We start from the raw sequence: 142,422 nt of genomic DNA on the forward strand, positions 1-142,422 counted from the left end.
TTTCAATGTCAACATTGTATTTTTTTCATTTCAGTCTTTCCATCATAATCTCCAACAGCCCCATTGGCCTCATCTAACATTCTCATCTTGTCAGCATCACATGCCTATCTGAGCCATTTGCTCTTCTGGACTAAGTGGGCTGTGATCTTCCAATTGTCCTAAGAGCTCTAACTTTTGGGTGCAGAGTGCCCTATCTTTATACTATTCAGCTGTCGAAGTTGCACAGACAAAAATCTGGTCTTATCTCCTTGTCATAAATTATCCCACTCCCATGCTGGCTCTGTGTTAAACAACTTCAGATGAACTGCACCACGTAGCATGACTGCCTCATCCTTTATCTCCTGACTCACAAGCTGATTTTGTTCACATAGAGACTGCAACTTTGTCTCCCCCAGCACCACCCTCTTGCTAAATATCTATCATAGAATCATAGAAAGTTACGGCACAGAAGGAGGCCATTCGGCCCATCATGCCAGCTGAAAAAGAGCTATCCAGCTTAATCCCACTTTCCAGCACTTGGTCTGTAGCCCTGTAGGTTACGGAACTTCAAGTGCACATCCATGTACTTTTTAAATGAGTTGAGGGTTTCTGCCTCTAGCATTCTTTCAGGCAGTGAGTTCCAGCCCCCTACCACCCTCTGGGTGAAAAACATTCTCCTCAGCTCCCCGCTAATCCTTCTACCAATTGCTTTAAATCTATGCCCCTGGTTACTGACCCCTCTGCTAAAGGAAATAGATCCTCCCTATCCACTCTATCTAGGCCCCTCATAATTTTATACACCTCAATTAAATCATCCCTCAGACTCCTCTGTTCCAATGAAATCAACCCCACCCAGATGCTAGATGCTATGTGAGATGGGATACTTGACTATGCTCAGTTTTTAAACCATAATCTTACATCTCCCTCCTTTGAACCTGAATGAAACCTCTCTGGGTCAATTTTCACCTTACCCCATAACTTTCTTCTCGGTCTTGTCTAAGATCAACTTGAGTTACATTTTATTACATAAAGACACATAGAAATATACATATTGCTTCTCAGTTTCATTTGGTTAATATTGCACATTGTGATATCGACAAAGAAAATCATAATACATTGTACAGAAAACTACAGTGTTCCATATTATCAAGAAATCATGGTCTTAAAAGATTCTCCAGCTCTCCTTTTACTAATATCCATCTTGTGGATATTTTTCCTCAGTTGTCCCAATTTCATTGTTAACTCAAAGGAACCTAACCCTGAATTTTGGAAATCCAAATTTCTATGTCCCTCTTTATTTAAATTTCAATCCCTCTGATAGGTACCAGTGTTTAACTCTATCCTGATTGTTTCATTAATTAGTCGGTTTCTCTATGGAGCAGGTGCCTTGCTTAAAAGGTTTTCACACTCTCCTGGGCCAAATTAACCATTTCATGTTGTGCTGTTGTCAAGTAACTGAGCATGCCTGAGATCGGTTCTTCATTGCATCTTCATCGCACATTTCCGCATATTAGTTGCCTCACACGCAACATATCATAGGTAATATTCTTCAATATTAACTTTCTGCTGACCAGTTTCTTTTTCCTCATGGTATTTCCAAGTGTGTTTTCCATGGCACATGCCATATGTCCAGTAAGATTCAATCCTGTAAGAGCAGCTGCTCTGTTTAAAGAGTGGTTCCAATAGCCCAACAGGCCATAGGCCTTTGTAATTATGTTCTTCATCTTGATCTCCATTTCCAATTGATGGCAACAAACATTTGTCTCTTTCATGTCCATTGTCTACCTCATACGTTGCAGGAAAGGATGCCCCAGAGCATGGTACATTGGCGAGACCATGCAGACGCTGCGACAACGGATGAACGGACACCGCGCAACAATCGCCAAACAGGAGGGTTCCCTCCCAGTCGGGGAACACTTCAGCAGTCATGGACATTCATCCACCGACCTTCGGGTAAGCGTACTCCAAGGCGGCCTTCGAGACACACGACAACGCAAAATCGTCGAGCAGAAATTGATAGCCAAGTTCCGCACCCATGAGGACGGCCTCAACCGGGATCTTGGGTTCATGTCACGCTACACGTTACCCCACCAGCGAACAAATGTTATCTGTTTTTAATATAATGGGTCATTTGCTGGCTCTCTCTGCCTTCCGGATGTTTCTGCCTCTCTCTGTGTTTTTTTTTCTCTGTTTTTTTTCCCTGTTTGTTTTTTTGTTGAATGTGTATTCGGAGGTTCTGCAGGTAACACCTCTCTGTCTGAACACGGTGATTGCCTTGGCAACGGGCAGTTGCAGGGGCAGTCTGTAAACACCATGTATTATTGTTCAATATGTATAAATGCGTAGGCTTCAAGGAGATCTTGAAACATTTGCCTGAGGAAGGAGAAAATCTCCGAAAGCTTGTGAATTTAAAATAAAATTGCTGGACTATAACTTGGTGTTGTAAAATTGTTTACAATTGTCAACCCCAGTCCATCACCGGCATCTCCACATCATGTCCATTGTAGCCATTCTTGGGCTTTCAGGTTATCTTATCAAAATATTGGGAGGGTGTCTGGAGGTCTTTGCTTATCTCCCCCTGCCTGGTCCCGATGTCTCAGGTAGTGGCCAGGCTATCAAATGCAGTTTTCTCATTGTTCAGTATAGGCACGGACACATATCTCCAAAAGAAAGCTTTAAATTTACTATTCTCAACTACACTTTCCTGACTTTCACTAGATTGTACATTTATACCAGATTAATATATTTTGGTAAATCATGCCCAGGTCAATGACATTAGAGAAATTCCCATTTGGTGGTGTAATTTCTCTGTTTCGATACTTTAATTCTCAATGACTTCCACTCATCCAATTTTACACATCCTATTATATTACCCTTTCATCTTATTCATGAGCCATGGAGGAACTTTACTGTCCAATGCAATATTTACCGTCTGGTCCAATAGCAACACATTTTTGGTTTATTTTACTTAAATTCTTCTTGGATCACTTTTCATATCCCAAAATATCCCGCTACATTAAGCCTGAGTCCATTCCATCATTTCAAAATTATCCTAATTCCAGAGAACAGTATTGTTGGACTGACAGGGCTTGTCAATGTATAATTTTATAAAATACTTTCTTCCTTGATACACAGCATTGGGCAGAAACCACTTAGACTCAATTCCTTTTATTTTAAAATATTAATTTGATTATCCCCTTAAATTTTCCCTTCTCGAGTGCTTAAACAGCAACTCATATCAATTTATCTTATCAATTCTAATTTTAGAAACAAATTATGCCTTGGTGTTTTGGTGGTTTTACGGTAGAGACAGAAATGCTTGTAATTACTTTTGGATGTAACTCCCATATCCATATCTCCTCCCCTTGAGCACTCTGCCTCGAAAGACAATAAATAACCATGAGCCTTTCAGAGGCAAAGTCTCAGTCCAAACCGTCACCATGTGATATTGGATATCTGCCAATGTCTGCAGATAAGGTATTAAATTCTTCACACCATTGGCTGTTTCCTGCACCAACACTTCTCCAGCAAAAGGTTGCTCCGTAACTTTGTGAAGCCACTTGTATGTCAAAGAACTACTCTTGGTAATCCTGCACCATCAACACTTATGCGAACTATAGTTCCCTGTGGAAAAGAAAAGAATGACAGGAAATCCATTGTGACTCTTCTTGAGATCCCGAAGGGTTAATTTGTCAAATGATGATTTCCTTCTGTCACCGTGGGGATATATCCACTTAAATTAAGAAACTTAAAAATCTTATACATGTAACTAAAGCACTGTGCCAGAAGAACATGGGAGAGCCTACCTCCCAAATTTTTTCTCTCATTAAGGGACAAGAAAACTGCTTATGAGTCAGCAAATTAACATGCTTGGAAGTTCAGGGGCTGGGGAGGAGTCAATCACAATAGCAGCTTTTTTTTAGATGTAATGCCATGAAAACAAAAATGCTTTAAAGAAGTCCAAATTGATCTTTTTCCAAAAAGTCTTTGTGCTTTTACAACAGTGATGACTTGCACAAAGATCCTAATACAATTAAACTCTGGATAATAAATTTCAGCTTTGCCAATTTCCAATTTTCAAAACATGAGCCATGAAGGAAATTTACCAATTTTTATCCATCCTTAGTAATTAAAAATCCATTAAAAACAGCAGAAATCAATAGTATTTCCATTTATTAACTTTAAACAGTCTATGAACAATTCTGCAGTACAATCTAACTACTCCAGGTCGTTATCACATTTAACCATTCTTTTTTTCTTCTTCATAGAATCATAGAATGGTTACAGCACAGAAGGAGGCCATTCGGCCCATTGAGTCCACGCCGGCACTATGCAACAGCAATCCGGCTAGTCCCATTCCCCCGCCCTATCCCAATAGCCCTGCAAATTATTTCCTTTCAAGTACTTATCCAGTTCCCTTTTGAAGGCCATGATTGAATCTGCCTCCACCACCCCCTCAGGCAGTGCATTCCAGATCCTAACCACTCGCTGTGTAAAAAAGTTTTCCCTCATATCACCTTTGGTTCTTTTGCCAATCACCTTAAATCTATGCCCTCTGGTTCTTGACCTTTCCGCCAATGGGAACAGTTTCTCTCTATCTACTTTGTTTAGAACCTTCATGATTTTGAATACCTCTATCAAATCTCCTCGCAATCTTCTCTGTTCCAAGGAGAGCAACCCTGGCTTCTCCAGTCTATCCACATAACTAAAATCCCTAATCCCTGTAATCATTCTAGTAAATCTCTTCTGCATCCTCTCTAAGGCCACCACATCTTTCCTAAAGTGCAGTGCCCAGAACTGGACACAATATTCCAATTGTGGCTGAACCAGTGTTTTATAAATGTTCATCATGACTTACATACTTTTGTACACTATGCCTCTATTTATAAAGCCCAGGATCCCATATGCTCTTTTAATGGTTTTCTCAACCTGCCCTGCCACCTTCAAAGACTTGTGTACCTATACCCCCAGATCTCCCTGTTACTTTACCTCTTTTAGAATTGTGCCCTTTAGTTTATATTGCCTCTCCTCATTTTTCCTACCAAAATGCATCACCTCGCATTTTTCTGCGTTAAATTTCATCTGCCACGTGTCCGCCCATGCCACCAGCCTGTCTATATCCTCTTGAAGTCCATCACTATCCTCCTCACTGTTCACTACCCTTCCAACTTTTGTGTCATCTGCAAATTTTGAAATTGTGCCCTGTACACCCAAGTCCAAGTCATTAATATATATCAAGAAAAGCAGTGGTCCCAGCACCGACCCATGGGGAACACCACTGTACACCTCCCTCCAGTCCGATAAACAACCGTTCACCAGCAAAAATTCCTGCTCGTTAATCCACAGTTTTCAGAAACGCTTATGACACTCATATCATAAGGGGCTCATGGGTTTACTAAATATTCCAGGATGACACCAGATAGAAGAGTTGCCTCTTCAGAGATATAGGTTACCCACTGAAAACATGGCTTATGACACTGCTAAGAGCCTATAATGAAGCACGTGGGTGACTGACAGAGTAGATGCTGAGAGGCTGTTTCCCCTAGCTGGAGAGTGCAGAACTAGCGGTCATAGGGTCTGATTTTCGGATGGCCGAGTGAGTGCGTTGGGGGCGGAGGGCTCCAAAAATGGCGGAATCCCGGAGCGGGTTCAGAGTCCGGATCCAACCCGCTCACTTCCGGGTTCCCCAATGATGCATTCGGGTGCGCGTGCAGCTCCCACATGCGGGACTCCCACCGGCAATTAAAGCCGGCAGGATGATAATTTAGATAGTTATTTAGGTAGTTGAGGTACTTGACAGACGTCATTGAGTGGAGATTTTGGCAGGAGTGCAATTTTGAAGGATCCTCAGCGTGTTTCCCGGCTGTGGGAAACACTCCCTGTTGGAGCAGACGTGTTTCAGCCAGCAGCCAGTGGGAGATGCAAATGATTATTTGACAGTTGGGGGGAATACCTCATTTATTGCAGCAGGGCACTCTGTCACTTCAAAGTTTTGGCTGCAACACCTTTGTCTTTCCACTCAAAATTATTAATTTATACCCTAAACTCTGCTGTGCAAACACATTTACCTACTTTGCAGACCCCCTCAAACTCACACTGTCAGGATGGGGGGGCGCCATAACTGCATTCATCACTTCATCCAAGGACGAGCAACATCACCAGCCTCGCCAGGCATGCTGTCCACCTCCGCCACGTGGAGCTCCACAGCACAGTGCTGCGCCACAGGCACCTGCACAAAATAGCCCTGTAACTACACAGGAAGTGTGTCCAGCTGCAGCTACTGGCTAACCGCATTTTGGAGCTGGAGCTGCGGGTAGATTCACTGTGGAGCATCCGTGATGCTGAGATTATCGTGGATAGCACGTTCAGTGAGGTGGCCACACCGCAGGTAAAGATTACCCAGGCAGAAAGGAAATGGGTGACCGCCAGGCAGAGTAAAAGGACTAGGCAGGTAGAGCAGGAGTCCCCTGGGGCCATCTCCCCCTCCAACAGATATACCACTTTGGATGCTGTTGGGGGAGATGACTTATCAGGGGAAAGCAGCAAGAGCCAAGTTCGTGGCACCATGGGTGGCTCTGCTGCACAGGAGGGGAGGAATAAGAGTGGCAGGGCTATACTGATAGGGGATTCAATTGTAAGGGGATTAGAAAGGTGTTTCTGCGGCCGCAATCGTTACTCCAGGATGGTATGTTGCCTCCCTGGTGCTAGGATCAAGGATGTCACAAAGCGGCTGCTGGGCATTCTGGAGGGAGAAGGTGAACACCAGTAGTTGTGGTCCATATCGGTACCAACGACATAGGTAAAAAAAGGGATGAGGTCCTGCGAGGTGAATTAAAAAGCAGGACTTCAAAGGTAGTGATCTCAGGATTACTACCAGTGCCACGGCTAGTGAGTATAGGAACAGGAGAATAGACGGGATGAATGCATGGCTGCAGGGATGGTGTAGGAGGGAGGGATTTAGATACCTGGGACATTGGGACCGGTTCAGGGGAAGGTGGGATCTGTACAAGCGGGACGGGTTACACCCGAGCAGGACCCGGACCAATATCCTCGCGGGGGTGTTTGCTAGTGCTGTTGGGGAAGGTTTAAACTGGAATGGCAGGGGGATGGGAACCTGAGCAGGGAGACAGAGGAGGGGGAAACAAGGATAGAAACAAAAGACAGAAAGGGAAGAAGCAATAGTGGAAGGCCGAGAAAACAAGGGCGAAAAACAAATAGGGCCACAGTGCAAAATAAAACTAAGATGACTAGCAATCTTAAAAAGACAAGTCTAAAGGCATTGTGTCTTAATGCGCAAAGCATTCACAATAAGCTAGATGAATTAACAGCGCAGATAGATATTAACGGTTATGATATAGTTGCAATTACGGAGACATGGCTGCAGGGTGACCAAGGATGGGAACTGAACATCCAGGGGCATTCAATATTTAGGAAGGACAGGCAAAAAGGGAAAGGAGGTGGGGTAGCGTTGTTAGTAAAGGAGGAAGTCAATGCAATAGTGAGGAAGGATATTGGTTCGGAAAATCACAATGTAGAATCTGTATGGGTGGAGCTAAGAAACACCAAGAGGCAGAAAACGTTGGCGGCGGTTGTCTATAGGCCCCTAAAGAGTAGTGGAGATGTAGGGGAGGGCATTAAACAGGAAATTAGAGACGCATGCAAGAAGGGTTCAACTATAATCATGGGTGACTTCAATCAACATATAGATTGGTCAAACCAAATTAGCAATAATAATGTGGGGGAGGAATTCCTGAAGTGTATATGTGATGGTTTTCTAGACCAATACGTTGAGGAACCAACTAGAAAACAGGCGATCCTAGACTGGGTATTGTGCAATGAGAAAGGATTAATTAACAATCTTGTTGTGCGGGGTCCCTTAGGGAAGAGCAACCATAATATGATAGAATTCCTCATTAAGATGGAGACTGAAGTAGCTGAATCCGAAACTAGGGTCCTGAATCTAAATAAAGGAAATTACAAAAGTATGAGGTGCGAGTTGGCTATGATAGATTGGGGAACTTTACTAAAAGGGATGACGGTGGATAGGCAATGGCTAATATTTAAAGAACGTTTGCAGGAATTACAACAATTATTCATTCCTGTCTGGCGCAAAAATAAAACAGGAAAGGTGGCTCAACCGTGGCTTACAAAAGAAATTAGGGATAATATTAGATCCAAAGAGGAGACATATAAAATTGCCAGAAAAAGTGGCAAGCCTGAGGATTGGGAGCAGTTCAGAATTCAGCAAAGGAGGACAAAGAGATTTATTAAGAGGGGAAAAATCGAGTATGAGAGTAAACTAGCAGGGAACATAAAAACTGACTATAAAAGCTTCTATAAATATGTCAAGAGAAAAAGATTAGTGAAGACAAATGTAGGTACCTCACAGTCAGAAATGGGGGAAATTATAATGGGGAACAAAGAAATGGCAGAACAATTAAACACATACTATGGTTCTGTCTTCACGAAGGAAGACACAAATAACCTCCCAGAAATGTTAGGGAACCGAGGGTCTAGTGAGAGGGAGGAACTGAAGGAAACCTGTATTAGTAAAAAAAATAGTGCTAGGGAAATTAATGGGGCTAAAGCCTGACAAATCCCCAGGGCCTGATAATCTACATCCCAGAGACTCGACCACCTGGAGAGGAGGCAGCATTGTGGGTACTGGTTGAGAGGGGGGCAACGGGTGAGACCTGGGAGCGCTTTGAGTGGCGTCCCCACTTCCATGTCCCCTTTCGCCATCATCCCTCTCCTGGGCCAGGCCCACATCACTCCTACCACCCTGCTGGACAACAATTTGGAGGACATGTGTGAAGCCTTGTAAGGCCAGTGTTTAAGGCGGCAGAAAGTTGCTCACCCTGAGTCCGAAGGGCCATTTTAAGGGCCTCAATGGACTCATTGGTGAGCCGTGCTTGAAGCTCGATGGAGGCTAGCCTTCCCTCCATTGCAGACATTCCTGCACTTACCCGCGACACTATCTCAGAATTGCCTTCACGTCCCTGAGATAGTATCTCAAAGATTCGCTCCTGTACCTGTGCCACCATTCCACTCATGCAGGATTTGGACTCCTCCATCCTCTGCGCGATTGTGGAGAGTGTGCGTGGCACCTGTTCCAGCACCTCGCAAATGTGCTGCTGTCCCTCGATCATTCTTCTTTTAAAGAATGGCCCCCAAGGTTCAGCATCTGTCTCCAGCTGAGCAGAGACTGGAGAAGAGTGCTCCCACTGACGAGGAATCTCCACAGCTGCCTCTGCCACCAGTGTCTGCTCGTGCTCACATGTGTGTGGTGACTCACCATGTGCGACCCCAACTAAGTGAGGACAGGGACCCACCGAGGTGTATGTATCTGCACTGGTGGATGGCTCGCTCAAATGTGACGGTGCCCCCTCAGAGGCCGGCAGGTCCTCTGAGGAATCGCCCTCCGCCGTCACGGTGGTCGCTGAAGGCCCTGTAAGAGAACAGAAGGCAATATTAAGCATGATGAGAGATGTCGAGGTGCTGAAGATGGCAAGGCATGTTAACATCATTTGCTATTGTGATTGCTGAATGTTAAAGTTCTGTCACCAGCCTTTTGTCGGGTGGCAGTCTCGGTGTCCCTGACGGACAGGCACTTGAGGGTGCGGCTCACTTCAAGAGCCTCCTGCTCTGCGTCCATGAGGACGACCTGATGTTGCGGCCCCCCTCCAGTCTTCGCCCTCTCCTGTGCATTCTGGGCTCTCTTCTCCTATAAGGGGAGAACATAGAGAGGCATGAGGGAGGGATGGTGACGTGGCCAACTGCAGAATGCATTGGTTTGGGTGAGACTGACCGTGAAAGAGATGCATCAGAGGGTGAGTATGAGACAGAGCCATGACATTGTATGAGGATTGGGTTGAGTGGTCGTGGTGGGATGAGTACTGGGGAGGTGAGTAAGTGCAGGTAAGTTGAGGATGAGCTTTGAGTGGGTATGAGGAGTGATATGATAGAGTAGTGTTGGCATGTAGAGAATGAGTTGTGGGGATGGATGCGGTGATGTGGAAGACGGAGTGTAGGAGTATGAGTAAGTGTACTCACTTTGGCTGACCTAGTTAGGTCATTGAAGCGCTTCCTGCACTGGATCCATGTGTGGGAGACATTGCTGCGAGCCAGGCCTTCTTGGTGGCAGGGACAGGCCATTTCCTCCTGTCCGCCGGGTAGAAAATATCCCTCCTCCTCCTCACCCCATCCAGTAAGACCTGGAGTGAGGCATCAGTAAATCTGGGAGCAGCCTTTCCCCTGGGCTGCTCCATTCTATAATTTTGGTTCTTCGTTGCAGGAGCAGCATTGGAGGACTGCCTCTTTAAGTAGAGCTCCTCCAGCTGACAGCCTGTGATGCGGGTGCACAGTCTGCCCGCAGCGCAGGTTTCCGATGGGAAACCCAGAAGCCACGCCACGTTCACTGGGCGGGTTACCCACGCTAAGGGTTCGGCTATTTAGGACTGAGATGAGGAAAAATTTCTTCACTCAGAGGGTTGTGAATCTTTGGGATACTTTATGCCAGAGGGATGTGGATGCTCAGTCGTTGAGTATTTTCAAAACTGAGAACGATAGCTTTTTGGAGACTAAGGGAATCAAGGGATATAGGGATAGGCTGGGAAAGTGGAGTTTAGGTATAAGATCAGTCATGATCTTATTGAATGGCGGAGCAGGCTCGAGGGGCCGTATGGCCTACTCCTGCTCCTATTTCTTATGTTCTTATTAACAGGTACTTGGGCTGCTCAAACAACACTTCAGATAGTTAGAGAGGCACAGATAGTGCACTCAACAGATGAGGTGTCCCACTCCAGATCATTTGTGTCGGTTAAGTGACTGCTCAGCTGTTTATGTAAAGGTAAAATTTTGCTTCTGCGCTATCAATTCACACTGGAAGTGCAGATCACAGAAATGCGCACTGCCAGCCCATGGTTTCTGTCCATTCATTTTAATAGACTGAAAATCACATGCTGGGATTGTGCAATTTTTTAATGTATTCCATGAGTGCAGAATTGTAATTTGTAACCTCATTATTGCAGAAGTGCTTTGATTGGCTCTTCAGTTGCTGTTTTAACGCACATGGGAGGTGAATTTCCACGGGGGTTCTCCTGCATGTCTGCCATAACAAAATAAGCCATGTCTGAGGGGCTGGGGTCAGAGACTACTTATGCTGGGAGGTCCTGCTTTCCTGGTCCATAAGAGAACCAGCATACTGGCCTCCAGAAGAGTACATGATCAGGGCTGGAAGTGATCTGGACTCCCGAAGATGGCACAACAATTTATCTTCAGAAATGCTATCATTGGCCCCTTTATACAGAGGATACTTAATGGGCTTGTCAACAGGTAGGGGTTGTGGCTTGGGAACCTCTTCCTACCCAAATAAATGGCAGATACAGATGTTCCAGCAGTGTGGGGCAGGCGAGCAACTGAAAATGAGTCTGTAGTGGAGTGGGCACCTATCAGCTCCATATAAATGAGGAGCTTTCCCACTGAGTCCACAAACTCGAGTAGGGTCAATGCTGGAGAGCACTAGTGGGTATGATCTCAGCAGAATTTATTTGGCTACAGTGCTCTTGGTCCAATTCCTCCTCCTGACCTGGTGATCTATAGCAGACACCAATAGTTAGCTTCCTTCCCCCTATGTCTCTCATCGCTATCCACAAGGCTTCTACCTTGTCTGCACCCATAGCAAATAGGTCCATCTCCACTATAGCCAAGTTCCCTTTGACCCCAAAGACTACACCCCCTCCCAGTTTGTCTATTTTATAATTATAAATTAATCTGTATCCCAACTGATGTCATTGTTGAACCAGGTCTCTCTGATACCTATGACATCATACTCTCCCTCTCCAGTAAAGATCTCCATGTCTTCTATTGTATTCCTAAGAATCCTAGCTTTCATATATAGAATTTTAAACCATCTATTCCCCCATCCCCATGACTGCTGTATTTATTTTGTCATTGTTTTCCTACGTGGTCATACCCTTATATTCTGCACACTTACCTGATATATCAGAATTTGGATTTGAATAACCATCAGTCAGTCCTAGCTCTGTACCATAATATCTCACTTTTGTATCATTTCTATTTCTATCAATCTTTATTTTCCCTGTTTCTGCCCTGTTTTCTCCTCCCCATTGCCTTATGAGTTTAAATCCTTCCTTATTTACACCACCCTACAAGGACATTTGTACTGATCTGCTTCAGGTGAAGCCATTTCTAGAGTTTCCTTCTGCCTCAGAACTTGTCCCAGTGTCTTCGTAATCTGAAATACTCCCTTCTACATAATATTTCTAGCCACGCATTGACATATCAATCTTTTTCTTCCTAACTTGTCCATGTGGCATTGGGAGTAATCCTGAGATTACTACTCTTAAGGTCTAGAACCTAACTCTGCAAATTCTCTGCAAGACCTCCATCCCGTTCTTTCCTATATATCATTGTGAACAATGACATCTGTCTGGTTTCCCTCCTTCTTGAGTTTTTTTTCCACCTCCTTCGTTATGTACTTTACCCTCACATCCAGGAGGCAAAGCACCATTCCCCTATGGTGCACTATTGTCACCTGTAATTGGTGTAAATTACTGCCTTCCCCCATGCATCTCTGTCTTTTATGAGTTCCCTTTTACCTTTCATGCTGCTGTCTCCTGTGACTGGTGTAAGCCCTGTCGTCTCTTCACGAGTACCAATGGTTGTCCCTAATGTAGATCCACACATCTCCCCTCCTTTATGCACACAATTGTCACTCCCCGGAAATCACCTTCACATCTCCATAGAACCACAGAAATAACTGCACAGATGGAGGCTATTTGTCTCATTATGTCTGTTGCGGCTCTTTTCTGGAGCAATCCAAAACTAATCTGACTGTCCTGCTCTCTCCTATATCCTCCTCCTTTAAATATTTATCCACTTTTCCCTTAAAGGGTGCAATGGTCTGCCTCAACTATTCCCTGTGACAAAGCATTCCACGCTTCAACAACTCTGCCATGAAAAATGTTTTTCTAACCTCTCTCCCAACTCTCTTAATGACAATTCAAAATTGATGTCTCCTCATCACTGATTCCTCAACTGATTGCTGTTTGTGGGTCATTGCTGGCACAGAATAGCAGCCATTTTACCTATATAATAGAAGTCACTGCATTGCTAAAAGTAATTCATTGTCTGAAGTACTTAGAGATCTTTTATTTATATAAACGTAAGTCTTATTTTTTTATTATTTAATCCTTCTTTTCCTGATAAACACTGGGCTCTTTTCCCTTTCGGTTTGGTCAAATTTCCTCTGTCTCCCACATGCTATTTTCGTTCATCATATGATTCCCTTACAACCAGACCTGTGAATGATGTAAACGCTTTTGTCCTCACTTTCCCTGTTTGATGTGAAACTTTTTAATTTCATCTCGTCTGTCTATCCTTGGTCCCATCCCAATTTTCATCTGCATGTTGCCCCCTCGGCGACATCAACCGAAAACACGACGCCACATGTACGCCGATGACACCCAGCTCTACATCACCACCCCCACTCTCGACCCTTCTACTGCCTTTGTGTTGTCAGACTGCTGGTCCAATATCCATGATGTGGAGATGCCGGTGATGGACTGGGGTTGACAATTGTAAACAATTTTACAACACCAAGTTATAGTCCAGCAATTTTATTTTAAATTGGTGATTTGTATATTCGGAGACCTTGCAGGTAACACCTGTCTGTCTGCACAGATTGCCTTGGCAACGGGCAGTTGAAAAAACTGTCTGTAATCACCAAGCATTGTTCTGTGATTTATAAATGCGATTTCATTTCGAGGATTCCATTTCCAACAACGTTCACCTGAGGAAGGAGGAAGCCTCCGAAAGCTTGTGAATTTAAAATAAAATTGCTGGACTATAACTTGGTGTTGTAAAATTGTTTACAATTGTCCAATATCCAGTCCTAGATGAGATGAAATGTCCTCCAAACATTGGGAAGACCAAAGCCATTGTCTTTGGCCTCCGCCACAAATTCCGTTCCCTAGCCATCAATTCCATCCCCCTCCCTGGCCACTGTCTAAGGCTAAACCAGACTGCTCGCAACCTCGGTGTCTTATTTCACCAATTCATGAGTTGCAACCCCATATCCTCTCCATCACCAAGACCGTCTACTTCCACCTCTGTAATATCGCTCATCTCCACCCCTACCTCAACCCATTGCTGTGTCAGCCATGGCTCAGTTGGTAGCACTCTTGCCTCTGGGTCAGAAGATTGTGGGTTCAAATCCCATGCCAGAGACTTGAGCACAAAATCTAGGCTGATACTCCAGTACAATATTGAGGAAGTGCTGCACTGTTAGAGGTACAGTCTTTCGGGTGAGATGTTAAATTAAAGCTATATCTGCCCTCTCAGGTGGACATAAAAGATCCCATGGCAATATTTGAAGAAGAGCAGGGGAGTTCCCCTGGTGTCCTGGCCAATATTTATCCCTCAACCAACATTACTAAAATAGATTATCTCATCATTATCACCTTGCTGTGTGCAAAATGGGCTGCTCCATTTCCTACATTTCAAAAGTACTTCATTAGCTGTAAAGTGCTTTGGAATATCCTGATATTGTGCAAGGTGCTATATAAATGCAAATCTTTCTTTTTTATCTGCCACTTGAAACCCTCAACTAAGCTTTTGTTATCTCTAGACTTGATTATTCTAATGCTCTCTGGGCTGGCCTCCATCTTCCATAAACTTAAGCTCATCCAAGACTCTGTTGCCCATATCCTAACTCGCACCAGGTCCCATTCACCCATCACCCCTGTACTCCCTGTCCACCAACACCTCGATTTTATAATTCTCATCCTCGTGTTCAAATCCCTACATGGCCTCCTCCCTCCCTATCTCTGTAACCTCCTCCAGCCCTACAACCCTCCGAGAACTCTGCGTTCCTCCAATTCTGGCCTCTTCTGCATCCTCCACTGCCTTTGCCCAACCATTGGCAGCCGTGCCTTCAGCTGTTTGGCCCTAAGCTCTGGAATTCTCTCCTTAAACCTCTCTGCATCTCCACCTCTCTCTCCTCCTCCTCCTCTACGACGTTCCTTAAAACCTACCTATTTGACCAAGCTTTTGGTCACCTGGTCTAATGTTCCCTACTTTGGCTTGGTATCAAATTTTGTCTGATTACACTCTTCTGAAGCACCTAGGGCACGTTTCACCACATTAAAGGTGCTATATAAATGCAAGTTGTTATTGTTACCTGTGGTTGATGAAAACCTTGCCCTGTGAATGATGTAGGCACTTTTGCCCTCACTCCTCCTGTGATTAACCTAAGCCCCTTTCTCCTCACTCCTCTTGTGATTAATGTAAGCTCCTTTACTTTCAGTGGAACTCTGACAGATGTATCCCCCCAGCACTAGCTTCACCTTTTGTTTGATTTAAGTCGTTCCCCCGGCTCCACCTCTGCTCCATGTAGCACCCTTGTGACTGACTTAAGCCCCTCCTCTCTCGGTACAGAGTTCCTCTCTCCTCCCGTTGCTGTTTTCATTCTTCGCTGTGCGGCCCTGGGCTGCAGTCATGGCTGATGTTGATGGGGTGGACGAACGTTCTCCACTGCTGTCAGGAAATAACTCTGGCAATGTCACTCCTACAACGCCTCTGTACGTCGAGGAGCCTAGTCCTCGCGGTGAGTGCACGCTGTTTTATTGAAGAAATCGTTAAAGAGATTTAAAAACAACAGTTACTTTTTGTAAAAAAAAAAATCCCACTGGTAATGAAAGCTTCTGCGGCGAAGAGGCTCCCAGATCTCTGCAGGCCGACTCTCGCTCGTCTGCATCGGCGCTCCCACAGACTGCAAGAAGAATGTCACTGGTATTAGGCAAAATAGCTGCATTAAAATAAGAAAGGTTTCAAAGGGAAAACCGATCGTGCAGCAAAGGTAGATGTTTCATGTCTTTGTACAGAGGTAAACCCCAGTCCGCGATGCTTTTGGTGCGCACAGAGCTCACTGCAGATGAACTCCCAGTGTCTGCAGGAGATTGTGAAAAGTATAATGCAATGTCAGCATTATCGATGTCGATGAATATTGTCTATTTACGTAATGGGTTGTTTGTTAACGGCTGCGGCAGGTTTTCAGCAGAACTTCATTTTTTTTCTATTGTGAATGCGTTCATAATGAACTTAGCACATGAATAATTAAAAACTTAAACTATGCAAAGCAGTGTTCTTGGCGTTTGCGCGGTATACCCATACATTTATTGATCGAGGATCACGAATTAAAGCCGATTTCGATTATGCTGATGTTGAAGCATAATCACATGAGGTATTTTGTGGAAACCTACCTTGCTTGTGAAATCATGCTGTGAAAATATGATAATGCAGAACTGGGATAGGTTGGAATGTATTAAATGGTGTGCTTTATATAACTGCTTACAGAAATTGACTTTTATATGTATGTAATAATGCATATGGGGATTTGACCAATTCTTCAGTGTGCAAAAGCTTCCGATTAACTTTCTTGATAAGATTGCTCTGCTGTAAGTCAGTTTTAAGTGGTTAAGAATTGGTGCAAATCCTGTCAGAATCCTAAATAACAATAACTTGCATTTATATAGCACCTTTTTAATGTAGAAAAATATCCCAAGGTGCTTCACAGAGGTGTGAGAAAAATGGATGTTGTGATTTGAAGGGGTGGATTGAAAGGGGTGGTATAAGAGACCTCAGAGGATCGAAGAGTTGTGAGAGGGTTGTAGGGATGGAGGAGTTTGTGGAGTAGGGAGGGGCGAAGCCATAGAGGGACCTAAACACAAGGTCAAAGGGGCAGGGGATTAAAAGTTACAGATAAGAACATGATGAAAGGAAATCCCAAGTGTACACAAGTGAGAGAGCAGCCCAGCATTGATCCCCTGTATGATGGCTGCTGAAGTGGAGCTGGGGCTGCATGGGGTGGTTGTGAGGAGGCTTGTGCTAGTCCACAGCACCATTCCCGTAAGTCTTCATTGCAGCATTCATGCAAACAATTAGAGACAGGCTTTAGGATCACAGCGACTCGTACTGTCATTAGATGTGCCTGCCTTCTGATGCATGGTAGCAGCAGCTATCCTTACAGCAGGCAGCATAGTTCTTAATCTGTCTTTCTGCTGACCCAGCTCTTGTGAAGACAGTTCCCCAGTTGCTAACAGGTAGTCACGACAATGCCTGCAAATATAGTCGGTGTCAATTTGGTTGGTGTGACCAAGGTTTTGCTTGCTGATGATCAGCCTGGCATGTTTTCTTTAATTCAGCATTACATACAGTATGACATCCTGTCATTAGGATACTTCTGAAGAACTATTTAGCATAATGGTAGGTCAGGCCTTCACTTCCATATGTGTCATCGGTTCTGCTGTCACAATCTACCTTCAGAGTTGGAACCTCTGCATGTACGAATCATCTGCTGAAGCCAGTTATGTTCATCTCTATCTGTAAATGTTGTTGAGTCTGTGCTGGTAGGTGGACTTAGAGCACGTCTTGTGCAGCTTCATATGCCTGGCATTCCTTCATTGGTGCTCCTCTTCCAAACTCCTCATAAGGCCTAAAAACTGTAGAATTATTCTTATTCCAGGACTTTTAAACTTTCTCGTGTACACGTTCAGTGCCTAGCAACCCTGTATGCTCATTTATGTTGACGTTAATTAGAAGTGGCGTGCGCCCAACGTAAAGGGCAGAAAGATGTTGTTGCATTACTTCCGCATTATTATTACATCCTTTTCAAGAAATCACCTTTTTCAGATGGGAGCTTCCTACGCCTGTCTGTTTGCTCGCTGCTACTTCATGTGTGCAAAATGGGTGGATAGCTGGTGTTATGGGTCTTTGCTCCTTTTCCCATGCCATTACATCCCATGAACTAGTGCACACTTGTGGTAATGGCAAGTAATCTAAGTAATCTACCCTGTTGAGTCAACAATGAGGAGAAGGTGGATATATATTGGGATTTTTCTTACCCTCCTTAAAGCAGTCCGGTTTGCCTCTTGATTTTCTCCTGCACTGGGGATAAATTCATAAAATGAAATATAACACAATTTGCTATTTTTCTAATCTTAATCTTGTTCCCCCTGTAATTATCTATTAAAACCACTAAAAAATGTATTTTTAAATAAGTAAAATAGTAAAACTGCCTTTTCCCTAATAAGGGAGGGGAATTTAGCCTTATTTTCCAGTATTTCAATCCCTATTTGCTACTTAGGAAATATATTATTTAAAGAAATAAATTCAAAAACATTTTTCCCTCAGTAAAATATTATCTGCTCTTATTAAAGGGGAAAGTGTTTTAAAGTTCAAACAAGTAGAATATTTTCAGTTTAAAAAAAAAATTCCCTTATTGCAATTAGAGGATTTGATCTGTGGCATTAGTGTCCAGGATTTCAGTTCCCTATTTGCTATTTGGGAACTTTCTTTTTAGATCAAATGAGTAGCACATTCCCAGAACAAGTGTTTAAAAGAAATAATGAAAGATAACCTTTTTTTAAGTACTTATATGAAAAACAATACCCCTTCTGTTTAAAACTTTAAAAATCTTGCCAAGTAATGGTAGCAATACAATCACAATTGCCATTTTTGTGGTGGTAGGGTGTCTAACCCCTACAATCCATCCACTCACTTTGCCAGGAACTCGGTGATGGGTGAGTAGGTGGAGAAACTGCTTCATGGTGTCATCTGTGCTTTCCAATTGGCTGTGGTGTCTTTGACCATTTTTAATACTTAATACATACTGATTATTGAGTATAAAATTTCATTTATAGTGGTAGCAAAACTTCATATTTATTAGTGATTCCATTGTCTGTAGTGAATGAAAAATTTTGTACTGGAGTTAACGTGAATATACAGAGGCAAGGGTTGTACAGAACAAATGCTCTAAATATGTGTCCATACACTTGAAGGGTCCATTCAAGTTTCACCCAACTGAACAGTAACCTAAAATAGACTGGTGTAAATGTCTTCAAAGGGAACTAGACATATTCTAAGTACATGTATTATTCAAAAGTGTTTTCAAATAATTAAAACAGCTGGGAAATGCCATTAAATTACTATACATGCTAAAAAAAAACTTGTCAGGCTATACTTAGAACGTGTAAAAATGAATGAGAGTTATAAACCTGTTTCTACTTACATAGTCTACAGCACAGAAACAGGCTATTCGGCCCAGCAGGTCTATGCCGGCATTTATGCTCCACACGAACCTCCTCCCACCCCTCTTCATCTAACCCTATCAACACATCCTTCCATTCCTTTCTCCCTTGTGTGTTTATCTAGCTTCCCCTTAAATGCATCAATGCTATTTACCTCATCTACTCCTTGTGGTAGCACATTCCACATACTTAGCATTCTTTGGGTAAAGAAGTTTCTGCTGAATTCCCTATTGGATTTATTAGTGACTATCTTATATTTATGACCTCTAGTTTTGGACACCCAAGCAAGCAGAAACATTTTTTTCTACATTACCCTATCAAACCCTTTCATTATCTTAAAGACCTCTATCAAGTCACCCCTCAGCATTCTTTTTTCTAGAGAAAAGAGCCCCAGCCTGTTCCGCCTTTCCTGATAAGTATGATATGATAACTGCGAGGATATACTTGTGAATATTTTTTGCACCTTCTCCAGTGCCTCTATATCTTATCTATATTATGGAGACCAGAACTGTGAACAGAACTCCAAGTGTGGTCTAACCAAAATTCTATGCAAGTTTAACATAACTTCTCCACTTTTCAATTCTATCCCTCTAGATAGCTTCGTTTGCTTTTTTTATGGCCTTATTAACCTGCGTCACTACTTTCAGTGATTTGTGTATCTGTACCCCGAGATCCCTTTGCTCCTTTATCCCATTTAGACTTATTATCCAAGCAGTATGTGGCCCCCTTATTCTTCCTACCAAAATGCACCACGTCACACTTATCTATATTGAAATTCATTTGCCATATACACGCCCATTCTGAAAGTTTATTCATGTCTTCCTGTATTTTGTCGCATTCTTCCTCTGTATTAATTACACCTCCCAATTTGGAGTCGTCCACAAATTTTGAAATTGTACTTCTGATTCCTGAGTCCAAATCATTAATGTAAATTGTGAACAACAGTGGTCCCAGCACCGATCCCTGTGGAACACCACTTCCCACCTTTTGCCAATCTGAGTAGCTACCCTTAACCCCTACTCTGATAAAGCTGTAACTTTATGGTGTGTTTCAGGTGACATCGTAATCCACAGTAGTGAAGCTTGTGCAGTTTCTATTCCTACCACCCAGTTTGCACCTAAAATTGGGGCAGTAGTAGGATCAAAATCACAAATGGCATAGATGTGCTAACTTACCACTTATCCACCTATTCAGATTTTTGGGCAGACCTTGATTCAGGCAGCCAGAGCTCCTGTCAGAAACAGGCGAGGACCTCATGAATAAATGCAAACTGGGGTCAGATGGGCATAGTTACGACCCCTAAAGTCATTCTCATCTCTGTCGGCATTACTACTGCCAGTTCCTCATCCCACTTACAAACATGGGTATTAGTGTTGAGAAGCGGCCATTTTGAATGTACATTAAAGGGATCCTTAGATGCAGTTAGGGAAAGCTGGAATGCGTTGGAGCCAGAGACAGTTATTGAGAAAAGAGGTATGTCTGTGAAAGCATGTTTTAGCAAACACATGATCAAACACAAGAAGAGAGACAAATAACAATGAAAGTGAACAGAGTAAAAGAGACAAAAGAAAATCACATTGAAGAGAAAAATCTCTTCAAGGTGGGCAGTTCTGGATAAGAAGTGGTAGTGAATTAAACAATAAAACAAAAAGCAAGATACTGCAGATGCTGGAAATCTGAAATTAAAAAAGAAAATGCAGGGAACAGTCAGCAGGTCAGGCAGCATCTGTGGAGAGAAAAAGGTCGAGTTAATGTTTCAGGTCAATGACTTTTTGTCATGTGGGTTCTGATGAAAGATCATCGACTGAAATATTAACCCTATCTTTCTCCACAGATTCTGCCTGATCTGCCGAATGTTTCCAGAATTTTCTGTTTTTATTTCAAATTCCCAGCATCTGCAGTATTTTGCTTTTTGTAAAGCTGGAAGCACATTTAGCACTCATTTTTCTGTAGTCGCTTGTAAATTTTGAGCCCTAAAAGCTTTCATATTTAGTCTCCATGTTGCTTTGCTGTAGGTACTGCAGAAATTTTCTCTGCTGCTAGAAACTACTTCTCAACTTCATGCCCATGCTTCCAATCCTCCCCTTTAAGGTGCTTGCTGCAGGCCCTTCAAAATCACCCGCCCGGATGGATTTCTTGTCCCCAGATTGGCAAGCCGGGTGTACGATTCGTACTGGCAGCTCGTTGAATTAATGTATACGAAGCCTGACCATGAAATTGGCTCACATCCCATGGTGACGTCTTTGGGTGGGCATGTGCCATTACGCACCTGATTAACGCAATATATGAAAAGCACATCCATATTGTTTCTGTTGACTCCTTTTTGTAAATAGTTGGCTTAAATTATTTGTAGGCACTTATTTGACTGAATCAAACAATTCTAAATAAAATGTATACTATATACAATAACAATTTTTATTCATATAGCGCCTTTAACATAGAAAAACATCCTAAGGTGCTTCACAGAGGCATAATTGGACAAAGGTGGACGCTGAGCCAAAGAAGGTGGTATTAGGAGGGTTGTCCACAAGATAGGTCAAAGAGATGGATTTTAAGTAGGGTCTTAAAGGAGGAGAGGGAGATGGAGAGGTGGAGGAGTTTAGGGAGGGAATTTCGGAACCTTGGTGGGTAAATTCAATGCTCTGTACTCCCACAGGAGAGCCACTATTGAAGGGAGTGTGGGTTGGAGAATCAGCATCATAGTATTATAGCTCTATCTGGTGAACCATGCATCCCTTTTGAGTTTTGCTTCCTGTTACTGCAGCACTGAATTTACCCTTGTATATCAGCCATTGAAGTTTTGGTAATAAGCTTGTAAATGGTAATGCCACAATTGTTAATCTGTTGACATGGAAATGACTGGATATCAACTTGAAGTGTACTAACTGCTGCAGTTGATATACATGTGGTATAAACACCCCATAGGTTAATGTCTGTTCTATAAAAAGTTACCACAGTGGTTCGTTGGTAGTAATCTAATCTTGGGGTTCAACTGCTGCTCAAACTGCTAGGGATTCAGCTGTGGTTATGATATCATAACCTATTGAACCTATTTGTAATCACTCCTAGCTACCCTTTCTGTACACTTAAGTAAAAAAATGTTTGTTTAAGAGCTTATTTAATCTTTCCTCATAGGTTAAATTCCAGATACCCCAAATCATCTCCATTGCCCACCTTTGTACTCTTTCAAGTGCTTTATAATCATTTTGACGATTAGGTGAATAGAACTGCAGACAGTATTCCATATGGGATCTGATCAAAGCCTCTTATAACAACTATGCCATATCTGCCTTTTTTAGGTGACCCTCTGCTGAGGGTTATAATCCCTAGAGCTTTTTCCTGATCAGCTATGCTGTATCATTGTTGTATTTTAAATGTAAAGCAAACTTCTTCTTGGTTCCTTGTTTGTATACAAACTATTTTCCACTTACCCACATTGAATAATATCTGCTACCTACTGACCCAGTTACATGCTTGCTGACTTGGTGAGGTTGATAACACTCCTAGTTTCTGGGGCAGAAGGTGGTGGATGTTATAAAAATGAAGCATCTTTATCTAAGATTTAGTTTGATTTTGGTAAAGATTTAGCATTAATTCTATCATGGTACATAACGGGTTAAAATCCAGCATCACTCACAGAAATCATAACCCAGCTTAACTTGAAACATTAAGGCAGTTTGTCTGAGGTTAGGTGTCCAAGGGAAGATCCAAGCTATTTATCCAAATACAAACATTTTGTGAGATTTGTTCAAATGTGTTTTGCTGCTTTTTTTGAATTTAACAAGCAACTATTTAAGTCTGCTTATTCCCAGTAATTTCTTTTGAACACCAGCTTGTGTTTTACAAATCAGTGAGTCTGTCTGAAGACTGCCAGGAGATATAGTCAAGCAATATAGCTTCTGTAGATGGTGGCAAAAGGAAAAGAATCTCTATTTAAGAATATTACTTGTACAACAACAGTGACTGCACTTCAAAAGTAACCATTGGTTGTAAAGTGCTTTGGGATATCCTGAGGACAAAGTGTTACGTAGAATCATAGAATGGTACAGCACAGAAGGAGGCCATTCGGCCCGCCGAGCCCGTGCCCAGCCTGTCTGTGCCATAAATGAATGTTCTTTCATATATTAGCACTGCAGTTTTAAGTCATTTTTTTTTCCTACTATACAAGGAGCCAGCTTAGTTTTACAAGTATTATAAAATACATGTTATGTTACTGGTGCTATTTGCTGCTTCTTCCACTGTTAAATAAATTTGTTTGGCAGTTAAAATCTCAGTCGTGGTCTAGTGTAGTGTGTTATTCGGCTATGTTCTAAAGGCATTGAGGATCATGTGAAAGCATGGTGTAAAACCAGCAGCTGAAACAAACTGAAGAACGCTCTCTGTTTGTTACTTGGGCACACTATGAATTTAGTTAGACATCCAGATTAGGTGAATAAACTCTCCTTAAGACATAGGCTTGAGGCTCACCTATCACAGCAGACTAAAACTGGAAAGCCTAAAATATCTAGGATTTAAGCACGTAATCTGGGCCGACACTCAAGTGAAATATCCTGAAAATGCTGCATTGTCACTACTGCTGTCTTTTGGATGAGACTTTAAACTGAGGTCCTGTATGCCTGTTCAGATAGACAAAAAAATCCTGTGGCAATATCCAGAGAACAGCTGGGAGTTCTCCCAGTGTCCTGGCCAACATTTCTCACACAACCAATACCACCCAAAAAACCTGGTCAATCCTCTTAGTGCTGTTTGTGGGATGTTGCTACGACATTTTGTTGCATTTACCGAGACAACAATAGTTCTTGTACCAGTAACATACCTTACTTCCTTCTGTGACTTTTACCGTAGCCATTAATTGTGGAACCTTGTCAAAAAAACTTCTTTTGAAAGTGCAAGTATATAAGATCAACTGCAAATTGTCTCTGCCTTACATTAGTGATCTCTGGAAAAATTCCAGCAGGTTAGATAAACATGACCTCCCTTTTCTGAATCCATGCTGGCTGTCCCTTAACAAGTTATGCTTTTGCATGTATTCATTAACTAGATGTCTGAAAATTATTCTCAAGATATTCCCTAGAATTTATGTGAAACTTACTGATTTTATAGTTTCTTGACTTTCATAAAAAAATGGAGTTATGATGATCTGAAGGTTTGAGAACCAAATATTCTGTGGACAATATGGCATTGCAAGGATAATGTTCGCCTTCTCCACCTGAACTTTTATGTAGGACCTGTGGTGTGAGGGAAAGGCAGAATTATACACAGGGTCCTTCCCTCCAGGGAATCAACTGCTTTCTGACTACAGCTGTGTCATCAGAGATACAGATTTTTTTTATCCTGAAAGTTGGCTCAGAGCTCTGTCGCTGAATAATCCAGTTCTTCCAAAATGAAATTAACAGCCTTCAAATGACAAGTCCACTTCGTGAGGATTGACTTTGCCTCCATTGAGAGCATCAGTTACTTTATTCTGTTTACTTGCAAGGTGTTGGTTGGGCATTTGATTTGTACCAGTTCAACATCTTCGTTGCATTGAGGCACAGCAAGAGACAAACTTCTATCCTTTCTTTTGATACAGCAGACCACAGTCATGTTATCATTCCACACCTTCATGGTCTTGTTTCAGACTTTTAAAAATTATTTAACATTAATCATGTAGCTTGCACTTTGAGACTGATTATTTGATAAGTATCATTTGGGGGTGGGGGATTTGGCGATGGTAATGCTGTTGAATGTCAAGGAGAGGTGGTTAGACTCTCTCTTTTTGGAGATGGTCATTGCCTGGCACTTGTCTGGCACGAATGTTACTTGCCACTTATCAGCCCAAGCCTGGATGTTGTCCAGGTCTTGCTGCATGCGGGCACGGACAGCTTCATTATCTGAGGGGTTGCGAATGGAACTGAACACTGTGCAATCATCAGCGAATATCCCCATTTCTGACCTTATGATGGAGGGAAGGTCATTGATGAAGATGGTTGGGCCTAGGACACTGCACTGCAGCAACGTCCTGGGGCTGAGATGATTGGCCTCCAACAACCACTCCCATCTTCCTTTGTGCTAGGTATAACTCCAGCCACTGGATCGTTTTCCCACTGATTCCCATTGACTTCAATTTTACTCGGGCTCCTTTTTGCCTTGATGTCAAGGGCAGTCACTCTCACCTCACCTCTGGAATTCAGCTCTTTTGTCCATGTTTGGACCAAGGCTGTAATGAGGTCTGGAGTTGAGTGGTCCTGGCGGAACCCAAACTGAGCATTGGTGAGCAGTTTATTGGTGAGTAAATGCCGCTTGATAGCACTGTTGATGACACCTTCCGTCATTTTGCTGATGATTGAGAGTAGACTGATGGTGCAGTAATTGGCCGGATTGGATTTTTCCTGCTTTTTGTGGACAGGACATACCTGGGCAATTTTCCACATTGTCGGGTAGATGCCAGTGTTGTAGCTGTACTGGAACAGCTTGGCTAGAGGCGCAGCTAGTTCTGGAGCACAAGACTTCAGCACTACAGCCGGGATGTTGTCGGGGCACCTAGCCTTTGCTGTATCCAGTGCACTGAGCCGTTTCTTGATATCACGTGGAGTGAATCGAATTGGCTGAAGACTGGCTTCTGTGACGGTGGGGATATCGGGAGGAGGCCGAGATGGATCATCCACTCGACACTTCTGGCTGAAGATGGTTGCAAATGCTTCAGCCTTGTCTTTTGCACTCACGTGCTGGACTCTGTCATCATTGAGGATGGGGATGTTTACAGAGGCTCCTCCTCCTGTTAGTTGTTTAATTGTCCACCACCATTCACAACTGGATGTGGCAGGACTGCAGAGCTTTGATCTGATCCGTTGGTTGTGGAATCGCTTAGCTCTGTCTATAGCATGTTGCTTCCGCTGTTTAGCATGCATGTAGTCCTGAGTTGTAGCTTCACCAGGTTGGCACCTCATTTTTAGGTACGCCTGGTGCTGCTCCTGGCATGCTCTTCTACACTCCTCATTGAACCAGGGTTGATCCCCTGGCTTGTTGGTTCTGGTAGAGTGAGGAATATGCCAGGCCATGAGGTTACAGATTGTGCTGGAATACAATTCTGCTGCTGCTGATGGCTCACAGCGCCTCATGGATGCCCAGTTTTGAGCTGCTAGATCTGTTCTGAATCTATCCCATTTAGCCCGCTCGTAGTGCCACACTACATGTTGGACGATGTCCTCGGTGCGAAGACGGGACTTTGTCTCCACGCGGACTGTGCGGTGGTCACTCCTACCAATACTGTCATGGACAATGTCGGTTGGTTCGCTCACCACCTGCCGTAGACCCAGTCTGGCAGCTATGTCCTTCAGGACTCGGCCAGCTTGGTCAGTAGTGGTGCTACCGAGCCACTCTTGGTGATGGACATTGAAGTCCCCCACCCAGAGTACGTTCTGTGCTCTTGATACCCTCAGTGCTTCCTCCAAGTGGTGCTCAGCATGGAGGAGGACTGATTCATCAGCTGAGACAGGACCGTAGGTGGTAATCAGCAGGAGGTTTCCTTGCCCATGTTTGACCTGATGCCATGAGATTTCATGGGGTCCGGAGTCAATGTTGAGGACTCCCAGGGCCACTCCCTCCTGACTGTATATCACTGTACCGCCACCTCTGGTGGGTCTGTCCTGCCGGTGGGACAAGACATACCCAGGGATGGTGATGGAAGCGTCTGGGACGTTGGCTGAAAGGTATGATTCTGTGAGTATGGCTATGTCAGGCTGTTGCTTGACTAGTCTGTGGGTCAGCTCTCCCAATTTTGGCACAAGTCCCAGATGTTAGTGAGGAGGACTTTGCAGGGTCGACTGGGCTTGGTTTGCCTTTGTCATGTCTGGTACCAAATTGTCCGATGCTGGGTGGTCCATCTGGTTTTATTCTTGTTGTGACTTTTTTTTAGCAAGACTGTACAACTGAGTGGCTTGCTAGGCCATTTCAGAGGGCAATTAAGAATCAGCCACATTGCTGTGGGTCTGGAGTCACATATAGGCCAGACCGGGTAAGGAAGGCAGGTTTCCTTCCCTAAAGGGGACTAGTGAACCAGATGGGTTTTTACGACAATACGGTAGTTTCATGGCCACCATTACTGATCCTAGTTTTTTTAATTCCAGATTTTATTTCATTAATTGAATTTAAATTCCCCAGCTGCCATGGCGGGATTTGAACTCATGATTCTGGATTATTAATCCAGGCCTCTAGATTACTAGTCCAGTAACATAATCACTATGCTGCTGTACCCGTTAATAGCTGTTTCATCAATGACCTTACCTCCATCATAAGGTCAGAAATGGGGATGTTCGCTGATGATTGCACAGTGTTCCGTTCCATTCGCAACCCCTCAGGTAATGAAGCAGTCCATGCCCGCATGCAGCAAGACCTGGACAACATCCAGGCTCGGGCTGATAAGTGGCAAGTAACATTCGTGCCAGACAATTGCCAGGCAATGACTATCTCCAACAAGAGAGAGTCTAACCACCTCCCCTTGACATTCAATGGCACTACCATTGCCGAATCCCCTACCATCAACATCCTGGGTGTCACCATTGACCAGAAACATAACTGGACCAGCCATATAAATACTGTGGCTACAAGAGCAGGTCAGAGGCTGCGTATTCTGTGGCGAGTGACTCAGCTCCTGACTCCCCAAAGTCTTTCCACCATCTACAAGGCACAAGTCAGGAGTGTGATGGAATACTCTCCACTTGCCTGGATGAGTGCAGTTCCAACAACACTCAGGAAGCTCGACACCATCCAGGACAAAGCAGCAAGCTTGATTGGCACCCCATCCACCACCCTAAACTTTCACTCCCTTCACCACTGGTGCACTGCGGCTGCAGTGTATACCATCCACAGGATGCACTGCAGCAACTCGCCAAGGCTTCTTCGACAGCACCTCTACCACCTAGAAGGACAAGGGCAGCAAGCACATGGGAACAACATCACCTGCACGTTCCCCTCCAAGTCTCACACCATCCTGACTTGGAAATATATCGCCGTTCCATCATCGATGCTGGGTTAAAATCCTAACAGCACTGTGGGAGAACTTTTACCACACAGACTGCAGCGGTTCAAGAAGGTGGCTCACCACCACCTTCTTGAGGGTAGTTAGGGATGGGCAATAAATGCTGGCTTTGCCAGTGACGCCCACATCCCATGTACGAATAAAAAAAACTTGGTCCCTTCATCTAAGTCATTTAATGTAGATTGTCAATAGCTGAGTCCCAAGCACCGATCCTTGTGGCACCCCACTAGTTACAACCTGCCAACCTGAAAATGACCCGTTTATCCCTACTCTCTTCTGTCCGTTAACCAATCCTCTATCCATGCTAATATATTACCCCCAACCCCATAATCCCTTATGTTGTGTAACAACCTTTTATATGGCACCTTATCGAATGCCTTTTGAAAATCCAAATATACTACATCCACTGGTTCATCTTTATATACTCTGCTAGTTATATCCTCAAAAAATAAATTTGTCAAACATGATTTCCCTTTCATAGAACCACATTGACTCTGCCTAATCATATTAGTGCCCTGTTACCACTTCCTTAATAATGGATTCCAGCATTTTCCTGACGACTGATGTCAGGCTAACTGATCTGTAGTTCCCTGTTCTCCCTCTCCCTCCTTTCTTGAATAGCGGTGTTATATTTGTTACCTTCCAATCCACTTGGACCGTTCTAGAATCTTGGGAATTTTGGAAGATCACAACCAATGCATCCACTATCTCTGCAGCCACCTCTTTTAGAGCCCTAGGATGTAGGCCATCAGGTCCAGGGGATTTATCAGCTTTTAGTCCCATTAGTTTCTCCAGTACTTTTTTTCTACTGATATTAATTACTTTAAGTTGCTCACTCTCATTAGCCCCTTGGTTCCCCACTATTGTTGGTATGCTTTTTGTGTCTTCTACTGTGAAGATAGCTATAAAATATTTGTTTAACGTCTCTGCCATTTCCTTATTCCCCATTATAATTTCTCCTGTCACAGCCTCTAAGGGACCAATGTTTACTTTTGCTACTTGTAGAAACTCTAGAATCTGTTTTTATATTTCTTGCTAGTTTACTTTCATATTCTATTTTCTCTCTTTTAATCAACTTTTTGGTCATCCTTTGCTGGTTTCTAAAACTCTACCAATCCTCAGGCTTACTACTCTTCTTGGCAACATTATAGGCCTCTTCTTTTAACCTAATACTATCCTTAACTTCTTTAGTTGTCTAAGGGAAAAGTGATTCATCCGTGGCTAACTAATGAGAGGGAGAGGCTCATAGGAACAGGAGTAGGCCATTCAGACCCTCAAGCCTGCTCCGCCATTTGATAAGATCATGGCTGATCTGAATGGCTCAATGAACTTCTGCATCCTCAACTTTGGTGGAGCAGGTGAGTGTAAGAGGCAAAGCTGAAGTGTTTGTAGATATTCAAAAGTCCCAAATGGATGATTCTACTTAGCCTCTTCCTGAGGTTCCTACAGTGGAAGATGCCAATATTCAGTCAATTCGGTTCACTCCACATGACATTAAGAAGTGACTGAATGCACTGGACACATTGAAGGATGTGGGCCTTGACCTTATCCTGGCTGTAATGCTGTAATTATTCTCCCAATAATCAGCAAAATAATGGAAGCAGTCATTCGCATTGCCATCAAAGAACAGCTACTCACCAATAATCTACTCGCTGATGCTCAGTTCAGGTTCTGCCAGAATCACTCAGCTCTAGATCTAGACATGGACACAAGCTAAATGCAAGAGGAGAGGTGAGGATAATTGGCCTCAACATCGCAGCAGTATTCAACCAAGTATGGCACCAAAGAACCCTGGGTCATTGGTCATGGGGAAACCCTCCAATGGCTGAAGTCATACCTGACACAAAGGAAGATGGTTGTGATTGTTGGAAGGCAATCATTGCAGGCCCAGGACATCGCTGTTGAAGTTCCTAAGGACAACATCCTTAGCCCAATAATCTTCAGCTGTTTTATCAATAATGATTCTACAGTGTTTAGCTCCATTAACAACTCATCCTTGCCAGTGTTGCTCATATCCTAAGAACAATATATTTTTTTTTAATTGAGTGATTCATTATATAATGCTGGTAGAATTATTTCAAAATGTAAAAATAAGCTAATATGCTGTATCATGCTTGCACATCTTAATGCTTTAATTTAAAGAACAGTTGATTTGACCAACATAACCTGTGTAATCTGCATGTACAGTAATGCGCTTCCTAATTTTTCTTGAGAAACAAATAATAATGGCAATTACATTTTTAGAAAGAGAAAACTCTTGTGATTCCACCCTAGCCCTGATGGAAGTTGGGTAAAAGTTTTGCAGAGATCACTCTAATATTTAGCTTGATTTCCTACATTCTGTAAATGCCTTCACATACCTATGGTTAGATGAGGAATGCAAGCCACAGTGCTTCACAAAATATTTGATCATCTGTGGTTATACTGGTAACCCTCAATCACCTTCATAGACAAACAATCATCTGACTCTTCTTAAAGGAGTTATTATAACTATTACATGGCACACTTGGAAGTATAATCACTAACATCAACATAGTAAAGAAAGGAAGATTTTGTAAATATATTTTATATAATAAAGGCCAGACGGACCTGAAAGACTAGGACGCAATCTGAGTTCAGATAACTTTCATGAAGCTTTTTTTTTACGTTTAACATGTTATCTGAACCTCTGTCAATCTTGCAACTGCCTCCAAACAGCCTGTTCTATTATTAACGAGTATATATTTGAAATGCCTTCACGTACCTTATTTTGCAGAGATAGCACTGCATTCTTCAAAGCTTTCTTTGCTCTATAGGGTAATAAGCCAGTTAGGGGACATTCGGTCTTTATGGAAGACAAATAACTTCCCAGAAATGCTAGGGAACCAAGGGACAAGTGAGAAGGAGGAATTAAAGGAAATTAGTATTGGTAAAAACAATAGTGCTGGAGAAATTAATGGGACTGAAAGCCGATAAATCCCCAGGGCCTGATAATCTGCATCCCAGAGTACTAAGAGGTAGCCATGGAAATAGCCATGGCATTAATTGTCATCTTCCAAAATCCTATAGATTATGGAACAGTTCCTGCAGATTGGAGGGTGGCAAATGGAACCCCACTATTTAAAAAAGGAGGAAGAGAGAAAACAGGGAACTACAGACCAGTTAGCCTAACATCAGTTGTAGGGAAATTGCTCGAGTCTTTTATAAAGGATGTGATAACAGGACATTTAGAAAATATCAATGGGATTAGAGAAAGTCAACGTGGATTTATGAAAGGGAAATCAAGTTTGACAAACCTACTGGAGATTTTTGAAGATGTAACTGGTAGAATAGATAAGGAAGAACCAGTGGATGTGGTTTATTTGGATTTTCAGAAGGCCTTTGATAAAGTACCACATAAGAGGTTAGTGTGCAAAATTAAAGCACGTGGGATTGATGGTAATATATTAGCATGGATTGAAAATTGGATAACACACAGGAAACAGAGTAGGAATAAATGGGTCTTTTTCGGGGTGGCAGGCAGTGACTAGTGGGGTAACACAGGGATCAGTGCTTGGGCCCCAGCTATCCACAATATATATCAATGATTTGGATGAAGAAATATAGGAACAGGAATAGGCCATTCAGCCCCTCGAGCCCGATCTGCCATTTGATGAGATCATGGCTGATCTGTGATCTAACTCCATATACCTGCCTTTGGCCCATATCCCTTAATACCTTTGGTTGCCAAAATGCTATCTATCTCAGATTTAAATTTAGCAATTGAGCTAGCATCAATTGCCATTTGCAGAAGAGAGTTCCAAACTTCTACCACCCTTTGTGTGTAGAAATGTTTTCTAATCTCACTCCTGAAAGGTCTGGCTCTAATTTTTAGACTGTGCCCCCTACTCTTAGAATCCCCAACTAGTGGAAATAGTTTCTCTCTATCCACCCTATCTGTTCCCCTTAATATCTTAAACTTCGATCAGATCACCCCTTAACCTTCGAAACTCGAGAGAATACAACCCCAATTTGTGTAATCTCTCCTTATAACTTAACCCTAGAATTCCAGGTATCATTCTAGTAAACCTACGCTGCACTCCCTCCAAGGCCAATATGTCCTTCCGAAGATGTGGTGCCCAGAACTGCTCACCGTACTCCAGGTGCGGTCTAACCAGGGTTTTGTATAGCTGCAGCATAACTTCTGCCCCCTTGTACTCTAGTCCTCTAGATATAAAGGCCAACATTCCATTAGCCTTTTTGATTATTTTCTGCACCTGTTCATGACACTTCAATGATCTATGTACCTGAACCTCTAAGTCCCTTTGGACATCCACTGTTTTTAACTTTTCACCATTTAGAAAGTACCCTGTTCTATCCTTTTTTGATCCAAAGTGGATGACCTCACATTTGCCTACATTGAATTCCATTTGCCACAGTTTTGCCCATTCACCTAATCTATCAATATTGCTTTGTAATTTTATGTTTTCATCTACACTGCTTACAATGCCACCAATCTTTGTGTCATCGGCAAACTTAGATATGAGACTTTCTATGCCTTCATCTAGTCACATCCTGCCAATGTGAGTACCTACCCATTATCCCTACTCTCTGTCGCCTTTCGCTCAGCCAATTTCCTAACCAAGTCCGTACTTTTCCCTCGATTCCATGGGCTTCTATCTTAACTAACAGTCTCTTATGTGGGACTTTATCGAATGCTTTCTGCAAGTCCATATAAATAACATCCATTGACATTCCCCTGTCCACTACTTTAGTCAGCTCTTCAAAAAATTCAATCAGGTTTGACAGGCACGACCTACCTTTCACAAATCCATGCTGGCTCTCTCTGATTAACTGAAAATTCTCGGTGTTCAGTCACCCTATCCTTAATTATAGACTCCAGCATTTTCCCCACAACAGATGTTAGGCTAACTGGTCTATAATTCCCTGGTTTCCCTCTCTCTCCTTTCTTAAAAAGTGGAGTGACGTGCAATTTTCCAATCTGGAGGGACAGTTCCTGAATCTAGAGAACTTTGAAAGATTATAGTTAGGGCACCTGCAAATGTGCTCACCTACTTCCTTTAAAACCCTGGGATGGAAACCATCTGGTCCTGGGGATTTGTCACTCTTTAGTGCTATTAATTTCTTCATTACTGTTGTTTTACTTATGTTAATTTTATCGAGTCGTTGTCCCCGATTCAATATTAGTTTTCTTGGGATTTCTGGCATGCTAACCTCTTTTTCTACTATAAATACTGACGCAAAGTAATTATTCAACATGTCCGCCATTTCCCCATTGTCAATGACAATATCCTCACGTTCAGTTTTTAAGGGGCCAACACTGCTCCTGACCACCCTCTTTTTCCTAATATAACTATAAAAGTTCTTCATATTGGTTTTGATATCCCTCGCAAGTTTCCAAATGTAATATTTCCAAGTTTGTTGACGACACAAAACTAGGTGGGATCGTGAGTTGTGAGGAGGATGCAAAGAGGCTTCAATGTGATTTAGACAAGATGAGTGAGTGGGCAAATACATGGCAGATGCTGTATAATGTTGATAAATGTGAAGTTATCCACTTCGGAAGGAAAAACAGAAAGGCAGAGTATTATTTAAATGTTGATAGATTGGGAAATGTTGATTTACAAAGGGACCTGGGTGTCCTTGTACACCAGAAAGCAAACATGCAGGTGCAGCAAGCAGTTAGGAAGGCAAATGGTATGTTGGCCTTCATTGCTAGAGGATTTGAGTACAGGAGCAAGGACGTCTTACTGCAGTTATACAGGGCCTTGGTGAGACCACACCTGGAGTATTGTGTGCAGTTTTGGTCTCCTTACCTAAGAAACGATATACTTGCCATAGAGGGAGTGCAGTGAAGGTTCACCAGACTGATTCCTGGGATGGCAGGACTGTCGTATGAGGAGCGATTTGGTCTACTCATCTGTATTCACTCGAGTTTAGAAGAATGAGAGGGGATCTCATTGAAACGTACAAAATTCTGACGGGGCTAGACAGACTGGATGTAGGGAGGATGTTTCCCCTGGCTGGGGGGTCCAGAAGGAGTGGTCACAGTCTCAGGATACTGGGTAGGACATTTAGGACTGAGATGAGGAGAAATTTCTTCACTCGGAGGGTGGTGAACCTGTGGAATTCTCTACCACAGAAGGCTGTGGAGGCCAAGTCACTGAATATATTTAAGAAGGAGATAGATAGATTTCTAGACACAAAAGGCATCAAGGGGTAAGGGGAGAGAGCGGGAATATGGTATTGAGATAGAGGATCAGCCATGATCATATTGCCATGATGTGGAGATGCCGGTGATGGATGGGGTGGACAAATGTAAGGAGTCGTACAACACCAGGTTATAGTCCAACAGCTTTATTTGAAATCACAAGCTTTCGGAGCTTTGCTCCTTCATCAGGTGACTCACCTGATGAAGGAGCAAAGCTCCGAAAGCTTGTGATTTCAAATAAAGCTGTTGGACTATAACCTGGTGTTGTACGACTCCTTACATATGATCATATTGAATGGCGGAGCAGGCTCGAAGGGCCGAATGGCCTACTACTCCTCCTATTTTCTATGTTTCTATCCTAAATATCAGCTTTTTTCACGAGTATTTTTGCTGTTAACAACGAGTCCCTTTGTGAAACGACTTAACTGGGACAGTCCGTTCTGACTTGGGTGTGTGACTAAAGAAATGTGTTACTGATTTAGTTCCTGTGAACCATGGGTTTTATAATTTGGGCCTTTGGAAGAAACACAAGTAGCTAAACTAGTCAACATGGGATCTTATTTAAACCCATTCGGCAGAACACGTTGTGGAGTGCATATGAAGTGAAAGCTTTGAGTCACCTTACAATTAGAATTCGTGGTCTCAAATTTCATTAAGGGTTCTACCTGAAAAAGGCAGGGAGCCGGATACACTGGATCCTTGCTAATCCTGAGAGTTCTTGGCATGGTAAGTGGTAAAACCTTCACTCACACCGTTCAAAGGCAAGTGACCGCAAGTGGGCAGAACCGAGGTGGGGAATCCCCACACTGAGTTCCAGTTTTCCTAGTTCAAAAGCAACCCCAGCGTAGTGCTGGAAACTGGTACGTCGAGAAAGTTGAGGCATACCAGCCTCCAAGTATATCTCACTGGGTTGGGGAGAGAGTTCCAGGCAAGGAGTTCGGCTTGGACAGCTGAAGTGGAGTTGAGATTGAAGATCAACCATGGTCTGATTGAATGGTGGAGCAGGCTTGAGGGGCCGTATGGGCTACTCCTGCTCCTATTTCTTATGCTCTTAGAATTTTTATTTTGCCAAAAATATATGTAGGCTTCTTTACACAGTGGGCTGGAGGAGAGATGACTGGGGTCTTGGTGAGGGGGGCATGGGCACCATTCCCTCATGGCTGGCAGGCTAGATTTTCCAGCCCAATGCAAATGAGGCGGAGACAGCACTTGAAGGAACTGGCGGGTGCTGTCAGGGCTTAACTGCTGGGAGCGTGGCTTGTGGATTTTCAGGGTCCTTGTATCAAACACATTGGGCACGATTTTAACATTGAAATACGGATGGATTGGGGGCGGGGGGGGGGCATTCAAAATCGCAACCATTTCAGACCCGCTTCCAGCCCGCTCATTTCCGGTTTTCCGGACGAGGGGCAGGCGACCGACCTGCTCCCAGGAGGCAGGTTGGTGATTTAAACCTTTTCAAGGAGGCTGCAGGCCTCTATTTTTGCAGACTTTGCAATTTCAAAGGGATTCCCAGCCCTTTTCCTTCACGCCAGATGAAAGGAGGTGAGAAGGCCTGAAACTGCAGGTAAGTGCCTTTCTGGCACAGGTGGTGGGCCCGGAGGAGCAGGAGTGCTTCCGCCAGGCCCAACAGGCCTACCTGCAGCAACCCCCAATGATTGCGAACCTCCCCCACCCCCCAACGATCGTGGTCCCCTGCCCCTGATCTTTGACCTTCCCCCTCCCAACAATAGCAGACCCCCGCAATGATCCTGATCCCTCCCCCATGACTTAACCCCCCCCCGCCGTGACCCTCACCTGTACACGTCCTCTCCCTAGCTGCTCTCCTGGCTGACTGAGACCAGCCTGTCAATCAGGCCGGCCGGTCGGACGGCAAACCGACAAAAAAAATATAAGTCGTCCTTCCGTCAAAACCGTAAGGACGTCCGGGAAACCTGTAATTGCGGATTTCCCATCTGCAATTTGACCCCCTCCCCCTCCCCGGCCCATTGTGCCGGAAACATAAACCTCGCACCCAGCATGTCTAAATTTTAATAATAACCATTGTCTGTTCGTTTAGTTATGCTGAATCGCTCAAATATCTAATTGTCATTAGACAGGTAGAAGAAGCTAGAAACTGTCAATCTGGAACTAGCAACCCCCACAAAATGAACCAATCAAATCACTCGGAATATTTTTTCTGACTTCTTTGAACAGCCATGTTGTTTGCCCAGCTGGCTGATTATGATGTTATAAATTTTATTTGTTTAAACACATGGGGCTCGATTTTGAGAGGGCGGTGGGGGGAGGGGGTCGGTCACTGGGCATGTGGGTAACCTGACTAATAAAATGCTACCGTTTCCCACGCGATGGCAAGTTAATTGGTGGCCCTTTACGTGGCTTCTGAGTTTGCCGTCCCGAAAGCTGCGCAGTAGGCGGACTGCGCGCCCACATGACAGGCTGTCAGCTGGAGTGGCTCTGTTTAAAGGGCCATTGCTCCAATGGCTTTTACTGCAGCAAACACCAAGAACAGACAGTATAGAGCAAGGCTGCTCCAAGGCTCAATGATGAGGGAAGTGTTTTATCCCGGGGACGGAAGGAAGTGCTCTGCCTCTACCACCAAGAAGGCCTGGCTTGAGGTAGCAGAGGAGGTCACCAGCAGCAACAACATCTCCCACACCTGGATCCAGTGCAGGAAGCATTTCAATGACCTAACTAAGTCAGCAAAAGTGAGTACACTTACTGATTCTCCTACATTCTGTGTTCCACATCACTGTCCCCCACCCCCCCAACTCATTCTGCTCTGCCAAGACTACTCCATCACATCACTCCTCACACCCACTTAAGGCTCATCCTCAACTTACCTGCGCTTCCTCAGCACTTCCTCACCTCCCTATTTGTGACCCCATCACTACTACTCACCCCAATCCTCATCCAATGTGATGGCTCTGTCTCATATTTACCCTCTGATGCATCTCTTTCTCGGTCAGCCTCACCCAAACCAATGCATTCATCGGTTGGCCACTTCACCATCACTCACTCACACGTCTGTACTTTCTTCCCTTCTAGGAGAAGAGAGCGCAAATTGCCCGCGACAGGGCGAGGACTGCAGTAGGGCCACAACAAATAGTGGTCCTCACAGATGCGGAGCAGGAGGCCCTGCAGATCAGCCCACCCTCGAGTGCCTGTCTGCCGGGGACGCCAAGTCTGGCACCCCACAAACGTCTGGTGACAAAACTTTAACATGCATCACACACAACATGAATTGATCTTAAGAATACTTGGCATGTTGAACACCTCATTATGCTCATTGCAACATGACACATTTGTGATTATGCTTAATATTGCCTTCTGTTCTCTTACAGGCCCTTCAACGACCGCAGTGACGGCAGAAGGCGATTCCTCAGAGGAGCTCCAGGCCTCTGAGGGTGTGCCATCACGCCTTAGCGAGCCATCCACCAGCACAGATACTCACACCTCGATGGGTCCTAGCAGTCAATTAGTTGGGTTGGCACCTGGTGAGTCAACACACACAAGTGAGCACGAGCAGACACTGGTGGCAGGGCAACTGTGGAGAGTCTGCTTCGGGGGGCGCACTCCTCTCCAGGCTCTGCTCAGCTGGACGCAGATGCTGAACCCTGGGAGCCATCCTTTTAAAAGGAGAATGATCAAGGGACAGCAGCACATTTGCGAGGTACTGGAACACCTCCCAAACCCGCGACCTCTACCACCTAGAAGGACAAGAGCAGCAGGCACATGGGATCAACACCACCTGCACGTTCCCCTCCAAGTCACACACCATCCCAACTGGGAAATATATCGCCGTTCCTTCATCGTCGCTGGGTCAATATCCTGGAACTCCCTTCCCAACAGCACTGTGGGAGAACCTTCACCACACGGACTGCAGCGGTTCAAGAAGGTCGCTCACCACCACCTTCTCAAGGGCAATTAGTGATGGGCAATAAATGCTGGCCTTGCCAGCAATGCCCACATCCCATGAACGAATAAAAAAAAGTGCCTCGTGCACTCTCCACAATAGCGCAGAGGATGGAGGTGTCCAACTCCTGTATGAGTGGAATGGTGGCACAGGTACGGGAGGGAATCTCTGAGATAATGTCGCAGGTATATGAGGGAATCTCTGAGATAATGTTGCACGGACGTGAGCAACTGTCTGAGATAGTGTCGAACGTAACTGCTGAAATGTCTGAGATAGTGTCGCAAGTGCGAGTGCGGGAATGTCTGCGACGGAGGGAAGGCTAGCATCCTTTGAGCTTCAAGCACGGCTGACAAATGAGTCCATTCAGGCCCTGACAATGGCTGTTCGGACTCTGGGTGAACAACATTCTTCCGCCTTAAACAGGCTGACAGATACTTCGAAGGCATCACATATGTCCTCCAAACTGTTGTCCAGCAGGGTGGTAGGAGTGATGTGGGCCTGGCCCAGGAGAGGGATGATGGCGAAAGGGGACATGGAAGTGGGGACTCCACTCAAAGTGCTGCCACGTCTCACCCATTGCCTGCACCCCCCGCCCCCCCCAACCAGTACCTGCAATGCTGCCTCCTTTCCAGGTGGCTGAGTCAGCTCCTGCACAGGTGCAGGTGGAGCAGTCTTTGGAGGGGTCCTCACGAGCTCCAAAACCCAGAGGGCATAGGCCAAAAGCCACAGAGGATGCACGACATAGAAGTAGTAGGAAGAGAAAGGCTAAGATTTTGTGATCACGAAGGATATGTATAAGGGTGTCTGACAGACTGTCATGTTTTCCATTTATATTTGTTTTTTGTTATATTCACATTAAATGTTTTCATTCTCACCACTACTGCCACGTCCTGTTCATTCTTGACTGGCTTTTGTGATAGTTCCCTTTCATGAGCTTCACCATGAATGACGACACTTGATGCCACCCATTGGGTCACTTTACAGTGGGTGTACGTGTAGTTGCAGGGCTGTTTTGTGCGGGGGGTGCGCTGGTGCTAGCATTGGTCCTCACACCACCTGGAAAGACTGGACTGTTCACACTTTCTGATGTTAGGAGAACTGTTCACGGATCAGTGACTCCCTGACCTCACGAGCAGCCAAGTTAGCTGCTGCTCTGGCCATGGGTTTGTCCTCCTCCTCAGTGTGGATGGCAGATGTGGATGGGGCCTCCTCAAGCGCCACCTCTCTTTGTTGTGCAATGAAGTGCAGGACACAACACATTACTGTAATGTGTCCCACTCTGTCTGGTGCGTACTGAAGCGCTCCCCCAGAATGATTAAGGCTCCTAAATCGCATCTGGAGCAGTCCTATCACATGCTCAATTGTAGACCTGGTGGCGATGTGGCTGTCATTATATCCACGCTGTTGCTCAGTGATGGGGTTCCTCAGAGGTGTCATGAACCACGTGTGCAGGGAGTATCCCTTATCCCCGAGGAGCCAGCCCTTAAGGATGTTCAGTGCGTGGAAGAGGCCTGGGATCTTGGATTCCTTCAGGATGAAGGAATCGTGGCAACTGCCAGGGAATCTGGCACACACATGAAGGAATCTTTTGAGGTGGTCACAAATGAGCTGAGTGTTGATGGAGTGATACCCCTTTCTGTTGATGAACAGTCCTGGCTCGTCTGGAGGTGCTTGTATTGCTATTTGGGTGCAATCGATTGCACTCTGCACCCGTGGGAAGCCAGCCACAGAGTGGAATCCCACTGCCCTCTCCGTTTGGCTGCGGTCATCCACGGGGAAGTTGATGTTGTGCGAGGCTCTGCGAAACAAGCCGTCGGTGACCTGTCTTATGCATTTGTGTGCAGATGACTGAGAGACCCCGGCGATGTCACCGGTGGCACCCTGGAATGATCCGGAGGCGAAGAATTTGAGAGCAGTGGTGACTTTAACAGCTACGGGTAATGTGATGCCAACAGGCCCAGCCAGGAGCAGCTCGGCATGAAGGAGGCTGCAGATGTCTTTGACCACCTGGCGACTGACTCTGAGCCTCCCTATGCACTTCTCCTCAGAGAGGTCTAGGAAGCTAAGCCTCGGTCTGTAGACCCTGTGGAGAGGGTAGTGCCTCCTGCAATGGCGCTCTCTCTGTTCCCCTCTGTGCCTGTGATGCAGCATTGGGTTGTGGAGCTCCAAGTGGCGGAAGTGCACGCCGTGCCTGGTGAGGATGGTGATGATGCTCGTCCTCTGATATAGTGGTGAATGCAGCCATTGCACCCCACATCCCCCCCCCATCCTCATGGTGTCAGTTCAAAGGGGTCCAAAAAGTTGGTAAATATGTGTAAACAGAAGAATTCTGAATGTGAACCAAGAATCTTCAGTCTAAACACAAAGATCTCCCAGATAAATGTTTGTCTGAGAGAACTGAGTGCCCAGCTGCAATAACTCACCTTTTACCCCCATCTGTCAAACAGGGATTTAAATGTCCAACTGGCTGCTGCCTGAAACACATCTCCTTGAATATGGGGTGTTTCCCACAGCACTGGAGTGGAAAAGACAAGGCTGAAGCGTTTGCAACCATCTTCAGCCAGAAGTGTTGAGTGGATGATCCATCTCGGCCTCCTCCCGATATCCCCACCATCACAGAAGCCAGTCTTCAGCCAATGCGATTCACTCCATGTGATATCAAGAAACGGCTGAGTGCACTGGATACAGTAAAGGCTATGGGCCCCGACAACATCCCAGCTGTAGTGCTGAAGACTTGTGCTCCAGAACTAGCTGCGCCTCTAGCCAAACTGTTCCAGTACAGCTACAACACTGGTATCTACCCGACAATGTGGAAAATTGCCCAGGTATGTCCTGTCCACAAAAAGCAGGAAAAATCCAATCCGGCCAATTACCGCCCCATCAGTCTACTCTCAATCATCAGCAAAGTGATGGAAGGTGTCATCGACAGTGCTATCAAGCGGCACTTACTCACCAATAACCTGCTCGCCGATGCTCAGTTTGGGTTCCTCCAGGACCACTCAGCTCCAGACCTCATTACAGCCTTGGTCCAAACATGGACAAAAGAGCTGAATTCCAGAGGTGAGGTGAGAGTGACTGCCCTTGACATCAAGGCAGCATTTGACCGAGTGTGGCACCAAGGAGCCCTCGTAAAATTGAAGTCAATGGGAATCAGGGGGAAAACTCTCCAGTGGCTGGAGTCATACCTAGCACAAAGGAAGATGGTAGTGGTTGTTGGAGGCCAATCATCTTAGCTCCAGGGCATTGCTGCAGGAGTTCCTCAGGGCAGTGTCCAAGGCCCAACCATCTTCAGCTGCTTCATCAATGACCTTCCCTCCATCATAAGGTCAGAAATGGGGATGTTCGCTGATGATTGCACAGTTTTCAGTTCCATTTGCAACCCCTCAAATAATGAAGCAGTCCGAGCCCACATGCAGCAAGACCTGGACAACATCCAGGCTTGGGCTGATAAGTGGCAAATAACATTTGCGCCAGACAAGTGCCAGGCAATGACCATCTCCAACAAGAGAGAGTCTAACCACCTCCCCTTGACATTCAACGGCATTACCATCGCCGAATCCCCCACCATCAACATCTTGGGGGTCACCATTGACCAGAAACTTAACTGGACCAGCCATATAAATACTGTGACTACAAGAGCAGGTCAGAGGCTGGGTATTCTGCGGCGAGTGACTCACCTCCTGTCCCCAAAGCCTTTCCACCATCTACAAGGCACAAGTCAGGAGTGTGATGGAATACTCTCCATTTGCTTGGATGAGTGCAGCTGCAACAACACTCAAGAAGCTCGATACCATCCAGGACAAAGCAGCCCGCTTGATTGGCACCCCATCCACCACCCTAAACATTCACTCCCTTCACCACCGGCGCACAGTGGCTGCAGTGTGTACCATCCACAGGATGCACTGCAGCAACTCGCCAAGGCTTCTTCGACAGCACCTCCCAAACCCGCAATCTCTACCACCTAGAAGGACAAGAGCAGCAGGCACATGGGAACAACACCACTTGCACGTTCCCCTCCATGTCACACACCATCCCGACTTGGAAATATATCGCTGTTCCTTCATCGTCGCTGGGTCAAAATCCTGGAACTCCCTTCCTAACAGCACTGTGGGAGAACCGTCACCACACGGACTGCAACGGTTCAAGAAGGCGGCTCACCACCACCTTCTCGAGCAATTAGGGATGGGCAATAAATACCGGCCTCGCCAGCGACGCCCACATCCCATGAAGGAATGAAAAAAAACAACGCTGAAATTCCCGAGGTCAGAGAAATTGGAGAGCAAAATTTCTGCCTGGGAGGGCCAGAAATTTGGGACGGAACCCATTTCTGCCGAGATTCCACTCCATTAGCAGTGTTCCTTTGAATTCTGATTTGGGGAGGGCGGATCTTTGATTCTACGTGAAGGTATTTCCTGGTCTTGCCTGAGAAATTCTACCCATTCTGCCCTTAAAAAGCCTTAGCGGAACCCGTGCCAGTGTGAGTATCATTGAGCCTTCAGGAAAGACCGCAAAAGCTACAAATAAATTTAGCATCTTCTCTTCAGCCCACATAGGCCCTTGGGGACCACATCAGAAGGGCTGGCTGCCTTCGGTTGGTGGATCCGGGCTTTTAAAGTGCCCTTGTAGGTATGATGTGCCTCCCTGGTCCCATTTGCATGATTCCAGGTAAGGCCTGCGTCCTCAGCTGCAGGTGGATGGGGGTTCTGCTCCACCGCACTTGTGCTCTCGCAGCGGGCCTCCAGGAATTTGGCGGCCATAACATCTTGCGTAATTATCAAAATGAATTTTGAAATTTCCCCATACAATTGCTATAACCCACTGGAAACCTGTCCGATAACTATTGCCGCAGAGGCTTGAGTTTTGGTTCTTTTCTGGAGCTTGCTTTGTTCACCTGGATCTTCCTTCCTTGTATGTTTTGGGCTCCCATGTAACCTTTCAGCCCTCTGCACAAGCCTACTCACAGTACTCAGTACATATCTACCCTCCTTTCCTATGGAGGCCGGCATGACCCGCTCTCCTTCCTGTGGCATAGCTCACTCCCAACTCACCCTGAGCAACATTGCAGGAGAATGATCACCAGTTAAAATTTTCAGTTTTGACAGTTGTTTGCTGAATCAAAGTTATGGGTTTCTTAAATGGCAAAAATGTTTGTGTATGAACAGCTCTTCATTTAATCTTTCAATTTTTGGTGGTAAATTGGGTCAGTGTACTGTCCTTTCTGTGTTATGGGTTTGTGTGTAACCAAGATTGAGGGAATGAAAGTCTCCTTTCTCTGCTGACTGATACTTTGTTTTATTTTAGCAAATCAACCGATAACGTGGGTCCTATTTGCCTTTGTTAATATGATGAAGCAAGTCAAAAAATTTCAAGATGTGAAGCCTTTGCTTTTCCACCAATATAGACTGAATCCGGCAATCAGACAATATGGCTGCCATCTGTTCTCCTGCTTGTGTCTTGACTACAACAGAAGTGGTTTCACATAACCTACCATGTATCCTCATGGGATAATAATGCATATGCCAAGAGCATTGGCAGGCTACTTAACTGTGGGGGATGTTGACCTGAATGTGATCCTGTTCTTGGCTAGCATCCATATATGCACTTTCAAAAAGGGGTAAATTGATATGAGAAGCAGGAATTTTACTTTTTTTTTCTTCCCTCCCTAGACAGGTTGCTGAGGCCAATTGCAGTGCCACACTGCTATCCCAAACTATATCAGCCCAGGAATCAAATCTGGTACCATTTCTTATCTGGCTCAGCAGTTTAACTAACAGGGCATTTATACACTGACCCAATGGGTGAGCCAGTAGTTCTTACTCTGTAATGATGTTTATTTCAAAACCTTTAAAATTTTGTGGCTTGTGTTTTTGTTTTCTTCACAGGAGAGCTCCCACCTCCTTACAGTCCAGTGGCTAGTCCCGATGTTGGAGGAGTGCCAGTAATAAACTGTCGTGTGTGCCAATCCCTGATCAATTTGGAGGGCAAGCTCCACCAGCATGTTGTTAAATGCACCGTTTGTAATGAAGCCACGGTAGGAATATCTAAATAGTATATAAGTCCATAATCGAGAGGTAGCATGCAATAAAGTGTAGCTTTCCCTGAATGAGTGCATAGCTTTTCATTTTCTTTTACAAAGGCACTTTATCGGATATATTTTTGCAACTTTCAAAATTAACAATTTCTTCTATGCAATATGCAAAATTGCTTATTATAGATTTGATTTTATCAAATAGAAGAAAATGTAAGGAACTGTAGAACATGTTATTAATGATTTTCTCAAGATTACAAATATTGTATAGTAATATTCTGAATAAATTGGTCCTGAAATAATACTGTGGGTACTAGATGTACCAAAGTTTTCTTTTCCATCTTTGCTAATGTACTATCATTCACTATATAATAGTCTTTCATGTCCATATTCAAGTTCCTCTGTCATTCCTTAGTCTGTCTAGATCCCATGAATATGAATCAATCTTGATGACAGCAACTTTTTTGTGTGCAAAAAATGCTGCTGCAGTACTTCAGGGATTAACACTGCAATGATCCCACAATTTAGTTTTGTATGTTAGATCTCCAGAAAAAATGTTTGTTCTGGATGCAAGGTGGATACAGACAAAAATTCAATTTTCTTTGGAACACTTAGAAGTTTTAGTTGCTGTTTTATTTCTTACGTGGTTTTTAATCAAGGACATAACTTCAGTTTGGAATTTGTGGATCAGGAAGTGATAAAGGACAGCGTGTGTGTACCAAAGCACCATCCGTCAATATACAAACACTTCCTCTTGTCAATCAGCTCCTATATCTATATACCAGATGTAAAACTAGGCTGCAGAAATAAAAATAGTGATTATAGTCATGCAAGTCAGGTAGTTGGAGCCTCAGTTTAACATCGTATCCAAAGGATGGCATCTTTGTCAGTACTTCACTGTAGTGTCAGTCTAGAGTGAAAAGAAAGACTTACATTTATAAAGCGCCTTTCACAACCTCAGGACGTTCCAAAGTGCTTTACAGCCACTGAAGTAAATGTAGTCACTGTTGTAATGTAGGAAACGCAGCAGCCAATTTGCACACAGCAAGGTCTCTCAAACAGCAATGAGATAATGACTAGTTCTGTTTTAATAGTGTTGGTTGAGGGATAAATATTGGCCAGGACACCGGAAAGAACTCCCTTGCTCTTCTTCAAAATAGTGCCATGGGATCTTTTATCCCTAACTGAGAGAACACACAGGGCCTCGGTTTAACATCTTATCCGAAAGACAGCATCTCCGACAGTGCAGTGCTCCCTCAGTACTGCACTGAAGTGTCAGCCTAGATTTTGTGCTCAAGTCTCTGGAGTGGGACTTGAACCTACAATCTTCTGACTCCGAGGCAAGAGAGCAATACTGAGCCATGGCTGACTGAGACTATTCCAACACACAGACGAATGATCAAATAAAGTGGGACTCACTAGCCCCTATGTTGCTGAAGCAGAAGAGAATTGTGTCTGTGAAGGGAAGCAGGCAAAAGGCTGACTAGTCGAAAGATGAGTGTTGAACATTCTGGAGATGCATTAGAGTATATGATGAGCTTGATGGTCCATGATTTCTTGTGTTTTTGCACAGTCAAGATCACATACATTTTATCTCTGTTGGTTTCTTGAATTTAGTGAATAATGAATGTACTGGGTAATTAAACATCAGCACTGTACAATCTATAGTTTTTCATAGCTTGGCAGGGTATTATATGAAATAATTGATTACATCTCTTAAATTTGCATTTTTTCCAACATTGTTATAGGGTTTTTTCAGGTACTGCAACTCAAAAGTAATTGGCATTTAACTGCATACTTCACTTTGTTTCTGAGAGGACCTGGTTCCTTAATCAATTTTGCAGCATTGCATCTTTGTATACATCTACTATGCTAGATTCATGACACACAATACAAAAAGTTTCTGTCAGTTTGAACCTTTGATAGGCAGTTCTTCAAGGCCAAATATGTCCTTTTTTTGTTGGGATTTGCATTGTGATCTTTGGCTTCCTTGGAATCTGTCAGAATGTATATTGTTGTATCTGGACATGTTTACTACCTATTGCCTTTCCGCTTAAAACATTTTTTCTGGTGTTAGTTCTTCTGGCAGATGTTGTGTATACGTTTTACAGTTCTCAGTTGATCAGGTTTCTGACTAGGTAAGCCCTAAATCAATTTGTTTGGAAACTCAAAAGCTTATTTTTGAGTAAAGCATTATTCTCAGTTTAAGGGCAAACTCTTTCGAGGTAAATATTGTTCCCTTTGGCATTCTTGGCTGATTTGAGGCATTTCTTGTCATTTGTGAGGATGCCGGATTTTATAGAATTCCACCCCCCCCCCCCCCACAGAAAAAACCACTGCCCTGGTGTACATGACAATATTTAGATGCCAGTATTTGCAGAAGGAATCCACTTGTTAATCCAGAGGAATCTTGTATTTTCAAGGCTCTGATTTATAGTGTATACTTTTATATTTTGAATAACATTATTGTAACCTAAACAAGTCGAGTAACATTCATGACTTTTAGCATTGGGATTTGCAGTAGCAAGTATTTGTAGAAGAAACTATTTTTAAAAAAAAAATTAAATGCTGTGCTTTTTTTTTCCAGCCAATCAAAAATCCTCCAGCAGGAAAGAAGTATGTACGGTGCCCTTGCAACTGTCTCCTTATTTGCAAGGACACATCACGACGCATAGGGTGCCCAAGGCCTAACTGGTTGGTATGAAGTTGCTGCATTCTAGTTTTTAGGGAATTAGTACTTGTATCAAGAATTTGCTGGAACCTTCAAGTTATCGTCCGTTTGTTAGTTAGGCAGACATTTGTGAAAAATAATTTTAGTAAACTTAAGATAACGCAATGATATAAATGTGTCAAAATGAATCAGTACCACATTTTTATTTGACATTATTCTGATAACATGGCAGTATAACCAGAAAAAATTGCCAATTTTTGTTTTTAAGTGGTGCCATTTGGCATAATTGAGTTAAAAGTTCATCAATGGTAATAAAATATCCTGGGATTATCTGACGTACAGCCTATGTTAGCTAAATTTTACAAAGTTCCACAGGTAGTATTTAGCAATGTGTGATTTTTGAGAACACACTGAGGTCACGCTACAGGCATGCACAAGCCTCATTTATGGAAATCTGTTGATATGTCAAACTTGATGATTTTGAGCAAGGCCCTGCCTACGGTGGACTTCCCCATATAAAATGTTCACATTGAGAGTCCTGTGACTTCACTTCCTCAAGGATACTTAAAAGATCATCATCAATTTGAGTTGCTGGTAAAAGTATTTTTTGTGTTGACAATTATATTTTGCTCCATGCATTATTTGGTTTTGCTGGATAGTCTGCTACTTTTGTAATTTTATTCACTCATTATTCTTGGTTGTTGCTGCCATTTAAGGAGCACCATACAAAATGGCTTTTAGGTTTCTGAGAGTCTTGCCTAATTTAGTTGAGGGAAGACAGGTTCATGAGAAGAGGACAAATTGGGCCCAACAATGCCTGTGGGGATAGATTTTAACTTTCGCTGCCGGCAGCGGACAATTGGCAGTAACGTATCGGCTGCCTGCAGGATTTCCTTTCCATTGACATAAACAGAAAGGAAAATCAGGCGGGGTATATAAACAGGCAATTTTCTACCCAGCGGTGAAAGTTAAAATCTACCCCAAGGTGTTGTTGCACCCATCATTACCCCGGAACCTGTTTTTAAAAGACCCCTCCATTCATAACTAAACAAGTCAAAGAAGATCTGCCTCTGCTGTACAAGACATGGCTGTCACATTGTTGTTCCATCTGCAATGTCTGGAGCACAGATGGCTTTTTCCATAGAAGTTAAAGTTGAAGCCCACCAAACCACCAGGATGGGACATCTGCCATATCAGACAATCTGTAGTGGATCCACATATTAAGCAAGTAACAAAAGCTTTGTTTGCAAGGGGCAACATCTTCATCACTTTCCTTGTGGAAAGGAGACATCAGCTGGACAGAACGCAAAGCTATCACCTTGCGTGCAAGGCATCAAAGACGGCACCAGTGTCGGCATCAGAGATCCACATATGGCCAACATGAAGAGAAAGGGTTTGCACTGAATTCATGTTCAAATGTATCTGACCACAGAACCATCATTTTGCATATTAGTGGTCGTTATCCAGGAAGCATATATTATGCCTTAATCTACGGCAGTCCACAGTCCCCATATTATTGGAAGGAAAAGGAACACTGGTAGGATGGCTTGAGGAGACCAGGGCTAACCTCTGCATCCATGGCTTTTGGCTGCACTGAGAAACCCCACAACAGCAGAGGAGTACCTTGGGCTGGAAACCTGAACATCTGTTTGTTTTTCCTTGGTCATCAGCTCCACCTGTAAGTAAAGTATGCTATCCAGGAACGTGAATGCAGTTTTAGCCCGCTGTGAAAGCTGGCTGGTTCCAACGATATAAACAAAAGGCTCTGAAAGGTTCGCGCTGGGAATTTCTTCGAGGTTTCCCCTGTTTGGCTGCCGTAACTTTGGCTGAAGATCAGCGAAAATTCTATCAGGGTTTATCTATCAGGGTTTCCACCTATTTTCCACCAAAGTTATAGTGATTGAGAGAACACCTGAGAAAATGCCTAGCGCAGGTGTTAGAATATGCAAGTATCACCAGATGATATTAACATTGTTTGCTGCTGACCAGGACCTTGGAAATTGTAATTGTTTCAACAACAACTTGTACTTGTATAGTGCCTTCACATAATAAAAATGACCCAAAGTGCTTCACAGAAGAACCCATTGCCAGACACAACTATTTGAAGGTCTGTTGTTAGCCAGCCGAGCACTCTTTTTAATTCCTGTGAAACTTAAACTTAATTATGTAGTTTGCCATGGCAGGGAATGTCCCGTAAGAGAGTTTTTGTGGAAAGGGGTTGATTAACAGCTCCATGCCCAGACAGAGAAATATATTGTGCAGGTTTTGGCCTGTCAGTAGTTATTCCTGTTCTATCCGTGCAGAATTGAAGGCTCTATGGGGTGGACTCAACTTCATGTAAGTTGTGTGTTCACAAGATTAGAAGATAATTATGGATGAGGAGTGCCACTCATCCCATCTTAATTCATCCAACCCACTGGCTGCTCTCTTGCCATAGTTTTGCATTTTTCTTCAAATATTTATGTCCCAATCATTCCCTGTGACAAAGCATTCAATGCTCCAACTCTGCATAAAGACATTTCTCCTAAACTGTCTCCTCACTCTTTCAATGACTATTTTAAATTGATGACCTCTCATCACTGACTCCTGAAGCAAATGAAATAGTCTTTCCCTATTCAATCTATCAGATCCCCTCTTAATTTTAAAAACCTCTGTTAAATCTCCTCTTCATAATAGTCCGAGTATTTCAAGTCTCTCCTCACAGCTATAGTTTCCCATCTCTGACATAATGCTGGTGAACCTACACTGTACACTCCCTGAGGGAGAAATTCAACACATGTCGGTTTATGGCGCAAAATGGGCGGCGCAATTCCAACATGCACCCAGAGACGTCAGCCTCAGGCCCAAGCAAAATTGGGCCTTGAGCTTCATTTGCATTGAACCAGTGAGTTCGAGGTGCCAATCGGGCTGGCAGTGGCCTGCAGTGTTTTCTGCTCTTCCTGGCTCCACAAAAATGAAAGTATAAAAAATTTACCTTACCTCTTTGGCGTGGCTTTCAGCAGTCCCTTCAAAGACTGCTAGTTAGGCTGCTGAAGACCCGGAATAACTGGGTGGAGCACATGTGGAGCAAGCTCTGCCCATTTTCTGACCAATTTTGATCGGGGTCTTAGAACTGGCATTAGGATCTCTATTTGCATATACATGGGACCGAGAAGTCATCGGCTTCTAATTTGGCAACTGGCACACTTTCGGGAAAATTGGGCACGGGTGATCGCAACCCAAAATTCGTCCCCCCAACGGTGCTTTAACGTTCAAAACACAGGCACAACGATGTTCAATTTCTCCCCCTCTATATCCTTCATAAAATTGTGTCCGAACCAATGTTTAATATAAATTTATCATTACTTCTTAACTCTTTTACTCTATTCTCCATTAATAAAAGCCACAGTGCTGTTGGCATTTTTGTTTACAGCTTCATCTATTTTTTTTATTCGTTCATGGGATGTGGGCGTCGCTGACTAGGCCAGCATTTATTGTCCATCCCTAATTGCCCTTGAGAAGGTGGTGGTGAGCCGCCGCCTTGAACCGCTGCAGTCCGTGTGGTGAAGGTTCTCCCACAATGCTGTTAGGAAGGGAGTTCCAGGATTTTGACCCAGCGATGATGAAGGAATGGCGATATATTTCTAAGTCGGGATGGTGTGAGACTTGGAGGGGAACGTGCAGGTGGTGTTGTTCCCATGTACCTGCTGCTCTTGTCCTAGGGGGTAGAGGTTGCGGGTTTGGGAGGTGCTGTCGAAGAAGCCTTGGCGAGTTGCTGCAGTGCATCCTGTGGATGGTACACACTACAGCCACTGTGCGCTGGTGGTGAAGGGAGTGAATGTTTAGGGTGGCGGATGGGGTGCCATTCAAGTGGGCTGCTTTGTAGTGGATGGTGTCGAGCTTCTCGAGTGTTGTTGGAGCTACACTCATCCAAGCAAGTGGAGAGTATTCCACCACACTCCTGACTTGTGCCTTGTAGATGGTGGAAAGGCTTTGGGGAGTCAGGAGGTGAGTCACTCACTGCAGAATACCCAGCCTCTGACCTGCTTTTGTAACCACAGTATTTATATGGCTGGTCCAGTTAAGTTTCAGTGGTGACCCCCAGGATGTTGATGGTGGGGGATTCGGCCGTTGAATGTCAAGGGGAGGTGGTTAGACTCTCTCTTGTTGGAGATGGTCATTGCCTGGCACTTGTTTGGCGCGAATGTTACTTGCCACTTATGAGCCGAAGCCTGGATGTTGTCCAGGTCTTGCTGCATGCAGGCTCGGACTGCTTCATTATTTGAGGGGTTGCGAATGGAACTGAGCACTGTGCAATCATCAGCGAACATCCCCATTTCTGACCTTATGATGGAGGGAAGGTCATTGATGAAGCAGCTGAAGATGGTCGGGCCTAGAACACTGCCCTGAGGAACTCCTGCAGCAGTGTCCTGGGGCTGAGATGATTGGCCTCCAACAACCACTACGATCTTCCTTTGTGCTAGGTCTGACTCCAGCCAGTGGAGAGATTTCCCCCTGATTCCCATTGACTTCAATTTTATTAGGGCTCCTTGGTGCCACACTCGGTCAAATGCTGCCTTGATGTCAAGGGCAGTCACTCTCACCTCACCTTGGAATTCAGCTCTTTTGTCCATGTTTGGACCAAGGCTGTAATGAGGTCTGGAGCTGAGTGGTCCTGGCGGAACCCAAACTGAGCATCGGCAAGCAGGTTATTGGTGAGTAAGTGCCGCTTGATAGCACTGTCGACGACACCTTCCATCACTTTGTTGATGATTGAGAGTAGGCTGATGGGGCGGTAATTGGCCGGATTGGATTTGTCCTGCTTTTTGTGGACAGGACATACCTGGGCAATTTTCCACACTGTCGGGTAGATGCCAGTGTTGTAGCTGTACTGGAACAGCTTGGCTAGAGGCGCAGCTAGTTCTGGAGCACAAGTCTTCAGCACTACAGCCGGGATGTTGTCGGGGCCCCTAGCCTTTGCTGTATCCATTGCACTCAGCCGTTTCTTGATATCACGTGGAGTGAATCGAATTGGCTGAAGACTGGCTTCTGTGATGGTGGGGATTTTGGGAGGAGGCCGTGATTGATCATCCACTCGGCATTTCTGGCTGAAGATGGTTGCAAATGCTTTAGCCTTGTCTTTTGCGCTCACATGCTGGACTCCGCCATCATTGAGGATAGAGATGTTTGCAGAGCCTCCTCCTCCCCTTAGTTGTTTAATTGTCCACCACCATTCACAACTGGGTGTGGCAGGACTGCAGAGCTTTGATCTGATCCGTTGGTTGTGGAATTGCTTAGCTCTGTCTATAGCATGTTGCTTCCGCTGTTTAGCATGCATGTAGCTTCACCAGGTTAGCACCTCACTTTTAGGTACGCCTGGTTCTGCTCCTGGCATGCTCTTCTACACTCCTTATTGAACCAGGGTTGATCCCCTGGCTTGTTGGTAATGGAAGAGTGAGGAATATGCTGGGCCACGTGGTTACAGATTGTGCTGGAATACAATTCTGCTGCTGCTGATGGACTACAGTGCCTCATGGTTGCCCAGTTTTGTGCTGCTAGATCTGTTCTGAATCTATCCCATTTAGCACGGTGGTAGTGTCACACAACACCTTGGATGGTGTCCTCAGTGCAAAGACGGGACTTCGTCTCCACGAGGACTGTGCGGTGGTCACTCCTACCAATACTGTCATGGACAGGTGCATTTGCGACAGGAAAATTGGTGAGGACGAGGTCAAGTAAGTTTTTCCCTCGTGTTGGTTCGCTCACCACCTGCCACAGGCCCAGTCTGGCAGCTATGTCCTTCAGGACTCGGCCAGCTCGGTCACTAGTGGTGCTACCAAGCCACACTTGGTGATGGACATTGAAGTCCCCCACCCAGAGTACATTCTGTGCCCTTGCTACCCTCAGTGCTTCCTCGAAGTGGTGTTCAACATGGAGGAGGACTGATTCATCAGCTGAGGGAGGGCGGTAGGTGGTAATCAGCAGGACGTTCAAGGAATTATATATTTAAACCCTTGGAATTCTCTCTTTGCCTGTACCCTTCAGCGTCTTACAATTGAGTGTATGCTTCCAATCCTTGTTTTTCCTCCCAAGATGTGTTACTTAACACTTATCCATGTTAAATTGCATCTTCCACCTGTCTGCCCAGTCCACTAACCTATCTCCATTTTTCTGAAGACCTTTACAGTCATAGAACCATATAGCACAGAAGGAAGCCATTCGGCCCATCGTGTCTGTGCCGACTCTTTGAAGAGTTATCCAATTAGATCCACTCCCCTGTTCTTTCCCCATAGCCCTGCAAATTTCTCTTTTTCAAATATATATCCAATTTCCATTGGCATTGATGAGGGTTTCAGCAGCAAATAGGCTGCGGTAGAGATGGAGGCATATGATGTTGTGGAGGTGGAAGTAAGCGCTCTTTGTGACGGAGATTATATGGGGTCAGAGGTTCAGCTCGGGTCAAATAGGACATTGAGATTGAGATGGAATCATTGGCAAGGGTACGGAGTTTGTGGGCCTAAGACGATAGGTTTGGTTTTCCCAACATTTAGCTGAAGGAAATTGTATCTCATCCAAGCCTGGATGTCGAACAAAGAATCTGACAACACAGCAGCAGTGGAGGGGCCAAGCGAGGTGGTGTCGAGGTAGAGTTGGGTGTCATTTGTGTACATGTGAAATCTAATGCCAAGTCTGTAGATGCTGTTACCAAGTGGCAGAACATGAATGAGGAAGAGGATGATTCCAGGGATAGATCCATGTGGGACTCTTAGAAGTAATGGTGCAGGGGCAATTGACGCTGCGTACATGCGGAACCTGATGTTGTGATTTTGGATGATGTTGCCGAGGGGAAGCAAGTAGATGAGCAATCTAATCCGATTTTTCTGCACTTTTCCCATTACCTTTTCAAATATTTATCTTGTTCCATTTTAAATTGTGTTGGGGGGAGAATTTTGATACGGTGAATTGCATTGCTTTTACACCATCGAAAAGGGTTTGTACTTCCCGATGGTCGGGAGAGGTATTTATACAAGAATTTCCTGTCTGGTCATTTACACGTGCATTGGAATAATGATTGGTGTACACTCCATGTAAAATGGTTGTAATCTGCTGGGTGCATAGCAATTAGAGTGTAGCCTTTAAAATGCCAATTCTGGTTGAAATCTGCCGCAGCAGATAAATAAGGAACAGTGCTTGGCTCACTCACTTGACTGTCAAGCTTGATTGCATGTGTCGGGAATCTTTTTGTGCTACTTCTCAAGAATGTCTACAATAGGAGCAGCTGGTACATGCAGTCAAACGGGGCACAAGGGCATGGCATGAAGGCACAGAAGATGCCACAATTTCTCAGTCTGAGTCTGAGCTGCAAGCCCTCCTCGAAGAAATTGATATTAGGAGATGTCCATGGCAGCAAATCTGCCAGAAATGTCACTCGTGCCACATGGACAGATCTGGCACTGAGTGCCAACTCACCCCCAGGACTGCAGACCACTGCTGCAAAAAATTCAATGACCTGACCAGGGCTGGCAAGGTAACACACTGGCACTCTCCCTTTTCTTCCTTGAGAGCCCTCAGCACCAGCATACTCTTCACCCTCTAAAAGTAACAGCTATACAACTAACCCTTCACAATGTACTCTAGTTAAGGAGGCGCTAACTCGGGAACTTACACTGGCTACCCATCTCCCCAACAGTAATTACTTGCATGCACAACCCTAAAGCCCCTTCCTCCACTTTAATAGACTAATACTACCACATCTCCTACTTCAGTTCACCTGTCTCTCCGCAACTGCTAGCCTTCCCCTAATTGACTAAATGTCGCCGTAGGAGAAACCGGTGTACAATGCCTACGAGAGGTGGCCACCTGAGAATGCATTCCCAACCTGAAACACCTCACGTCCTACGAAAAGAAGGCCACTGAGCTCATGGTGTGGGGGTGGGTGGGTGGCATCTGCTCTTGGCATGGGAGATGATGAGCTCGAGGGAATATTGCCAGTGCCAGGTTAGTGACTGAACACCAATACTGGCGTCTTTGTGAAGCACCACACAGTCACAAGCTTCCACCCAATTCTTTCTCCCCTTAATCCCAAGTATGTAATGCTCATCCATTCTTAGCTTTTATCCTCCTGGTCTGCAGATTGACCACAGCAACTGGGGTTGGGGAGGAGGAGAGGAGAACGGGACACTGGAGGAAGATGATGATGTGAGGAGGAGGAAGAACAGACACACAAATACTTCCTTGTGAACTGATGAGGATGAGGAAAATGAATAGGATGATGATGAAGAGGGAGATGAGATAAATTTGTACTCCAGCCTACCCATGAGTTCCTGCAGAGACCTCCTGGTCTGTGTTCCTCAACCTCCTCGAATTCACCACCTGTGTCAGTGCGTTCCCATGGGGTAGGGTCTTGATCTTGGGACCCTTGTTCAGCCTATTCCTCCTCATCCTCAACATCACCCTGCTTATTGTCATCATCATAGTCTATTACGAAGAAGTTTCTTCCCTCTTCCTCATCACCATTATCTTCACCAGATCATATTCCAATCCCTTCTATTGCTGTGTTGGATCTGTGGGAAAGAGTGGCATAAACTAAGGTGGGTGAGCAGAATCTCCTTGGCTTAAGGACATAGAGAAGGGCAAGGAAGCTTCTAGCTGTTTACTAGTTTACAGGGATGCCATGGTGAATGTCTAGGTTTTTAAAAGCTGCACTTGAAGTTTCCATCCCCCCAGTGCAGGACTTCCAAGAGTTACATTTGAGCAATCCCAGTGGATATTTAAATGAGCTGACCTACGTACATACTACATACAGCTTAATGTATGTGGAGAGAAGATGGTATTGAGGTGCCAGTGAACAACAGACTAATTTATACATGGGTAATTTGTCCTTTTATAAGCAGTTGTCTGTTATATCCTGAGTGTGTTAAGTAGAACCTCCAATTGTCCAGATCGGCATGAATGCAGGTGTCAATTCTACGCTTGCATGCCAGGTTCAGCTGTGATGTGCCAGCATACTACAGCTGGTATAGCAGCTGATTCTATTCCTGATCCCAATGCAAAAAATGGGGTTATAAGTAAAAGTATGAATCTTAAGCTGAAACAAGAGTTTAAAAGTAAAAACAGCATTAGCAGCCATTTTAAACAGTTAATTTATTATTGAATTATATTGCTTTAATTTGGGACGTGTGATTTTATCCGAGGTAACCATGGTCCCATGAATCCAGGACTGATATAGTGGAACTAACTTTAGTTTACTATAATGCCTGTAACAAATGAGATGTTTTCAGAGCTGTTTATATTAAAGACGAGTACAAAATATCTAAGCTAACGTAGCATTGTACTGTTTCCCACAGTAGCCGCATAATTAATTTGGGTCCAGTGATGCTGATCCCAGAAGAACAACCTGCTCAGCCTGCCCTGCCAGTGCAACCTGAAGGTACACGTGTGGTGTGTGGACATTGTGGGAATACCTTTCTGGTATGTATGCAGCTACTAAGTGAAGAGTTAAATAATGGATAACTATGAATAACGAAAATCTGCCAACTCAAGAATTAATTAGGAAAGACTTAACCATGAATTAAATGATTTTTATGCAGTAACTCTCTCCCCCAGTTTACTTGCTTTGCTCACTGCACATGAGCAGGCATTTTTGATCTTTTTCATCATTATGCACCAGAGTAGAGTACTGTTAGTGGGCGCAAGTGCTTTAACTTGCAAGTTATTTGAAGTACAAAGTTAGATTTCCTGACTATCACATCCAGTGACATGATTGCTGATTCCCTCAGAAGGCAGTAGGATTGATTCCACAATTGAGCACTTATTGCCATCTCTGCAACACTGGCTGCCTCCACCCCTACCACAGCACCTCTGCCGCTGAAATCCTTGTACATGGTTTTGTCATTAGAACTGGGTGTTTGTTGTAAGCATGGTTCGTTATAGTGAGGTTAGCCTGTATCTGCTAGCCTGGTCATGGGAACCAGGATGTAACAATGAAACTCCCTTGTGATCTGAACTGGATCTCCATGTTTTAAGCATGCAAACTCCTTTAATCTCTCCAAAACTAGGCCAAGGCACTAGGCAAGACATTGTTGGTTTCGGTTTGTAAACTGCTTTATTCCACGGTAGACAAAACATACAGAAGACGGAGTATGATGGAACTCACTTGGTACAATCAGTTCAACTTCTGTTCATGTACTGTTACAAAAATAAAGAACATGTGTACACTAGCCAACTTGGGGGGGGGGGGGGGGGAAATCCTTAGTTCATATAGAAGGTTAGATTCACTCTGCTATCTGTCCTGCTGACAGTGCAGAGATTATTTTTCTTCTGCAGCCTTTTGCCGCTTTTTCCCTTTTACAGCCTTTCTGCTGCTTGACTTCATTCGCAGCTTTTCTGCTGCCTGACTGACTTCAGGTCTCTGTGTTGATTTTTATTTTGTTCAAAGACCAGCAGAGATCGAAGGAATTTGTCAACACCAAGGTGGGCAAGATGTCTCCTGAATAAGTAGGCAGTGGCTAACAAATGAGCCATTGTTTGGGATCTATGCAAAACAACTGCTCATCCTGCATTTGAATCACTCCTGTCTGCCTATGGATGGCCAATCTAACATGGGATGGGGCTGTCTGGGGAAATTACTCCCTTTCAGGCTGAACATTAAGACAGCTCATCAGGATCCTATTCGTGAAAAAAATGGCCACAATGACGATAAAGTATCGATGATGGCAGGCACAGGTAATGGGGGGATAATGGCGGGAGGGAGAGTTGCTGAATCCACATGAGGCAACTGTTTTCAAACTGTATGAGAGAGGGAGGGTAATATTAGTTCAACATTTCCTTGTCAGCCTGTGTCATTTTAGAGCACTGTATAATTCTGAAAATGAACATGGGAGCAGTCTGATACCTGCAACCATTCAAGCATGTGTGGACAGCTATTTGTTAACTGAAATGGAAAATCAGCAAATAACCTTTTTGGTTAAATTTTCCAGGCAGCATAAGGAATTATCTCATTTGGGCACAATGGGGCTTCTTGCACTGCTGACAAGATAACTTGTACCTCCTTGGTTTGACATGTAAAAGAAGCATTTAAGAATGATGTGGTCATTTCTAAGATCAGTTTAGTCTTCTGCTATTCTGTTGGCTGAAAAATTGATCTTTGGGGCTATTTTCAGTCAATCTGAGCCTAATTTTTGGAAATTGTTCAGTCTCTAGAATGGACAGAGGGACCTGACCAGCACAGGAAAAAAGATAATATTTTTTAAAGGGGAAAAAGGATTATTTTAATTTGAAATGAGTCTGGAATTTCTCTGTAGCTATCACAGTCTAAGGGTTCACAGAATCACAGAAAGTTAGGGCACAGAAGGAGTTCGGCCCATCGTGTCCATGCTGGCCGAAAAAGAGCTATCCAGCTTAATTCCACTTTCCAGCACTTGGTCCGTAGCCCTGTAGGTTATGGCACTTCAAGTGCACATCCAAGTACTTTTTAAATGAGTTGAGGGTTTCTGCCTCTACCACCCTTTCAAGCATTGAGTTCCAGACCCCCACCACCCTCTGGGTGAAATAAATGTCTCCTCAGCTCCCCTCTAATTCTTCTACCAATTTCTTTAAATCTATGCCCCCTGGACATTAACCCCTCTGCTAAGGGAAATAGGTCCTCCCTATCCATTCTATCGAGGCACCTCATAATTTTATGCACCACAATTGAATCTCCCCTCAGCCTCCTTTTGTTCCAAAGAAAACAACCCCAGCCTATCCAATCTTCTCTCATAGCTAAAATTCTCCAGTCCTGGCAACATCCTCGTAAATCTCCTCTATACCCTCTCTAGTCCAATCACATCTTTCCTGTAATGTGGTGACCAGAACTGTACCCAGTACTCAAGCTGAGGCCTAACCAGTGTTTTATGCAGTTCCAGCATAACCTTCCTACTCTTATGTTCAATGAAAGTATTCCATATGCCTTCTTAACCACCTTATCTACCTGTCCTGCTACCTTCAAGGATCTGTGGATATGCACTCCAAGGTCCCTTTGTTCCTCTACACCTCTCAGTATCCTCCCATTTATTGTGTATTCCCTTGCCTTGTTTGCCCTCCCCAAATGCATTACCTCACACTTCTCCGGATTGAATTCCATTTGCCACTTTTCTGCCCACCTGACTAGTCCATTGATATTTTCCGCAGTCTACAGCTTTCCTCCTCACTATCAACCACACGGCCATTTTTTGTATCATCTGCAAACTTCTTGATCATGCCCCTACATTCAAGTCCAAATCACTAATATATACACAAAAAGCAAGGGACCTAGTTCTGAGCCCTGTTGCACCCCACTGAAAACAGCCTTCCAATCACAAAAACACCTGTCGACTATTACCCTTTGTTTCCTGCCACTAAGCCAATTTTGGATCCAACTAGCCACTTTTCCTTGGATCCCGTGGACTTTTATTTTTTTGACCAGTGTGCTATGTGGGACCTTGTCAAAAGCCTTACTAAAATCCATGTAGACTACATCAAACGTGCTGCTCTCATCGACCCTCCTTGTTACGTCCTCAAAAAAAAGTGCAATCAAGTTAGTCAGACATGACTTTCCCTTAACAAATCCATGCTGACTGTCCTTGATTAACCCGTGCCTTTCTAAATGACAATTTATTCTGTCCCTTAGAATTGATTCCAATAATTTGCCCACCAACGAGGTTAGACTGACTGGCCTATAATTATTCTGTCTATTCCTTTCTCCCTTTTTAAACAACAGTACAACGTTAGCAGTCCTCTAATCCTCCGGCACCATGCCTGTAGCCAGGGAGGATTGGAAAATGTTGGTCAGAGCCTCTGCTATTTCCTCCTTTGATTCTCTTAACAGCCTGTGTGATTTATCTACTTTCAAAGATGCTAAACTCCTTTAATAATACTTCTCTCACTATGTTTATCCCATCCAATATTTCACACTCCTCCTCCTCAACTGTGATCTCTGCATCGTCCCCCTCTTTTGTGAAGACAGACGCAAAGTATTCATTAAGAACTGTACCCACATCTTCCGCCTCCACACATAGGTTACCTTTTTGGTTTCTAATAGACCCTACTCTTTCCTTAGTTATTCTCTTGCTCTTTATGTATTTATTAGACATCTTTGGGTTGTCCTTGATTTTACTTGCCAGTATTTTTTCATGCCCTCTCTTTGCTTTCCTAATTTCCTTTTTAATTTTACCCCTGCACTTTCTATATTTCTCTAGGTTTTCTGCAGTATTGAGCTCTCGGAATCTGACATAAGCTTCCCTTTTTTGCCGTATCTTACCCTGTATGCTCCTGGTCATCCAGGGGGCTCTAGATTTGGCAGTCCCACCCTTTTTCTTTGTGGGAACATGTTTGTTCTGAACCCTCACTATCTCTCCCTTGAATGCCTCCCACTGTTCTGACACTAACGTACCTTGAAGTAGCTGTTTCCAGTCCACTTTTGCTAAATCACTTCTCAGTTTAGTAAAATGTATTAAATGTAACTTTATAGTTAAGGGCCAGGCCTAATGCGGGAAAAGCTCTCAGATGATTTTTGTGATCCATTGTGGAGAATTCCCTTTATTCTTGTGTTTTAGCTCTTTAAGAGTTCCGCAAATTACTATAATCCAAATGCTAGTCATAAAAATGAGCAATTCCATTTACTAACAGTGAAACCATTTTTGCCACATCTTGGGAAACTTTCTGTGGATGTCCGAATCAAATATATGATGCTTCAGTTGAAAGATATATTAAACTTCTTTCCTTACTAGGAAATGGAGGAAGAAAAAATTTAATGCTTGAGAAACAGAAAGTTCTTCGTGACCTTTAGAGACATTTTAGGGAAAAAAAGGTTTTATCCCTGACCTGATTTTGTTTTGTTTATTTACAGTGGATGGAAGTTAGGTTCAACACTCTGGCAAAATGCCCACACTGCAAAAGAATGTAAGTTCAGTTCATTTTATGGCAGATGTGATTCTGATATCATCATATCAGCTGTATTTTTTTTAAGTCATTATTAAATTTTCTCTGTATATTTTGCATCTGAAGTTTAAAGATCTTTTTAAATAAGTGTTATAAGAATGTGAATGATTTCATTGTTCACAGACAATGGTCATTCACTCATTATAAAAAGTAATAAAGATGTACTTTGATGTAACGGGATTTTGTTTTAAAGACTACCAAATGTGAGGGTTAGATTTTCTGCCTGTTTGGAGTCAATGGGACAAAAATCTAGCCCATATTTCCCATAAGGAATCAAATCTATTCTCAAGTCAGCTTGGGTGTATGATCACTTTGTTAACTGTGACTTATTGAGTTCTGACTGTCTAATCATAAGAGTTTTGAATAATGGATTCTCAAAGGAAAAAGGCATGTTACTTTCTCCCCTGTGCATAGGCAGTCCCAGTTTTACAAAAGAAAATCTTATTGTATAAGGCATAAAATGGCTATTAAAAGTGCTGGCACAAGTTTGAGAGGCTGAATGGCTGCCTGCGCTGTAAACTGTTAGTATGCAGTTACTACATTTTTCAGCAAGTTTTTAGCAATTTGTCTCTTTTTTTAGAATTTTGGACAGCTCATTTTTGTCAGCAAAGGCTTTTATATAGACTCAAAAAATCTGAACATGGAAAATGCTGGTACTTTGAACATTCCCACGTGCCATAGTACCACATTGGGCTATTCTGGGTAGCTCCCTGTGATAAAGACATTACTTGAAATGAGTGTTAAGGGTACAAAAAAATATTGGTGCTTTCTTTGACTGAGTTGCTGACTCTTATCCCAAATTTATGTGCAGTGCTCAAATAATGGGTGATCAATAAAGATATTGCTGTAAATAACACTGCTGAGTTTTTTTTTAAACTTACTTGCCATTTTTCCCTCTTCTCTTCTGAAGACAGGGTAGATTTAGAGGTCATCTGCACCTTTCAGATAGCCGTGATCTCCAGTGCAGCACAGGTACAATGAAGTACAAGTAGCCATGAGGATAATAAGTAGAACACACAGGCATCCTGAATTATGTATTAACGGGTCAAGGGGTGTGCTCCAGTACAATTCAGTGACTTCTTTGCTGTTCCATAACTCCTATCCATAGTATTTCCACTGCCTGATCACCTTTACTGAATACTTTGGAACATTGGATTTCATAAATCGGAATATTTTCTAAATGGCCAGAGACTCGTAACTGTGAAGAACTGCTTGCCCGTGTAAACAAATCACTAAAAGCTAGTGCAGTGATATGAAAAATAATCAAAAAGTCTAATGAAATACAAACATAGAAAATAGGAGCAAGAGTAGGCCATTCGGCCCTTCGGGCCTGCTTCGCCATTCAAAATGATCATGGCTGATCGTCTAACTCAATACCCTGTTCCCGCTTTTTCCCCATATCCCTTGATCCCTTTAGCATTAAGAAATATATCTATCTCCTTCTTGAATACATCTAATGACTTGGCCTCCACTGCCTTCTGTGGTAGAGAATTCCATAGGTTCACCACCCTCTGAGTGAAGAATTTTCTCCTCATCTCGGTGCTAAATGGCATACCACGTATCCTGAGACTATGACCCCTGATTATGGATTCCCCATCCATTAGGAACATCCTCCCTGCATCTAGTCTGTCTCGTCCAGTTAGAATTTTACAAGTTTCGATGAAATCCTCCCTCATTCTTCTAAACTCTAGTGAATATAGGTCTAGTCGACCCAGTCTCTCCTCATACATCAGTCCTGCCATCCCAGGAATCAGTCTGGTAAACCTTCGTTGCACTCCCTCCATGGCAAGGATATCCTTCCTCAGATAAGGAGACCAAAACTGCACACAATACTCCGGTCGTGGTCTCACCAAGGCCCTGTATAACTGCAGTAAGACATCCCTGCTCCTGCACTCAAATCCTCTTGCAATGAAGGCCGACATACCATTCGCCTTCCTAACTGCTTGCTGCACCTGAATGCTCGCTTTCAGCGACTGGTGTACAAGGACACTCAGGTCTCATTGCACCTCCCCTTTTCCCAATCTCACTATTCAGATAATAATCTGTCTTTCTGTTTTTACAACAAAAGTGGATAACCTCACATTTATCCATGTTGTACTGCATCTGCTATGTTCTTGCCCACTCACCCAACTTGTCTAAATCACATTGGAGCCTCTTTGCATCCTCCTCACAGCTCACATTCCACCCCAGCTTTGTGTCATCTGCAAACTTGGAAATGTTACATTTAGTTCCCTCATCCAAATCATTGATATATATTGTGAATAGCTGGGGCCCAAGCACTGATCCCTGCGGTACCCCACTAGTCACTGCCTGCCACCCGGAAAAAGACCCATTTATTCCTACTCTCTGTTTCCTGTCTGCCAACTAAATCTCAAGCCATGCCAGTATATTCCCCCCCCCCCCCAATCCCATGTGCTTTAATTTTGCATACTAACCTCTTGTGTGGGACCTTATCAAAAGCCTTCTGAAAATCCAAGTATACCACATCCACTGGTTCTCCCCTATCTATTCTACTAGTTACCTCCTCAAAAAACTCCAGTAGATTTGTTAAGCATGATTTCCCTTTCAGAAACCCATGCTGACTTTGTCCAATCCTGTTAATGCCTTCCAAGAGTTCTGTTATCACATTCTTTATAATAGACTCAAGCATTTTCCCCACTACTGATGTTAGGCTAACTGGTCTGTAATTCCCTGTTTTTTCTCTCCCTCCTTTTTTAAATAGTGGGGTTACATTTGCCACCCTCCAATCTGTAGGAACTGTTCCAGAGTCTATAGAATTTTGGAAGATGACCACCAATGCATCCACTATTTCTTGGGCCACTTCCTTTAGTACTGTGGGATGTAGATTATCAGGCCCTGGGGATTTGTCAGCCTTTAGCCTCATTAATTTCCCGAGCACTTTTTTTTTTACTAATACTGAGTTCCTTCAGTTCCTCCCTCTCACTAGACCCTTAGTTCCCTAACATTTCTGGGAGGTTATTTGTGTCCTCTTTTGTGAAGACAGAACCAAAGTATGTGTTTAATTGTTCTGCCTTTTCTTTACACGTTCTTTAAATATTAGCCATTGCCTATCCACCGTCATCCCTTTTAGTAAAGTTCCCCAATCTATCCTAGCCAACTCACACCTCATACTTTCGTAATTTCCTTTATTTAAATTCAGGACCCTAGTTTCGGATTCAACTACTTCACTCTCCATCTTAATGAGGAATTCTATCATGTTGGCTTTATCTCAAGTGGGCTGGAAAACAATAGTGAGGAAGTGATGCCATAGTTATAGAGAGACCCCATCTGGAGTACTGAGTTCAGTTTTGGGCAAGGAAGGATATATTGACCTTGGAGAGGGTACAACGCAGATTCACCAGAATTATACCAGGACTTAAAGGGTTGAATTATGAGGCCAGGTTGCATAAACTTGGCTTGTATTCCCTTGAGTTTAGATGGTTGAAGGGTGATCTAATTGTGGTGTTTAAAATTATAAAAGGATTCAGTAGAGTACATAAGAACATAAGAAATAGGAGCAGGAGTAGGCCAGTCGGTCCCTCGAGCTTGCTCCGCCATTCAATAAGATCATGGCTGATCTGATCCTAACCTCAAATCTAAATTCATGTCCAATTTCCTGCCCGCTCCCCGTAACCCCTAATTCCCTTTACTTCTAGGAAACTGTCTATTTCTGTTTTAAATTTATTCAATGATGTAGCTTCCACAGCTTCCTGGGGCAGCAAATTCCACAGACCTACTACCCTCTGAGTGAAGAAGTTTCTCCTCATTTCAGTTTTGAAAGAGCAGCCCCTTATTCTAAGATTATGCTCCCTAGTTCTAGTTTCACCCATCCTTGGGAACATCCTTACCGCATCCACCCGATCAAGCCCCTTCACAATCTTATATGTTTCAATAAGATCGCCTCTCATTCTTCTGAACTCCAATGAGTAGAGTCCCAATCTACTCAACCTCTCCTCATATGTACGCCCCCTCATCCCCGGGATTAACCGAGTGAACCTCCTTTGTACTGCCTCGAGAGCAAGTATGTCTTCTTAAGTATGGACACCAAAACTGTATGCAGTATTCCAGGTGCAGTCTCACCAATACCTTATATAACTGCAGCAATACCTCCCTGTTTTTATATTCTATCCCCCTAGCAATAAAAGCCAACATTCCGTTGGCCTTCTTGATCACCTGCTGCACCTGCATACTAACTTTTTGATCTTCTTGCACTAGGACCCCCAGATCCCTTTGTACTGCAGTACTTTCCAGTTTCTCGCCATTAAGATAATAACTTGCTCTCTGATTTTTCCTGCCAAAGTGCATAACCTCACATTTTCCAATATTGTATTGCATCTGTCAAATCTCCGCCCACTCACCCAGCCTGTCTATATCCCCCTGTAGGTTTTTTATATCCTCCTCACTCTCTACTTTCCCTCCCATCTTTGTATCATCTGCAAACTTTGATATGTTACACACGGTCCCCTCTTCCAAATCGTTAATATAGATTGTAAAGAGTTGGGGACCCAGCACCGACCCCTGCGGAACATCACTGGCTACTGGTTGCCAGTCCGAGAATGAACCATTTATCCCAACTCTCTGCTTCCTGTTAGATAACCAATCCTCCACCCATGCCAGAATATTACCCCCAATCCAGTGATTCTTTATCTTGAGCAATAATCTTTTATGTGGCACCTTGTCGAATGCCTTCTGGAAGTCTAAATACACTACATCCACTGGTTCCCCTTTATCCACCCTGTACGTTATGTCCTCAAAGAACTCAAGCAAATTTGTCAGACATGACTTTCCCCTTCGTAAAGCCATGCTGACTTTGTCCTATTAAATTATGTTTATCCAAATGTTCTGCTACTGTCTCCTTAATAATAGACTCCAAAATTTTACCCACCACAGATGTTAAGCTAACTGGTCTATAATTTCCAGCCTTCTGCCTACTACCCTTTTTAAATAACGGTGTTACATTAGCAGTTTTCCAATCTGCCGGGACCTTTGCTGAGTCCAGAGAATTTTGGAAAATTATTACCAAAGCATCCACAATCCCTACTGCCACTTCCCTCAAGACCCTAGGATGTAAGCCATCAGGTCCAGGGGATTTATCCGCCATCTGCCTCCTGCCATCTGTCTCAGGTCCTCCAAGATGGTTATCACTGCCTTATGTGAGTATGATTCGCATTCCTGCTTTTTAAAGTGGGACCCCAGAGTTCTGAGGCAACAGATTTGGGAGCCAGAGGGATGATTTTGATGGCATACCTGTTCCCCAATGTCAGATCCCACTTTCACCTTTACCCTGACGGTGCCAGAGGAGTCAATGAATGTCACATATCTAAAGAGACGTGCAAGGAAGGGTCATTGGGAGCTTACCTTGGCTGCTCTAGTAAGGTCATTAAACTTCTTCCAGCACGGAAAAGGAGTTCTAGGGTTCAAGGAAGTGGCACACTGCCACTGCTACCTCCTTCCACAAAGTCCCTCCTTTTCTGTGTCTCTGTAGAGAGGTCATGCAGCTCCAGCTTCCTGAGCTTTGCCGCTCATTTCTTCTATCTGGCCGCCATCCTTGTCACCCTAGTTGTCTGCTTCCTCCAGTGCTGCCATTTCCCTTTTATATAGTTGCAGATTTTATTTCCTGCTGCTGTACCTGATCTCTGCCTCTCCTCCAGATATTTTCTGACCCTCACCCCCACCTTTCACCTCCCTGCTCCCCCCCCCCAAAAAAAAACAAACTCTTCTGCGCCATTCTTCTCCAGTCCTCCTCCTATCTATTTAAGTCCCAATTTTCACCCTTTCATTATTTTTCACCCCTACTCCCTGGTATTTCTGAGATGATATAGTTGTACATTTAGACAGCATGCACATCTTGTATATGTAAATCAGCTGACTCTGAAATTTATGACTCAGTCAGCGGTATGACCTCAGGGCAGGTTGAAGTCCTCCTCTGCCTGATTTTCAGTGGTGCAATGTTGCCATTGGAATTTGAAGCCCAGAGTATCATTGCTATTCACACATGACTGGATTCATGAACCATTAGGGTTAATCACTGATGAACTGCACAGGATAATGCAGATGAATGCCTGCTTCCCAGACAGCAGTCATAATGTCTTTATTTTAAGACATTGCATCATGCCTCCTTTTATTCGACCCTGAAAGAAAAGTGTAAGGCTGTCTCCCAGGAGACTAAAGCTACCCTCTGCAACCTGGCTCTTAATATTTCTAGATATTAGGGACTAGGCTGTGTAAACTTGATGAGAACAGGTATAATGAGGTGATTGCACCTACCAGAGTCATCATCAAACATACTCCAGGCATGTTAAAGCAGAGATTCAGATACCTGGATAGATTGATGGTAATCTACAATATGGCCTGGTCAAAGTGTCTCATATCATCATTGTCTGTTGCTCCATACACAACTTTTCCATCCAATGAACCATCAATAGGAAGCACCGAGAGAAGGAGATAATGAATAGCAACAAGGCAATGATCAAGGGGATGGACACTGACACTCAAGCTGCTAAAGCACCTTTGCCAGCTGCTAGACCTGCTTTCCCAGCTCTCCTCATGGAGACCTTCCCCTAATTATTCCATTCACCCATTGCATGAACAGTCCTCCCTATATATTCACTATATAACTCAACAAATATGCTTTCACTTGGAACTCAGAAGTTAGTGAGTTGAGCAAAATAGTTATATGGGCAGATCAAATTAATATACACAAGTGTAAGGTACTGCGCATAGGAAGGAAACATAAGCAAGACATTTACTTCATGAATGGTGTTGAACCAGCTGAGGATGAAATTGGAGGAGACCCAAGAGTTTTCGTAGATTCAATGCAGATCAGAAGCCAACAAAGGCAATAAGACGTTGAACTGAATGGCCAAAATAGTAGAATATAAGTCTTAGGAGGTCATGATCAAACTGTACAGCTCCATGATCAGTATTCCTTGAGTACTGTGTCCGTTCTGGATACAGTGACCCAAGGAAGACATTAAAGTGCTAGAAGTAGTGCAGAGAAGAGCTGGCAGGTTGATCGCCAGTATTAGAAGTCTGAATTGTCAGGAAAGACTGGAGAGACTTGAGCTTTTCAGCATGAAAAGCAGATGTGTGAGATGAAAAACCTATGAGATAATTGGATGCTGCAATTGGGACTGTAGAGGTTTCTGAATAGATGAATTAAAGTGGGCCGGTGACAACTCTCATCTATAATTATCTCGTGATCTTATGAACTCATAAAGCACCTGGGCCAGATGGCAGTCACTCAAGTGTTCTTGTGCCAGCTCAGTGATGTGCTAACAAGAGCCACTGACAGAAATATTTAGGAATTCATTGAAAAAGGGGATGGTGCTAGAAGACTCGAGAGCAGCATATGTAGTGGTCTTATAAAGGTAAATGGGGGCAGTTTGGGTCCAAAAACGTAGAACCAGTTTATTCTCCTAAGGGGCAAGAGCTCTACTTGCCCCCCAAAAAAGCCATGGACGACAAAAGAAGTAAAGGACAACACGAACAGGCAAGAGGTTCTGTTCAGAGAGTACCAGGAGCTAGGAGCTAAATTTAAAAAAACAGAACCTCAAGGGTTATAATCTCCTGGATTATTACCCAAGCTATGTGCAAATTGGCATAGGGACAAACAGATTGGGGAGGTGAATACGTGGCTGAAGGAGTGTTATGGGAAAGAGGGGTTTCATTTCATGAGACACTGGCACCGGTACTGGGACAGGAAGGAACTGTACTGGGGGGGGGGGGGGGGGGGAAGAGGACGGTGGGGGGGGGGGCTCAGGTGGAAAAGGTAGTATAAATAATAATTCTAAAACAAACAAAAAGCAAGAGAGTAGAGTAATGGTCAGAAATTATGCTTTAGGCACTACAGGTAAAGGGAAAACTAAAAGATGTAAAGTAATTAAATCAGGAGAGAGAAATAAGAAATATGGAAGAAAAACAACATTAGTGCAGAAGGACAGGTTACGGTGTGTGGCCCAAATAAGTGTTCTTTTATACAAATGCACGGAGTATAAGGAACAGATTAAATGAATTGCAGGCGCAAATTCAACTTTGAGGGTACGACATGGCTGCAAGACAGTCAGGACTAGATACTGAATATAACAGTTTATAAGGCCTACAGGAAGAAAAGGGAAACTGGTAGAGCGGGAGGAGTAGCCTTAGTGATTAAGGATGAAATTACTTCAATGATAAGAGAGGATATAACGAGAGGTAAGCAGTGGAGACTTTATGGGTAGAATTAAGAAATAGAAAAGGATTTAAGGCTGTAGTGGGAGTTGTGTATAGTCCACCTGGAAGCAGTTGTGAAGTGGCAGAATGTATAAATGCAGAGATTAGACAAGCTTGTAGCAAAGGCAGAGTAGTTTTAATGGGGGATTTTAACTTTCATGTAGATTGGGATAAGCAGACGAGCTCATGTCAGGAAATTCATTACCATTCTGAGTGTGTTCAGGTCAGCTTTCTGCAACAATATGTCCTAGAACTGACAAGGGGGCAGGCCATATTAGATTTAATAATGAGTAATGAGCCAGATTTAGTTAACATCCTAATGGAACATTTATCTAATAGCGATTGTAATCTGATGGAGTTCAACATTGTGTTTTGAAAGGGAGAAACCTGTAACAGCTACTAAGATTCTAAATTTAGGTAAGGCCGATTTCAACGGGATGAGACAGAGACTGTCCACAGTAAACTGGGCAAATCTGTTAATGGGTAAAACGACAGAAGTTCAATGGGAGGTGTTCAAAAAAGAATTTAACATGATACAGAACCAGTTTATACTCCTAAGGGGCAAGAGCTCTACTTACCCCAAAAAAGGAGCCATGGACGACAAAAGAAGTAAGGGACAACATAAAACTAAAAGAAAAAGCATGCAAAAAATAGCACAGATCCTGGTGACTGGGAGAGATACAAAGAACAGCAAAAGGAGACAAAACAGATAGTAATAGCTACAAAAAGGAAGTATGAAAAGAAACTTGCAAAGGATATCAAAATCAACACAAAATTTTTACAATTATATTAGGGAAGAAAGGGTGGTCCAGAGCAATGTGGGCCCCTTAAAAACTGATAATGTAAATGAAAATAAGGAAATGGCAGACATGTTAAATAATTACTTTGCATCAGTATTTACAGTAGAGGAAGAGGATAGCATGACTGACTCCCCAAGGAAACTAATTTTGAATCAGGGACGGGAACGCACCATAATTGACATAAACAAATTAACAGTAATGAAGAAAATAATGAGACTAAAGAGTGACAAATCCACACGTCCAGATGATTTCCCTCCCAGGGTTTTAAAGGAAGTAGGTGAGAACATTGCAGATGCCCTAACTATGATCTTCCAAAGTTCTCTCAATTCAGGAACAGTTCCTTTCAGATTGGAAAATTGCACATGTCACTCCGCTATTGAAGAAAGGTGAGGGAGGGAAACCAGGGAATTATAGACCAGTTAGCCTAACGTTGGGAAATTACTAGAGTCTATAATTAAGGATGGAGTGACTGAACACCTTGAACATTTTCAGCTGATTAGAGAGAGCCGGCATGGATTTATAAAGGGTAGTTGATGCCTGACAAACCTGATTGAATTTTTTGACGAGGCGACTAAAGTAGTGAACAGGGGAAAGTCTATGGATGTTGTTTATATGGACTTCCAGAAGGCATTCGATAAAATCCCGCATAAGATACTGTCAGCTAATGTTGAAGCTCATGGAATTGAGGGCAAATTATTGAGCTAGTTATGAAATTGGCCGCGCGGCAGGAGACAGAGAGTAGGGATAATGGGCAGGTACTCAAATTGCCAGGGTGTGATTAGTGGTGTCCCACAGGAATCTGTGTTGGGGCCACAATTATTCACTGTATTTATTAACGACTTGGATGATGGGATAGCCAAATGTCCAAGTTTGTCGATGACAAAAAGATAGGCAGCATTGTAAGCAGTGCAGATGGAAGCATAAAATTACAGAGATATATAAATAGATTAAATGAATGGGCAAAACTGTGGCAAATGGATTTCGATGTAGTGTGAGGTCATCCACTTTGGATCTAAAAAGGATAGATCATAGTACTTTCTAAATGGTGCAAAGCTTGAAACAGTGGAGGACCAAAGAGACTTAGGATTCCATGTACATAGCCCTAGTAAAATTGAAGTCAATGGGAATCAGGGCGAAAACTCTCCAGTGGCTGGAGTCATACCTAGCACAAAGGAAGATGGTAGTGGTTGTTGGAGGCCAATCATCTCAGCCCCAGGACATTGCTGCAGGAGTTCCTCAGGGCAGTGTCCTAGGCCCAACCATCTTCAGCTGCTTCATCAATGACCTTCCCTCCATCATAAGGTCAGAAATGGGGATGTTCGCTGATGACTGCACAGTGTTCAGTTCCGTTCGCAACCCCTCAAATAATGAAGCAGTCCGAGCCCACATGCAGCAAGACCTGGACAACATCCAGGCTTGGGCTCATAAGTGGCAAGTAACATTTGCGCCAGATAAGTGCCAGGCAATGACCATCTCCAACAAGAGAGAGTCTAACCACCTCCCCCTGACATTCAACGGCATTACCATCACCGAATCCCCCACCATCAACATCCTGGGGGTCACCATTGACCAGAAACTTAACTGGACCAGCCATATAAATACTGTGGCTAAGAAAGCAGGTCAGAGGCTGGGTATTCTGCGGCGAGTGACTCACCTCCTGACTCCCCAAAGCCTTTCCACCATCGACAAGGCACAAGTCAGGAGTGTGATGGAATAGTCTCCACTTGCCTGGATGAGTGCAGCTCCAACAACACTCAAGAAGCTCGACACCATCCAAGATAAAGCAGCCCGCTTGATTGGCACCCCATCCACCACACTAAACATTCACTCCCTTCACCACTGGCGCACTGTGGCTGCAGTGTGTACCATCCACAGGATGCACTGCAGCAACTCGCCAAGGCTTCTTCGACAGCACCTCCCAAACCCGCGACCTCTACCACCTAGAAGGACAAGGGCAGCAGGCACATGGGAACAACACCACCTGCATGTTCCCCTTCAAGTCACACACCATCCCGACTTGGAAATATATCGCCGTTCCTTCATTGTCGCTGGGTCAAAATCCTGGAACTCCCTTCCTAACAGCACTGTGGGAAAACCGTCACCACACGGACTGCAGCGGTTCAAGAAGGCGGCTCACCACCACCTTCTTGAGGGCAATTAGGGATGGGCAATAAATGCTGGCCTCGCCAGCGACGCCCACATCCCGTGAACTAATAAAAAAAAATTAAAATGTCATGGACAAATACAGAAAATAAGCAGAAAGACTAATGGAATGCTGGCCTTTATATCTAGAGGACTAGAATACATAAGAACATAAGAAATAGGAGCAAGAGTAGGCCATACAGCCCCTTGAGCCTGCTCCACCATTCAAAAAGATCATGGCTGATCTTCAACCTCAACTCCACTTTCCCACCCGATCCCCATATCCCTTGATTCCCTTAGTTTCCAAAAATCTATCGATCTCAGGCTTGAATATACCCGATGACTGAGCATCCACAGCCCTCTGCGGTAGAGAATGCCAAAGATTCAGAACCCTCTGAGTGAAGAAATTTCTCCTCCTCTCAGTCCTAAATGGCCGACCCCATATCCTGAGATGATACCCCCTAGTTCTAGATTCTCCAGCCAGGGGATACATCCTCTCAGCATCTACCCTGTGATCCCCTCATTTTTCTAAACTCTAGAGAGAATATAAGGGGGTACAAGTTATGCTACAGCTATAAAAAGCCCTGGATAAACCACACCTTGAGTATTGTGTTCAGTTCCGGGCACCGTACCTTGGAAAGGCTATATTGGCCTTGGAGGGATTGCAGCATCAATTTACTAGAATGATACCTGAACTCCAAGGGTTAAATTATGAGGCGAGATTACACAAACTAGGGTTGTATTCCCTGGAATCTAGAAGATTGAGGGGTGATTTGATTGAAGTTTTCAAGCTATTAAGGGGAACTGATCAGGTAGATAGAGTGAAACTATTTTTGCTGGTTGAGGAGTCTAGGACAATGGGACATAGTCTAAAAATTAGAGCCAGTCCTTTCAGGAGTGAAGTTAGGAAACCCTTCTACATGCAAAGGGTGGTAGAAGTTTGGAACTCTCTTCCGCAAATGGCAGTTGATGATAGCTCAATTGTTAATTTTAAATCTGAGATTGATAGATTTTTGTTAACCAGAGGTATTAAGGGATATGGGGCTAAGGCAGGTAGATGGAGTTAGGTCACAGATCAGCCATGATCTCATTGAATGGTGGAACAGGCTCGAGGGGCGAAATGGCCTACTCCCGTTCCTATGTTCCTTCAGTACGAGGAAAAATCTTTGAAATCAATTAGGAACATAGGAACAGGAGTAGGCCATTCAGCCCCTCGTGCCTGCTCCGCCATTTGATAAGATCATAGCTGATCTGTGATCTAGCTCCATATACCTGCCTTTGGCCCATATCCCTTAATACCTTTGGTTGCCAAAAAGCTATCTATCTCAGATTTAAATTTAGCAATTGAGCTAGTATCAATTGCCGTTTGCGGATGAGAGTTCCAAACTTCTACCACCCTTTGTATGTAGAAATGTTTTCTAATCGCGCTCCTGAAAGGTCTGGCTCTAATTTTTAGACTGTGCCCCCTACTCCTAAAATCCCCAACCAGCGGAAATAGTTTCTCTCTATCCACCCTATTGGTTCCCTTTAATATCTTATAAATTTCGATCAGATCACCCCTTAACCTTCTAAACTCTAGAGAATACAACCCCAATTTGTGTAATCTCTCCTCGTAACTTAACCCTTGAAGTCCGGGTATCATTCTAGTAAACCTACGCTGCACTCCCTCCAAGGCCAATATGTCCTTCCGAAGGTGCGGTGTCCAGCACTGCTCACAGTACTCCAGGTGCGGTCTAACCAGGGTTTTGTATAGCTGCAGCATAACTTCTGCCCCCTTGTACTCTAGTCCTCTAGATATAAAGGCCAGCATTCCATTAGTCTTATTGATTATTTTCTGCACCTGTTCATGACACGTCAATGATCTATGTACCTGAACCTTTAAGTCCCTTTGGACATCCACTGTTTTTAACTTTTTACCATTTAGAAAGTACCCTGTTCTATCCTTTTTTGATCCAAAGTGGATGACCTCACATTTGCCTACATTGAATTCCATTTGTCACAGATTAGGTGAATGGGCAAAACTATCAATATTGCTTTGTAATTTTATGTTTTCATCTGCACTGCTTACAATGCCACCAATCTTTGTGTCATCGGCAAACTTAGATATGAGACTTTCTATGCCTTCATCTAAGTCGTTAATAAATATTGTGAATAATTGAGGCCCCAAGACAGATCCCTGCGGGACTCCACTAGTCACATCCGCCAATGTGAGTACATACCATTATCCCTACTCTCTGTCGCCTTTCGCTCAGCCAATTTCCTAACCAAGTCCGTACTTTTCCCTCGATTCCATGGGCTTCTATCTTGGCTAACAGTCTCTTATGTGGGACTTTATCAAATGCTTTCTGCAAGTCCATATAAATAACATCCATTGACATTCCCCTGTCCACTACTTTAGTCACCTCTTCAAAAAATTCAATCAGGTTTGTCAGACACAACCTACTTTTCACAAATCCATGTTGGCTCTCTCTGATTAACTGAAAATTCTCAAGGTGTTCAGTCACCCTCTCTTTAATTATAGACTCCAGCATTTTCCCCACAACAGATGTTAGGCTAATTGGTCTATAATTCCTCGGTTTCCCTCTCTCTCCTTTCTTAAAAAGCGGAGTGACGTGCAATTTTCCAATCTAGAGGGACAGTTCCTGAGTCTAGAGAACTTTGAAAGATTATAGTTAGGGCATCTGCAATCTGCTCACCTACTTCCTTTTAAAACCCTGGGATGGAAACCATCTGGTCCTGGGGATTTGTCACTCTTTAGTGCTATTATTTTCTTCATTACTGTTGCTTTACTTATGTTAATTTTATTGAGTCCCTGTCCCCAATTCAATATTAGTTTTCTTGGGATTTCCGGCATGCTATCCTCTTTTTCTACTGTAAATACTGACACAAAGTAATTATTCAACATGTCTGCCATTTCCCCATTGTCAATGACAATATCCCCACTTTGTTTTTAAGGGGCCAACACTGCTCCTGACCCCACCCTCTTTTTCCTAATATAACTATAAAAGTTCTTTGTATTGGTTTTGATATCCCTTGCAAGTTTCTTTTCATACTCTCTTTTTGTAGCTCTTACTATCTGTTTTGTGACACTTTGTTGATCTTTGTATCTTTCCCATTCGCCAGGACATGTGCCATTTTTTGCCTTTTTGTATGCCCTTTCCTTATGTCTTATACTGTCCCTTACCTCTTTAGTTGTCCATGGCTGTTTTTTATGGCAAATAGAGTTCTTGCCCCTCGGGTATAAACCGGTTCAATGACAAGGTAGTGGAACACTTGGAGCGATGTAAACGAATTGGTAAACGTCAGCATGGATTTATAAAAGGGAAGTTATGCCAGAGCATTTAGTAGAATTTTTTCATCGAATAACAAAAGATGTAGAGAATGTGGTGAGTGTAGTTGTGATATACTTAGATTTTAGTTAAACCTTTGATAAGGTACCTCATTAAAAGAAACTAGTTTAGGAAGTTAGCAGACATGGGGGTGAAATTCAACTTTGGCGGGGATGCAAAACAGGCGGTGGCAGTTTGGCCGCCCATTATACACCCTGCCTGATTTTCCTTTCAATGGTGGGGCTGGTACTCTTCAACATTTTCATAAATGATCTGGAAGAAATAAATGACAATATCGTTTTAAAGTTTGTAGATGACACCAAAAAAACAGGAATGATTACATGGTAGAGGATGGCAACAAGCTACAGAGGGGCTTGGATGGTTTGGGGAGGTAGATGGACAATTGGCAGATGCAATTTGATGTAGATAACTGAAAATAATACACTTACAGATACAGAACGTGCAGAGAGATTGCAGAATTAATAGGAAAATAATGACCAATTTGGATCAGAAAAAGTATCAGAGAGTCATTCTAGATGGGCCCTTCAAGACATCAAACTAATGTCTGGCTGTCGGTTGAGGTTTTAATAAGGCTCGGGGGTGTAAAGGATCAATCAAGGCTGTTTGTATTGGAAGGAGACAGCAGAATAAGGGAGCAGTTGACAGTCGGGTGCGCATTAGAGATGTTGGCATCGTTGGCAAGAAGCAAAAGTGCTGAGCAGTGGGAAGAGGTATCACAACTGAAGAGGCTGTGGAGATGTTTTTTGATGGAGAGTAGATCTGAGTGCTGGAGAGGAGGGAATTTGATTAAAGTGTGGGAAAGGTTGAGCACACATAGTTTCGTTATAGCAAATCCTGGAGCTCTGATACAAAATATTTTGTTTATATTTTGGAGGTCCACCTTTGCTTCAGCTCACTCACACATTCGAAGCAAGAACTAATCAAAAAATTATTTAATTCCGTCATTCTCAAACATTTTTGGACCAAGCCCCACTAAAAGACAGCATTATTTAAACTCTTCATAATTTTCTATTCTGTCAGCTCTCCTCTTAACCTTCTCCACGCTCATGAAAAGATGATGTGGAGATGCCGGTGATGGACTGGGGTGGACAAATGTAAGGAATCTTACAACACCAGGTTATAGTCCAACAGTTTTATTTGAAAATCACAAGCTTTCGGAGGCTTTCTCCTTCGTCAGGTGAGTGTCACCTGACGAAGGAGAAAGCCTCCGAAAGCTTGTGATTTTCAAATAAAACTGTTGGACTATAACCTGGTGTTGTAAGATTCCTTACACTCATGAAAAGAGCCCCAGTTTCTCTAGTCTACCCTCATAAGTAAAGCTTCTCATTCCTCGTATCATAGTGAATCACTTCTGCACCCTCTCCGTGGCTTTGACATCCTTATTAAAGGTACCCAATACTGGACATAATAGGAGTAATTTTCAACTTCGCTGCCTGGGCAGTAACCTGATGGAGCGGATTGCCCGCACGTTGTAGAACCCGCCCAAATTTCATTCCATTGACATCAGAAGGCACTACAGCCAGATTGTCCATGTGCACTAGGATGCCATCAGTCAAGTCCTGGCACACTTCTCTGGTCCTGAACATTGGAACTGGCTCCACAGGCTTTAGATAAGCAGAAAACTAGTTGGTGAGCTGTGTGATCTGCTACAAGGCCACCTGCAACCAACCTGCACGCATCATAGAATTGGCACTGTCTGTGATGGGCAAAGTTACCTACATGCTCAATTTTTTTGGTTTAGCCTTCTTCCCGTCTAGCCAAGGCAACATCTGCTCTATCAGCCAATGTACTGCCTACAGATGTATGAAATAACTGACGGATTTATCGGTTAGCATAGCCTGATTTGCATCTCCTGTGAATTAACAACAAGAGCGTGACAAGATTATCTTTGATGAGCGTGGTCTTTGATAGCAAACAGCAGGTTCCGGCTCCTCTTCTGCTACCACTACTTGCTCCACCTCACCTGTGCCCTATGAATCACCCAGTATTGCCTCCACAGGCTCACTAACTACTAATATTACAATGTTTTCTCAAAGGAAGACTTTCTAACAAAGCTCAAATTACAAGATATTAACTCTTGTGTGTTTATATAGATGTGTATGCCTGATGAGTATCGCATGATACCAGCCCATAGCATAGCGAGGCTAGCGCTTCATCTTCTCTTACCCCCCCCCCCCCCACCCCGTGCTTTACAGGTGACATTGTTGAGGGTTGCTTCCTCCAAGGGAGTTCGAGGCTTGAAATTTCTGAACCCTCATCATGTTTGCATCTCTGCCCTTGGGTGACATCTTTCATTATCTATATTTTAAAGTCTCTTTAAAATGGGAATATAATACAGATCTGGAAACAAAAGTTTTACTTGCTCATTTGAAAAATTTATCCACCATAATCCTTTAGATGGGTTACTGTTGGGTGCTCAATTACAAAGTGGTTTTGGTCAGTTGAGGGATTTGTGATAATTATAAACTGCTCTATTGAGGAGGAATAATCCAACCTCCTTAACCTGAAATTTCCCATAGTGCAATGTTTGTAATGTAGTCAACATCACTGCATTTCAGAACTAAAATAAAAGACTGAGTGAGTATGAGTGCTACATAACTTGGAGTAATTTCATTTTAAGTCTGTAATTTGTATAAAAATAACCATTTAAGAAAGAAAAAGAATTGTTACTCAGGATTAGTTCTTAGATTTACTAACCCTCTGTGGTGGGGAAATAAAAGTAGTACCTATATTTGATCAAGCATGCACGTAATGAAGACAAAATTGATTTTTTTTTTATAATATCAGTTTAAGGGATTATAATTTTTAAAGCTATCCATATGTTTATTTTAATATTGTTTCAATCTTAATTTAAATTCAGATTTAGTATCTAGTACACTGTATTAATGGAATTATGCTTACCCAACCTTCCTAATAATCAGATTAAATATATATTTCCTGAGTAAACAGTTAATATTTAGGTTTTTTTGGGTTGTATGTGCAAAGTAATTTCACAGAACTAACTATGTACAATACTAGGTTACCACTGCTATTTTTGTTTAACTGATTCATTTCTGGAATTCTGGAAATCATTTTGTGACTGTGGGGACATTCTGTTACGTTATAGGGCTAGTCATATGCTAGTCTTCATACTTGGGCTTAGACAATCAGAAGTCTTGCGTCTTAAAGCTTTGTGAATGTAGAGATGGGTTAAGATATCTATAGGACATAGGTCAAAAATTCTGGTTTTTTTTTCCATCTTACACTGTTGTCAATTTAATGCTTTAAACAAAATTTACCATGTGATCTTGTTGGAATCTTGGTTTGAAAAATGGTATTATAAACCAGGTAGTATTCGTAATTGTTTGTAGTTAGAAAGATTGGCTCATGGAGGAATCTCTGGGAATATGCTAGCTATGAGAAATTATATTTGAAGGCAAAATAGCACCTATGGAAATTATATTAGTTCTGCATAAGCATAAAATTATTAAAAAGGCAGCATTGACAGTTTTTGGGTTTAATTGTGTTGTGGTCTACAGTTACAAGCAACCAACAACCAATTGAAATGCGCAAGAAACAATGGTCTGAATAGTTTCCCAAATGCGACTTTGTATCACATTTCATTTTACATATTTTTAAAAGGTTCTCATATGGAATGATAGGGTTAGATGATGTAGGGAGGGAAGAGGCTCGTGTGGAGCATAAACACTGGCATGGACCTGTTGGGCCAAATGGCCTGTTTCTGTGCTGTATGTTCCATGTACTTCTATGTATTAATTGTCATCTTGTGCAAGCAGAGATTTAGTCTTAGCAGGTAAGTTGAAGGAGCACATACACAGTGACAGATATACCAAATCTGTAGCCAATGCAGGGTGCAATTAAGTGACCATGTAGCATGCAACTATACTGCTTTTATGTCTGAAACATTGAAGATAAGCATGGAACAAGGCTTTCTAATATAATTTACAGCAGTAACTTGTGCCCTATGGATATGCATCAATGAAAGAGCTGTAATGTGTAAAGGCTCAGCTTGGGCCCCACTGTAAATATGGAACAGGTTGCCAAACAATCTTTTTGTGGCATACAGATATGAGCCATGTGCCCAAGGAATGGTTAAGTGAGCTTGGCAGCTTCCTTAAGGTGTGCTGTCATCTGCATCTGTTTCCAGGTCTTGTGGGTACTGTATTCAGTATTATACCTGACTGCCAAGCTAGCTGGCCCTGCTGTTCTCTGAGAAGGGTGACCTGGAATGGCAAACAGTGCATCCCTCCTCGCATCCAACTGATGCAGCAGCACTTCCACTTCACCAGCCATCAAACGCCTGTGAGGTGTACCTTCGAACTTGAAAATCTATACTGTGACGTCTGTGGCACAAGTGGTTTATTATTTGCTCTGTTTATACAGTATGTAGAATGTGCTGCATGTGTTTTAGTATTTAAAAAGTATATAGTTTTTGGGCACGCTTACTGTGCTGATTATGGAGTGATGTTCATTTTCTAATTGGTTGTGGGGATAGCGTGTGCTGTTTCACTTGGTGTGACAGTGCTCTTTGCATTGCCATGCACATAACTTATGATTGTGTTTGTGTGCTCAAATTTAGAAAAAAGCTGAATTGAATAGGATACATTTCATGTCTTGTCTGATGTTTGGAGAGAATTACTAGGATTAACAGCTACATTCACCAAATTTAAACTTTACTTCTAGGTGGCGTGGTGGTGCAGTGCAATTTTTATCTTGCAGTCCAAATTCCTAATCTAAATATCATTGCAGGGAGGCAGTAAGCAAAGGTCAGGCACTTCCCCATAAAGAGAAATTCAGAGGGACTCTCATCCCTGGATTGCTCTATGTGCCATCTGGCAGCTTGCTCATAAGACTGGCTGAGATGTTGGAGTAGCTCACTTGACTATAGATGATGTGCTAATTCCAGAAGAGATGAAAAAGAGATTATATTCCCTATTTTAAATGCTAACACACTCATATGGTAGTCGAAAAGAATCATTAAATGTTTCTATATAAGGTATAAAGTGTGCCTTTTATTTGGAGTTATATTCTGAGTGGTCATTATGGAGGTAATTTTACAAAATTGTGCTGCCAGTGGAGAGCCTCATCTGCCGGGAGTGTGATTTTGTAAAATTAGTCCTTATGTATTCAGATTGTGGCAGTGAGGTAGAAAATGGAACAGTGTTACAATAGCTTACTGCTGAGATGGCACTGTAAAGATGCAACATAAGCAGCTCTTTATTTTGATTTCCTTGTTAGATCGTCTGTTGGCAGTGCATTGCCTCGAAGGCGTTGCTGTGCATATGTTACTGTTGGAATGATATGTGTCTTCGTTGGAGTTGGTTTAACTGTAAGTAGAACTTAAATACATGGAAGCATTTATGTAAAAACGGTACTGATTCTGAAGACATTTATGTATCAAGGTGTTTATACTTCCTAATATTTGTGTATAATAACTTTTTGTATCTTGTAAATGTATTCCCAATCACACTTGGCACTATTTCTGTTTGTTCTAAACTATTTCTGTTTATTTTCCACTTTGCCTGTAGAAAGGAACATGCCTTATAATCAGAAATAAATGGTCTAGGAATACTGGAAATGTATGCCGCCCCAAATTGATGCCCCTTGTGTTATATAAATCTAAAACAAATAAGGGACCCATAAAATTCTTGCTGCATTCTTTGAGTACTATTGGGCAGTTCTATTCAGTTTGAATCCTTATAAAAGACAAAAAGCTGAGAAATGCAACTATATTTAAAAAAAAAGTTATATACATGTACTGCTGAAAACTTTTTTGGAAATGTATCTGACTCCCAAACTTTTCCATTTTCTCAATGGAGGGTCTAAGTTTAATTTTCTCTATTAGTAAAACAATAATATCTTTTTTAATGTATGACTTCTTTATCTGACCCAGAGATTGTTTATGTTTATCAATATCAGCTGGTTAATTATGTGAACATAATGGAGCCATAGCACATTTGACTGCAGCTAGTGAAGTTTCATTGTTCTTTATTCTCCCTCCCCAGTGAGTTGATTATATATACAAGAAAGGCATTGCTGCTAAATAATGGATTTTGCCAGAAGTACAACATCAGATTACATAGATCATTGGATGAAGGATATGCAACAGGTCTTGTAGTTAGTTTGACAAAAATGAGTACTTTTTGTTTAGTCTTAGCTTTGTAGTGGTCCCTGTAATATAACTTGATTTTAGCACAGTGGAATGGTAATTCTACATTATAGAGCCAGGTAAATGTTATAATCTTTGAAGCTTGCCTGCCATTTAAGCTGCTGCAGATGTTTATACATTTCCTGTGCCCCCATCCATAATAGTTAGAAACAAGAAAACCTAAAACAAGGAAAGAGAAGAGACTATTCAGCCCATTGAGGTTGCACCTTCTGCAGGCAATTTACAATCTACCCATCATTGGGCTGTAATCTACTTACTTAATGTCCTGAGGGAAAAATTTGCAAAAATTCTTTCCTGTCTCATAAAGGTAATTTAGCAAAATTCTCGGAAGGAAAATTTCAATATGTTTATAGTATTGTTGTAAATAATAACAATAAAGAAACCATGCGCTAAATATAATCATGATGTGGAGATGCCGGTGATGGACTGGGGCGGACAAATGTAAGGAATCTTACAACACCAGGTTATAATCCAACAATTTTATTTTAAAATCACAAGCTTTCGGAGATTATCTCCTTTGTCAGGTGAGTAGTGAATGAGAGGTTCTCAAATCGCATATCTTATATTAGGCTGGGACACCATCACACCAATCAAAGGTGTCGTTGGTGTTCAGACAGGTTAGCCACGGAAAACAGTAGGTCCCAGTATGCTGAATACACAATGTGTTAAATTACACAGACAGAGAGAAAGAGACCCGCAAGGCAGAGAGAGAGAGAATTTCCAGTTGTATTAAAAACAGATAACTTTTTTTTCCTTGCTGGTGGGGTTACGTGTAGCATGACATGAACCCAAGATCCCGGTTGAGGCCGTCCTCGTGGGTGCGGAACTTGGCTATCAATTTCTGCTCGACGATTTTGCGTTGTCGTGTGTCTCGAAGGCCACCTTGGAGAACGCTTACCCGAAGATCGGTGGCTGAATGTCCTTGACTGCTGAAGTGTTCCCCGACTGGGAGGGAACCCTCCTGTCTGGCGATTGTTGCGCGGTGTCCGTTCATCCGTAGTCGCAGTGTCTGCATGGTCTCGCCAATGTACCATGCTCCGGGGCATCCTTTCCTGCAACGTATGAGGTACACAACGTTGGCCGAGTCACAGGAGTATGAACCATGCACCTGGTGGGTGGTGTCCTCTCGTGTGATGGTGGTATCTGTGTTGATGATCTGCCATGTCTTGCAGAGAGATGCACAGATGCATGTCCTGCTCAGACGAGGAGGAACGCGATGGACACCTATAGATGCTGAAAGACGCCCTCGTAAGAACGGGATATGACGCTCGACTTGTCGATCGACAGTTCCGACTGGCCACAGCGAAGAATCGCATAGACCTCCTCAGAAGACAAACACGGGACGCAACCAACAGAGTACCCTTCGTCGTCCAGTACTTCCCCGGAGCGGAGAAACTACGCCATGTTCTCCGCAGCCTTCAACATGTCATCGATGACGACGAACACCTCGCTAAGGCCATCCCCACGCCTCCACTACTCGCCTTCAAACAGCCACCCAACCTCAAACAGACCATCGTTCGCAGCAAATTACCCAGCTTTCAGGGGAACAGCGTCCACAACACCACACAACCCTGCCACGGCAACCTCTGCAAGACATGCCAGATCATCGACACAGATACCACCATCACACGAGAGGACACCACTCACCAGGTACATGGTTCATACTCCTGTGACTCGGCCAACGTTGTCTACCTCATACGTTGCAGGAAAGGATGCCCCGGAGCATGGTACATTGGCGAGACCATGCAGACACTGCGACTACGGATGAACGGACACCGCGCAACAATCGCCAGACAGGAGGGTTCCCTCCCAGTCGGGGAACACTTCAGCAGTCAAGGACATTCAGCCACCGATCTTCGGGTAAGCGTTCTCCAAGGTGGCCTTCGAGACACACGACAACGCAAAATCGTCGAGCAGAAATTGATAGCCAAGTTCCGCACCCACGAGGACGGCCTCAACCGGGATCTTGGATTCATGTCACACTACACGTAGCCCCACCAGCAAGGAAAAAAAAGTTATCTGTTTTTAATACAACTGGAAATTCTCTCTCTCTCTCTCTCTGCCTTTCGGGTCTCTTTCTCTCTGTCTGTGTAATTTGACACATTGTGTATTCAGTATACTGGGATGTAATGTTTTCCGTGACTAACCTGTCTGAACACCAACGACACCTTTGATTGGTGTGATGGTGTCCCAGCCTAATATAAGATATGCGATTTGAGAACCTCTCATTCACTACTCACCTGACGAAGGAGATAATCTCCGAAAGCTTGTGATTTTAAAATAAAATTGTTGGACTATAACCTGGTGTTGTAAGATTCCTTACTAAATATAATCAGATGCATCTTAAGCAGAAATGCACTTTTTTTGAATACTCAGTTATAAATTTGTGAAATAATGAAATGGCCTTTGAACATGAATGGTCCTATGCGTTCAATTCTTCCTGGTGGATTTGCACAGTTGAAATGTTCTAAGCCCAGCAGCGTAGGACCATTCGTGTTGAAAGGCTATTTCATAAATTTGTAACCAACTATTCAAAAACGTGCATTTCTGCTTAAGATGCATCTGGTTACATTTAGCGCATGGTTTCTTTAATTTATATTCATACCCTTAATTTCACCTGATTTTGCTCCAAGAACTTCTTAACTACCTAAGGCATCATCCTTAGGATTTTTTTAAAACTTAGAACATGTCCCAGTGATGTGCATCAAGCGAACCACTGAATAATTAAACTAGATGACATTGATAAACTTGCACAGTCTTAAGTATATTTGGTACATCCAGTCCCATATGTAATCTGATACGGTACTTGCAGCATAATTCATTATTTAGTTACAATGACTTGCCTCTATGTACTGTAAAGCAACGTCACTGGGAGTAAAGAACATTGGAATTTCACTGGTTGCAGTGAAATGTCCGATGGCCCCCTTATGTTTCACGTAAACAAGCAACTGAAACCCCTATAATCTTCAATCTTTTTAAAAAGAATTAATTGGCACAACTTTAACTTTTTTTCCTGGGAGTACGTTCCAAATATCTGCCACTCTGAAAAACAAATTTCTCCTAATCTTAAACTTTGCTTCAGACTTATTAATTTTCTACTTATAAACAGGTTATTTAACTTGAGCATAGAAATGAAATTAACTAGACCTTTCAGAATTTTAAAGACCTGAATCACCTTTCTTTTTTTTTGTTGATCCAAAGTAAACATATCGGTGGCAATTTTAATTTGTGCCTGGCATTAACAGGACGGTATCGACCTCAAAATGAAGTCAGTAGCCTTACTATCCCGTTGCCCGTGACGATGCGGCTGACACTATTTTGAAAGAAGCCTACCGCAGGACGGCCAAAGTGCCTGCCTGTTTCACACGATAGGCCGCTTTTAATATGCAAATCGAGGTTCTAGGAGTGAAGGGGATCATCTCTGCACGGCATGGGGTTGGTTGGACTTCTTTGCCTAGAAATTAGACCATGACAGTTTTTGGGTACGCGGAGGGCGCAGTTCATGCTCCCCGTGCCTGAATGGTGAGGCCCAAGGCTCTCCGGATTTTGGGCCTCGGGCCTCAATTTAATCTTTCCAATGGAGAGCCCGCCGATGAAGAGGTTTCCAAGTTTGGGCATCTGCTAGTGCCGCAGCGGCCCTCAGGTAAATGTTATTGGGGATGGGGGAATGGGTCAGAATCGGGGGTCGGGAGCAGAGGGGAAATTGGGATTGGTGGCAATTGGGCGGAGGATGTTGGGAGCAGTGATGATGGGGGAGAGGTCAGGAGCGGCTCGTACTCCTCCCGGTTCCACATTCAGGTAAGTTACTTACCACCTTTGTTGCATGCGATCTCTAGGGCTGGTTTCCCTGAGTGCATATGCAAAGGGCTTAATGTCTGTTTTAGGCGTAGGTAAAGGATGTCCCTTGTTTGCCCTTACCCAGTATGGCGGGTGGCGCACTTCGAGCTGGAAATGTGTGCAAAAGGGGAAGGTCGTGATCAATAACCGTCTCTCACGTGTGTGTCAGATGGTCACTTTAGGTCCTCTCCCTGCTTTTGCCGTTAGGATGTAGAAGAAACTGATTTATAGATTTCCTTCTGGGCAGAAGAGGTCCTGCCAGACAAACCTTTATGCAGACAAATCTCTGCATTGATGTGCATTTTTCTATCAGCTGTGTGGTCTTGTTTACAACAGACAGCTCTTCTATAATTGAGCTGAGGGATATTTCTTCGGAATTGCTTTTCTCCAGGATATGCTGAAGACCTGGAGCATGGTTTCCTGTAATGGACTATCTGTTGACCAAAGGAAGGGCACTGTTGGCTGCGTCACTTATTTGTAATGCCCACACATACATGCCTTTTTATATTTTAAAAAAAAAAGTGCTAAGTCAAGAGACATTGCCTAGCTGTACGAATCACCAGGTTCAGGGATTGGCAGGACATCAGTAAGTTGGACTGAATGTTGCCAGAGACGCTCGAGGTAATTTTCACTTTTGGAGGTAGTTGATTGAAGTCAATGGAAAGGAAAGTTGGACGGGATGTATAATAGGCTACCACCAGTTTTCTGACCCTGCTGAAAGTGAATATTGCCCCCATTAATTTTTGAATATCTCATAAGAACCTAAGAACCTTTTAGTAAGAGGAGAAGAACTTTGTGCCCAACTGGCTTATCTCTTTAATTATAGGTCAACCCCATTTCCCACCTTGTAACTATATCCTTCAATCTGTTGTCTTTATAAATGCATCCAATTGTCTCTTGAACTTATTTAAACTGTTTGTTTCATTGGTCTTTCCTGGTTACTTGATTACTCTTTGGGTGCAGATTTCCACTTAATTTCACTTATTACTCCTAACTTCCTCATTTTTAATTTCTGTTCCCTGAGATTTGAATATCCCACTTTAGTTGTCTGGATCAGTCTTATCAATTCCATTCGTACAATTGAAAGTTTTATATCTTATTGAAGTCCCCTCTTTTCCAAAGAAAACAAACCCAACTTTCTTTACCTTTCCTCATAACTTAAATTCCTTATACCCAGAATCATCTTTGCTGCTCTGCTTTGTCTCAAGGGCAGTAATAGCTTTCCTGTGATCAAGTGACCAAAACTGCACACAGCCCTCCAGATTAGGGTTGTCAACCCTCCAGGATTGTCCTGGAGTCACCAGTAATTAAAGACTAATCTCCAGGACACCGCTGCAAGCAATTTTGTTTGTGTTCTATCCCTCGGCAAATGGAATCATTACCTTATTTGCTTTCCTGTTAAGCAGCTGAAAACTGTACTGATGGTTTCATTTCTTTTTGAAGTGATTACTTTTAAATATCTGTTTGCATTTTGCACTAGTGCTATTTTCATAGAATCATAGAATGGTTACAGCACAGAAGGAGGCCATTTGGCCCCTCGAGCCCATGCCAGCTCTCTGCAAGAGCAATCCAGCTAGTCCCACTCCCCTGCCCTTTCCCTGTTGCCCTGCAAATTTTTCCCTTCAAGTACTTATCCAATTCCCTTTTGAAAGCCACGATTGAATCTGTCTCCACCACCCTTTCAGGCAGTGCATTCCTGCTCCTAACCACTCACTGCATAAAAAAGTTTCTCCTCATGCCGCCTTTGGTTCTTTTGCCAATCACCTTAAATCTGTGTCTTCTGGTTCTCGACCCTTCTGCCAAAGGGAACAGTTTCTCTCTATCTGCCCTGTCTAGACCCCTCATGATTTTGAACACATCTATCGAATCTCCTCTCAACTTTCTATGCTCTAGAATCATAAAGGTTACAACACGGAAGGAGGCCATTCGGCCCGTCGAGTCCGTGCTGGCTCTCTGCAAGAGCAATCTAGCTAGTCCCACTCCTCGGCCTTATCCCCGCAGCCCTGCAAATTTTTTACCTTCAAGTACTTATCCAATTCCCTTTTGAAAGCTCTAAGGAGAACAACCTTATCAAACATGGTCAATCCACGTCACTGAAGTCCCTCATCCCTGGAATTATTCTAGTAAATCTTTTCTGTACCCTCTCCAAGGCCTACACATCCTTCCTAAAGTGCGGTGCCCAGAATTGGACACAATACTCCAATTGTGGCCGAATCAGTGTTTTATAAAGGTTCTTCATAACCTCCTTGCTTTTGTACTCTATGCCTCTATTTATAAAGCCAGTGATCCCATGTGCTTTTTTAACTGCTTTCTCAACCTGCCCTGTCACCTTCAACGACCTGTGCATATATACCTCCAGGTCTCTCTCTGTTTCCTTTAGTTGAAATTGCCTCTACTCGTTTTTCCTACCAAAAAGTATCACTTCACACTCCTCTGCGTTAAATTTCATCTGCCATGTGCCCGCCCATTCCACCAGCCTGTCCGTGTCCTCTTGAAGTCTATCACTATCCTCCTCACTTTTCACTACACTTCCAAGTTTTGTGTCATCTGCAAATTTTGAAATTATTCCTTGTACACCCAAGTCCAAGTCATTAATATATATAAAAAAAAAGCAGTGGTCCTAATACTGACACCTGGGGAACACCACTGTATACCTTCCTCCTGTCTGAAAAACAACCATTCACCACTACTCTCTGTTTCCTGTCAATTAGCCAATTTCGTATCCATGCTGCCACTGCCCCTTTTATTCCATGGGGTACAACTTTGCTGACAAGCCTATTATGTGGCACTTCATCAGACACCCTTTGGCAGTCCATGTACACCACATCAACTGCATTGCCCTCATCAACCCTCTCTGTTACCTCATCAAAAAACTCTATCAAGTTAGTTAAACACAATTTGTTTTTAACAAATCCGTGCTAGCTTTCCTTAATTAATCTACACTTGTCCAAGTGACTATTAATTTTGTCCCGGATTATCGTTTCTAAAAGCTTCCCCACCACTGAGGTTAAACTAACTGGCCTGTAGTTGTTGGATTTAGCCTTACACCTTTTTTTGAACAAGGGTGTAACATTTGCAATTCTCTAGTCCTCTGGCACCACCCCCGTATCGAAGGATGATTGGAAGATTATGGCTTGTACCTCAGCAATTTCCACCCTTATTTCCCCTCAGCAACCTAGTAGTGGTTAATTAATAATCTTGTGCGTGGTCCTTTAGGCAAGAGTGACCATAACATGATAGAATTCTTCATTAAGATGGAAAGTGAAGTAGTCCAATCCGAAACTAGGGTCCTAAATCTAAACAAAGGAAACTACGAAGTAATGAGGAGTGAGTTGGCTATGATAGATTGGGAAGATTCATTAAAAGGCATGACGGTGGATAAGCAATGGCTAACATTTAAATAACGAATGCATGAATTGCAACAACTATACATTCCTTTCTGGCGCAAAAACACAAAAGAAATTAAGGATAGTATTAGATCCAAAGAGGAGTCTTATAAAGTTGCCAGAAAAAGTAGCAGGCCTTGGGATTGGGAGCAGTTTAGAATTCAGCAATAAAGGACCAAGAGATTGATTAAGAGGGGAAAGATAGAGTATGAGTGTAAACTTGCAAGGAACATAAAAGTGGACTGTAAAAGCTTCTACAAGTATGTAAAAAGAAAAAGATTAGTGAAGACAAATGTAGGTCCCTTACAGTCAGAAATGGGAGAATTTATAATGGGGAGCAAGGAAATGGCAGAGCAATTAAACACATACTTTGGTTCTGTCTTCACGGAAGAGGACACAGATAACTTCCCAGAAATGCTAGGGAACCAAGGGACAAGTGAGAAGGAGGAATTAAAGGAATTTAGTATTAGTAAAAAAAAAGTGCTGGAGAAATTAAGGGGACTGAAAGCCGATAAATCCCCAGGGCCTGATAATCTGCATCCCAGAGTACTAAAAGAGGTAGCCATGGATATAGTGGATGCATTAGTTGTCATCTTCCAAAATTCTGTAGATTATGGAACAATTCCTGCAGATTGGAGGGTGGCGAATGTAACCCCACTATTTAAAAAAGGAGGGAGAGAGAAAACAGGGAACTACAGACCAGTTAGCCTAACATCAGTAGTAGGGAAAATGCTAGAGTTTATTATAAAGGATGTGATAACAGGACATTTAGAAAATGTCAATGGGATTAGACAAAGTCAACATGGATTTATGAAAGGGAAATCATGTTTGACAAACCTACTGGAGTTTTTTGAGGATGTAACTGGTAGAATAGATAAGGGAGAACCAGTGGATGTGGTTTATTTGGATTGTCAGAAGGCCTTTGATAAAGTCCCACATAAGAGGTTAGTGTGCAAAATTAAAGCACATGGGATTGGGGGTAATATACTGGCATGGATTGAAAATTGGTTAACAGACAGGAAACAGAGAGTAGGAATAAATGGGTCTTTTTCGGGGTGGCAGGCAGTGACCGCAGGGATCAGTGTTTGGGCCCCAGCTATTCACTATATATATCAATGATTTGGATGAGGGAACCAAATGTAATATTTCCAAGTTTGCTGATGACACAAAACTAAGTGGGATTGTGAGTTGTGAGGAGGATGCAAAGAGGCTTCAAGGCGATTTAGACAAGTTGAGTGAGTGGGCAAATACATGGCAGATGCAGTATAATGTGGATAAATGTGAAGTTATCCACTTCGGAAGGAAAAACAGTAAGGCAGAGTATTATTTAAATGGTGATACATTGGGAAATGTTGATGTACAAAGGGACCTGGGTGTCCCTTGTACACCAGTCACTGAAAGCAAACATGCAGGTGCAGCAAGCAGTTAGGAAGGCAAATGGTATGTTGGCCTTCATTGTAAGAGGATTTGAGTACAGGAGCAAGGATGTCTTACTGGAGTTATACAGGGCCTTGGTGAGACCGCACCTGGAGTATTGTGTGCAGTTTTGGCCTCCTTACCTAAGAAAGGATATACTTGCCATAGAGGGAGTGCAGCAAAGAATCACCAGACTGATTCCTGGGATGGCAAGACTGTCGTATGAGGAGAGATTGGGTTGATTAGGCCTGTATTCACTAGAGTTTAGAAAAATGAGAGGGGATCTCATTGAAACATATAAAATTCTGACAGGGCTAGACAGACTAGATGCAAGGAGGATGTTTCCCCTGGCTGGACCCCTCCAGAACGAGGGGTCACAGTCTCAGGATACGGGGTAGGACATTTAGGACTGAGATGAGGAGAAATTTCTTCACTGAGGGTGGTGAACCTGTGGAATTCTCTACCACAGAAGGCTGTGGAGGCCAAGTCACTGAATATATTTAAGAAGGAGCTAGATAGATTTCTAGACACAAAAGGCATCAAGGGGTATGGGGAGAGAGTGGGAATATGGTATTGAGATAGAGGATCAGCCATGATCATATTGAATGGCGGAACCGGCTCGAAGGGCTGAATGGCCTACTCCTGCTCCTATTTTCTATGTTTCTATGCGTCGCATCCGGACGTGGTGACTTATCTACTTTAAGTACAGCCAGCCTTTTTAGTACCACCTCTTCATCAATTTTTAGCCCATCCAGTATCTCAGCTACTTCCTCTTTTACTATGACTTTGGCAGCACCTTCTTCCTTGTTAAAGACAGATGCAAAGTACACATTTAGTGCCTCATTCATGGAGGCAGACGGCATAGCTAGGTCTCCTTTTTGGTCCCTAATCGGTCCCACCCCTCCTCTTACTACCCGTTTACTACTTATATGCCTATACAAGACTTTTGGATTCCTTTTTATGTTAGTTCCCATCTATTCTCATACTCTCGCTTTGCCCCTCTTATTTCCTTTTTCACTTCTCCTCTGTACTTTCTATATTCAGCCTGGTTCTCACTTGTATTATCAACCTGACATCTGTCATACGCCCCCTTTTTCTGCTTCATCTTAATTTCTATCTCTTTCATCATCCAGGGAGCTCTGGCTTTGGTTGCTCTACCTTTCCCCCTCGTGGCAATGTACCTAGACTGTACCCGAATCATCTCCTCTTTAAAGGCCACCCATTGTTCAATTACAGTTTTGCCTGCCAATCTTTGATTCCAATTTAACCGGGCCAGAACCGTTCTCAACCCACTGAAATTGGCCCCCTTCCAATTAAGTATTTTTACACTAGATTGCTTCTTGTCCTTTTCCATATTTAATCTAAACCTTATTTTTTGTCACTTGATGTGCACAGTGAGTCTGGCATAGGGCCTTCTGGCAGGTATGTATGTTCCTGAGATCTGTAAAATCTATTGATAAGATTGGAAGCTTAGGAGCAGTTGTCCATGTTTGGTCTTTTCTGCATGTACACGTAATTTTGCAGCACAGATATATAGATGTGATCTTATTTTGAGGAAGTGAATCCCAAGTGGTCTGTGGCAAGCCCTACAACATGTGTACCTAGACTTCCAAAAAGCATTTGACAAAGTTCCTCATGAAAAGCTACGAGTTCAGCAGTGAGGATTCAGAATATAACTTGGAATGGATACGAAATTGGCTGAAGAATGGAACACAGTATAGGAGTTATGTCAGGGTGTGGGGATTGCTGAGTGGAGTGCCCTCGGGATTGGCAGGTGAGGAGGGGGAAGAACTGTCAAGTCTTTCTGAAAGGATGAACTAAGATGGAGCGAATGTCCTTCCTCATCTATACTTATCTTGTGATCTCCCTTATATTTGTCAGTTGGCCACGTAGCTTAATATTATTAGTAAATTTAAATCAATTTATGAGTAGTGTGAACAGTTTGACAACCAGTTTGCCCACTTTATAGACTAAATAGTTATTGCTGGCTAATCAATTCACTTTAAAAAAAAATTAAATCTCTGTAGGCATTCATGCATATATGTTGAATTGTGATTTTGGCCTGCACCATGTGATAGCTGGCATCGAGTAAGTACCAGTTTTAACTCCAAAGTTTAATGTAACTATACAAGATTTAACTATTGCGTTTCTTTTCAAGGTTGGGACTCAAGAATTCGCCAGACGTTACACTGCAACATACGTTTCCTGGGTTTTTGCTTATCTTCTAGGCTTACTCTGTCTAATCAGAGCTTGTTATTGGGGAGCCATAAAAGTTAGCTATCCTGAGCACACCTTTGCATAGACAAATCATTCATCCACTGCAGAAGATGCGATGGTCTACAAATCTTTAATTCCAAGAAAATGAACATTTTCAAGTTAATGTAAATCAACTTCATGGACTGATTAGGTCCAAAGAGGATAATGGTGTCAGAACATGTGCATATTGCACTATGGTTTAAGCAAGTAGACATTTTTGTTGCTGCTAGGTTGCTGTGTTAAGACAAATGCTGCATTTAAGTTGTTTGCAATGTACACCCCATTTTGCCTCAGTTAAATTTTGTCATACAAGCTCTGTTGAAATTCTTTAATAGGTTTTTGGATTCTATGGTAGTAGTATCTTTAATGTTCACCGGAGCCACTGTTACTCTTTTGAGCTGCAACAAAGGAATGTGACAAAACAAATTGGCTTCATACACTTCAAAATATTTCTATACAGGCTTGATGTTTTTTAAATTGCTCCTATGAATCTGAATATTCTGAACAATACTGCATTGTAGCTAAGCAATAAAAATAAGTTCTATATGTTGTACTTTGAATACTTTCATACTTTTAAGTATTTGCTTTTTAAAGTATAAAGCTTTTTAAAATGTCTACACTGAGACTGTCATAGAGCATTATGGTGGCAATAGTAAGTGATGCTTGACTTAGTGGATCATATTTATCTCATTGTGTAACTATCCATACTATAAATCATTTTGACAGTCCACAAAGCAGAAAAGCATCAGGAAAAGTAGTGGTTTTTGCTATTATCATAGTAAGATAACCTATTTAAGAATATACACAAACTTCAGCTGTTGAATGTAATGTCAAAGTTTGTACCAAATTAACCACAGATCCATTGACTATGTTGCTTTGCTGAAGTGGATGCAGTCTTTTTTAAATAAGGTAATAGAAATTATTCTACAAATAAAACACATAAACATTTGTTGACTATGCTGTTACTAATTATATGACTAAGCAGTTTAGTAATGCAAATTTACGATGATGAGGCCAGCTGTTTATTTTTAAATGAACTTGTGTTTTTTAACCTGGACATTGAATTCAACGTTTAACTGGAATTCCATGAATTATTCTTGTGTGCTGAAAGATATAATTCATCCCTGATTGTCAAGATATGTGGTGGTCAGAAAGAAAGAACTCTGAAGGCGATTTTTTACAGTTGTGCCCAAAATGGATACGAGTCAGCAGATAATTAAGGATTTTTAAACTAGGTATTAATCTAGTGGCACTCAATGGACCTTTGCTAGAGCCCACGTATCTCCCACCATGTGTGGGGTTCAATGTAAGAACAGGTTTAATGACCTCACGAGCAGCAAGGGTGAGTACAGCTTTTCACCTCTCCACGTGTCTCACCAACACATCACAATACTACTTTCAACCTCTCCCCCACCTCTTTTTCCCTCAGCATACAATCTCAAGGGCACATTGCAACACTTCTCTGTCTCATTCCAAACATATACACCTCCTCCTTTCCTCTCTTCACACCACACACTAATACCATTCTCTTTCACATGCTAGCACTTGCATGACCACCAACTCCTACCAACACTCCTTCCTAACTTTACATTATGCACATTTGGCTTTACATTCATCACCTCTCCATCCTCGATCCATCTTGCTTCTTCTCCACCTCTCAACACATGCACTATATGCACTGGAGAGGGTACAGAGGAGATTTACCAGGATGTTGCCAGGACTGGAGAATTTTAGCTGTGAGGAAAGATTGGATAGACACTCACCAGCTCTCGCCCTCTCTTTTTGCAGGACAAGACAATGCATAGAATCACAGAAAATTTACGGCACAGAAGGAGGCCATTCGGCCCATCGTGTCAGCGCCGGCCAAAAATGACCCAGCCAGCGTAATCCCACTTTCCAGCACCTGGTCCATAGCCCTGTAGGTCACGGCACTTCAGGTGTACATCCAGGTACTTTTTAAATGAGTTGAAGGTTTCTGCCTCTACCATCCTTTCAGGCAGTGAGTTCCAGACCGCCACCACCCTCTGGGTGAAAACATTTTTCCTCAGCTCCCATCTAATCCTTCTACCAATGACTTTAAATCTATGCCCCCGCTTATTGACCTCTCTGCTAAGGGTAATAGGTCCTTCCAATCCACTCTATCTAGGCCCCTCGTAATTTTGTACACCTCAATTAAATCACCCCTCAGCCTTCTCTGTTCCAAAGCGACCAACCCCAGCCTATCCAATCTTTCCTAATAGCTAAAATTCTCCAGTCCTGGCAACATCCTGGTAAATCTCCTCTGTACCCTCTCCAGTGCAGTTACATCCTTCCTGTAATGCGGTGACCAGAACTGTACACAGTACTCAAGCAGTGGCCTAACTAGTGTTTTGTACAGTTCCAGCATAACCTCCCTGCTCTTATACTCTGTGCCTCGGCTAATACAGGAAAGTATTCCATATGCCTTCTTAACCACCTTATCTACCTGTCCTGCTACCTTCAGGGATCTGTGGACATGGACTCCAAGGTCCCTCACTTCATCTACACCTTTCAGCATCCTCCCATTTATTGTGTATTCCCTTGCCTTGTTCGCCCTCCCTAAATCCATTACCTCACACTTCTCCGGATTTAATTCCATTTGCCATTTTTCTGCCCGCCTGACCAGTGCATTGATATCCTCCTCCAGTCTACAGCTTTCCTCCTCACTATCAACCACACGGCCAGTTTTTGTATCATCTGCAGCCTTCTCAATCGTGCCCCCTACATACAGGGCTAGGCAGCATGGATGTAGGGAGGATGTTTCCCCTGGCCCGGGGTGGGGGGGGGGGGGTCCAGAACAAGTGGTCACAGTCTCAGGATACGGCGTAGGACATTTAGGACTGAGATGGGGAGAAATTTCTTCACTCAGAGGGTGGTGAACCTGTGGAATTCTCTACCACAGAAGGCTGTGGAGGCCAAGTCACTGAATATAATTAAGAAGGACATAGATTTCTAGACACAGAAGGCATCAAGGGGTATGGGGAGAGAGCGGGAATATGGTATTGAGATAGAGGATCAGCCGTGATCATATTGAAGGGCCGAATGGCCTACTCCTGCTCCTATTTTCTATGTTTCTTAGTCCAAATCATTAATGTATATCAGAAAAGGCAAGGGACCGAGTATTGAGCTCTGCGGAACCCCACTGGAAGCAGTCTTCAAGTCACAAAAACACCCGTCAACCATTATCCTTTGCTTCCTGCCACTGAACCAATTTAGAATCCAACTTACCACTCTCCTTTGGATCCCCTGGGCTCTTACTTTTTTGACCAGTCTGCCATGTGGGACCTTGTCAAAAGCCTTGCTAAAATCCATGTAGACTACATCACATGCACTACCCTCACGACCCTCCTTGTTACCTCCTCAAAAAATTCAATAAAGTTAGTCAGACATGACCTTCCCTTAACAAATCCATGCTGACTGTCTGATTACTCCATGCCTTCCTAGGTGACTGTTTATCATGTCCCTCAGAATCGATTCCAATAATTTGCCCACCACCGAGGTTAGACTAACTGGCCTATATTTACTCGGTCTATCCCTCGTTCCCCTTTTAAACAATGGTACAATGTTAGCAGTCCTCTAATCCTCTGGCACCACGCCTGTATCCAGTGAGGATTGGAAAATCATGGTTAGAGTCTCCGCTATTTCCTCCCTTGCTTCTTTTAACAGCCTGGGATACATTTCATCCAGCCCTGGTGATTTATCTACTTTCAAAGATACTAATCCCCTTAATACTTCCTCTCTCACTAAGTTTATCCCATCCAACATGTCACACTCCTCCTCCTTCTTAACTACAATGTCTTCTTAGTCCCTCTCTTTTCTGAAGACAGACGCAAAGTATTCTTTAAGAACCATACACACATCTTCCGCCTCCATACGTAGGTTACCTTTTTGGTCTCTAATGGGCCCTCCTCTTTCCTTAGTTATCTTCTTGCTCTTAATGTATTTATAAAACATCTCTGGGTTTTCCTTGATTTTACTTGCCAATATTTTTTTCATGCCCTTTCTTTGCTTTCCTAATTTCTTTTTTAATTTCACCCCTGCACTTTTCATACTCCTCCAGGTTTTTTGTAGTATTGAGTTCTCGATGTCTGACATAAGCTTTCCTTTTCTGCCTTATCTTACCCAGTATGCTCCTTGACATCCAGGGGGCACTAAATTTGGCAGCCCCACCCTTTTTCTTTGTGGGAACATGTTTACTCTGCACTCCTTGCATCTTCCTCTTGAATGCCTCCCACTGCTGACATTGATTTACCTTCAAGTAGCTGTTTCCAGTCCACTTTTGCTAAATAACTTCTTAGCTTTGTAAAATTGGCCTTTCCCCCATTGAGAACTTTAACTCCTGTTCTGTCTTTCTCCTTTTCCATAACTATGTTAAAACTAACTGAATTATGATCACTACTACCAAAATGCTCTCCTACTGATACTCCTTCCACCAGCCCAGCCTCTCTTTTATTATTCATTCATGGCATGTGGGCATCACTGGCAAGGCCAGCATTTATTGCCCATCCTTAATTGCCCATGAGAAGGTGGTGTTGAGCCGTCTTCTTGAACCGCTGCAGTCCATGTGGTGAAGGTTCTCCCACAGTGCTGGTAGGTAGGGAGTTCCAGGATTTTGACCAGCGACGATGAAGGAATGGCGATATATTTCCAAGTCGGGATGATGTGTGACTTGGAAGGGAACGTGCAGTTGATGATGTTCCCATGTGCCATCTGCCCTTGTCCTTCTAGGTGGTAGAGGTTGCGGGTTTGTCGAAGAAGCCTTGGCGAGTTGCTGCAGTGCATCCTGTGGCTGGTACACATTACAGCCACGGTGCGCTGGTGGTGAAGGGAGTGAATGTTTAGGGTGGTGGATGGGGTGCCAATCAAGCAGGCTGCTTTGTCCTGGATGGTGTCAAGCTTCTAGTGTTGTTGGAGCTGCACTCATCCAGGCAAGTGGAGAGTATTCCATCACATTCCTGACTTGTGCCTTGTAGATGGTGGAAAGGCTTTGGGGAGTCAGGAGGTGAGTCACTCACTGTAGAATACCCAGCCTCTGAGCTGCTCTTGTAGCCACAGTATTTATATGGCTGGTCCAGTTAAGTTTCTGGTCAATGGTGACCCCCAGGATGTTGATGGTGGGGGATGTGATGGTAATGCCGTTGAATGTCAAGGGGAGGTGGTTAGACTCTCTCTTGTTGGAGATGGTCATTGCCTGGCACTTGTCTGGAGCGAATGTTACTTGCCACTGATGAGCCCAAGCCTGGATGTTGTCCAGGTCGTGCTGCATGCGGGCTCGGACTGCTTCATTATCTGAGGGGTTGCGAATGGAACTGAATGCTGTGCAATCATCAGCGAACATCCCCATTTCTGACCTTATGATGGAGGGAAGGTCATTGATGAAGCAGCTGAAGATGGTTGGGCCTTGGACACTGCCCTGAGGAACTCCTGAAGCAATGTCCTGGGGCTGAGATGATTGGCCTCCAACAACCACTACGATCTTCCTTTGTGCTAGTTATGACTCCAGCCACTGGAGAGTTTTCCCCCTGATTCCCATTGACTTCAATTTTACTAGGGCTCCTTGGTGCCACACTTGGTCAAATGCTGCCTCGACGTCAAGGGCAGTCACTCTCACCTCACCTCACCTCTGGAATTCAGCTCTTTTGTCCATGTTTGGACCAAGGCTGTAATGAGGTCTGGAGCCGAGTGGTCCTGGCGGAACCCAAACTGAGCATCGGTGAGCAGATTATTGGTGAGTAAGTTTCGCTTGATAGCACTGTTGACGACACCTTCCATCACTTTGCTGATGATTGAGAGTAGACTGATGGGGCGGTAATTGGCCGGATTGGATTTGTCCTGCTTTTTGTGGACAGGACATACTGGGCAATTTTCCACATTGTCGGGTAGATGCCAGTGTTGTAGCTGTACTGGAACAGCTTGGCTAGAGGCGCAGCTAGTTCTGGAGCGCAAGTCTTCAGCACTACAGCCGGGATGTTGTCGGGGCCCATAGCCTTTGCTGTATCTAGTACGCTCAGCCGTTTCTTGATATCACGTGGACTGAATTGAATTGGCTGAAGACTGGCTTCTGTGATGGTGGGAATATCAGGAGGAGGCCGAGATGGATCATCCACTTGGCACTTCTGGCTGAAGATGGTTGCAAACGCTTCAGCCTTGTCTTTTGCACTCACGTGCTGGACTCTGCCATCATTGAGGACGGGGATGTTTACAGAGCCTCCTCCTCCCGTTAGTTGTTTAATTATCCACCACCATTCACTACTGGATGTAGCAGGACTGCAGAGCTTTGATCTGATTAGTTGGTTGTGGACTCGCTTAACTCTGTCTATAGTATGTTGCTCCTGCTGTTTAGCATGCATGTAGTCCTGAGTTGTAGCTTCACCAGGTTGGCACCTCATTTTTAAGTACGCCTGGTGCTGCTGTTGGCATGCTCTTCTACACTCCTCATTGAACCAGGGTTGAATCCCTGGCTTGTTAGTTATGGTAGAGTGAGGAATATGCCGAGCCATGAGGTTACAGATTGTGCTGGAATACAATTCTGCTGCTGCTGATGGCTCGTAGCACCTCACAGATGCCCAATTTTGAGCTGCTAGATCTGTTCTGAATCTATCCCATTTAGCACGGTGGTGGTGCCACATAACATGTTGGATGGTGTCCTCAGTGTAAAGATGGGACATAGTTTCCACGCGGACTGTGCGGTGTTCACTCCTTCCAATACTGTCATGGACAGTTGCATCTGCGACAAGTAGATTGGTGAGGAGGAGGTCAAGTAGGTTTTTCCCTCGTGTTGGTTCGCTCACCACCTGCCGCACGCCCAGTCTGGCAGGACTCAGCCAGCTCGGTCAGTAGTCGTGCTACCGAGCCACTCTTGGTGATGGACATTGAAGTCCCCGACCCAGAGTACATTCTGTGCCCTTGCTACCCACTGTGCTTTGTCCAAGTGGTGCTCAACATGGAGGAGGACGGATTCATCATCTGAGGGACGGTGGTTGGTGGTAATCAGCAGGAGATGCCATGAGATTTCATTGGGTCCGGAATCAATGTTAAGGACTCCCAGGGCCGATACCTCCTGACTGTATATCACTGTACCGCAACCTCTGGTGGGTCTGTCCTGCCAGTGGGCAGTCCATGCCCGCATGCAGCAAGACCTGGACAACATCCAGGCTTGGGCTGATAAGTGGCAAGTAATAGTCACGCCAGACAAGTGCCAGCCAATGACCATCTCCAACAAGAGAGAGTCTAACCACCTCCCCTTGACATTCAATGGCATTACCATCACTGAATCCCCCACCATCAACATCCTGGGGGTCACCATTGACCAGAAACTTAACTGGACCAGCCATATAAATACTGTGGCTACACGAGCAGCTCAGAGGCTGGGTATTCTGCAGCGAGTGACTCACCTCCTGACTCCCCAGAGCCTTTCCACCATCTTCAAGGCACAAGTCAGGAGTGTGATGGAATACTCTCCACTTGCCTGGATGAGTGCAGCTCCAATAACATTCAAGAAGCTCGACACCATCCAGGACAAAGCAGCCCGCTTGATTGGCACTCCATCCACCACCCTAAACATTCACTCCCTTCACCCATCACCGGCGCACTGTGGCTGCAAAGTGTACCATCCACAGGATGCACTGCAGCAACTCGCCAAGGCTTCTTCGACAGCACCTCCCAAACCCGCGACCTCTACCACCTAGAAGGACAAGGGCAGCAGGCACATGGGAACACCACTACCTGCACGTTTCCCTCCAAGTCACACAGCATCCCAACTTGGAAATATATCACCGTTCCTTCATCGTCGCTGGGTCAAAATCCTGGAACTCCCTAACAGCACTGTGGGAGAACCTTCACCACATGGACTGCAGCTGTTGAAGAAGGCGGCTCACCACCACCTTGTCAAGGCCAAATAGGGATGGGCAATAAATGCTGGCCTTGCCAGCGATGCCCACATCCCATGAACGAATAAAAAACAAATGTCAGGACATACCCAGAGATGGTAATGGAAGAGTCTGGGACGTTGACTGAAAGATATGATTCTGTGAGTATGGCTATGTCAGGCTGTTGCTTGACTTGTCTGTGGGACAGCTCTCCCAATTTTGGCACTAGTTCCCAGATGTCTGTGAGGAGGACTTTGCAAGGTCGACTGGGCTTGGTTTGCCTTTGTCGTGTCCGGTGCCTAGTGGTCCGATGCCTAAAAATGCCTGAAGATGCCTAATGTCTAAATCAAGAACTGCCTCCTCTCTTGTTGGGCTTGCTACGTACTGGCTAAAAAAAGTTCTCCTGAATGCAATTTAAGAATTTTGCACCCTCTGAACCCTTCACACTGTTTGAGTCCCAGTTAATATTCGGGTGGCTGAAATCCCCTACTGTTTTTGCACTTCTCAGAAATTTGCCTACATATTTGCTCTTCTATATCACTAACTGTTTGGGGGTCTATGGTACACGCCCAGCAGTGTGACCCCCTTTCTTTATTCCTTAGCTCAACCCATATGGCCTCATTTGATGATCCTTCTAACATATCATCCCTCCTCACAGCTGTAATTGTTTCTTGAACCAAAATTGCCACCCCTCTTTTTTTTATCCCCTTCTCTATCTCATGTGAAAACCCTGTAACCAGGAACACTCAGCTGCCATTCCTGCACCTTTTTAAGCCATGTTTCTGTGATAGCTAAGATATCATATTTCCACATGTTTATCTGTGCCCTCAGCTCATCTGCCTTATTCACTATACTCCTTGCATTGAGGTATATACCTTTTAAGCACTACCAAACTCCCTTGCTTTTTATTTTCTAACCTCTGTTTCCTCTGCCTTCCTAAATCACTTACTAATTTCCTGCCTTCTATATCCAGTTCTGATTCTGTCCCATCTGAATCTACACTCAGGTTCCTATCCTCCTGCCAAGCTAGTTTAAACCCTCCCCACAGCACTAGCAAACCTCCCCGCAAGGATATTGGTCCCGGCCCTGTTGAGGTGTAACCCGTCTGGCTTGTACAGGTCCCACCTCCCCCAGAACTGGTCCCAGTGCCCCAGGAATCTAAAGCCCTCCCTCCTGCACCATCTCTCCAGCCACGTGTTCATCTGCTCTATCCTCCTATTTCTATATTCACTAGCGCGTGGCACCAAGAGTAATCCGGAGATTACTAACTTTGTGGTCCTGCTTCTTACTCTCCTAACTCCTTAAAATCTTCCTGTAGGACCTCATCCCTCTTTCTACCTATGTTGTTGGTACCGATATGGACCACGACCTCTGGCTGTTCACCCTCCCCCTCCAGAATGTTCTGCAGCCACTTAGTGACATCCTTGACCCTGGCACCAAGGAGGCAACATTCCATCCTGGACTCACGTCTGCGGCCGCAGAAATGCCTGTCTGTTCCCCTAACTATAGAATCCCCTATCACTATTGCTCTGCTGACCTTTCTTCCCCCCACCCCCCCCCCCCACCCTGTACAGCTGAGCTCCCATGGTGCTGTGGTCTTGGCTCTGGCTGCACTCTGCCGAGGAACCCTCTCCCTCACCAGTACTGAATACTGGTTAGAGAGCGAGATGCACTCAGGGGACTCCTGCATAAGCTGCCTGGTGCTCCTTGTCTGTCTGGTGGTCACCCAGTCTCTCTCTGCCTGCATTCTCTTAGGTTGTGGGGTGACCACCTGAAACATGCTATCCACGTAGCTCTCAACCTCGTGGATGCACTGCAGTGACGTCAGCTGCCGCTCAAGCTCTGAAACCCTGAGCTCGAGCTCCTCCAGCTGACAACACTTCCTGCACCTGTGGTTGTCCAGGACACAGGAAGCGTCCTGGAGTTCCCACATGACACAGGATGAGCATTCGACAGGTCTGAGCTGCCCTGCCATGCTTAAGTTTAGTTGATAATCTAATAAACTGAACAAAAATAAACTAAATCCAGGGAAGAGGACCAAAACTGGGGAGGAGTACCCAACATCATCGCCCTCACCCAGACACAGCAAGAAGCCCTGGAGATCAGTGGCCCAGGCAGTCATAAATATTAGGGAAGACAGCTGATCTCAGAAGAGTGTCTGCATATTACTTGTATCCCTTCATTCACCTTCAGAAAATATACAGCAAGCTTCACATATTCAAGCTGTATTCTAAAAACTGTTATCTGCAAATGCTAGCATGTCTGCTCCTTCGCCACACCCTCAAACAATAGCTGCCATGGTAGCAGTAAATGAGCTGGGCCAGACTGCATCAGCATCAGCTGATATGCAGCAGGCAGCAGCCAGGCCCTCTCAGATTTGAGAACACAGAAGTCACTGACCACAAACATCTCAAGGGTCTCAACATGAGGAACAGCAGCCTTCCACCAGCTTTGCTGAGGCCACTAGGGGAGCACGTATTAGGAGTAGTAGAGTTAGTAAATCTTCTTTAAAGAAAAGCACTATGGGTTAATCACTTGGATGAGAAATAAATAGAAGGGAATTATTATGTTTGTCATTAAATTAATAACCGCTATCACATTTGGCACTTTGATCTGCAGTGTGGTTTAAGAGCAGCTTCTGAGCCTAAATTGTCAATATGTCATTGATACAGAAGTTGTCTGAATGTTCTTCAATGCAGGATAAAGGGAGTGAGGAAGGAGATATCAAGGACTGCTAAGCAGAGGGGCTCTATGAAAGTTTTCAGGGCAGGGGAATGAGCAGATCAGCAGAATCGCTGCAAAATTAGCTGGTCCCTGGCATCTCTTGCTGCAGGTGGCCCTCATTCTGCTGCTTCCTTGCCTTTCCCGGTCTTCCTCTTTTGATGAGGACTGCTGCTCTGCCTTCGCTACAGAACATTCTGGAGGGGGAGGGTGAACAGCCAGAGGTCGTGGTCCATATCGGTACCATAGGTGGAAAGAGGAATGAGGTTCTACAGGCAGATTTTAAGGTAATAGGAAAGAGATTAATAAGCATGACCTCAATGGTAGTAATCTCTAGATTACTGCTGGTGCCATGCGCTAGCAAGTGTAGAAATAGTCGGATAGAGAAGATGATTGTGTGGCTGGAGAGGTGGTGCAAGAGGGATGGCTTTAGATTCCTGGGGCATTGGGACCGGTTCTGCAGGAGGTGGGATCTGTACAAGCTGGACGGGTTGCACCTCAACAGGGCAAGGACTAATATCCTTGCGGGGAAGTTTGCTGGTGCTGTGGGGGAGGGTATAAACTAGCTTGGCAGGGGGATGGGAACCTGAGTGTAGATTCAGAAGGGAGACAAGCAGAGCTGGAAATGGAAGGCAGGAAATTAGTAAGTTTGGAAGGAAGAGGAAACAAAGGTTAGAAACTAGACAACAAAGGAGTTTGGCAATGCTTAAAGGTATATACCTCAATGCACGGAGTATAGTGAATAAGGCGGATGAACTAAGGGCACAGATAGACACGTGGAAGTACGATATCTTAGCTATTACAGAAACAGGCTTAAGCAGGGGCAGGAATGGCAGCTCAATGGGTTTTCAGATGAGATAGAGAGGGGGATAAAAAAGGAGGGGGGGGGGTGGCAATTTTGGTTCAAGAATCAATTATAGCTGTGAGGAGGGATGATATGTTAGAAGGATCATCAAATGAGGCCATATGGGTTGAGCTAAAGAACAAAAAAGGGGACCCCAACAGTCAGAGGCAGATAGAAGAGCAAATATGTAGGCAAATTTTGAGAAACGCAAAAACAATAGGGTGATAATAGTAGGGGATTTTAACTACTCTAATATTAACTGGAATACAATCATTGCAAAAGGTATAGAGGTTGTGGAATTCTTAAATTGCATTCAGGAGAACTTTTTTAGCCAGTATGTAGCAAGCCCAACAAGAGTGGGGCAGTTCTGGATTTAGTTTTAGGGAATGAAGCTGGGCAGGTGGAAAGAGTATCAGTAGGAGAGCATTTTGCTGGTAGCGATCATAATTCAGTTAGATTTAGCATAGTTATGGAAAAGGACAAAGATAGAACAGGAGTAAAAGTTCTAAATTGCGGAAAGGCCAATTTTACTAAGCTGAGAAGTGATTTAGCAAAAGTGGACTGGAAACAGCTACTTGAAGGTAAATCAGTGTCAGAGGAGTGGGAGGCATTCAAGGGGAAGATTCAAGGGGTGCAGAGTAAACATATTCCCACAAAGAAAAAGGTTGGACTGCCAAATCTAGAGCCCCCTGGATGACCAGGAGCATACAGGGTCAGATAAGGAAAAAAAGGGAAGCTTATGTCAGACACAAAGAGCTCAATACTGCAGAAAGGCTAGAGGAGTATAGAAAGTGCAGAGGTGAAATTAAAAAGGAAATTAGGAAAGCAAAGAGAAGGCATAAAAAAAATACTGGCAAGTAAAATTAAGGAAAACCAAAAAATGTTTTATAAGTACATAAAGAGCAAGATGATAACTAAGGAAACAGTAGGGCCTATTAGAGACCAAAAAGGTAACCTATGTGTGGAGGTGGAAGACGTGGGTATGGTTATTAATGAATACTTTGTGTCTGTCTTCACAAAAGAGGGGGACGATGCAGAGATTGTAGTTAAGGAGGAGGAATGTGAAATATTGGATTGGATAAACATTGTGAGAGAGGAAGTATTAAGGGGATTAGCATCTTTGAAAGTAGATAAATCGCCAGGCCTGGATGAAATGAATCCCATGCTGTTGAGAAGCAAGGGAGGAAATAGCGAAGGCTCTGACCATCATTTTCCAATCCTCCCTGGCTACAGATGCATGCCGGTGGATTGGAGGACTGCTAACGTTGTACCATTGTTTAAAAAGGGAGAAAGAGATGGACAGAGTAATTATAGGCCAGTCAGTCTAACTTCGGTGGTGGGCAAATTATTGGAATTGATTCTGAGGGACAGCATAAATTGTCATTTAGAAAAGCATAGGTTAATCAAGATCAGCATGGATTTGTTAAGGGAAGGGCATGTCTGACTAACTTGATTGAATTTTTTGAGCAGGTAACAAGGAGGGTTGATGGGGGTAACACATTTGATGTAGTGTACGTGGATTTTAGTAAGGCTTTTGACAAGGTCCCACATGGCAGACTGGTCAAAAAAGTAAAAGCCTATGGGATGCAAGGGAAAGTGGCTAGTTGGATCCAAAATTGGCTCAGTGGCAGGAAGCAAAGGGTAATGGGTGATGGGTGTTTTTGCAACGGGAAGGCTGTTTCCAGTGGAGTCACGCAAGGCTCAGTACTAGGTCCCTTGTTTTTTGTGGTATATATTAATGATTTGGACTTGAATGTTATGGGCTTGATCAAGAAGTTTGCAGATGATACAAAAATTGGTCATGTGGTTGATAGGAGGAAAGCTGTAGTCTGCAGGAAGAGATCAATGGACTGGTCTGGTGGGCAGAAAAGTGGCAAATGGAATTCAATCTGGAGAAGTGTGAGGTAATGCATTTGGGGAGGGCAAACAAGGCAAGGGAATACGCAATAAATGGGAGGATACTGAGAGGTGTAGAGGAACAAAGGGGCCTTGGAGTGCATATCCACAGATCCCTGAAGGCAGCAGGACAGTTAGATAAGGTTGTTAAAAAGGCATACAGGATACTTTCCTTTATTAGCCGAGGCATAGAATATAAGAGCAGGGAGGTTATGCTAGAACTGTATAAAACATTGGTTAGGCCACAGCTTGAGTACTGCGTACAGTTCTGGTCACCACATTACAGGAATTATGTGATTGCACTAGAGAGGGTACAGAGGAGATTTATGAGGATGTTGCCAGGGCTGTAGAATTTTAGCTATGAGAAAAGCTTGGATAGGCTGGGGTTGTTTTCTTTGGAACAAAGGAGGCTGAGGGAAGATTTGATTGAGGTGTATAAAATTATGACGGGACTAGATAGAGTGGATAGGGAGGACCTGTTTCCCTTAGCACAGGGGTCAGTGACCAGGGGTCACAGATTGAAAGTAACTGGTAGAAGGATAAGAGGGGAGCTGAGGAGAATTTTTTTCACCCAGAGGGTGGTGGGGGTCTGGAACTCACTGCCTGAAAGGGTGGTAGAGGCAGAAACCCTCAACTCATTTAAAAAGTACTTGGATGTGCACTTGAAGTCCCCCAACCTACAGGGCTACGTACCAAATGCTGGAAAGTGGGATTAAGCTGGCTAGCTTTTTTTTGGCCGGCATGGACACGATAGGCCGAATGGCATCCTTCTGTGCCGTAATTTTCTATAATTCTCCAAATGCAGACCTCTCTGTATGACGAGGTTGTGCAGGATGGAGCACACTTGCACGATAGGGGAAACTCTTTGTGGGCGTATTGTAGGGAGCCCCCAGATCTGTGGAGAGACCTGAACCTCTGCTTCAGCATCTCTGTTATACACTCAATAATGATCCTGCTGGTCCCCTGGCTTCGATTACACTTGCAGTATGGGGTTGTGGAGGAATGTCATGAGCCACATCTGTAGGGGGTATCCTTTGTACCCCAGCAGCCATCCTGCCGTTGTCTTGGGAGGGTTGAATATTGGGGAAATGGTAGACTGGCACAAGATAAATGCATCATGGCAGCAGCTTGGGTACCTGATCGAGCTGCACACTGATGGGGTGGTAACCTTTTCTATTGATGAACGTTGCTAGCTGGTGTTATGGTGCCCTGACGGCAACATACGTAGAATCAATGACATGCTGCACATTGGGAAGCCAGCCACTGCTGAAAATCAGCTCTCTCCTGTTGACTGTTGAGGCCAATGGGGAAGGTGATGTACTGATCAGCCACTGCGAACAGGGTGTGGTTCACCTACTTAATGCAGTTGTAGACTGCAGACTGGGACATGTGGCTGATGTCTTCTGTAGCATACTGAAAGGAGCCAGTGGCAAAGAAGTTAAGAGCTGTGGTGATTTTAACACCCACAGGCAAAGCCCAATCCAGCAGGTCCTGTTGCAGGAGGCTGCAGAGGGCTGTGACAGACTGCCTGGAGCAATGCAGTCTTCTGAGGCACTAGTCATCAGATTGGTCCAAGAAAGTGACTCTTGGCCTGTACAGCCTGTGTACTGGGTATGGTCTTCTGTGAGCAGCCCCCCTCATCTACTGTCTTCAAATAGGCACAGATAGAATAGAAGTAGAATCATAGAATCATAGAAGTTACAACATGGAAACAGGCCCTTCGGCCCAACATGTCCATGTCGCCCAGTTTATACCACTAAGCTAGTCCCAATTGCCTGCACTTGGCCCATATATAGAATCATATATAGAGGCAGCTCCGCTTCCTCCAAGTCTTCCTCCATCCAGACGAAACTAGTAATAATAGCACCCATGATAGGCAGAGAAAATTTTCTGAGGGTGATAAGCTTAAAAAAAATGTGAAAGAAGCATTGGATTTTTATGATGATCCAACAGCTTCATGGTCTTTTTTTAAAAAACAGATACCAGCTCTTCATTCCAGAATTATTTATTATTTGAACTGAATTCAAATTCTCAAACTGCCAGAGTGGGAATTCAACTCATGTTCCCTGGATTATTAGTCCAGGCCTCTGGATTACTAATCCAGTAACACAACCAATATGCTACCGTACACTTTTTGCAAAACTTAAACGATCCCGTGTCCTTATACAGTTTTGCTGAGGGAGTTTGAGGAGTTATGGTCTAAATTAAAAAGCAGAACATCAAAGGTAATAATCTCTGGATTACTACCTGAGCCACGTGCAAATTGGCATAGGGACAAACAAATTAGATGGTTAAATGCGTGGCTGAAAGAATGGTGTGGAAAGCAAGGGTTTCAATTCATGGGGCACTGGCACCAGAGCTGGAGTAAGAGGGAGCTATTCCTTTGGGACGGGCTCCACTTAAACCAGGCTGGGACCAGTGTCCTGGTGAATCGAATAACTAGAGTGGTAAATAGGGCTTTAAACTAATAAGTCGGGGGTGGGGGTGGGGGGTGTTCAAGTAAGGGTAAATTTATAAGTCTAAAGAGAAAAGTCAAGGCTGTAAAAAAAAAGCAACAGTGTATCAGGAAGGGACAGAGAGTTTAACAAAGGTAAAAGGGCATTAGTGATTAAGCTCAGATGAGTGGAAAAACAAGTTAAAACTAAAGGCACCATATCTGAATGCACAAAGCATTCGTAACAAGATAGATGAATTAATGACACAATTAGAGATAAATGGGTTTGATCTAGCAGCCATTACTGAGACCTGGTTGCAAGGTGGCCAAGGTTGGGAACTAAATATTCCAGGGTACTTGACTTTTAGAAAAGATAGGCAAATTGGAAAATGAGGTCGGGGGAAGGGGGTGGTGGTGGTGGGTACCCCTGATAATAAAGGATGAGATAAAGGCAGTAATGAGAGAGAATCTTAGCTCAAAAAATCAGGATGCAGAACCAGTATGGGTGGAGCTAAGAAATAACAAGGGGCAGAAAACAATGGTGAGAGTAGTTTATAGGCCTCCTAACAGTAGTTATAGTGTTGGATAGAGTATAAATCAAGAAATAAGAAGAGCATGTAACAAGGGTAATGCAATAATCATGGGGGACTTTAATCATCATATAGACTGGGCAAATCAAATTGGCAAAAGTAGTTTGGAGGACAAGTTCATAGGATGCATTCGAGACAGTTTTCCAGAACAATATGTCGAGGAATCATAGGAACATAGGAACAGGAGTAGGCCATTCAGCCCCTCGTGCCTGCTCCGCCATTTGATAAGATCATGGCTGATCTGTGATCTAGCTTCATATACCTGCCTTTGGCCCATATCCCTCAATACCTTTGGTTGCCAAAAAGCTAGCTATCTCACATTTAAATTTAGCAATTGAGCTAGCATCAATTGCCGTTTGCGGAAGAGAGTTCCAAACTTCTACCGCCCTTTGTGTGTAGCAATGTTTTCTAATCTCGCTCCTAAAAGGTCTGGCTCTAAATTTTAGACTGTGCCCCCTACTCTTAAAATCCCCATACAGAGGAAATAGTTTCTCTGTATCCACCCTATCTGTTCCCCTTAATATCTTATAAACTTCGATCAGATCACCCCTTAACCTTCAAAACTTTAGAGAATACAATCCCAATTTGTGTAATCTCTCCTCGTAACTTAACCCTTGAAGTCCGGGTATCATTCTAGTAAACCTACGCTGCACTCTCTCCAAGGCCAATATGTCCTTCCGAAGGTGCGGTGCCCAGAACTGCTTACAGTACTCCAGGTGCGGTCTAACCAGGGTTTTGTATAGCTGCAGCATAACATCTGCCCCCTTGTACTCTAGTCCTCTAGATATAAAGGCCAACATTCCATTAGCCTTCTTGATTATTTTCTGCACCTGTTCATGACACTTCAATGATCTATGTACCTGAACCCCGAAATCCCTTTGGACATCCACTGTTTTTAACTTTTTACCATTTAGAAAGTACCCTGTTCTATCTTTTTTTGATCCAAAGTGGATGACCTCACATTTGTCTACATTGAATTCCATTTGCCACAATTTTGCCCATTCATCTAATCTATCAATATCCCTTTGTAATTTTATGTTTTCATCTAAACTGCTTACAATGCCACCAATCTTTGTGTCATCGGCAAACTTAGATATGAGACTTTCTATGCCTTCATCTAAGTCTTAAATAAATAGTGAATAATTGAGGCCCCAAGACAGATCCCTGCGGGACTCCACTCGTCACATCCTGCCAATGTGAGTACTTACCCATTATCCCTACTCTCTGTCGCCTTTCGCTCAGCCAATTTCCTAACCAAGTCCGTACTTTTCCCTCGATTCCATGGGCTTCCAACTTAGCTAACAGTCTCTTATGTGGGACCTTATCAAATGCCTTCTGGAAGTCCATATAAATAATATCCATTGATATTCCCCTGTCCACTACTTTAGTCACCTCTTCAAAAAATTCAATCAGGTTTGTCAGGCACGACCTACCTTTCACAAATCCATGCTGGCTCTCCCTGATTAACTGAAAATTCTCGAGGTGTTCAATCACCCTATCCTTAATTATAGACTCCAGCAATTTCCCCACAACAGATGTTAGGCTAACTGGTCTATAATTCCCCGGTTTCCCTCTCTCTCCTTTCTTAAAAAGCGGAGTGACGTGCAATTTTCCAATCTAGAGGAACAGTTCCTGAATCTAGAGAACTTTGAAAGATTATAGTTAGGGCATCTGCAATCTGCTCACCTACTTCCTTTAAAACCCTGGGATGGAAACCATCTGGTCCTGGGGATTTGTCACTCTTTCGTGCTATTATTTTCTTCATTACTGTTGTTTTACTTGTGTTAATTTTATCGAGTCCCTGTCCCCAATTCAATATTAGTTTTCTTGGGATTTCTGGCATGCCATCCTCTCTTTCTACTGTAAATACTGACGCAAAGTAATTATTCAACATGTCCGCCATTTCCCCATTGTCAATGACAATATCCCCACTTTCAGTTTTTAAGGGGCCAACACTGCTCCTGCCCACCCTCTTTTTCCTAATATAACTATAAAAATTCTTTGTATTAGTTTTGATATACCTTGCAAGTTTCTTTTCATACTCTCTTTTTGTCGCTCTTACTATCTGTTTTGTGACCCTTTGTTGATCTTTGTATCTTTCCCATTCACCAGGATCTGTGCTATTTTTTGCCTTTTTGTATGCCCTTTCCTTACGTCTTATACTGTCCCTTACCTCTTTAGTTGTCCATGGCTGTTTTTTTTGGCAAGTAGAGTTCTTGCCCCTCAGGGGTATAAACCAGTTCTGTATCTCGTTAAATGTTTCTTTAAACATTTCCCACTGATCATCAGTCGTTTTACCCATTAACAGATTTGTCCAGTTTACTGTGGACAGTCTCTGTCTCATCCCATTGAAGTCGGCCTTACCCAAGTCTAGAATCTTAGCAGCTGACTCACTTTTTTCCCTTTCAAACACTACATTGAACTCGATCATGTTATGATCGCTATTGGATAGATGTTCAAGCACTGTTAAGCTGTTAACTAAATCTGGTTCATTACTCATTACTAAATCTAGTATGGATTGCCCCATTGTTGCCTCTAGGACATACTGCTGTAGAAAACTATCCCGGACACACTCAAGAAATTCACTACCTTTCTGACAGTTGCTAGTCTGCTTTCCCCAATCTATGTGAAGGTTAAAGTCCCCCATTAAGACCACTATGCCTTTTTTACACACTTGTCTAATCTCTGTATTTATACAATCTAGCACTTCAATTAAGGAACAGGCTGTTTTGGATCTAGTATTGTGTAATGAGACAGGATTAATTAGTAATCTTATAGTTAAGGATCCTCTCGGGTGGAGTGATCATAATATGATAGAAATTCACATTGAGTTTGAGAGTGATGTAGTTAAGTCCAAAACTAGGGTCTTAAATTTAAACAAAGCCAATTACATAGGAATGAGGGGTGAGTTGGCTAACATAGATTGGGAAATTAGATTAAAAGATATGATGGTAGATAAACAATGGTGAACATTTAAATAAATCATTTATAATTCTCAGCAAACATACATTCCCTTGAGGAATAAAAACTCCATAGGAAAAGTGACCCAACCATGGCTAACTACAGAAATTAAGGATTGTCTTAGATTAAAAGAAGATGCTTATTATGTTACCAAAAAGAGTAGTAAGCCTGAGAATTGGGAGGGTTTTAGAAATCAGCAAAGGATGACCAAGTAATTGATAAAGAGGGAGAAAATTGAATATGAGCGTGAACTAGCAAGAAATATAAAAACAGATTATAAGAGCTTCTACAATTATATAAAAAGGAAGAGATTAGAGAAAGTAAACGTGAGTCCCTTAGAGGCAGAGATGGGAGAAATTATAATGGGGAATAAGGAAATGGCAGAGACATTAAACAAATATTTTGTATCTGTCTTCAGAGTCGAAGATGCAAAAAACATAATGGAAAAAGTGGGGAACCAAGTAGTATATTTGGATTTTCAAAAGGGTCTAATGAGAGTGAGGAACTTAAAGTAATTAATATTAGTAAAGAAAAAGTACTGGAGAAATGAATGGGACTAAAAGCTGTCAAATCCCCTGGACCCTACATCCTAGGGTTTTAAAAGAGGTGGCTGCAGTGATAGTGGATGCATTGGTTTTGATCTTCTAGAATCTAAGGAATTCTGGAACGGTCCTCATGGATTGGGAGGTAGCAAATGTAACCCCGCCATTCAAGAAAGGAGGGAGAGAGAAAACAGGGAACTGTAGGCCAGTTAGCCTGACATCAGTAATTGGGAAAATGCTAGAATCTATTATTAAGGACGTAGTAACGGCACTTTGAACATCATAATATGATTAGGCAGAGTCAACACGGTTTTATGAAAGGGAAGTCATGTTTGACAAATACATGAGAGTTTTTTGAGGATGTAACTAGTAGGGGGATAAGTGGATGTAGTATATTTGGATTTTCAAAAGGCATTCAATAAGGTGCCACATAGGAGGATGTTACACAAGATTGGGGCTCATGGTATTGGGGGTAATATATTAGCATGGATTGAGGATTGGTTAACGGACAGAAAACAGAGAGTAGAAATAAACGGGTCATTTTCAGTTGGCAGGTTATAACTGGTGGGGTGCCATAAGGATCAGTGCTTGGGCCTTAGCTATTTACAACATATATCAATGACTTAGATGGTTAGACCGCACCTGGAGTACTGTGAGCAGTCCTGGGCACCGCACCTTCGGAAGGACATATTGGCCTTGGAGGGAGTACAGCATAGGTTTACTAGAATGATACCCGGACTTCGAGGGTTGAGTTACGAGGAGAGATTACACAAATTGGGGTTGTATTCTCTGGAGTTTCGAAGGTTAAGGGGCGATCTGATCGAAGTTTATAAGATATTAAGGAGAACGGATAGGGTGGATAGAGAGAAACTATTTCCGCTGGTTGGGGATTCTAGGAGTAGGGGTCACAGTCTAAAAATTAGAGCCAGACCTTTCAGGTGCGAGATTAGAAAACATTTCCACACCCAAAGGGTGGTAGAAGTTTGGAACTCTCTTCCGCAAACGGCAATTGATACTAGCTCAATTGCTAATTTTAAATCTGAGATAGATTTTTGGCAATCAAAGGTATTAAGGGATATGGGCCAAAGGCGGGTATATGGAGCTAGATCACAGATCAGCCATGATCTTATCAAATGGCGGAGCAGGCACGAGGGGCTGAATGGCCTACTCCTGTTCCTATGATCCTATGTTCCTCGATGAGGGGACCAAGAGTAATGTATCCAAGTCTGCTGATGATACAAAGCTAGGTGGGAAAGTAAGCTGTGAGGAGGACGCAAAGAGGCTGCAAAGGGATATAGACAGATTAAGCGAGTGGGCGAGAAGGTGGCAAATGGAGTATAACGTGGGGAAATGTGAAATTATCCACTTTGGTAGGAAGAATAGAAAAGCAGAATATTTTTTAAAAGGTGAGACACTAAGAAATGTTGGTATTCATAGGGATTTGAGTGTCCTTGTACATGAATCAAAGAAAGTTAACATGCTGATACAGCAAGCAATTAGGAAGGCAAATGGAATGTTAGCCTTTATTGCAAGGGGATTGGAGTATGAAAGTAAGGATGTCTGGCTGCAATTATATAGGGCTCTGGTGAGACCACACTGTATCCAGTTTGGTCTCCTTACCTAAGGAAGGATATACTTGCCTTAGAGGGGGTGCAACGAAGGTTCACTAGATTGATTCCTGGGATGAGAGGGTTGTCCTAAGAGGAGAGATTGAGTATTCTCTGGCATTTAGCAGAATGAGAAGTGATCTCATTGAAACGTATAAGATTCTTAGAGGGCTTGATATGGTAGATGCTGAGAGGCTGTTTCTCCTGGTTGGAGAGTCTAGAACTAGGGGGCATAGTCTCAAGATAAGAGGTTGGCCATTTAGGACTGAGATGAGGAAAAATTTCTTCACTCAGAGGGTTGTGAATCTTTGGAATTCTCTACCCCAGATGGCTGTGGATGCTCAGTTGTTGAGTATATTCAAGATTGAGATCGATAGATTTTTGGACACTAAGGGAATCAAGGGATAAGTAAGATGGGAGTTGAGCCAGCTAGCTCAGATACAGTCAATCGTGCATACAGTTGATTCAGAGAGAACAGATGATCTGAGTGGAACAGATAACCCTGCCACCGAAAGGGCTCATCAATTTGATGTTCCAGAAGCTAACTTCACCGTCCCATGGGAGGAAGATGATCAACTCAGCTATGTTGCTCATAAGAACATGAGAAATAGGAGCAGGAGTAGGGTACACGGCCCCTCGAGCCTGCTCCGCCATTCAATAAGATCATGGTTGATCTTCTACCTCAACTCCACATTCCTGCCCTTTCCCCATATCCCTTGATTCCCTTAGTGTCCAAAAATCTATCGATCTCGGTCTTGAATACACTCAATGACCTTTGGTGTAGAGAATTCTAATTCTCTAATTAAGTGACACACTTATCTCTGCCTGTAACTGTCCCTCTGTGATTGAAGAAGCATTTGTGGGGAGGGAAGTGTAGAGTGCTGGGGAAGAAGGAAGTGCTGTGGCCGCGTGTAATGCAAAGAAGACCTGTGCTCCCCCTTGCTAGACAGGCCATTGAGGTACCTTCCGGCACTGAATCCAGGTTCTGGGGGTGATGCTGTGGGCATTGACAAAGTCGGCCACCTGTCTGCATGTCTGGTGCATATTTTGCTTGGGCACCTGCTTGCCATCAAATGGATGGCCTCACCTCCTCAACCAACACCTCCACAGCTGATTATGTATGTGAAAAATGTAGGTGCTCTTCCCTGACTCATTCGTCCCATTTCTCAGTTTAGCCAAAAAAATTGTTTCACAATTGAATGCAATCTCCCTTTGAAAGGTGAATTCATGCTGTAAATGCTGAGCAGGCGGCCCGCAGGAAATCCCACCCTCCAAGTGGGAGGGCTGCTCATCACTGCTATAATATCATGGTCAGCCGGCCAATGAAATTCACGTGAGACCCAACCATTAAAATTATCTCGGCCTCACACTGGTGATGTCAGGCGGGCCACCCATCCTGCCCCCTGTCTGCCCGAAAACTGCTGACTGATAAAATCTTCCCTTGAACAGTACAGTTACTGAGGAAAAATTGGCGGATAGAAACTTTTTCAGAAAGTATCTTGAGTGATTTGTGGGTAGAGAGAGATATGAGCACCCGGCAGAACACTTGAGTATGATAGAATAGAATGAATTGTTACAGCACAGAAGGATACCACTCGGTCCATTGAGCCCGTGCTGGGTCTTTGTAAAAGCAATCCAGTTAGTCCCATTCCTCCTTCTTTTCCCTGTGGCCCTTCAAATTTTTCCCTTCAAATATTCATGCAATTCCTTTTTGAAAGCCACGATAGAATCTGCATCCATCACCCTTTCAGGCAGTGCATTCTAGATCATAACAATCTGCTGCGTAAAAAAGGTTTTCCTTACGTCGCCTTTGGTTCTTTTTCAATCACCTTAAATCTCTGTCCTCTGGTTCTCGACCCTTGGGAACACTTGCTAATGGGAAGTCTCTCTTTATTTACTTTATCTAAACCTGTCAATTACAGTGTCACTGCAGATAGTGACCACAGAAATTCCTTCCTCTCCTTGTAGTGAAACAAGTTTTACACATGGACATATAGCCAGAATAAGTGAGTGAAAGTCTGCGGAGGATATGCTAAAATTTTGAAATGTATCAACCAGACCGCACTTGGAGTACTGTGTTCAAATCTGGTCACCGGTCCACAAAAAATAACATTCATACATTGGAGGGAACGTGGAAAAGTTCGACAAGAATTATCCCCAAGTGTAAAAAGCTTCAACTATGTCTACAGACGTCAAAATATATTGATGTGGGACCCAGGGATCAATATAATACATTAATTAATATACACAATATAAACACATTATTACAAAGTGAGCTGGATCAGATAATATAAATTTATATCAGCTAAAATTAAACTCAAAATGCACTTTCTTTACTCAATGGATAATAAATGTTTGTAATAATCCATTGGGTGGATTGATAGTGGCAAAATCATTTTGCGTTTTAAATGCAATGAGATCATCTCCTGGTTGAGTTACACAGAATGTGCAGCACAGAAACGGGCCATCCGGCCCAATCGGTCTATGACTGTGTCCACGCTCCACACGACGCTCCACACGACCCTCCACCCACCCCTCCCCATCCCACCCCATCAACATATCCCTCCATTCCTTTCTCCCTCGTGTGCCTATCCAGCTTCCCCTCAAAAGTCATAAGAGGAATGAATAAGCTTCCATGGACTGAGTGAGCTATTATTGGCTCTTAGCTTTTTGTATGCGTATTGGGAATTCATGGTGTTTTCAAAGGCAACTTGATTATTAATATATAACTACTAGGAAAACCATATTGAAAGACATTTATATATTTTAGGAAAACTCTTTTATTCCTGACATTCTAAAATTTGATGGGAAGCTGTCCTGGTAGTTTATTGTTGGGAACAGGTTATATATTTGCTCTGGGATGATGTGACAGGCAAGATGTAGAGGGTAATTTTAACTCCAAAGAACGGGTAGATTGGGGGCAGGTGGGAGGCAAAAATTACAGTTTTTTGAAGTGAATTCACAACCCAGCTCCAACACGCCCACTTGGTTTAACCCAGGCACGTTTGGATTAGCATATGCATGAGAAAGCCGGAAATCCCAACCTCTCTTAATGATGGCGGGCAGATTGTTAAAGGGGCGATGTACCTCATTTCAATAGTTGAGGCACTCAATTTTTTGAGTGTTGTAAAGGTGAAACAAATTTAACCTTACTAGCACGGGTCTCCCATTGCTTCTGATTCTCATCAGGTGAAAGCAGAAGGGGCGGATCCATGAGGTGAGTGCCTTTATTGCTCTGTTTGTGGGCCTGGAGGAGTAGGAGTGCTTCATCTAGACCCATCTGGGTCAAAATCCTGGAACTCCCTTCCTAACAGCACTGTGGGAGAACCGTCACCACACGGACTGCAGCGGTTCAAGAAGGCGGCTCACCACCACCTTCTCGAGGGCAATTAGGGATGGGCAATAAATGCTGGCCTCGCCAGCGACGCCCACATCCCATGAATGAATTTAAAAAAACTAGCTCACCTGGTGCGATCGGACCCTCACGATCAGCTGACTCCCTCCCCAGATGGTACACTCCCCCCCCACCCCCATCCAACTCTTTACCCGATCTCCGATCTCTTCTCCCAAACTACAACCTCTTCACTTGAGCTCCGATCTCTTCTCCCGAACTGCGACCTCTGTCACTTCGCCTGAAGATTTGGCAACAAGTTTGACTGGGAGGATTTGTATTGATTATGGGATGGCACTATTATATAGGAAGGTGGAGGGAGGAGTCCTGTCATTCGTTATTGGCTCTGGAAAGAGCTAAGCAAATATCTTCAGCTGCCAAGAGAGCTTATAGTTGTTGCTCTTCATCTGCCTTCGATCTCCACCCGGCATCAGCACCATCAGCACCACCCACCCACCCCCCCAACTGGCTGCCAGGCACGAAACCTGGAAGTAAAATTTATTGCCCTCAATTAGGTCACCACCAACTTTACTTCCGGGTTTCACGTCCGATTATCTTCCCCCACCGCTGCCTTCCGGGCTGCACGTAAAAATCATGCCCGTGACTTCTCAACTCAGTATTTAACATTGGTCTCACTTTTAACTATGGGCCAGTTTTCGCCGGGTGTGTAACGGTGTGAGTTTGAAATTCACCCTCTGATCCAGAAATTAGGGTATTTGAACCCCTGGGACTCATTTAAATCCTGCCAGACAAAATTATGAATGTGTACATTTGTACATTTCTATGTAGAGAGGAAAAATTGCCCAACAGGACAGCATTAGAAAATCTGTGTATGTGTCATGGAATACATGTCATGGGACAAATTTTCAGCAGTCACCTGGTGGGCCATCCATGAAGCTATACATTAATATCTTCCTATTTTTGCACTCCTTTCTGTATTGTGCTGAGAATGCATATTATGGATTTGTTTTAGTCTATTTGCCAGAAGATGGCAGTATTAGCAGCAATGACTCATAGCTGTAAAAGCAAGTTGGAGGATGGTTTGAATTACAGTTGTATTGAAATGACTTTTTGTACAAAGTCAGCAAATGCTCATCATGCCAGAATGCCTCTGTTGTACCATGATGGAAGCTGTGTAGAGAGAACGAAGGGTAAGTTAACTATGATCTGTATCCTACATCTCAATGTAATATATATATTATATATACTTGTGTATTCTGTTTACCATTCAAGTACTTTCACAGTGAATTTTCTTTTTTATGGTTATTTTGTCATGTTTTGGTTTTGCAACTTACTTTCACACTGAAAAAGCCGACTCAACTAGGAAACTATTAATACTAAATGACTGATACCGTAGTTCTACAAAGTTCACCTGTTTGATCATTACCTCTGCAGGGTTACGTTATATCACCAATAATAATTTGAATAGTACTATGGCAAGGATAGAGTTGAAAATTTAATTCCAGGGTTTATGTCAGCCATCCTTTAAATTTTTTGAGTATTCACAGATTGCAGTATTCATTCGGAATGATTTTTCTTATTAAAACATTCCATCTGTGCCAGTTTCCCTGGCGTGGCAAGGAAACGGTCAATAGCAATTAAATTTTAAGTGACATGATAACACCTCTTGCATCATTTTCTGTGGTTTCTGCCTGGCTTCTGCCAAAGAGAAAGTGCATATTTAGAGGCTGCTGGCCAGCCCTTCTTACTGAAAACTGGCTGCAAGAAACCTCTTTGGACTTCCAGCAGGGCAAGTTTTTAAAATAAATTGTGCCAGCATAGATGATTAATGGGTTTGGAGGCGAGTTGGCCACTGTATGTGACAGCAACCTGCAGCCCTCAATGTCATTACAGAAAACTAAAATGTACCTTTTTTGGCATAAATAACTCCATTTTATAATAGCACAAACTCCTCAAATATACCAAAAGAAAATTATCATGTGCAATAAAAATATGTTTAAAAAGCAGGTTTTAGGGAGTGTTACCAGAAAATTATATTTGTCATAAATTATATAGTAACTGTGTGAAAGAAGCATAAGAGGGATCACATCAATAACATACAGGAAGCAGTGACCCGCTGAAGGAACAAATTTATTTTTCTACTCCTTGATGTTCTATGGTGATTTTTTTTTTCTGCTTTTAACATGTAGGATGTCAGTGCTGAGGAATTTTTTTTTTATTCGTTCATGGGATGTGGGCGTCGCCGGCAAGGCCAGCATTTATTGCCCATCACCAATTGCCCTTGAGAAGGTGAGCCACCTTCTTGAACCACTGCAGTCCGTGTGGTGAAGGTACTCCCATAGTGCTGTTAGGTAGGGAGTTCCAGGATTTTAACCCAGCGACAATGAATGAACAGCGATATATTCAGCCAGAAGTGCCAAGTGGATGACCCATCTCGGCCTCCTCCCGATATCCCCACCATCACAGAATCCAGTCTTCAGCCAATTCGATTCACTCCACGTGATATCAAGAAACGGCTAAGTGCACTGGATACAGCAAAGGCTATGGGCCCCGACAACATCCCAGCTGTAGTGCTGAAGACTTGTGCTCCAGAACTAGCTGCGCCTCCAGCTAAGCTGTTCCAGTACAGCTACAACACTGGCATCTACCCGACAATGTGGAAAATTGCCCAGGTATGTCCTGTCCACAAAAAGCAGGACAAATCCAATCCGGCCAATTACCGCCCCATCAGTCTACTCTCAATCATCAGCAAAGTGATGGAAGGTGTCGTCGACAGTGCTATCAAGCGGCACTTACTCACCAATAACCTGCTCACCGATGCTCAGTTTGGGTTCCACCAGGACCACTCGGCTCCAGACCTCATTACAGCCTTGGTCCAAACATGGACAAAAGAGCTGAATTCCAGAGGTGAGGTGAGAGTGACTGCCCTTGACATCAAAGCATCATTTGACCAAGTGTGGCATCAAGGAGCCCTAGTAAAATTGAAGTCAATGGGAATCAGGGGGAAAACTCTCCACTGGCTGGAGTCATACCTAGTGCAAAGGAAGATCGTAGTGGTTGTTGGAGGCCAATCATCTCAGCCCCTGGGCGTTGCTGCAGGTGTTCCTCAAGGCAGTGTCCTAGGCCCAACCATCTTCAGCTGCTTCATCAATGACCTTCCCTCCATCATAAGGTCAGAAATGGGGATGTTCGCTGATGATTGCACAGTGTTCAGTTCCATTCGCAACCCCTCAAATAATGAAGCAGTCCGAGCCCGCATGCAGCACGACCTGGACAACATCCAGGCTTGGGCTGATAAGTGCAAGTAACATTCGTGCCAGATGAGTGTCAGGCAATGACCATCTCCAACAAGAGAGAGTCTAACCACCTCCCCTAGACATTCAACGGCATTACCATCGCCGAATCCCCCACCATTAACATCCTGGGGGTCACCATTGACCAGAAACTTAACTGGACCAGCCATATAAATACTGTGGCTACACGAGCAGGTCAGAGGCTGGGTATTCTGCAGCGAGTGACTCACCTCCTGACTCCCCAAAGCCTTTCCACCATCTACAAGGCACAAGTCAGCAGTGTGATGGAATACTCTCCACTTGCTTGGATGAGTGCAGCTCCAACAGCACTCAAGAAGCTCGACACCATCCAAGATAAAGTAGCCCGCTTGATTGGCACCCCATCCACCACCCTAAACATTCACTCCCTTCACCACCGGTGCACTGTGGCTGCAGTGTGTACCATCCACAGGATGCACTGCAGCAACTCGCCAAGGCTTCTTCGACAGCACCTCCCAAACCCGCAACCTCTACCACCCAGAAGGACAAGAGCAGCAGGCACATGGGAACAAAACCACCTGCACATTCCCCTCCAAGTCACCCACCATCCTGACTTGGAAATATATCGCCGTTCCTTCATCGTCGCTGGGTCAAAATCCTGGAACTCCCTTCCTAACAGCACTGTGGGAGAACCGTCACCACACGGACTGCAGCTGTTGAAGAAGACGGCTCACCACCACCTTCTCAATGGCAATTAGGGATGGGCAATAAATGCCGGCCTCGCCAGCGACGCTCACATCCCATGAACGAATAAAAAAAAAAAAAATTCCAAGTTGGGATGGTGTGTGACATGGAGGGGAGCGTGCAGGTGGCATTGTTCCCATGTGCCTGCTGCTCTTGTCCTTTATAGGTGGTAGAGGTTGCATGTTTGGGAGGTGCTGTCGAAGACGCCTTGGCGAATTGCTGCAGTGCATCCTGTGGATGGTGCACACTGCAGCCACGGTGCGCCAGTGGTGAAGGGCGTGAATGTTTAGGGTGGCGGATGGGGTGCCAATGAAGTGGGCTGCTTTGTCCTGGATGGTGCTGAGCTTCTTGAGTGTTGTTGGAGCTGCACTCATCCAGGCAAGTGGAGAATATTCCATCACGCTCCTGACTTGTGCCTTGTAGATGGTGGAAAGGCTTTGGGGAGTCAGGAGGTGAGTCACTCGCTGCAGAATACCCAGCCTCTTGTAGCCACAGTATTTATGTGGCTGGTCCAGTTAAGTTTCTGGTCAGTGGTAACCCCCAGGATGTTGATGGTGGGAGATTTGGTGATGGTAATGCCGTTGAATGTCAAGGAGAGGTGGTTAGACTCTCTCTTGTTGGAGATGGTCACAGCCTGGCACTTTTCTGGCACGAATGTTATTTGCCACTTATCAGTCCAAGCCTGGATGTTGTCCAGGTCTTGCTGCATGCAGGCACGGACTGCTTCATTATCTGATGGGTTGTGAATGGAACTGAACACTGTGCAATGGTCAGCAAACATCCCCATTTCTGACCTTATGATGGAGGGAGGGTCATTGATGAAGCAGCTGAAGATGGTTGGGCCTAGGACACTGCTCTGAGGAACTCCTGCAGCAATGTCCTGGGGCTGAGATGTTTGGCCTCCAACAACCATTACCATCTTCCTTTGTGCTAGGTACAACTCCAGCCAGTGGAGAGTTTTCCCCCTGATTCCCATTGACTTCAATTTTACTAGGGCTCCTTGGTGCCACACTCTGTCAATTGCTGCCTTGATGTCAAGGGCAGTCACTCTCACTTCACCTCTGGAATTCAGCTCTTTTGTCCATGTTTGGACCAAGGCTGTAATGAGGTCTGGAGCCGAATGGTCCTGGCGGAACCTAAATTGAGCATTGATGAGCAGGTTATTGGTGAGTAAGTGCCGCTTGATAACACTGTCGACGACACTTTCCTTCACTTTGCTGATGATTGAGAGTGGACTGATGGGGCGGTAATTGGCCGGATTGGATTTGTCCTGCTTTTTGTGGACATACCTGGGCAATTTTCCACATTGTCGGGTCGATGCCAGTGTTGTAGCTGTACTGGAACAGTTTGGCTAGAGGCGCAGCTAGTTCTGGAGCACAAGTCTTCAGCACTACAGCCAGGATGTTGTTGGGGCCCATAGCCTTTAACGTACCTATTTTTTGTACCCAGCATCAAGCATTTATAGGTCAGTTGCAGCATGGGACAGGTGCAGTGTGAACCTCTGTAATTTTACTCCAGCAATGCACCAATGTGAAATTTTCATCTCTCACATCAGCCATCCTTGTGATATCTGAGTGTCAATTGCACTGTGATCTGATTGTAGTGATCGATTTTGCCAGGTGGAAGCATTTTTTTTTCCACCAAGCATTATTAGAACATGGAATGCCTTACCACAAATAGGTATTGAGGCAGAGACTATAACATAATTTGAAAGGTAACGGGATAAGTATATGGAAAGGAAGAATACAAATGTGGGGAAACAATAGGTATTATTTGAAGAGCTAGTACATGCAGGATGAGGCAAGTGGCCTGCTTCTATCATAGTATCATAGGACAGCACAGGAGGAGGCCATTCAGCCCATCTTGCCTGTGCCAGCTCTTTGAAAGAGCTATCCATTTAGTCCCATTCCCTTATCTTTCCCCACAGCCTTGTAAATAGTTTCCTTTCAAGTATTTATCCAATTCCCTTTTGAAAGTTACTCTTGAATCTGCTTCCACCCTTTCAGGCAGTGCATTCCAGATCATTACAACTCGCTGTGTAAAAAAATGTTTCCTCATGTTGCCTCTGGCTCTTTTGCCGATCACCTTAATTCTGTGTCCTCCAGGTACCGAAACTTCTGCCACTGGAAACAATTTCTCCTTATTTACTCCGTCAAAACCGTTCATGATCTTGAACACCTCTATCAAATCTCCCCTTAACCTTCACTGTTCTAAGCAGAACAACCCCAGCTTCTCCAAATAAGTGAAGTCCCTCAGTAGTAAATCTCTTCTGCACCATCTCTAAGGCTTTGATATCCTTCCTAAGGTGTGTTGCCTGGAATTGCACACAATACTACAGCTGAGGCCTAACCAGGGTTTTATGAAGGTTTAGTATAATTTCCTTGCTTTTGTGCTCTGTGCCTCTATTAATAAAACCAGGTGTGGTCTAACTACGGCTTTGTATAGCTGTCGCATAACTTCTACTCCCTTGTATTCTAGTCCTCTAGATATAAAGGCCAGCATTCCATTAGCCTTTTTGATTATTTTCTGTACCTGTCCGTGACATTTTAATGATCTATGTACATGGACCCCCTAAGTCTCTTTGGACGTCTACTGTTTCGAGCTTTTCACCATTTAGTAAGTCCTCTGATCTATCCTTTTTAGGTCCAAAGTGGATGGCCTCACACTTGCCTTCATTGAAATCCAATTGCCACAATTTTTCCCATTCACTTAATCTATTAATATCTCTCTGTAATTGTATGCTTCCATCTACGCTGCTTACAGTGCTCCCATCTTTGTGTCATTGGCAAACTTGGATATGTGGCTCTCTCCCGTCATCTAAGTTGTTAATAAATACAGTGAATAGTTGAGGCCCCAACATAGATCCTTGTGGGACACCATTCGTCACATCCTGCCAATTTGAGTACATACCCATTATCTCTACTCTCTTACTCTTGCCGCTCAGCTAATTTCCTAACCAGGGCAATAATTTACCCTCAATTCCATGAGCTTCAACTTTAGCTAATAGTCTCTTAGGAGGGACTTTATCAAATGCCTTCTGGAAGTCCATATAAATAACATCTGTAGACATTCCACTGCCCACTACTTTAGTCACCTCTTCAAAAAATTTAATCAGGTTTGTCAGGCATTACAAATCCATGCTGGCTCTCTGTGATCAGCTGAAAATTTTCAATGTGTTCAGTCACTCCATCCTTAATTATAGACTCTAGTAATTTCCTAACAGCAGATGTTAGGTTAACCGGTCTATAATTCCCTAGTTTACCTCTCTCAACTTTTTTAAATAGCGGAATGACATGCAATTTTCCAATCTAAAGGAATGGTTCCTGAATCGAGAGTACTTTGGAAGATTATAGTTGGGGCATCTGCAATGTTCTATTGCTTTAAAAGTCTAGGATGGAAACTACCTCCTACTTTACTGCTTCAATGGCAGCATCCTCTTCTCTAGTGAAGATGGATGTGAAGTATTCATTTAGTGCCTCAGCCATGCCCTCTGCCTCCACAAGAAGTTCTGTGCTATAATTTTCCATAATTCTATCATTACAACTGGCTGACCAGTATCTCGGGGGGTAACAATCTCATGCTGATTCTGCAATTGCTGATTCATATCAGTGCCCGGGGTGCCAGCTTTAGTCAGACACAGTTATTTGGCACTACAGAGAGAAGGGGCGAATGCCACTTTCACCTTATCATTCTTCAATGATAGCGAAGACCAAATGTAGGTTAAACTTGTAGTGTATAAGACGTTTCCAAAAGGTTCTCCTTCATTGGTTTAGAACAAAAGGAAGAATTTGCATTTATATTTTTTTTATTCGTTCATGGGATGTGGGCGTCGCTGGCAAGGCCAGCATTTATTGCCCATCCCTAATTGCCCTTGAGAAGGTGGAGGTGAGCCGCCTTCTTGAACCGCTGCAGTCCGTGTGGTGAAGGTTCTCCCACAGTGCTGTTAGGAAGGGAGCTCCAGGATTTTGACCCAGCGACGATGAAGGAACGGCGATATATTTCCAAGTCAGGATGGTGTGTGACATGGAGGGGAACGTGCAGGTGGTGTTGTTCCCATGTGCCTGCTGCCCTTGTCCTTCTAGGTGGTAGAGGTCGTGGGTTTGGGAGGTGCTGTCAAAGAAGCCTTGACAAGTTGCTGCAGTGCATCCTGTGGATGGTACACACTGCAGCCACTGTGCGCTGGTGGTGAAGGGAGTGAATGTTTAGCGTGGTGGATGGGGTGCCAATTAAGCGGGCTGCTTTGTCCTGGATGGTGTCAAGCTTCTTGAGTGTTGTTGGCGCTGCACTCATCCAGTTAAGTGGAGAGTATTCCATCACACTCCTGACTTGTGTCTTGTAGATGGTGGAAAGGCTTTGGGGAGGCAGGAGGTGAGTCACTTGCCGCAGAATACCCAGCCTCTGACCTGCTCTTGTAGCCACAGTATTTATGTGGCTGGTCCAGTTGAGTTTCTGGTCAATGGTGACCCCCAGGATGTTAATGGTGGGGGATTTGGTGATGGTAATGCCGTTGAATGTCAAGGAGAGGTGGTTAGACTCTCTCTTGTTGGAAATGGTCATTGCCTGACACTTGTCTGGCGCGAATGTTACTTGCCACTTATCAGCCCAAGCCTGGATGTTGTCCAGGTCTTGCTGCATGCGGGCATGGACTGCTTCATTATCTGAGGGGTTGCGAATGCAACTGAAAGCTGTGCAATCATGAGCGAACATCCCCATTTCTGACCTTATATGGTACCTTTCATGTCCTCACTATATCCCAAAGTTCTTCGCAGCCAATGAAGTACTTTTGAAGTGCAGTCATTGTTGTTATGTAGGTAAATGTGGCAACCAATTTGCAAGGTCTCACAAACAGCAATGAGAAAAAAAAGCATATAATCTGTTTTAGTAAAAATGATGGAGGGATAAATATTGGCCAAGAAACCTGGAGAACTCCCCTGCTCCTCTTCAAATATTGCCATAGGATTTTTTTATGTCCATCTGAGAGGGCAGACGAGGCCTTAGTTTAACATATAGGTCTAGAATTTGGAAGGTGCCATGCCTGGTTTTTGGGCCTCACCCTCCAATGTGGTGGGCAGAAATCGCATGCTCATTGTGAGCCAGACGTGCACCACCCACCATGTTGATGTAGGCAAAAAAAAAGGCATCCAGAGCTCACGCCTCAAACAGGCATTAGGCCGTTTGCATATTGAAATAAGGCGCCTAATGCCTGTTTGAGGCCCCTTCTGCAATATTGGAAAACCAGATCTTCATGCGGCTTAATAGTGGCCCTATCCCTAGCTTAATTTTCCTTTTGTTATTTATGTGTCTATCGAATACATTACTATTTCTTTTCTGAATTCCTCTTTGCTTTCCTAATGTATTTTTAAAACTCCTTTCCTAAATTCTTTATATTCCCTTTTGACATCCTCTCATTTATTGTCTATGTACTTAATGTATGCCTTTTTCTTTAGATTCAATTTTACCCTTATACCTTTATCCACGGTGTCTCATTATTGGCTAGCTTGTTCTTGTTTTTTTAGCATAATATATTTCTCCTGAACTCTATTGATCACTTTTAAAAATATTTTCCACTGCTGTTCTAACTCTTTGTTTGCCAATATTTTTCCAGTTTACCATCCTTGGTTCCATCCTCATCCCCTCATAATTTAGCTTTTTTCCAATTTATTACTTTAGTCTTTGTCTTACTTATGTCTCCCACAATCATTATCTTAAACAAAAGAACATAAGAAATAGGAGCAGGAGTAGGCCATCTGGCCCCTCGAGCCTGCTCTACCATTCAACAAAATCATGACTGATCTTCTACCTCAACGCCATTTTCCTGCACCATCCCCATATCCCTTGATGCCTTTAATATCTAGAAATCTAGCGATCTCTGTCTTGAATGTATTCAATGACTGAGCATGCACAGCCCTCTGGGGTAGAGAATTCCAAAGATTCACCACCCTCTGAGTGAAAAAATTTCTCCTCATCGCAGTCCTAAATGGCATACCCCTTATTCTGAGACTGTGACCCCTGGTTCTAGATTCCCCAGCCAGGGGAAACATCCTCCTTGCATCTACCCTGTCGAGCCCTGTAAGAATTTTCTATGTTTCAATGAGATCACCTCTCATTCTTCTAAACTCCAGAGAATACAGGCCTGGTCTACGGAATCTCTCCTCATACGACAAACCTGCCATCCGAGGAATCAGTCTGGTGAACCTTCGTTGCACTCCCTCTATGGCATATATATTCTTGGATAAGGAGACCAAAATTGTACACAATACTTCAGGTGTGGTCTCACCAAGGCCCCATATAATTGCAGTTATAACTTAAACCTTTTAAGTTGTGATCGTGACTGCCTAGATGCTCCCCTACGCTTACATCCTTTATCTGCTCTGGTTCATTTCCCATTATCAGATCCAGCAGTGATTCCTCTCATTGGACTTCTTACGTACTAGGTAAAAAGGAGCCCTGTACACACTGTGAAAACTTAATTCCCTTTTTCCTATTTACTACCTCTTCTTGCCAGTTTATTTGGGGGTGGTTCAAATCTCCCATGATTATTATTCAATGTATTTTACTCATTTCATAGATTTGCCTACATATTTCTCCCTCCACCATTATGTGGTCTGTAGTACACCCCATTATCGTGATCAATCAGATTCTTTATCTCAAACCATATGGATTCTGTTTCTATCTTAATGTTAGTTTTGTCTTTTTTTCTACTGCCATTGCTAATTAGTACAGCTACCCCACCTTTTTCCTTTCCTTTCTAAATATATTTATTTAACTGCCAGCCCTCTTCTTTATGCAGCCATGTTTCAGTTATCCCTATTACATCTTAGACCATAAGACCATAAGAGATAGGAGCAGAAGTAGGCCATTCAGCCCCTTGAGCTTGCTCCGCCATTTAATGAGATCATGGCTGATCTGATTTTTACCTCAACTCCACTTTCCCACCCTTTCCCAATATCCTTTGACTCCCTTGCTGATCAAAAATTTGTCTAACTCAGCCTTGAACATATTCAATAACTCAGCCTCCACAGCTTTTTGGGGTAAAGAATTCCAAAGAATCACGGCCCTCTGGGAGAAGAAATTCCTCCTCATTTCCGTCTTAAATGGGCGACCCCTTATTCTGAGACTATGCCCCCTAGTTTTAGATTCCCCCATGAGGGCTAACATCCTATCGAGTCCCCTCAGAATCTTGTATATTTCAATAAGATCTCCTCTCATTCTTCTAAACTCCAATGAGTATAGACCCAATCTTTCCTCATAAGACAACCCTTCTATACCCGGAATCAACCTAGTAAACCTTCTCTGAACTGCCTCCAATGCAAGTATGTCCTTCCTTAAATAAGGGCACCAGAACCATAAGCAGTACTCCAGGTGTGGTCTCACCAGCACCCTGTACAGTTGTAGCATGACTTCCCTGCTTTTATACTCCATCCCCCTAGAAATAAAGGCTGATATTCCGTTTGCCTTCCGGATTACCTGCTGCACCTGTATGTTGACTTTTTGTGATTCATGTTTGAGGACACCCAGATCCCTCTGTACCACAGCATTTTGTAGTATTTCTCCATTCAAATAATATTTTGCTTTTTTATTTTTTCTCCCAAAGTGGATGACTTTACATTTTCCCACATTATAGTCCATCTGCCAAATTTTTGCCCATTCGCTTAACCTGTCAATATCCCTTTGCAGACATTTTGTGTCCTCATCGCAACTTGCTTTTCCAACTATCTTTGTATCATCAGCAAATTTGGCCACAAGACACTCTGTTCCTTCATCCAAGTCATTGATATATATTGTAAATAGTTGAGGCCCCAGCACTGAGCCCTGCGGCATCCCACTAGTTACAGATTGCCATTTTGAAAATGACCCTTTTATCCCGACTCTTTGTTTTCTGTTAGTTAGCCAATCCTCTATCCATATTACCCCCAACACCATGAACTCTTATCTTGTGCAGTAATCTTTTATGTGGCACCTTATCGAATGCCTTTTGGAAATACAAATATCCTGCATCCATTGGTTCCCCTTTATCCACCCTGCTCGTTACTTCCTCAATGAACACTAATAAATTTGTCAGACATGATTTCCCCTTCATAACACCATGTTGACTCTCCTTGATTGTATTACGAATCTCCAAATGTCCTGCTACTACTTCCTTAATAATGGATTCTAGCATTTTCCCAAAAACAGTTGTTAGGCTAACTGGTCTATAGTTACCTGCTTTCTGTCTCACTCCCTTCTTGAATAGGGGTGTTACGTTTGCGGTTTTCCAATCCGCTGGGACCTTTCCAGAATCTAGTGAATTCTGGAAGATTACAACCAATGCATCCACTATCTCTGTAGCCACTTCCTTTAAGACCCTCGGATGCAAGCCATCAGGTCCAGGGGACTTGTCAGCCTTTAGACCCATTAGTTTACCTAGTACTTTTTCTCTAATGATAGTGATTGTTTTTATTTCCTCCCTCCCCTTTGTCCCTTGAGTTTCTACTATTATTGGTATGTTATTAGTGTCTTCTACTGTGAAGACAGATATATAAAATATCTGTTCAATTCCTCTGCCATTTCCTTGTTTTCCATTATTATTTCCCCAGTCTCATCCACTAAGGGACCAATGTTTACTTTAGCTACCTTCTTCCTTTTTATATACTTGTAGAAGCTTTTACTGTCAGTTTTTATATTTCTTGCTAGTTTACTCTCAATTTATTTTCTCCCTCTTTATTATTCTTTTAGTCATCCTTTGCTGGTTTTTTAAAGTTTTCCCAATCTTCGGGCTTACCAATAATCTTTGCCATGTTGTATGCTTTTTCTTTTAACCTGATACCATCCTTGACTTCCTTAGTTAGCCATGGTGGGGTCATCCTTTTTGTGGAGTCTTTCCTCCTCAAAGGGATATACTTTTGTTGCGAGTCATAAAATATCTTTTTAAATGTTTGCCACTGCTTATCCACCATGATACCACCTAATCTGTTTACCCAGTCCACTTTAGCCAATTCTTCCCTCATTCCTTTATAATTGCCCTTATTTAAGTTTAATACAGTAGTTTCAGACCCAAAATCCTCGCTCTCAAAACTGGATGTGAAATTCTATCATGTTATGATCACTGCTTCCCAAGGGATCCTTTACTTTGAGATCATTAATTAATCCTGTTTCGTTACCCATTACCAGATCCAAAATGGCCTGTTCCCTGGTTGGTTCCCCGATGTATTGGTCTAAGAAACAGTCCCTGATACACTCTATGAACTCCTCCTCAGGGCTATTTTTGCCAATTTGATTTGTCCAATCTATGTGAAAGTTAAAATTGCCCATGATTATTGCATTACCTTTTTTTACAAGCCCCCCTTATTTCCTGATTTATATTTTGCCCTACAGTGTAGCTAATGTTAGGGGGCCTATATACTACTCCCACCAGTGATTTCTTTCCCTTGCTATTTCTTACCTCCACCCAAATTGATTTGACATCTTGATCTTCTGAGCCAAGATCATTTCTCACTATTATACCAATCTGGCTTCTCTCTACGAATTATTATCACCAGTTTCCTCCATTTTGTTTCGAATACTGTACAGGCAATTTCATTTGTTTTTATTAATCATTCCTCTCGCTTTATTTTTAACGGTTATTTTACAGTTATGTTCTATATCTTTATCTGATCCCTGACCTTTACTCTCATATCTTATTTCTTTTATCTTCAGGTGATTTCTACCAGATCCCTTCCCCATTTTACTAGCATAAAGTCTTTTCTACAGTTCTATTCATCCTTTCCTGAGGGCTGCTGCTGGCGTTGCAGTGGCCTGAGCATCGAATCTTCTTCTCCGGTGAGCTGACTGGGGACACCTATTAGGTGTCCTCAGCTCGCCAGCTCGATAATAATGAGGCCTGATATTATGTGCACCTTGGGTCTATCCATTCAGGTGCAGGGATCTCAGCCTGTGTGCCCGTTTTTGGGCACTCTCGAATTTCTAGGCCAGAATTCCTAGATATATAATGGGATAGATGAGATTCCTTCAGCCCACGTGTGGGATTTGTGGCTAAAAAGGGGAAATCGTCGTAAGGAGGAAGGGCTCCATCCTACACTGATTTGTCAATAAGCACCCGAGAGGGGGAAGTCAGTCTTATGGCAGCCATACCTCTGACAAAGTCTCTCAAATTGAATTAAGGATATGATGATATGTAAGCCTGTCAGGTGCCTTTGGACATGGATATCTAGAGCATCAAGGTTCATAGGGCTTTCCATCATGCTGAAGGTGAATGCTCATCATACAGTTGATGACAGTTGCTGGAATGTACTTGGAGGCCAGGTATGAGCACACATGCCCATACATCCACAATTTGGTGACTATCATGAGTCGGCTGCAGAAGCAAGCAACTGTTGCTGAAGGATCTTGATCTCCAACTGGTGGAACCAGTATTTATTAGGGTATGATGTATATCTATGCTATGGTCAGGAGGATGGTGGCCAATTTATTCACATTTTATTATGAGTTGTGCCGCTTATCATACTGCTCATGAGAAGTTTCCTGGTACCTGTTGTCCATCTAGTGAGAGTTTCAATTCACAGTTGCTAGCTGTGTATTTACTATTCTTCTATGGAGAGTGGGAATAAGCAGGGTCTGTTTGCTGTTGGATTGGTTTCAAGGTGACATGTCTATTAATGGAAGATGGGAACTGAGTCACTCCTCCCTGACAGACTTGGTGATCTGATACCTAACTCAAACCATACTCCAGGGCACTCTTGATGATTGATCAGCCAGTAAAGCTCATTAATGGTGCTTCAAGGGGTGGACCTAACATGAGGGACCAACAGGTAGAGTGGTTCTAGCTGGACAAGCTGCAAGAAGCTTACTAGTGCTCTGGACTGTGTGGTGAAATCCAACAATATCCCTGTCCACATTTGGGGGTTCCCAAGCCTTGCCACTTGGACTTAGATAAGTAGTATTTGTCCCTATGTGAGAAGGTTTTCTGGAGATACATTGATTGCATTGGGACAGATAAAAGTGGGAAATGCAAATGCATGGAAGTGGATCACTAAGGAAAGATGGAGGAGGAGGATGGTGTGATCAACTGCCATGGAGAAATCAAGAGGGAATAATGTGGTTGCAGTCACGGAAGATACCATTGATGATTTTGACTCGAGTTCTTGGTACTTTGGACGTGCAGAAATCAGATTAAAAGGAATCAAATTAAGTTGGGAGGTGATGATATATTCAAGGACCTTGGAGAGGAAAGGGAGGTTACAGATAGGGTGGTAGTTGGAGGGAATGAAGGGGTCAAGGAAGGGCTTTTTGAGAAGGTATGATGATGGTAGTTTTGAAGGGGTGGGTTGATGGTGCCCCAGCAACAGGTGGGAGATATTGAGCAGCAGAAGGCAGAACTGAAGGCCTACTGTGCAGGTCACTGGTGGTAATCAGGATGGGTGGAGCAAATCGCCTGCCCTTTATAGAATCTGCCTGATTTTCATTCTAAGACAAAAATCTACAGTTCTCTCAGTTGTCTGTCCACAGATATATTTGCAAGAAACAATATGTTTATCACTTTCATTTTGGAAAGGAGGCCTCAGCTGGATAGGGCACAGAAATGTTCCTGTGTGTGAGATTTGCCAAGAGTGTACTGTATTGTAGATGACATCGTGTACTACACAGGCCTGGCCACCTCCTGAAAGACAAAGCGTACTGCTGTCTTCCGGGAAGTACCACACACAGCAACCCTCCTTGTACCTATCTCTTGCACTGGTATGTCCACTTGGACAGCGATTAAACAGGGGGTTGGGTGTTAGGCCACTCCATCACTAGCCCACAAGCTCCATTTTATGCCACCACATTGGGTTTCTTTGCATTTCATTTTACCTTGCACTTTTCCCCCCTCTTCCAGGACTTTGCAAAAGTGACATATTTTGAAGCTTTAACAGAGCTGAAACAATATATGCTCCCATTTCAGATTTTCTTCATTTTCAATTTGAGTTGGTAGCCAGATTTTGTGCAACCCTCATCAGACTAGTTGGCGCAAGGTCAAAGCTGTACTGGGAGCTTATGCTAATATTCAAATAAACTGACTGTGCAAAATTAGGCACAGTCAGCTCAATGTGGTGTGGGCTAGCTTGCCCTGGCTGCCAGACATTCTCAGCACAGATCTTACTGGTCTCTCAAATTCAAGATTATAGTGTAAAGTTGCATGATGGTTGAGAAAATTCAACTTTATTATCTTTACATGATTTGATAGTAATGAGACGATGTGTAGTCATTTGAAACTGGGCTTTTATGAAGGGTAGGTTCTGCAATGCCATAGCTGAGAAGGAAGCCCAGTTTTAGCACTTTGAAGACCTTTGGAAAGCTCTGTGTGGTGTCTTGAATGGGGCTTCAATGAATCAGATATCCAAATAAGGGAACGTGTGGATACCTCAGTCTTAAAAAGACTTTGGATGGTACATGCGGTGGAATGGGAGGACCTTGTATCAAAAGTGAACTATGAATCACAAGTACATTTTGCGTTCCAGGAACCCTAATGTGAAAGTACCATCATCATTGAAGTTTACTATGTCTTCCCTAATGTTGCCATCTTGAACCTTTCCTTAGGTCCAAATTGAATCAGAAATCTTCCTTTTGAGGACGATAAATTAATAGCAGTACAAAGTGGTAGAATAACTGCATTTTCTTGGCTTTCTTTGGGTAAGCAGGTGTTTCTTCACCTCTATCACAGAATTATTTATGGACTGAGCATTCTGAATGTCCCAAGGAAATTATCTTGAAACTTGGGGGAGATTCTGTATATTTAGGAGATAACCTTCCTTGACATGAACCTTTACCTAGTCCTCTGAAAGGATAATGTCCTATCAAAAAGATATTATATACCTCTATAAGGACTGTTGATAAATACTGCTAGAGACAAAGCTTGGAGCTGTTGTCTGTGTGCCAGGAACGAGAGTTCTAGACGCAGAGTTTTTTGCATAGATTTATTAGAGGAAATGATACTCTCAGACAACACACGCGATGATGCAAAGGGTGTGGGATACCACGTTACAGTTGCTGAGCTCAATCACAGAATGATTAGCCCCCGGATCTTAATAACTTATTGCTACAATGGCCTCACTTTTATCCTTCACTGAAAGGCCATTACATAATGTCCTGCATTCCATGTCCTTCACTCTCGGTTTATAGCAACTACCATCATCTCACCTTTCCACAGATTTGGTATACAGAGGAAAGCTCCATAATGGGACTCAGGACATAAAAAAACGCTTTCAATTTAGTATTCTGTATTTGATGCTCACGATGCGATCTCCTCTTCATTGGGGGGACCAAACGCAGATTGGGTGATTGCTTTGCTGAACACCTCCACTCAGTCCGCAAGTGTGACCCTAACTTTCCGGTCACTTGCCATTTGAATTCTCCGTCCCACTCCCACTCTGACCTCTCTGTCCCCGGTCTCCTACACTGTTTCAATGAAGCTCAACGGTAGCTCAAGGAACAGCACCTCATCTTTCGATTAGGCACTTTACAACCTTCTGGACTCAACATTGATTTCAATAACTTCAGATCATAACCACTGCTCCCATTTTTTCAGACAGCAGGTTCTGCGGTTGCCAATTACAAATCATCTAGACCCATCTTTTGTTTCTTTACTTGTCCCATTACCATTCTCCTTGCCTTGCACCATTCTCATTCCTTTTGTCATTTAATCACTCCTGCCTTCCACCCTTTCAGAGACATTCCCTTTTGTTCTTTCCTTCCCCCCCCCCCCCCCCACCCACCCCATCCCTTTGCCTGGCTCTGTACTTGCTTAAAAACTGATAAATCTTCAACTTCTTCCAGTTCTGATGAAAGGTCATCGACCTGAAACGTTAACTCTTTTTTTCTTCACAGATGCTGCCTGACTTGCTGAGTATTTCCAGCATTTTCTGTTGAAATTTTAGATTTCCAACATCCGCAGTATTTTGCTTTTGACAAAAACTAACTTGTCTCCTTACATGTACAGAAAAGGTAAACATATAGTTCAAACAGACAGATTTATCTAACAGAACGTCAGAACAATGCAAATAATAAAACAACTACCTTTATGACAACAATGGTACCAACTTTACAATGGGCCTTGGAAATTTGGGCTGATTTATAGACATTTTCCAGAATGCTATTGCCAGCAGATTCTGGAAAAGCTGTCTGTTATAAAACGGAGTCTTTAACATAAAATGGATTCTTTAATACATTTCCTGCTAGTGCTCCCATCAAGGACCCCTCTTTCGCTCCCTTTTAAGGCTGAAGGGTTTGAGTTTTCCTAATCTTTCCTCATTGTTCAGTTAGGAATAGCCTTGTGGCAATTTATTTACACCACTTCCAGGGCTTAGATATTTTCCTTGTGTTTCAGTGACCAGAACCAAATATAGTACTTCAGGTGTGGCCTAACCAGAGCCCCATATAGCTTCAGCAAGATAACCTCAGACTTCAACACTACTGTTTTGGTAATATAGCTCAGCATTCTGTTTGCTTTGTTGCTTCCTGCTCTGGAACGATTGCATATAGTAAGTTTTCATCTGTAGAATAAAAACATCCACAGTGGCTTAATCACAACAATGATTTATGCTTATCACTGCTATTTTCCTGGAAACTGAACAAGCTTTTGGCATGGTTCAATGATTCTATTTTATAAAGAGCTTGGGTTTTGGCACCAGCATTATGATACTGTAGATCAGCTCGTAGGCTTAGTAACTAAGGCTTTGTGGATTTAATACTATATGCCAAAAAAGTTACACTTTACCAGATGATACAATATCCATTAGTAGTTTCAATTAGATTTTGTTTTACTTTTAATCACAATGTTTATTAAAGTCAATTGGAAAAATTGCATTTATTTAGGGGAAAAATAACTAGTCTGGATTAATAGAGGCCTGGATTAATAATCCAGAGAATGAGTTCAAATCCTACCTTGGCAGTCTGAGAATTTGAATTTCATTTTTTAAAAAAATGTGGAAATAAAAAGCTGGTATCAGTAAATGTGACCACAAAGCTGTCGGATTATCATAAAAATTCAATGGTTCACTAATTTATTTTAGGGAAGGAAACCTGCCATTCTTACCCAGTCTGATCTACATGTGACTCCAGGCCCACATCAATGTGGTTGACTCTTAACTGCCCTCTGAGGTGGCCTAGCAAGCCACTCAGTTGTATCACCACCTTCTCAGGGCATCTAGGGACAGGCAATAAAGGTTGGCCTTGTCAATGATACCCAAATCCCAAGAATGAACTATATATTAAAAAAAAGGAAAAGATACAGACCTCCATACTATAAAGGGTTTGTTCTAGAAGAGGTACAGATAAGTGAAATACTCATTCCATAGATAACCATTTTTAATTTTTAACCCGTCTTTTAAAGTACGGTTTTCGCATATGTACTATATCATGAATTCTGACTAGAATGACCTGGACATATCTAAACAGTTCTCCTTCATGGTTCTGAACTCCTAGGAACAATGAAAGACCTTCTTTTGTGCATGGCCACAGTCGAACTGTGAAATGGATGTGTGTCAAAAGGGAAAATTGTTCCAGGGAGGGAAGGTTCTACCATATATCAACCAGTTAGTGAATACCCTGAATGGGGAGTCAGCTTCATGTGGGCATCCCTCTTTGTCAAAGCCCACACATTAAGCAGTTGGTGAAAAGCCAGTTCGGACTTGGACATCTTGAACATCATGGTTGGCACCTTGCAGGCAACCCTTTGTAGGACCTTCAACCATGCTAAAGGTTGTACAGCTGATGAGGAAACTACTAGACTTGGAGCAACAGCTACTGGAAGGTTGGGTATGAGAACATATGCTCATATAGCCAGGGTTTGGTTCCTGCCATGGAGAGGCAAGCAGGTGCTTCTGAGCTCTGCACTCCCAACTGATGGAGCCAGTTTTTATTTTAGATAGTGTACCATTTAGCATAGTGTAACTTTAGTTTGTTATGTCCCCGCAGTGCTCGGGTGGGATGAGTAGATTGTGCTGTTCACCACCTGCTCATGAAGAACTTTTGCTATCTGCTATACATACAGAAAATGCTGGAAAACATTCAGCAGATCAGACAGCATCTGTGGAGAGAGAAACAGAGCCAACGTTTCAGGTCAATGACCCTTCATCATCTGTTATCTTCTGTTTGCCTAGCGAAGACGCAAACTTATGATTATTCTCCCTTGAGGAAGATCTCTTTGGGGGATCAAGGTGGCTCCAGGATGACACACTTAGCGTTGTAATTTCAGAACTAACTCTCTGTGGCAGACTTGGTAATCAGATACCTGAGCCAGGCACATTTACAGTCATCCAGGGCACTAATGATAATTGATCGGCCAGCCTGGCTCATTAATGGAACCTGGAGGATGCAAGATGGTTGAATGCTAAATCCCATCCAATATGTAAGGAATATTATGCAAATTTCTAGTATTTAGTCTCTATACACTAAAGGGTAAGACCAATTTTTACCCCTTTTTAATATGCCCACATTGGAAAACTGGACTAGAATCTACTATTCATGTTTAAGATTAAAAGATGTCTAAATTAGCTTATCTTTGGACCATCTTACACCACAAAGTCTGAATTATGTTAACCTACATAATCTGACGCTATTACAGCTGGAACACAGTACAGCATTAAATTAAGAGTATTTAATTCATGCTTGCCTAGTTGGACATAAAGATGCATTAACTATACTTTATTTAACAATATCTATGTTAACACAGCAATGCTATCACAAAGTTAAGCATTGGGAATTAAGTAGGTACTTGGTCCTATATTATTAATCAATATAGAGACTAGATCATCACAGGTACAACTGTAACTGCAGGGTATCACAATATCTCTGCCATCGCTGGGTTTTGCTTAAGAATAGTATCAGAGATATGTTAAATATCCAATTTTACAGTTTGGCTTAGCAAAGTTAAGTTTATGGTTGTATTTTGTTGCATTTGTTACTCTAAAATATGACCTTTGCCTTTTAGTAAGTTGGCTTCTTTAGTGTTGGGTGGTTCTATCTTCCTCAAATATAAACTGCAATATAATCTCTCCTACCGATATTCACGGCCATCCCCTCAACATTGCCATCTCACCTGACCTCTCTATGCTATGTGTCAGCTGTGGCTCAGTTGGTAGCACTCTTGAACCCACAACCTTCCGACTCAGAGGCAAGTCCCACACCAGAGACTTGAGCACAAAATGGATGTAAAAAATCCCATGGCACTATTTTAAAGAAGAGCAGGGGAATTCTCCCAGGTATCCTGGCCAATATTTATCCCTCAACCAACATCATCACTAAAACAGATTATCTCGTCATTATTACGTTTCTGTTTGGGGGACCTCGCTGTGAGCAAATTGGCTGCCACATTTCCCACATTACAACAGTGACTACACTTAAAAAAAAAAGTACTTAATTGCCTGTAAACCGGTTTGGGGCATCCTAAGGTCATGAAAGACGCTATATAAATGCAAATCTTTTTATTCCCATCATCTCAAATCACAGACAAGGTCATATCTGATCACTTCCTTGTATCCCTCACCCACTCACATCCACCTTCCAACCCCACTTCCTTCTGCGCCTGCCACTAGAAAACATTCTCCCCCAAGTCACTTATAAACTCCCAACTGTCTAGCATTTGACCCTCCATTTACAAAATCCCTGCAGCTACCGATCTGCTCAATCACATTCTCATCTCCATCTTTGATGCTCAGTAAAACCCTTATGCTCTCCCCCCTGGTCATTTCCCTTGGTATGAACCCCATCTTCGCTCCTTTAAATCCAAGGAGCGCAAATTTAAATGTTTATGGCACAACTAGTTTAGCCATTCATCGTCAGATCTGGCTGGACCACATCAGATCCTGCTCTCCTCTGCCAAAAGTGCTCATTACACCAGGATTGTCCTGGAATGCAAAGATAATCCCTGGCTTCTTTTCTCCACTACCCAACTGTCTCCTTAAATCCCTCTCCCCTTCATTTTCACATCCAACAATGAGGAACTAAAGGACTTCTTTGTCATTAAAATTTTGAGACTGTCTGTTCAGCTGCCTCTGCTGTATCCCTCTCTTCCCCTTGCTCACCAAGCCAAGCTTCCTCCCTGCCCTAGCCCTGAACTCGCATCTTTCTCTAGTTTCTCTCCTATCTCCCCTCATGCCCTTTCCAAGCTCACCTTGTCCATGAGACCAACCTCCTACTCACTCGACCCTATTCCCACTAAACTGATGACACCCAGCTTCCCTTCCTTGCCTCATGCTAGCTGGTATTGCAAATGATTCCCTCTCCTCAGTTACTGTCCCCTTCCCTTTCAAAACTCCCGTCATCACCCCCACTCATCAAAAAACCCACCTTGACACCTCTGTCTTTGAAAACTACCACCCCATCTCCAATTTCCCTTTCCTCTTGAAAGTGCTGTCGCCTCCCAAATCCGTACCCATCTTTCCTGCAATTCCATGTTTGAACCTCTCCAATCTGGTTTCTGCCCATGCCACAGCACTGAAACCGCCCTAATCAGTCACAAATGACATCCTTTGTGACTGTGACCATGGTGCACCATCCCTCCTCATCCTGTCTGCAGCCTTTGACACTGTTGATCGCACAATCCTCCTCAAATGCCTCTCCTCCATTGTCCAGCTGAATGGGACCGCCCTCGTCTGATTCCACTCTTGCCTATCGAATTGTAGCTATAGAATCCCCTGCAATGGCTTTTCTTCCTGCCCCCACACAGTTAGCTCTAGAGTCCCCCAAGGAATTATCCTTAGCTCCTTCCTATTTCTCATCTACATGCTGCCCCTTGGTGACATCATCCAAAAACACGTCAGGTTCCACATGTTTGCCGACAACACCCAGCTCTACCGTGCTACCACGATCCAGTCTTGGATGAGCAGAAATTTCCTTGGGAAGACTGAAGCCACTGTCTTTGACCCCTGCCACAGACTCCATTCCCTAGCCACCGATTCCATCCCCGCGCTGTCCACGGTCTCAGGCTGAACCTGACTGTTTGCAACCTTGGCGTCCTGTGTTACCCTGAGCTGTATTTCTGACCCCATATCCTCTCCATCACAAAGACCGCCTATTTCCATCTCTGTAACATTGCCTGTCTCTGCCCCTGCCTCAGCCCATCTATTGCTGAAAGTCTCATTCATGCTTTTGTTACCTCCTGACTCGACTATTCCAATGATCTTCTGGCCCAACTTCCACTCTCCATAAACTGGAGCTCATCAAAAACTCTGCTGTTATGCCTTCAGCTGTCTATGAAGCTCCGGAATTCTCTCTCTAAAACTCTCTGCTTTTCCATCTCTCCCTTCTCCTTTAAGATGCTCCTTAACACCTACCTCTTTAACCAAGCTTTTATGTCCTAATGTCTCCTTCTTTGGCTCAGTGTCAATTTTTGTCTGGTTACGCTCCTATGAAGCGTCTTGGGATGCTTTACTACGTTAAAAGCGCTATATAAATGCAAGTTGTTGTAAATGCTCAGCATCTCCTTTGGAGTCAACTGTGGCAAGTTGCCACATGCAGTTGTTGTGTTCTTTCTTCAGTTCTTTTCTTCTTGTCCAAGCTTAGTTATGTATGTTAGATTTTTACTTTCTACTGAGTTCAGAGACTTAAGCTACCAGCTAAGATGTTAACTAACAGCTGTGATACCACCTTACAAGTTTTAGGTCTGTTGACTAGATCCATAGCACATTAATCAATTTACTATTCTGTAACCTTAAAGGTCTCCAACCAAGCAGGCACAGGTCTTCTTTGATCTGGTAACACCAGGATGCAGAGGTAATTTGTTTGAGTTTCAGTTTTAAAGAATTCAAGGAATAACCCTTTGTTTTACAGAATATCTGTAGTATAGCATTCCCACAAGAGATAGACATGTCATTGGAGGCTGGAATTTTTTCAGGTGATCTGCAAGCTAATGCCTTGGCTGGGCAAGTGGCAGGAAGCTTACCAGTGTGCTCTGTGTTGGTAGGCTATATGATTATAACTGGTTAAACTCCAGCAGCACTTTTGTGCAGATTTGGGGCTCCCTAAACCTTAGTTCTAACAATTAGCTCTCTGGACTTACATAAATGGAGTGTATGCCTCTGGGGGCACAATGCAATAGAACAAAGAGATCTAGGAGTACAGGTTCATAACTCCTTGAAAGTGGAGTCACAGGTGGATAGGGTGGTGAAGAAGGCATTCGGCATGCTTGGTTTCATTGGTCAGAACATTGAATGCAGGAGTTGGGATGTCTTGTTGAAGTTGTACAGGGCATTGGTGAGGCCATACTTGGAGTACTGTGTACAGTTCTGGTCACCCTATTATAGAAAGGATATTATTAAACTAGAAAGAGTGCAGAAAAGATTTACTAGGATGCTACCGGGACTTGATGGTTTGACTTATAGGGAGAGGTTAGACAGACTGGGACTTTTTTCCCTGGAGAGTAGGAGGTTAAGGGGTGATCTTATAGAAGTCTATAAAATAATGAGGGGCATAGATAAGGTAGATAGTCAAAATCTTTTCCCAAAGGTAGGGGAGTCTATAACGAGGGGGCATAGATTTAAGGTGAGAGGGGAGAGATACAAAAGGGTCCAGAGGGGCAATTTTTTCACTCAAAGGGTGGTGAGTGTCTGGAACGAGCTGCCAGAGGCAGTAGTAGAGGCGGGTACAATTTTGTCTTTTAAAAAGCATTTGGACAGTTACATGGGTAAGATGGGTATAGAGGGATATGGGCCAAGTGCAGGAAATTGGGACTAGCTTAGTGGTATAAACTGGGCGACATGGACATGTTGGGCTGAAGGGCCTGTTTCCATGTTGTAACTTCTATGATTCTATGATTCTATAATGCACACTCCATATTGGGCAAACAGAAACTTTATCTGTGTTGATTTTTTGATAGTTTATTTTTTTTAGATTCCTAGGCTCAAAGCTCTGGAATCTGTCCCTAAACCCCTCTGCCTCTCCATCTTCCTCCCCTCCTTTAGGATCATTCTTAAAGCCCACCTTTTTGGCCAAGCTTTTCCAAGGTAACGAGGAGGCTTACTTTTTGTAGATTTAAATTCAACCCGTTTGGATGCCAAATAGTATAGTGCCAACTCTATTTGAATGCAGTATAGCAGTGCAAGCAAGGAGAACTGCGGTGGTTCTGCTAAGGCTATTCTGACATAGCTTTGGCCAGCACCTGTGGTATTATGATTTAAATTTTGGGCCTGTAAAAGAAAAACTCTGGCG

General features: G+C 43.4%; 1 protein-coding gene across 1 annotated transcript; it reads left to right on the plus strand.

The window, feature by feature from the left end:
* The first annotated feature begins 15,458 nt into the window (after window positions 1-15,458).
* Window positions 15,459-93,362, plus strand: pip4p2 (phosphatidylinositol-4,5-bisphosphate 4-phosphatase 2). The gene is made up of 7 exons (XM_067979383.1): window positions 15,459-15,607; window positions 44,096-44,244; window positions 46,829-46,935; window positions 56,239-56,362; window positions 60,756-60,808; window positions 80,589-80,679; window positions 92,317-93,362. The coding sequence occupies exons 1-7, from the start codon at window positions 15,499-15,501 to the stop codon at window positions 92,458-92,460; spliced, it is 777 nt and encodes a 258-aa protein (XP_067835484.1). The 5' UTR covers window positions 15,459-15,498; the 3' UTR covers window positions 92,461-93,362.
* The last annotated feature ends 49,060 nt before the right edge of the window (window positions 93,363-142,422 follow it).

This window comes from Heptranchias perlo, chromosome 3, assembly GCF_035084215.1.
Source record: "Heptranchias perlo isolate sHepPer1 chromosome 3, sHepPer1.hap1, whole genome shotgun sequence".
NCBI classification, from domain to species: domain Eukaryota; kingdom Metazoa; phylum Chordata; class Chondrichthyes; order Hexanchiformes; family Hexanchidae; genus Heptranchias; species Heptranchias perlo.

Bases quoted from the DNA above. Each gene is read 5' to 3' on its own strand.
- pip4p2 (XM_067979383.1), top strand. From the start codon at position 15,499: ATGGCTGATGTTGATGGGGTGGACGAACGTTCTCCACTGCTGTCAGGA. The intron at 44,245-46,828 runs GTAGGAATATCT...TTTTTTTTCCAG, and splicing joins CCGTTTGTAATGAAGCCACG to CCAATCAAAAATCCTCCAGC. The intron at 80,680-92,316 runs GTAAGTAGAACT...TTTCTTTTCAAG, and splicing joins TCGTTGGAGTTGGTTTAACT to GTTGGGACTCAAGAATTCGC.